The sequence below is a fragment of the Lethenteron reissneri genome, chromosome 18 (assembly GCF_015708825.2).
Source record: "Lethenteron reissneri isolate LAM-NWPU_2019-01 chromosome 18, ASM1570882v1, whole genome shotgun sequence".
Classification (NCBI taxonomy): domain Eukaryota; kingdom Metazoa; phylum Chordata; class Hyperoartia; order Petromyzontiformes; family Petromyzontidae; genus Lethenteron; species Lethenteron reissneri.
The window spans coordinates 2,119,648-2,234,911 of NC_083796.1; the positions used below are offsets into that span (position 1 = coordinate 2,119,648).

Below are 115,264 nucleotides of genomic sequence, written 5' to 3' on the forward strand. Positions count from 1 at the left end.
GGACGTGTCGTCTGACGCCGTTGAGACGTCGCCGGCGCGTTAATTGAAGCCCGCGAAGTTGCGGCGGAGCGGGCGCGCGGAATGTGGCATCTGTGAGACGTTAACACCCACGGGGGGAGTGGAGAGAACGAGAGGGGGGACGGGGAGAGAGAGGCGGAGCGAGAGACAGTCTGAGAGGAGAGGTAGAGGAAGGAGGAGAGAGAGAAAAAAGAGAGAGGGGTGATCAGAATCTGGATATTTATTTATACAGTACTGGCGCAATCCGATGAGCTATGAAGCTCTTGTTTTACAGATGTCCAGTAGTCCAAGACAGAGAGAAGGGAGGGGACATGATCGCGGGGACATGGAGGAAGGAGAGATGGAGGGGAGAGCGAAGGATAGACAGGTCAAGAGAACGATCAGGAGAGACTTTTGACTTTTAAACAACTTTTATTGCCGCCAGCAGCAACAGCACTGGAGGTGATTCCGATATGAAATACACAAAGTCACCAACAAACAAATAATCGCTATAAATCCAAGCGCTGTGGCGCTAAATGCAGCGCGCACAACACGAAAGAAAAGTCACGTGGTGGTGGTGGTCATCGCGCACGCCACGGTGACGAGCGAGCGCTTCAGAAGGTGAACACGAGGGTGCCGTCCACGCTGGTACAGAGAGGGGCTTGTCCGGCTCCCCAGCGTTCGAAGAAGAGGTGCACATCACCGTGTGGTATGCGTGCTCCAGCCGGAGCCAGAGAGAGGCAAATATGGAAAGTGGAGATGCGTGGGGAGAGAGGGCAATAGAATGGGACGGGGGGCGGGTAGAGGAAGAGCTGGAGGAAAGAACAAGGGGATGAGATAACAGAGATAAGGGGAGTAGAGACATTGAGATGTAGGGGCAGAGAGCAATAGGGGGCTGCGGGGTGGTGGGAGGGTAGAGCGACAGAGATAAGGGGAGGAGGGGGGCGGGGCTCGCGGGGGCTGTTTGGGAGGAGAGATGGGACGCAGTCGCCTCGGCCACGTGCACAGAGGGAGCTGAGAAGCGCAGTGGCACGGAGACGTTGGGAGAACATTCACTCGCCTGTACACGCTGCGGTTAAAGGGGGGGGGGGGGGTACAAAGATAAAGATTCCCCGTATAGCCTTAACATACTCTTGGGGCAAGTGTTGCTAGCAAGTAGCACCTATGAAGGCCGACGCGACGAATTGTGGCCAGCACCACGCCCGGCCGCCTTTGTCTCCCCAATGGCGATGTCTAGAACACCGCACCAGCTTACTCTTTTAATACCGAGTAGACCCAGGGGGGGGCCAGGACCGGTTCAGATATTCCTCGGCGGCGTTGGCCGCGAGCGGGAATCGAACTCAGGTCCGTCTCGTAGTGCGCTAACCACTTGCGCCGCTGCTCCCCACACGCGCGCCCAGACACCCGCCGGCTCGGCTCGGTTCGGCTCCAGACCCCGGATCCCTGATTCCATCTTCGCGGCTCCGCTCGCCAATCCCTCCGCGCCGAGATGAGAGAGAAGTGAGAGGCACGGAGGGGGGGGGGGGACACAGACACAAACACAAACACAAAGATCCCCCGTATAACCTTGCCCGATTGTTGGGGCAAGTGCTGTTCGCGAGCACCTATGAAGGCCAGAACGGCACACGAGGGGGTGGCTGGCCAGCACCACGCCCAACTGCCTTTGTCTCCACAATGGCGATATTTACACGCCGCACCAGGTACTCATTTTAGGCTGAGTCGACATAGGGGAGGCCCAAGACCGGTTCAGATAATCGTCACTGGGTGTTGGCCATGAGCGGGAATCGAACTCGGGTCGCCAGGTTTGTAGCGCAGCGCGCTGACCGCTGCACCACCGCTCCCCACACACACACACTCACTCACACGCTATCATGGACACACGGACACACAAGCACGCACGATCTCGCATTCCGCAAAAACTTGGAACACAGAGAGAGTCGGGGGGGGGGGCGACGATTTTTTTTCAACATAAAAAAACACACGTGGCCAAAATCCACATCTGTTAAAATGATTTTCGGGGTGGTTTTTAATTAAATATATATGAAAGATGCAATCCCACCAGAAATATATCGTAGCCTGGAGCGCTATCCGTACATCCTGCACCGATCTGTCCGCCCATTCCAGCCGCACCGAGTCTCAAGACGAGCAGGCGGGTCCTGCCCACAAGTGGTTTGACGCGTTCCATGTTTTGTTGTAATGGGAGTTTGGTTGGCTGGGCAACCGGAGAGGAACCCCCGGAGAAATCCAAAGGCCGCGCGTAAGACCGGGAAACTATTGAAGTTCCGCGCTTACGGTGGCAATGGCCTCTCGCGATCTTGCCACCGACTGTCCACCTCGTAGCCAGCAAGCTGCGGTGCTTGTGGTGGTGGTGGTTGTGGTGGTTGGTTGTGGTGGTTGTGGTGGTGGTGGTGGTTGTGGTGGTTGTGGTGGTGGTTGCGGTGGTGGAGCGGTGGCGCAATGGTTAGCGCCCTGCGCTACCAGCCCAGCGGCCCGAGCTCGAATCCCGCTCACGACCAAATAACCAGTGGCGATTATTCGAACCGGTGTGTACACATCGCCACTAGGGAGACAAAGGCGGCCGGGCGTGGTGGTGGCCAACTCACCCCCTCGTGTACCGTTCCGGCCTTCGTAGGTTCTACTGGCTAACAGCACTTGCCCCAACATTCTGTGAAGGCTACACGGGGGAATCTTTGTCTTTCATGGTCACACATCCAAAGTAGGCCGCCTTAAACCAGGCTTTTAAAAACAAACACCCTGCTTAGCTTCTGAGAATCGATCGCACCCGCGGTGAATGTGTTCGTGAGCAGCAGCTTAGTGCGCGCTTAAACCTTAAGGCTCAACGCACACTCGGCGACCGACGACGAGCCGACTGCGATGTCTGGAAGCGACGTCGCCTCGACGTTGTCACTCCCCCCCCCCCCCCGTGTCCTATTCAATGACGGCACGTGGAGAGAGCTCGATAAGATGTTGTCCTTCACGTTCTTGGTTCTTTCGGTAAAGTCACGTGGGTAGAAGATAAAAAATCATACAATTAAAATTGAAAGTTGAAAATAAAATTAATAATAAAAGCAAAAAACAACGCACGACGTTTCGATCGCAGCACAAGCGGTCTTCATCAGGCGAGAAGATTCGACGCAGGGGGGAGGGTATCGTAGCGGAAGAGTTGCACCACCGCCCTGTGATGGGCGTTAGATACAAGAGACTTTTGACTTTTAAACAACTTTTATTGCCGCCAAGCAGCAACAGCACTGGAGGCGATTCCGATATGAAATACACAAAGTCACCAGCAAACAAATGCAAATAAACGCTACGAATCCACGCGCTGTGGCGCTAAATGCGGCGCGCACAACACTAAAGAAAAGCCACGTGGTGATGGTGGTGGTGGTCATCGCGCACGCCACGGTGACGAGCGAGCGCTTCACAAGGTGAACACGAGGGTGCCGTCCACGCTGGTACAAGAGAGGGAGAGAGCCGTTTGTCGTTTTTGTGGGACGTGGACACTGGCAGCCCCATCCCGAGGCATTGACAGCCCCATCCCGAGGCTGCGACGGTGCGATGCGGTGGCGTCGCTGGTTTGTCGTGCCGGTGTGTTGGGCACAGTTGGGGGGGGGGGGGGGCACAGATGGTGCATGGGCCAGTCCGTCTCGGGCAGTCAACACACGGCGCCCGGGCCTGTCCCGTGACCTCCTGCCCGCCCAGCTGGCACGTTCGACACTTCACGTGGCATTAAAGTGCACCTAGCCTGGCACAGGCGCCGTGGTGACGTCGCCGCCACTTAGTGGCGAATTGCGGTTGTTGTTGTCGTTGCTGGGGTTGGGCCGTCGCTTTGAACTGCTGCAGCCCGGCTCTGTTGCCCATTTAAGGCTGAGTCGACCTAGTGGGGAGCGCCCAGGACGGCCTCAAATGTTCACCACTGTTATTCGCCGTGAGCGGAGATCGAACTTGGGCTTCGTAGCGCATTGCCTCTCACCACTGCGCCACCGATCCCCATCACGAGCACACGCACAGGACAAAGATGAATATTCCCCACGGTTTATTCAGCGGAGCCGCTGGAGAAAAGCGCTGTTAGCGAGCATCGATGAAGGCCGGAACGGCACGTAGCTAGCACCACGCCCTGCCGCCTTTGTCTCCCTCGTGGTGATGTTTACACACGCCACCGGGCACCCATTTAAGGCTGAGCCGACCGAGGGAAGGCCCAGGACAGGTTCATATAATAAAAAAGACAAAGATTCCCCGTATATGCTGTAACAGACTGTTGGGGCAAGTGCTGTTAGCGAGTAGCACCTATGAAGGCCGGCACAGTACACGAGGGGGTGGGTGGCCAATACCACGCCCGGCCGCCTTTGTCTCTCTAGTAGCGATGTTTACACACCGCACCAGGTACTCATTAGAGGCTGAGTCGACCTAGCGGAGGCCCAGGACCGGTTCTGATATTCGTCACTGGTCAGTTTAACACGTAGACTTTCGCGACCAATAGCATCCATAATAGAGGTTTTCTTTGGGTGAGATCGCAATCGAACCCAAACAACCTCGATTATGGATCGTCCCTGCTGTTGGTGGCCGTGAGCGAGAATCGAACTCGGGTCGCCGGGTTCGTAAGCGCAGCGTAGCAATACCGGCTACACTACCGCTCACACACACTAACACACTCTCACACACTCTCACACACACTCACACACTCACACACACTCTCACACTCACATACACTCACACACACACTCACATACACTCACACTCTCACACACACACATTCTCACACACTCTCACATACTCTCACACACACACACACTCTCACACACACTGACACACTCTCTCACACACACTCACACACACTCACACACACTCTCACACACACTCACACACACTCACACACACTCTCACACACTCACACACACTCACACACACTGATACACACTGACACACCCTCACACACACTGACACACTCTCACACACTCTCACACACACACTCTCACACACACTCTCACACACACTCACACACACACACTCTCACACACACTCACACACACTCACACACTCTCACACATTCTCACACACTCACACACGTGCACAAGAGGCATTGAGAAGCAATCTCACTCACGGACGAGACCCCCGACTGGGTTTATTAAACGTGCATTGTGTTCCCCACCCTCCACCCCCCCACACAAACTAGCCCCCCACTCGTGCGTCACGCACAACGCCACCCTCACGCTTTACTCCGCACTCACAGCCAGCCGGTCACATTCCCCCGGGCGACTTGCTCACCCCGCACAAATGCGAGTGGCCGGGGAGTCCCAGGACCCTGAGCCAGCGATGATGACGACGACGAAGAATGAGAATACGAAGAAAGAGCGGCCCATGAATGTCCAAGTCCAGACGGTGTGCGGCCTTGGCATTGTGTGTATGTACAGTACGGTGAACTTCTTTCGCACCGTACGTTGCAAACCGTGCTAATCGGAGATGGAGGGGGGCGGGGGACAAAAGACGAAACACAAAACAGCAGTTCTAGAGAAATGGGTTTTCCAACGAGGAGGAGTTTGGTGGAACGCAAGATGCAACGAGCACAGCAGAGGGCCGTGGGCCAGGTTGGGTTGTATCACTCGCTGGCTGTGTGCCGCGGACCGCAATAGAATTCACTTCGGCCGGGGCTCAACAGCGCAGCTTGCGAACAACTGCGTCACCGCTTCCCGGGACATTTTTTATAATTTGGCTTCAGAGTTTCTTGACAGTTCACAGTGTTCCACCCCCTCCTCCCCCTCCTCCTCCTCCTCCATCTCCCCCTCCTCCCTCTCCTCCTCCTCCATCTCCCCCTTCTCCTCCTCCTCCATCTCCCCCTCCTCCCTCTCCTCCTCCTCCATCTCCCCCTTCTCCTCCTCCTCCATCTCCCCCTCCTCCCTCTCCTCCTCCTCCATCTCCCCCTCCTCCTCCATCTCCCCCTCCTCCCTCTCCACCTCCTCCATCTCCCCCTCCTCCCTCTCCTCCTCCTCCATCTCCCCCTCCTCCCTCTCCTCCTCCTCCATCTCCCCCTTCTCCTCCTCCTCCATCTCCCCCTTCTCCTCCATCTCCCCCTCCTCCCTCTCCTCCTCCTCCATCTCCCCTTCTCCTCCTCCTCCATCTCCCCCTTCTCCTCCTCCCTCTCCTCCTCCTCTCTCTCCTTCTCCTCCATCTCCCCTTCTCCTCCTCCTCCATCTCCCCCCTCTCCTCCTCCTCCTCCTCCCTCTCCTCCTCCATCTCCTCCATCTCCCCCTTCTCCTCCTTCTCCATCTCCTCCTCCTCCCCCTCCTCCCTCTCCTCCTCCATCTCCCCCTCCTCCCTGGTATCCTCGCCCCCCCCCCATGACCCGCTATCGAAAGAATGCGACTTCTCTTATCGTAGCAAAAAAATAACAGCAACACGAGCAGCATCTAGCAATGGCGAATAGCAAAGGCAGCAAAAATATAATCAGCAACAGCAACAGCAGGAGCGGTAAGTTCCAGCAGCATCAACCGCAGCATCTCCATCATCATCAGCAGCACAGCACAAGACAAAGATCCCCCGTGTCGTCTTTCGCAGACTGTTGGGGCACGGAACACGAGGCGCTTGGTGGCCAGAACCACGTCCGGCCGCCTTTGTCTCCCCAGTGGCGAAACCCAGCGACAATTACAGCTCACGGACACCAACACCGGTGACGATTATCTGAGCCAGTCCTGGATCTTCTTCCTAGGTCTACTCAGCCTTAAATGAGTATCTGGTGCAGCGTGGCATAATATCAGCACTGGGGAGACAAAGGCGGCCGGCTGCTGTGCTGGCAATACCAATCATAATGTTGATTCAATGGGTTACTCAATGTCGATTGATATCAAACAGGAACTCACATCTACGTATTTGTCAACTTTCTTAAAGGTTCAATTGTGCCAGGGTCCCATCGCGAAAAGGTATAAATCTCCAACTAAATCTCAAAATGTGCCGCTCTGCAGTAGAACCAGTATCCGAAGCGCCAGCATAATACACGTTATCTTTTGCAAAGCGGTGTTCCAGTCTAAAGTGGTGGCGCAGTTTCTGTTGTTTTTGTTGTTGTTCGATCGTGTGCCCGGCTAGGTGCACAACACGCACACACGTGCACACAATGAACAACGCCTTCTGTCTCTCGATAAAGAGGGTCCTTGTCTCCACCAAGCCCCCCCCCCCTCACCTGCACCCCACCGCAGCCCCTCCCCTCCATCCCCACACCTGCGCCCGCACGGGGGGATAGAGAATGAGCGGTAAAATTAGAGGCCGCGAACGGATGGATCTGAAACTCCAAACCCCCGTGACATTTCCTCCACCACCACCCCCCTCTATCTCAGCCCCCCCAACCCCCTCTAACCTCCACACCCCCCCCCCCCGGGGCCACTAAGCACTCCGCCCCCCTCCCCCACTCATCCTCGCCGTGGCAGAAAGGTATGCGCGCATGTCAGATTTTTTTGTTGTTGGGTGTTGAGTATAGACAAAGCTCGCGGCTTTCATTCCTCGTTCGTTCGATCGTTTATTCGAGCGGTGTTTCTTTCTTTGGCCCCCGCAGACCACTCAGCCGATGCACACATTCGCTATGCTTCTTTGGGTAAAGTCACGGAGGTAGAAAAAATAATAACGATAAAATAATGAAAATAAAGTGAATGAAAATAAGAGACATATCACGAAATTTCGATCGCAACACAAGTGGTCGTCATCAGCAACAACCGCTTGTGTTGCGATCGAAACGTCGTGATATTTTTATTAATATTTTTTATTCACTTCATTTTCATTTTTCTTTTCATTATTTTATTGTTATTGTTTTTTTCTATCTACGTGGCTTTACCGAAAGAACCATAGAATATGAATTCCTGCAGTCACGAACGTTTTAAGTCAAAAGATGGACACATTTACACGGACCACCCAGCCCCCCAACCCACCCACACACCCTCCCACCCCTGCTTCTTATATCACTCTAAATACCACTGATGCTAACATTATTCATATTACCGAAACATTAAAAAAACTGGGGTTTTTTTTGTTTGAATTGTGTTCTTCCCGTGGTCGCGTGGATTGTTTTACTCGGGTCCTCCGGTTTCCCCCTGCACGCTTAGACTCAACATCACGCGTTTAGAGTATTTGGCTGCTATACATTTCCACACGATGCTGGTGGTGATAAGCCCACCTCGTTGAACGATCATTCGTGATGGCCAGGTCGATTCCTGAGAAAGAACTCAGTGGGTATTACCTAGTGAAGCAAAAACGAGTTTAGTTTTTCACCTAACTTCGTTTCTAATTGAATATAGTAAGCAACAACAAAACACAACCTCCGAAACAAAAGGGGGATAATAAACATTGTCGGTATTGTCCGGGTCAACTCTGCGTTTGCATCAAGCCACGTGTGAAGCACGCGGAGTGATCGTAGCGAGCCCCGAGCCGGTAGTGCCGATTGACCATCACCTTGATGACCACTGCTCTCGACAAAGCTCACGGTGTCATTCTTCATTCATTCAATAATTCGTTCATTCGATCGTTCGTCCGGTCTCGCCTGTGGACCCAGAAGCGCTTCAGGAGTCGCCATTCGTTGAATTTGCCGAGCAAGCGTAACGCGAGCAGATAATAATGACGATAATCTCTGCGATTGTCTTTGAATTGAATATCAAAGGTACAGGAAAAATGTTACTTAACATGTGTGTCATTGTAAAACAAAGTGGATTATCATCTTACGCGCGTGAACAGATTGCGAGCGTTAAACCCCTTCTTATGTGTGTATATAATCGATTGATTACGGAGCAGACTGCAACGTCAGCAAAATCCCATTGTTGGACAGTACTACGATACTTTCCATATACGGTAAACTGTCCCCGCCTCGACCAACTTGCAACTGACCAGCCTGGTGAAGTATGGACACACAAAACCCGCACGACCTGCCTGTTGTAGGGAGGCGCTCATCCAGCAGTGGATCGACAAAGGGGGTTCAACTCGTCAAAGTGATTTAGCGTGGCTCAAATCATCAGTGAGGCAGTGGTGATTGTCTCCTGAGCCAAAGGTGGCAATTCCATGTGAGAGACACATGGAGACACATGGAGACTCATGGAAACACATGGAGACACATAGAGACACATGGAGACTCATGGAGACACATAGAGACACATGGAGACACATAGAGACACATGGAGACACATGGAGACTCATGGAGACACATAGAGACACATAGAGACCCATGGAAAAACATGGAGACTCATGGAGACACATAGAGACCCATGGAGACACATGGAGACACATGGAGACACATGGAAACACATGGAGACACATAGAGATGTCTCGAGTGGAAGTTCACGAGGTACAGGCCTCGTGTGGCTCGCCATCGAACAAAGGCGGTCACTACAATCACGCGGCGCTTTCAGATGCGCTTCTTCTGCGGTCGTCTGGAACGCTCTGACTTCCGACATTAGGAAGCCACTGGAGGAGCTATGCACTTTTAAATCATCTCGGTTGCAAAAACATATTTTTAGAACAGTTTTTTTGCTCGTGTTTAGTTTTTTGTCCTGCCCACGCACCTCCGATTCGCGCGGTTGCCTAACGTGCGGTGCGAAAGAAGTTCAACATACATACGTGTATGTATCGTGGTGTCGCCAGTATGGCCGCATAGTCGAAAGCTGCTGCTGCTGCTGTCTGCACGCCACGGGTGCCTGCCCGCCAGAATATGCAATTAGACGCGGACACGCGCCCACGGTTTGTCTGAGTTTTGTTTTGTGCGAGTCCGAAGTGGCTCGGCAAGCCACCATTCCACTCCGCTAGGGCACGTAGCACCACCGTCTCGTCCCACACTCACCCGGGGATTCGGCCGATTAAGTAACCCACCCCTGGGTACTGTGCGTGCTGCTGCTGCTGTTAGCTGTCAGCGAGCACCTATTAAGGCCGGCGAGGAGGGGTTTTTGCGCAGCTGTGGCGAGCCGAGATGAACGCGCGGGGGTGGATTGTGTCTCGCCGGTGCTGATGGATGGAACGGCGCAATGCAATACAGTGCAGGCAGCTCACACAGGTCAAGATCCCCCGTGTGGCTTTTCGTTGACTGTTGAGGCGAGCGCTGTTAGCGAGCGCCTATGAAGGCCGGCAGGGCGCACCAGTGGGTGGGTGGTCGGCACCACGCCCGACCGCCTTTGTTTCCACCGTGCTGATGTTTACACACCGCACCAGGTACACGTATTTTTGTTTAATGCTGAGTCCGCCTAGGGGAGGGCCAGGACCGGGTTCAGATAATCGTCACCGCTGTTGTTTTGCGTGAGCGGGAACTCGGGTGGCTTAGTTCGTAGCGCTGCGCGCTAACCACTTTGCCACCGCTCCCAATTACACTTATTCACACACACAAAGACTAGCACACGTAATAAAACTCTCATAACGTGCGCACATAATCTAAGAGACAAAACCACAAAACACCCCTTTCAAAACATACACACACGGACGCACACGTGAACACGACAAGCTGAAAATCCACCGCTCACACCCGTACACGTAACTTTAAAACGACACTCACAGACTCACACGTAACTTTAACAAAGATCCCCCCTATAGCCTTAACACACACGCAACGTCCACGCAAACACACAATTATTACACAGCTCCCAAAACACACACACAGGCATGCATCCACCCACACACAACTCACCCACACAGACGCGTACACTCTCTACCCAACGCAAACTCGAAACCAATACCGTGCACAACTCTCAACAACACACACACTCACAAGTAAACTCCCTATCCAACACACACACGCACACACACATCATCACACAATAACCCAACACACACACAGACGCGCACGGGCAATAGCACGCACACACACACACACACAGGGGTACGGATTAGGGGGGGGGGGGTCCTTGTGTTAGCAGGGATGCCAGTCGGTTGTGGGGGGAGGGGGTAAAGGAAAGGGGGGCGTGTGGGGGGTGGTCGATGGAGCAGCTCAGAATCCCTTCCCATCATCAACTCCACTCGCTCGGCAGCGGCGGCCACGGCAGCAGCGGTAGAGGCAGCGACAGTCCGATCGGCTGTGGCAAATTGGGGCTGACAGCGCCGAATAAGCGGCCTTTGTTGGGCCCTGCAACACCCACAGTGCAGTGAGAGAGCTCCGTGCAGCCCACTCGGGCCCCAAGACCTGCCATCCATTAGACTGATTGGGCCGAAGCTTCTCATGCTGCTGCCAGCAAGGGCCCTCAAACAACGGGCCAGTATTGTGTGTGTGTGTGTGTGCGCGCGTTTGTGTGTTTGTGTGTGTGTGTGTTGAAGTTCTTTCGTACCGTACGTAGCCAACCGCGGGCTCACACTTTTGAAGACATGAGAGAACTAGGGAGGGTTATGGGGGGTCGATGGCAGCTGCGGCATTTTATTTTTTTGCGTTCGCGTAAAGATATATTTGTAAAAAAAAATTGCTGGGTTTTAGGTCAGAGTGTAAAAAAGCGAGCGCACAGAGGAAGGGCATTGTGCGCTGAGCGGGCACCTTTCTCAATCATTCGTGGATATATTTTTTTGCTGAAACTAAATATAACTTTCTTAAAAAAAAAGATTTTGCTCAAAAGGAGAGCGCTTGTTTTTTTATGGATGTTACAGGGCAAAGTGAGAAACCGTGTGGTAGGTAAAATGTGGTGTAAACATCTCCATAATACCACAGAAAAGTTAAACCCGCACGACAAAAAAAACGAACTTTGCTGAATCTCCAGATTTGCATCAAGGAAGGTCCCGTATGGGGGTTGTTATGACCACCAATTCCTCTTTATATATATATTTTTGTCTGTGTATGCCAGGGAAACATAGTGCGTACCTACTACTGTACTCTACAGGTCCACATACCACTTTTTGCTAATGATGATGCACAGCCAGGACCACGGCCAGGAATTGAACAAAGGTTCGTGGCATTGTGGCGGCACACATTCGCGCACCAAACACCACTTCCATGTATGGTCTCTATGGACGGATAAGGTGGTGGTGGGTCTCGCATTTCTACTACAACAGCAAAAAAAGTCACAAATTAATCTTTTTTTAAAGCCAGACTTGGCCTTGCAAACACAGCTCATGACGACATGTATACGCGAGTCAATTTCCGATGTTTGGATTGAAAAACAAACAAACATGACGATGATGACGGTGACAACAATAACCAGCACCCGGTGTCTTTGTGAGAGTAGATTTATTTTTTTCTACTGCGGCCTTGCTGTGAAGCCAGGGCAGTTAGTGCCAGGAATGTGAGACTCATTATGGGGTTATTTTGGCTCTGCTAGAATTCACGGGGGAGGAGATGGGAGGCGGTGGTGGTTGGTTGGTGGTGGTGGTGGTGGTTGTGGGGGCGGTGGTGGTGTGATGGGGGAGATGGATGGGGGAAGGGGGGTTGAGAGAGGAGCAAGGGGGGGAGAAGGCGTGCAGGAAATAACAGAAAAATTAAGGCAAGCCGAGCACACGCACTTAGCGCCACAATTAGAGCGTCAAGGAAACGCCACGCCGGTTTTTTTTTCTCTTAAAAAAAACGGTCAGAAAAAGACGGAAACCAAGAAGGGCACAAGATTGGACGCATTAACTTCAATGGCTGTGACCGTAGGACGAGGGAGGGCACGGTGGGGAGAGAGGGGGGGGTATGACATGACACTCGACTCCAGCACACACTCGACTTGAATTGTGAACGAACCACCCACCCACCCAGCCACCCCTCCACCCACCCAGCCACCCCTCCACCCGGCCACCCAGCTACCCCTCCACCCACCCACCCAGCCACCCCTCCACCCAGCCACCCAGCCACCCCTCCACCCAGCCACCCAGCCACCCCTCCACCCAGCCACCCCTCCACCCAGCCACCCACCCCTCCACCCACCCACCCACGCACCCCTCCACCTCCACTCAGAGTGGCCAAACAAGAAGGCACTGGAAAACAGCTAAACGTGAACAGGAAATCCAAGTTGAAAAGGGCCACGCTTGGCACGAGGAGGAGGAGACGAAGGAAGAAGAAGAAGAGGGGCAATCAGATGGTAATCTAAATCCCTAGTCCTAGCTCTAACCAGAACCCTCCCAGCCGCTGGCTCTTTATGCTGCCTTCTTACCGCCTCCTCCTCCTCGCTTTTGATTCGCTCCTCACGTCCAGAGTTCACGGTGATTTCATTCACTGCAGCTGAAGCTCTGGGGCAGGAAGCCACCTCCCCCAACCTCCTAATCGTAGTCCAAACAGTTTGTTCGGCGAAAAGTAAACTCTTTGACGATTTATTTTTTTCAGTCTAGCGGCTTGACGATTTTCAGGAAGTTAAAACAACTCGCTATGACGTCCCCCCCCCACCGCGCCGCCAACTCCTCTCGCATGTGATACGAAAAATGCGATAAAGTTCACCGGTTCGGACTCTCGGAGTCAAATCTCACGAGAACACACCGACGTAGACGGCCGTGGCAACTCGGTAAGCGCGCAACGTTGGACCAACGTTCAGCCGACTTCGGTCCAATGTGGTGAGCGGAGAGCGAATGCGTGTACAGCGCGCGCAATTCGCAAAGGCAAATATTTCCCGGGGCTGTATAGTCTGTTCTCCTTGTGTTTTCAGAACGCGAATTAGATATAACGCGATGAATTGTATTAGGGAACACATTTTGTTTTCACAACGCGAATGCGAATTGGATATAACGCCACTGAGTGAGCAGAACTACGTCGCACGAGTAGGAATATGCAGTTGTACGGCTGGGATGCTGCTGGATGCTTCTAGATGCCACCCACGCGCCTCAGTCTTTGTTCAGCCTGCAAACGCATCTCGCGTGTTAGCGAGGACTGCTTTACCGTATATTATTTATCATAACGCGATGTTTTCCCATAACGTGGCGTTCTTCGGGAATGCAACTACCGCGTTATAGGAGAACGGACCGCCTAGCCTTTTTAACAGACTTCTGGGGGCAAGTGCTGTTAGCGGAACAAAAACTGAAGAGGCTTCGTGGAGACGCATGCTCGGAATGACACCGAGAGGCTGACAAAGGAACACGTGGATTAAAGAAAAAAAGTTGACTCGGAAAAATGCTGGAGGCCACTCGCTTGAGTCGCCAGGACACTTCATGGGTTCCAACCATCATGCCAACGTCGTCTTGTTTAATGGGGTGATTATTTGTAAATCTTTTACTCGGTCTTTGAGGATCACGATAGCTTTCTTTAGATGTTAGACCACTTCTCTTTCAGTAACCTTAAACCAAATAAAGTGTCCTAAATAATCGTATAAAAATAAAGTCACATTGTTGAGAGCCACTGGAAGTCAGCCATTCTCCTTCCATAGGTATCCCCCTACGGCCAAGTCACCAACTAACGTATGGACTCGTAAAAAATATACGAAAATCCATGGTAATCTAACTTTTGAAATCCGAGCGTGGGTTAATTTACGATTCTGTAACTCTAGGCGCATGTCTGCCTCCCTCAGAGACCACTGCAAAGCCGCAAGATGGGATGGGATTAATTCCAGGAGATGTTGTTTATACGTGCAGTTTGCTACACGCACTCTTAAACAATTCCAGAAGCGTATAAGGGGCTACGGAGTGGAGATAATGGAAAACAGATGCGGAGTTATGGCATACAGTGTGCGGGCGGTGCTGGATTGTTACACTGTGTGTCAAAAGCGAAACATTCCCATTTAAGTGGGGCGGCCATCACATAATATTCGATGCTGAGGGCTCTTGTCTTCCAGACCGGCTCCTTCAACCATCACACTACCCTCTCACCCGCCACACTTTGTACGTATGGTTACCTCCGTTGAACTTCTTTCGCACCGTACGTAACCAACTTTGCCGTTCAGAGGTAGTGGGGGGGGGGCAAGGACAGCAAACTTTGAGACTCCCTCCCATCGCCTCAAACGATCAGCATTGTCGCAACTTTGTTAAATTCATGGAACGCTATCAAATCGTCATTCCGGGCCTCCCTCAATGGCCATTGTTAGTTGCTGGCCGCTTGGCATTTTGGGAAAACTGGACTTGACACCTGGTCAAGAATTGGCATTTGTGTTCCAGGTGGCAGGGATTTTTGTAACGAGATTTTGGTACGGTGTTGATACTTTTGCCACAGTATTCAACTGCACAGTTGTGTATGCATGTTGAACGTCTTTCCCACTGTTGATCGATTGATAGATCTAAGGCCAACTAAGAAATATGTCTGGAATGGCTCTTGGAAAGGAAGTGTAATTACTCGTATCAGTAAACCGCGATGCAACAACAAAAAAATTGAGTGCGCAAATCAGAGACGGAATTTCAAATATTGACGAGAAAGGGCCTTCGGTTCAAGAGCGATAATAAGCCAAGTGCTTATATCCTATTTACAGGCCTAGGCCACTGCTGGAAATTACACATTCCCACGGCGGGACCAGTCTGCCCGTAAGATAACCCACTTGTTGTCAAACGATATATTTAAAATGGTTAGGGCTGCAGTTTACTGTACGGTGTGCTTGCAATCCGTTGTGAGTTTGCCACCTATCGGTGCAATTGTAGATTGCTGTAAAAATGTTAAGGGAGTTTCACACGTAGGCTCTCGCGACCAGTATCATTCATAATAAAGGGTTTTGGGTTGGATCGCGTAAGTATAAATGTGTCGCAACCCTCCACCACCCGACACGGCCAATCAGTAAACAATGTGTCACGTTAACAAAACACCAATTAGTTACTTCTTCTTCAGCCCACCGGTGTATTTGAAGAGTGAATCCGCAACATTTAGAATTTGAGTAGTACCGACGTTTCTCTGGTAATTACAGCCAGCATCTTCGGGCAATTTGAACAGTGAAGCCACCCACGTGCTTCCGGTCTAAAATAGAGCAGGATGACGTCATCACTGGACCCCATCAGGTTTCGAGATCAGAGGTGGAGGTGGGGAGGGGTATTGTAATTATATAACAGATTAAACATCAGTTAATTAGTGTGTGATTCCTCGATAAAGAATTGTAATATGTATTGTGTATTACTTAATAATACGCTTCCAGGCTGCGCTAAGTCTGGAGCTATCAGAGCGGTTACAATTATTGATATTTATCTCAATTTTGATGGATTCTCGAATTAGTCTTGGCCAGTAATAATTAGTTTTGCATAACACTTCAACGTTATCAAAATCAATTGAATGTTCTTGTTGGCGAGCATGCGCTGCCACTGCTGACAGCTGTGTTTGAGATAATTTAATGTTCCTTTGGTGTTCTTTTAGTCTTACGCTGTTACGTCCCGTCTGTCCAATATAGCATTTACCGCATACGCAATTGATCCGATATACACCTTCTGTTGGTAGCTTCGGTAATTCATCTTTAGTACAAGACACTAGTTTTTGAATTTTGTGTACCGTACGAAATATTACTTTCATATTTTGCTTTTGCAAAACACGGGTTATTTCTGGCAGCTGATAAAGGCCGCACTTCTGTAGTGATGTCACGAACAGATTATGAAAATAAAATATTTACTGGAGGAAGATACCTATATTAAAATATAACGAGATCCAACTAATACTTTAGTACGCAAGCCTACTACAAGCATTGTAAATTAATTAACCCCCAAGATTTAGCAATACCAAATTGAGCCACGGGCCTCAAAACCACCAAGATTGTATGGGCCACCAAAGATTCATGAAATCGGTATCCCATTACGAACCATAGTAATTACAATAGGCTCTGCCACATAAACACACCGGTGGGCTGAAGAAGTAACTAACTGGCGTTTTGTTAACGTGACACATTGTTTACAGATTGGCCGCGTCGGGTGGTGGAGGGTTGCGACGCATTTATACTTACACGATCTAACCCAAACGCCTTTATTTTGAATGTTAAGGGAGATGTGAAAACCGTGAGGAAAAATGGGGAGAAATGTTAGCCACAGTTGTTAGCTTTGTGTGGGTTTTTTGAGTGCGTTGATTTATAATCGCAAACGTTTAAAGTTGTTGTTGTTGTTTGTGAGAGTGGAAAATTGGCGCCAAGAGCCGCGCTGACGTCACTTCCGTAAACAAGATTAACACGCGCGACCCACAATGCACCTCTCGCGAAAACTCCCCGTTCTTAACAAGTAAAAAAATACAATAAAAAAACACGTATCTATTCATACGCTTTGCGATGTAAAAATAACAAACGCTGCATTAAGTCATAAAGTTTGCATTTACAATGTATCTATAGGGAAATACGTTTCTCAAAAATGTAAACAAATAATTCGTCCCACCATGCAGCAGACCACTCCAGAATATGATATATTACATTTTTCATTAACTAAATCGTAAGTTGATGTTAGAGTTGGTGAGCCTGGTGGAACAATACTCATAAACATTGCAACAAAGGTTGTGAATAGTAGTTGTTGTATTTGCTTTTTGTAATAAAAGTGCTGTATGTTTGGTTTCATAATGTAATTCAACACTGCCGTCTACTGGCGAAATATATTATCCCATTACCACTTACTAAAAACTCAACACATTTGCTAATAACACCACCGTAAAATGAAACAAATGTGTTCACAATGACCACAATAAGCGACGTTTCGGGCCTGTCGTCGGTCTACAGTGTCCGATGGATGAACTTCGCCCCTGCCACGTGAATGTGGAATGTCCACCACTGGCTCGGAGTTCAAATCTCGACGTGAGGTCCACACTCAATGTTAAACACTCAATGTCGTGGGTGGGGAGAGATGGCGCGGTGGTTAGCGAGTGATATTTGGGCTGATCGTGGTGCACTCAATCTTTTATCTTCAACCACCACCGGACCAGCGTGGTGAAGTATGGTTAAACACCCCCAGCCCCCGTGTCCGACGGAGCGTGGGGAGGCCTTCATCTAGCAGTGGATGACCAAAGGGCTGGGTAGTTTTTATTCATTGAAAAAAAAATATTTGTGTATTTAGCCGAGTAGGTGGAGCGGTGACGCAATGGCTAGCGCACTTCGGCTATAACCAGGGAGTCGGTGAACCAAAATGAACAACAGTAGACATTTTTGTTTTCGAATTCGGTGAAAACTCAACGATCGCAATGCAACGTGAAAACGAGACGGTGGTTCACTTAATAACGGTCACCAAGCAGTCATTAAAGAGCTGCTCCAGAGCCGCAGGTTACTGACTCCTGTCCATGGTAAACTGGAGTCCCATTGGTAAACTAGAATGCCATGGTAAACTGGACTTTCATTCTAAACTAGACTCTCATTGTAAACTGGACTCCCATGGTAAACTGGAACTCCATGGTAAACTGGACTGCCATGGTAAACTGGACTTCAATGGTAAACTGGACTCCCATGATCATGGGTCGGCAGCCAAAATAACAAGAAGAGACATTTTTTTTTCGAATTCGGTATCAACAAAACCCCAACTCAGTTTTTCAAGAGGCGCCCTGCAGTCGTCAAGTAGCCACCGCGTGCGGGCTCTGGAGCCGCAGGCTGCCGACCCCTGGGCGATACGGCACCCGACAACCCGACGAGTTTGATTCCCGACAAAAGGCTTAAGGGGCCGTCCATAAATGACGTCACGCGAGTTCGGACGATTTTTTACCCCCCCCCCCCCCTCGTCATACGGTTTCACAAAAAGTCAGACCCCCCCCCTCAAATATGACGTCACAAAGCTCTGCCCCCCCCCCCCCCAAAACCATATTTCCATTTTGAAAATAAACATGCTTCAAATCGCTTTAAACTATTGTCATTGTAGTGCGTATTTAATGTGGCGCTGCACTCCGATGATGTAGTTGTGTTGTTATAACAATTAGTTTTATAACAATTCTATATTTATTTAAAGTTGCGCATTTTTACGTGACGTCACATTTCTCACCCCCCCCCCCCCTCATCACACATCGTCACAAATGTCTGACCCCCCCCCCCCCCCTAGGTGCGTGACGTCATGTATGGACGGCCCCTAAACACGTCGATGGCGAGAGATATCCGAGCTGGTCCTGAAGGGGCAACTCTCTGCTTTCACCACCAACCAACCCGCGCACGAACAAGCGTGGTGAAGAGCGGTCAAACAACTCCCACGACCGACACGGCCGCCGTCGGTGGCGGTGGGGGGGGGACGAGGTCTCCATCCAGCAGTGGACTGGGCAGCGGGGGGCTGTTAAATGCCCATCTTTAAATGGCAATGCACGTGGGGTTCACATTCTCGTCGGCAGATGGCAGCTGCTGTCCCGCTTTGTCCTTCGTGGATGGAATTTCGCGTGCGTGGTGTAAGTGTGTGGGTATGTGTGTGAGTATGTATGTGGGTATGTGTGTGAGTTTGTGTGTGGGTATGTGTGTGGGTATGTATGTGGGTATGTGTGTGAGTATGTGTGTGGGTATGAGTGAGTATGTGTGTGGGTATGAGTGTATGTGTGTGGGTATGTGTGTGAGTATTTGTGTGGGTATGAGTGTGGTATGTGTGTATGTGTGTGGGTATGAGTGAGTATGTGTGTGTGTATGTGTGTGAGTTTGTGTGTGAGTATGTGTGTGAGTATGAGTGTGAGTATGTGTGTGGGTATGTGTGTGAGTATTTGTGTGGGTATAAGTGTGAGTATGTGTGTGGGTATGAGTGAGGATGTGTGTGGGTATGAGTGTGAGTATGTGTGTGAGTTTGTGTGTGAGTATGTGTGTGAGTATGTGTGTGAGTATGTGTGTGGGTATGTGTGTTAGTATTTGTGTGGGTATGTGTGTGAGTATGTGTGTGGGTATGAGTGAGGATGTGTGTGGGTATGAGTGTGAGTATGTGTGTGAGTTTGTGTGTGAGTATGTGTGTGAGTATGTGTGTGAGTATGTGTGTGGGTATGTGTGTGAGTATGTCTGTGGGTATGATAGAGGATGTGTGTGGGTATGTGTGTGAGTATGTGTGTGAGTTTGTGTGTGAGTATGTGTGTGAGTATGTGTGTGAGTATGTGTGTGGGTATGTGTGTGAGTATTTGTGTGGGTATGTGTGTGAGTATGTCTGTGGGTATGATAGAGGATGTGTGTGGGTATGTGTGTGAGTATGTGTGTGGGTATGAGTGCGTGTCCTCGCGTGGGGAGCGGTGGTGCAGTGGTTAGCGGTACGCTTGGCTATGAATCCGGCGGCCCGGGTTCGATTCCCGCTCACGGCCAACACCCAGTGGCGATTATCTGAACCGGTCCTGGGCCTCCCCTGGGTCGACTCAGCCTCAAATGGGTACCTGATGCAGTGTGTAAAAACATCGCCACTGGGGAGACAAAGGCGGCCGGGTGTGGTGCTGGCCACCCACCCCCTATTGTGCTCTGCCGCCTTTCATAGGTGCTCGCGAACAGCACTTGCCTGGGGGATCTTTGCGTCTTTTGAGGCTGCTGGCTGAGAAATGGAGCTCAGTGTCTCTGGACGCGTCGTCGTCGTCGTGTCTGAGACGCTCGATGATGACGATGATGATGGCAGAGCCAAGGAGGAATGCGTCCGAGACGATGTCAGCCCCCTCCCCCCTCTCCCCCCGTGCAGATGATGGGATGGGACTAGGCGAACCGTGGTCTAGGAGCGTGATGGATCGTTGTTGCATCGTGGCATCGTGAGGTGATGGCGACGGGATTGGGGAGGTCTTCATCCAGTAGTGGATAGGTCGTAGCTGGTTATCGTTTATTTAGGATATCGAAGGCTGAATTAATCGTCTCCATATAAACACATTTTTATTATTTTACTCGGTAATGGCCCACTGGGCTGTGTAGCTCTTTGTCAGAAGCGAACTGGCCGCAAATGATAGCTCAACGAAGTGGCTCATCGTGTGGAAGTGCACAGCAGCCAAATACTCTGAACGCGCTGTTGTTCATTCCAAATGTGGAGGGAAAAACCGGAGAAAAATCCACGCGACCACGGGGAGATTGCCATCGTTGTGCTTGGGTCTCTTCAAATTATTCCTCCGGTTTTGGTGAAAAAAAAAACACGAATCAATATTTTTCCAACTGACAACTTTGATTTGATGGGCTCTGTCGGGTGGTGGAGAGTTCTACTAAAACATGCGTTTACACAACCTATACCGTACGGCGATCTAACCCAAACGATACTAATTATGAATCAGAGTGTTGGTCGTGAACGCACGTAAGAATACAATCACCCATACAAATTGCCCAGCCACATGACAACCTTATTCCTGATTTAAACAACTTTACATGTAAGCACACCTTCTATCAACACCCAACACAAAATAATCATTGCGGTCCTTGTGGAGCATATAAGTAACAGATTAAATAGCCACCGGCACCACTAACACCAGACCCTATATCATCGCCAGGGTTAGGGGATAAGTGCTGCATTAGCAATTAAATTAGGACTTCCACTGAATCCCACTCGGAGGCTTGCAAATTAGAATCATTCCGATTGAGAATGGTGGGGCAGCGGGGGGCGGAAGGGGGGGCACAATTTAATTCCCCCATCAATGCCGGCGAGCAACTCTCGTCTCTGATCATCTCAGCATCCCAGCCAGGTCACGGGGGGCACCAAACAGCGGTACGTCCATTAAGTGCCCCCCCCCCCCCGCGTAAACGACATTGATTGATTCCGTGGCAGTAATCGAATCAAACTCCACTGTAAACCCCGTGACCCCCCCCCCCCACCTTACCGCCACCCCCTCACGCAAAGATAAAGGTCCCCCGTATAACCTTAACAGACAGCTGGGGAAAGTGCTGTTTAGTGAGAAAGCACGGCACACGAGGAATTGGGTCGGTGGTCAGCACCATGCCCTGGTCCTCGTTGTCTCCCTATTGGCGGCGATCTGTACACATAGCAGCCGTGCGCCTATTTGAGGCTGAGTCGACCTAGGATCGGGCCAAGGACCGGTGTGAATGTTCGCCAATGTTATTGGAGAGAAGTTGGCTGGAAGCCAACTCGGGTCGCTGGGTTCGTGACACAGCACGCTAACGACTGCGCCACCGCTCCTCACCACAGCCCACCGACCCGATACACACGACCAAACCACCCCTCCCGACCCGCACCCAAAAATATCACGAGAAAATATCAACAGCAACTTCCCCCCCCCCCCCCAACACACAAACTAGTCCAATAATAGCACGAACGTGTTCAACAACGCGGAAGGAACGTTTCGCCGGTAGACGCAGCCGCCATGGTCGGGCTGTGGCCAGATCTCACAGAGGCGTGCGAGAAAAACGAAAATGTTGCCACTGTTCCGAGAAGGAGCCTCGCATGAGCGAGCGAAGTCATCTGCCAAGTGCTCCGGTTCTGCTTTGTGGGGGTTTTTTTCCCCCACTGCGAATGTCTGAACACGCGTTGGCCTCGAGCACGGACTCGTAATCTCTCTCCTCCGTCACCACCTCCTCCTCCGTCACCACCTCCTCCTCCGTCACCATCTCCTCGTCTGTCGCTTCAGATTTGTTTCACCCTCAACTCCTGAAAACAACCATCATAAAGGCTATTTTCTGGGATAGATCTTGTGAATGTATCAATGTGTCGTTAAACCCGCCACCACCCGACACAGCCAATTTATTCAAGTTTGCCTATTAAACAGAACGTGCCAATTCGTTGCCTGTAGCGGGTGGTACCTAGGCCACATTGCCCGAAACGACCACAAATACCAGCTATTAAAGCAAATCCTGGAAGGAAAAATCGAAGGGAAAAAACGACCAGGACGGCCAAAAACGACATGGCTCAGTAACATCAAAACATGGCTACAATTAACAACAGCACAAACTCTACACGCCGTGCTAGACCGGGACCAATATCATCGTGAAGTCGCACACGCCGTTAGGCAGCACTAAAGAAGAAGAAGCGGGTGGTGGCAGGTTGAACGACACATTTATACATTAACTTGATCTAACCCAAAAAAACTGTACTATAGCCATCGGTCGCGAAAGCCTACGCGTTAAACTGCCCTGATAATAAGCAAAACTAATTGTGTGTGTATGCCGCACTTCTTTCGCACCGTACGTTGCCAACAGCGCTAATCAGAGGTGTTTCTGCTTGTGGAAATATTATTATGCCACCGGTGCTGCTGCTGCTACCACTGATGATGATGCTGCTACTAATCATGCTTCTACCACTGATGATGCTGCTGATCATGATATTGCCACTGATGATGACGATGCTGCCACTGATTACGATCGCAATGACTGCAAAATAAAATCGCTTTGATGATGATGATGGTTATATCCCACTCGGCAGCTGCTTGAAATGTATTTAAGCGCAGTTGATTCAGTGAGCATATCCACACATAATCCCAACTTGCTTCTCGCTGTCATTGAGACCAATGTCAACCCCACGCGCTGCGCCCGAGTGGGTTTAATGTTGCGCAGGGCAGTGCCGTATCATCATCATCATCATCAGGGTCATAAACGTGGGTCGGATGTCCTTGACTCGGGGCACAAACCATTAGCTCGAGAAACCTTATTCCTCGCCGCTGCGTTATCTAAAGGGGCGCGGGGAGCGGTGGTGCAGTGGTTATTATTGTCATTATAATAATGATGATGATGATTTACATTTGTTAAGTGCCGCATTTCAGCCGTAGATCCGAACGCGCCGCGACCGTGTATGGAAAGCGGAAAAATAAACAGAACCTGCAGAGGGCAACCGGTCAGAACTAGGGGGTTAAAGGTCAGTTGACAGAGGTAAGTTTCCAAGACGGGGCTTAAATCTGGCTAACGACTCTGTTTGCCTTCTAAGAAAAATGCGAAGCGTCACTAAGCTTTGGGATCTGCACAGTGGCAACAGCCCGATGATCACCCTTGCAGGAAATGAGCCTTGACATCGGAGCACTTAGCAGAAGACGACGCGAAGATCTAATGGATCTCGTGGGCGGAGAAGGATGGATCAGTTCGCGTAAAGATCGCGCCGAGCCACGAATTCGGCAACCCGAGTTCAATTCCCGCGGTCATGCCTACTGCTACGTCAGTATCAGCGATGCTATTTTTTTTCTAAGCCCTCGTCTCTCTCTCTTGTCGTCCCTGACGACCGGGTCCCAACAACAACAACACGTGGAGGAGGAGGATGAGGAGGAGGAGAAGAAAGTGTCGTGAATGTCCCCCAGCATTGGAACGGCGTAGCCGAGTTCGATTTCCTTGCCACAGCTGACATCAGTGGCGAGCGGAACGTGAACCGGTACCGACCACATCCAAGACTTCACCCAGAGCCGGACCAACTCTTGGCCAACGGGAAACTTCCAGAATCATCACCTCATTCGAGACCCGATCATTGTCCCGCCTCCTACCGGCCTTGACATTAATCGAAGACACCGGTGGTGTGCCCATCAACCGCATGAGAACATCACCAGCAAGCATGCTTGCTGGTGCTTTGTGGAAGGAAATGTTCAATTAAAGACAGGAGGCATAGTGGTGCGATTGTGACCCATTCAACCCCAAACTATGGGCCATATCGCAAATCCATAGAGACACACACACAGATACTCAGAGAGATGCATAGAGACACATAGAGATACACAGAAGTACATTAAAGCCGCAGCAGTGCGAATTGTGGCCGCGCAACCAAAGCTCTGCACCGCACCGTGAGCCCACTGTAGCAGCCTGCGCTCCTTCGACAGAGGCGGAACAGCAAATCGACGCGAACTCTCTCTTTGCTACTCTTATGTTTTTTCGGTAAAGTCACGTAGGTAAAAAATAAAATTAAAATTAATAAAAGTAAAATTAAAAAAATCACGACGTTTCGGAGGCAACACAAGCGTCCGTCTTCAGGTGGAACCGTCACAGCACGATTGCTGTATCAAGTAAAGATAAATTCCAAGAAATTAGCTCTTTGCTCTACATTGGCATCGAGCTTCTGAAGGGCCGTCCATAAATGACGTCACGCACCTGGGGTGGGGGGGGGGTTGAGAAATGTGACGTCACATCAAAATGCGCAACTTTAAATAAATATAGACAACACGTTCTACTTAATTAAATATACTTTTTCATAAATGTTTTCTCCTACAACATCAGAGTGCAGCGCTACATTAAATACGCACTACAATGACAATAGTTTAAAGAGATTTGAAGCATGTTTGATTTTTTGGGGAGGGGGGCAGAGCTTTGTGACGTCATATTTAAGGGGCGGGTCGGACTTTTTGTGACGTCGTGTGACGAATGGGAGGGGGGGATTGTCCAAAATCGCGTGACGTCATTTATGGCCGGCCCCTTATAACATTACTGCCATGCGCGAGAATATATCCACTGCTGGATGGATGATCGGTGGTGGTTAGTGAAGGGTCGGTAGTGATGCCCACCAGGACCGGTTCAGATATCACTCGGCCACTGATGTTAGCCGTGACGGGGCGGTAACTGCATCGGTGTCGCTGAAACCCGTATGGTAGATAGGCGACCGCATGCATCTAGGAGAGTGGCATAACCGGAATGTTGAGACGCCAAGGCTGTACCCGTTAATAGCAGCCCCCGAGCAGAGAGCTTCTTCCGTGTCGGTTCATCCCGGGGCGAGACGTGGGCTAGGAGATGTTAGCTACCTCGCCTGTATACAGGAGGTCGTGGCTTCGATTCCGACCCTTGACGCCTGCTGCTGCTGTATATGTGGGGTTTGCGGTGTCTCTCTCTCCCCGCGGTCGCGTGGATTTTTCCTCGGGTCCTTCGGTTTTTCGCTTCACATTTAGAGTCAACATTACCGCGCGTTTGGAGTATTTGGCTGCTATAAAATTCCACGCGAGAAGCCAACTTCGTTGAGCTATCATTTGTGGCCAGGTCGCTTCTGAAAAAGAGCTATTGTAGCTCAGTGGGCCTAACCTGGTAAATAAAATAAAATAGTTTAATTCTGTTTTAGTTATTTAATGTGGTGATGCTGCTGGTGCTGATGCATTGGCAGTGGTGCACACGCACAGTTACCACACAATTATTCAACACGTTCAATAGGCGACGTTTCGGGTAATGAGCCTTATTCGCCGCACATAGAAGGCCAGAGAGGTACACTCTCTCATCTTTCGCGCCTCTGCCGTGAAGAGGGCCCATTGCTCGGATCGTCGGGACAATTGTGTTGACTGTAGTGGGGGTTTGAACAAGAAACGATGATTGCTGGCGTGCTCGCTCGAGCCAGCGGCTCGCTGCCGAGAAGCGAGAAGCAGAGAGGGAGACGGGGAAGAGAAAGGGGAGGGGGGGGAGGGAGAGGGGGGAGGGGGGAGGGAGAGGGGGAGGGAGAGGGGAGGGAGGGAGAGGGGGAGGGAGAGGGGGAGGGAGGGAGAGGGGGGAGGGAGAGGGGGGAGGGAGAGGGGGAGGGGGAGGGGGAGAGGGAGAGGGGGAGGGAGAGGGGGGAGGGAGAGGGGGAGGGGGAGGGAGAGGGGGAGGAAGAGGGGGGGTGAGGGAGAGGGGGGAGGGAGAGGGGGAGGGAGAGGGGGGAGGGAGGAGGGGGAGGGGGAGGGAGAGGGGGGGAGGAAGAGGGGGGGTGAGGGAGAGGGGGGAGGGAGAGGGGGAGGGAGGGAGAGGGGGGATGGAGAGGGGGGAGGAAGAGGGGGGGTGAGGGAGAGGGGTGAGGGAGAGGGGGGAGGGAGGGAGAGGGGGGTAGGAGAGGGGAGGGAGAGGGAGGGGAGGGGAGGAGGGGGGAGGGAGAGGAGGAGGGAGGGAGAGGGGGAGGGAGGGAGAGGGGGGAGGAAGAGGGGGAGGGAGGGAGAGGGGGGAGGGAGAGGGGGGGGGGCGGCGTGCCTGTGCGTGTGGGAGCCTGCTGCAGGCATCCCACGCGCTGCTACCAACACTCCAACATAATTCTTCAGCCATAGCGATGTTCAACTTTTTTTTACCCAACTAATAAAATCACACTTGTCAACAATACTGCCTTCGTTTAACACGAAGGCTTAATAAAACCGCCTTAAAATGCAAATGACGTTTCGGACAATGACCCTAATTCATAACAGATAGCGAGCGATAGCATGTCGTGGTGATGTGTAATGAAAGAGGGCGATTGCCCAAAACGTCGCCCAATATCTATCTAATTGTGCTTGTGCACCGCTGCCAAAGCAAAAGCCGCAGAATCAGCAGCATCAGATAATTTGTATTTAAAGAAAATATTTCATGAACAGGTTTCACGGCCCCTGCTCACATTCATCAGTGGCGAGTGATTTCTAAACCGGTCATGGGCTCCACGGACTCTGACCCATCGTACACACCCGACTTGCGTGGTGAAGTAAGCTCATACAACAAACAGCTCCTGTGACTGAGGCCTTTTAGCAGGTTCGGTGGTGGTGGTGGTGGCGGCGGTGGCGGCGGTGGTGGTGGTGGCGGTGGTGGTGGTGGCGGTTGTGGCGACGGTGGTGGCGGCGGTGGTGGTGGTGGCGGTTGTGGCGACGGTGGTGGCGGCGGTGGTAGCGGTGGCGGTGATGGTGGTGGCGGTGGTGGTGGCGGTGGTGGTGGTGGCGGTGGCGGTGATGGTGGTGGCGGTGGTGGTGGTGGCGGTGGCGGTGATGGTGGTGGTGGTGCTGGTGGTGGTGCTGGTGGTGGTGGCGGTGGTGCTGGTGGTGGTGGCGGTGGCGGTGGTGCTGGTGGTGGTGGCGGTAACGGCGGTGCTGGTGGCTACGCTGCTGCACGTGGCGGCCTGTAACCCAGTGCTGTGGAAGCAGCAGCGAGGATTGGTGGATCACCGCACACATATCGTGAACAACCCCTTGACGTGGGTGGGCGTCAAGCAGCTTCCCGTACTCTGGCTCGCCAGAAGAAGTCGGTCCGGCAGAAATGTGTCGACTAATCTCCATCCTTCCCTTCTCTGTGCGATCGAGCGTTGCCACCTCGCACGCGTGAGTTTTTCTTCAGGTGCTCCGGTTTCCTCCCGCGTGGATAAACACTAAACAATTGGCTGGGGGGGAAAAAAAAACATCTTGATATATAGTGGACCGCGGGGCTTGGCCAATTGTTGGTCGTGACGGGTCACGTCGCGTGGCAACTGCTGCCGCTGCCTTCCTGTTCCTCGTCTGTGGTTCCTCCTCCTGACGCCTCTGAGTCGTCACCTCTCTCTCTCTCTGTACGAGAGAGGGCGAACACTGTAACATCGGTGGCGAGTGATATGTGAGCCGGTCGACGCACTCTCCAACCTTCACCGACCCGCACTCACCAACGTGAAGTATAGGCAAGAAATCTCCCCTCCCCCTCGACCCCAGCCCCTCCTCCCACGTCTGACAAGGCGTATTTGAGGCCTTCATCCAGCAGTGGATCGACAGAGGGCAATACATGCCCGTTCATAGTTCCCTGCAGGATCAAGAGCGTCACCCCTTTCCTCCCGAATGGAATATGGCGTTGCGTTGAAAAATCAGTGTTGAGTCTCCTTCGTTTTAACGCCTCGCCTGCAAATAATATGTTCTGTCGGCTGATTTCCGTGAAAGGGCATTTCTCAATTTCTTCACAAGTCAACTGGAGCCACCGGTGCTACCGGAAGGGTCGTATCTCCCCAGAGACATCTCAAGCAGCAACCTAAAAATACCACCCAGCACGATCCGATCGTCAAGGGGCAGTCTGCGGTCGTTGACACTCGCGGTTGGTCGCCCGTGGCTGGCCTGGCAAGAGACGGGGGGGGGCTGTGTGGGACTTCCCGTCTGGGTCACACAGCCGCGCGCGTTCTCGGGATCGTGGGGGGCTGTTGGGTCGAACGAGTAGCGTCTGTGAAGGCCGGCACGGCACGGCGCGTGATGGACGTGGTGTGGTCAGAAAAACGCGCGGTCGCCTCTGCACCACACAGCGTTGGTGGGCGGTGACTTTTTTTTCTGGACGATTTTGCTGGTTTTTCCTGGATGTTTCTGTTGTGCGTCGTCACTTAAAGAAGTTTCTTTGTTCATGGTTTTGTTTGTTGCGGTTGCGCCCGAGTCAAGAGCCGAATGGCTCACAGGGCTATATCTCCATATGTATACAAGGCAAAGTTGTGAATATGTGTGTCTGTTCAAAATGTTTAGCGTACTTCCCGACATGCAACAAACTGGAAATTTGCCATGTGGGTACTTTCCAGACTGTACACCATGCAAACATTATAAAAATACACTTTTGGGTTTTTTTTTGGGGAGGGAGATCAATAATGCATATATTTTTGGCACGGCAAGTGAGCTGTGACGTCAAATATGTCACGTGACCCGCGCATGTGGAAGCGTAACGCATTGTAGTGTAGTGGTTAGCGCTACGCTGCGCTACGAACCCGGTGACCCGAGTTCGATTCCCGCTTACGGCCACCACCGGTGACGATTATTTGAACCTAGGTCGACTCAGCCTCAAACAAGTAACTGGTGTGTTGTGTGTGAACACCGCCACTGGGGAGACAAAGGCGGCCGGGCGTGGTGAATCCAAATCCCGGGCGAAGCCGGGTAGTACAGCTCGTACCTGATAAATGAAACTGAAAAACTGAAACTGAGTGGCGGTGTTTACACATCGCACCGAGTACTCCATTTGAGACAGAGTTGACCTAGGGGAGATATTGCAGGGCTGGGCACCTCTATCAGCACCTGAATAAGGTACCAGCACACGGCGCGAACCGTCGGTTCAGCACAGCCGCAGAGAAAAAAAAACCCACACCCCAACGCAAACCGTAGAATTGCTGTAGCGGGGGCGGCTCCGCTGCTGCTGCTGCACGTGGCTGCCTGCAGTCCAGCACTGTGGAGGCAGCAGCGGGGGGGGGGGTGGTGGGTCACCGCACAGACGGGGTGAAACTCCTCCCTTCCCCGTGGGCGTCGAGAAGGACGAGCCATACCCTGGCTCGCCAGCAGACGGCGGTACAGCAAGTGGACTCATCGCCGTCTGTTTCTTTAGCATCGTCGTTTGTTTAAATAAGTAATACATAATCGCCATCATTTATTTGGAACAGGGAATAGAGCGTTGCTCCCTCGCGCAAGGCGTAGGGTTTCCTCCGGGTGCTCCAGTTTCCTCCTCCTCCCACATGAATAATAAACAAACACGACTCATCATCGTTAAATGGCTGAAAACATCTAAAAATAAAAACCTCAAGTTCGTAGCATCATCATCAGCAGCAGCAGGACCCTCCTAAAAAAGAGCCACATGATTTAGAGTGTTTCTCCTGCATAAGGCAATGATGATGATGACTGCGAATTCATGTCGTGCAGCAGCAGCAGGGATCGTCAGAGGCTGCGATGGTGGATTGAAGGAAGAGAGGCCTTCATACAGCGGTGGCTCGGAGATGTTAACTACCTCGCCTGATATACAAGAGGTCGTGGGTTCGATCCCGACCCTGATGACGCTGGCTGCTGTAAACTTTGAGTTTGCGTGTCTGTCTCTCTCTCTCTCTGTGGTCGCTTGGATTTTTTTCTCCGGGTCGTCCAGTGTTCATCCCTCCACGTGCGTCTAAACTGTTTGGCTGCTACCATCAATGTCCACGCGACGTCGAGCCAACTTCGTTGAGCTCTCATTTGTGGGTCGGGTCGCTTCCGAAAAAAAAAGACCTACACAGTCCACAGCTCAACGGGACCTTACCTGGTAAAAACAAATGTTTTAGTTTTAATCAAGCAGTGGATTGAACACTGCTGCTGCTGGGTGGACGGCAGTGGCGTCGTGGTTTAGCCGGCCCGTGTGCCCTCCCCCGCGAAGGACGCGATTTGAGGAGGCGGCGGCAGGGACCTCTCCAACCCCAACTCGAGTCTGAGATGACGAGGGTGGGGGTGAGGGTGGGTGGGGGTGAGGTGGTGGGTGGGGGGTGAGGTGGTGGGTGGGGGTGGTGGGGGTGAGGTGGTGGGTGGGGGTGAGGTGGGTGGGTGGGGGTGAGGTGGGTGGGTGGGGGTGAGGTGGGTGGGTGGGGGTGAAGTGGGGGGCAGGGGTGTTTACGTCACGACGAGAGTCCTTATCTCATCCCTGGCTCTCTCTACCCCCACCACCACCCACCCCTCCTCCTCCACCACCAACCACGCGTCCACACCCCGCCACTTGTACAAGTGATCGTAATTGCCGATCGCAGGCACACACGGGCACACACACAGACACACGTAGACACACGGGCACACACACACAGACACACGAAGATAGATACACGCGGGTGGTCGCACGAGCGGGGATACACAGGCAGACAGGCAGACAGCGTGTGGCTGCAGTGTCCGTGTTCTGCAACGCTCCGTTTCGCCTTTCCGCTGTCACTGCCAACGTGGAGACATCGTCCGCCTCACCACCACCACCACCACTCCCCCGCACACCGCATGGACAGACAGGCGGCGCGGCGCTGCAGGCGCGCCTGGCAGAGGAAGGAAGCGACGGCTCGAGATGAGAACGGGCTCCGGTGTTAGCGCGTGAGAGTACATCAGCAGCAGCAGCAGGAGTACAGACTGCAGAGAGAGACAGAGACAAGATACACGTGGAACGGTGCAGCTACAAAGGTGAGTGGAGTGTCTCAGGCGCGTGACACCGCGAGATGCACGCGCGCGGAGCGCGTCTGTGTTGGTGGTGGTACAGTTTGTGCAGGTGGTGCAGGTGGTGCAGTTGGTGCAGGTGGTGGTGCAGGTGGTGCAGGTGGTGGTGGTGCAGGTGGTGCAGGTGGTGGTGCAGGTGGTGGTGCAGGTGGTGGTGGGGTATGGGGGATCGACGCAGCCCGCGGGCCAAACACGCGCCGCGACTGCGGTTCGTAGCCCTGCCGTGGCCACGTGAAAAGTTGAACAGCCAAACTCCTTGTTGACAGCACTTCAAGTGCCGCGCGGTTACCCCTTCACCCCCCGCCCCTTCACCCCCCCGCCCCTTCACCGCCCCTTCACCCCCCCCGCCCCTTCACCCCCCGCCCCTTCACCCCCCCGCCCCTTAACCCCCCCGCCCCTTCATCCCCCCCGCCCCTTCACCCCCCGCCCCTTCACCCCCCCGCCCCTTCACCCCCCGCCTCTTCACCCCCCCCCCCACCCCTTCACCCCCCCTCCACCCCTTCACCCCCCCGCCCCTTCATCCCACGGCTCCTCGCCAGCAACTGCGATCCACTCGGACCCCCCCCCCCCCCCCCCGTGTCGTGCCACCCTCCCTCCTGGTCACCTTGCTACGCTTCGTGGGCATCGCGACCATCACCACCCACCATCATCAGCACCACCACCACCCATCATCAGCACCACCACTCACCATCACAAACAACATCACCACCACTATCAACCTCAACATCACCGGCATCACCAACACCATCACCACCATAACTCACCATCAACAACCAACATCACCACCACCATCAACTTCAACAGCATCATCACCACCACTATCAGCACCACCAACCACCGACCCTAATCATCAACATCACCACCCATCATCCATGTCTCAAGCTTCCTGACCGGCGGCTCGCTAGGATGCTCTGCGCCCCCGTCTTTCAGGGATGTTGTGTGAGTGTGGGTGTGTAGGTGGGTGACTGTGTGAGTGTGTGGGTGTGTGTGTGGGTGTGTGTGTGTGGGTGTGTGTGTAGGTGTGTGTGGGTGTGTGTGGGTGAGTGTGTGAGTGTGTGGGTGTGTGTGTGTGGGTGAGTGTGAGTGTGTGTGGGTGAGTGAGTGGGTGATTGAGCAGGCGTGAACGAGTTGGGTGAGTCTTGTCTTGTGACGTTCATAAGGTGCTCCTCGCCAACAGCACTTGCCCCGACAGTCTGTCGAGGCTATACGGGGGATATTTGTCCCTGTCGTCGTGACTTGCAGTCTTGGTGGTGGTTGATGCGTTGGTGAGTTCGTGGCTGAGTCAGGTCAGTGAGTGGATGAGTGGGTGTGAGTGGGTGTGAGTGGGTGAGCGGTGGTGGAGCGGTTAGCGTTACGCTGCGCTATGAACCCGGCGACCCGAGTTCAATTCACCACTCACGGCCAACACCGCTGACGATTATCTGGACCGGTCCTGGGCCTCCCCTGGTTCGACTCAGCCTCGAATGAGTACCTGGTGCGGTGTGTAAACATCGCCGCTAGGGAGACAAAGGCGGCCGGGCGTGGTCCGGGCCACCCACCCCCTCGTGTGCCGTTCCGGCCTACATAGCTCGTGAACAGCACTTGCCCCATCAGTCTGGTAAGGCTATACGGGGGATATTTGTCTTCGTTGTTTTTGTGAGTGGATGAGTAGGTGATTTAGTGTTCATGTGACTTGCACTGTGGTGGTGGTAGTTGGTCACAGTGTGGTAAATGAGACCACACAGTCAGTGTCAGCCAGACACAGTCGTCAACACAGAGCCAACGAGCGAAGTTCGACGTTTCACACACAACAACAACATAAAACCACCAACACAGCAGTCGCCAAAACTTCCACGCACTGCTCCTTTCTGACAGTGCCGAGTCTGTGGCTGGCCCCACATCTCTTGTTGTTGTTTTATTTGGCTATGTACCTTACCCACCCGCGGATTAAAAACAAACACGCGCTCACCACGACCGCCAGCACCACGGCCGCCACCACCGCCGACCCTGGCCAGGCCGGGCGAAGCACGGTTGAGCCTGACTCTTTTTTTTGACACTTGACGGAAACCCCTTCTCGACTCAGGGGGTCAAAGGTCGCTTCGGGCGACGTCTCAGCTGCAGAGGACTCGGCAGCGGCCAAAACATTCCACGAACATTAACCAGATTTTTATGCTCGAACGTTGTTGTTTGTTTGTTGTTCAAACGATTCAAACTCATTCAAACATTTAAACCCGGGTAACCAGCTGAGATGCGACGTCTCACATTTGCAAGGGTGTCCCGGGGTGTTTGTTCGGTTGGCGGCGTGCACAGCAAACGACGCCGACGACACCACGTACGCGCACATCTTGAACCTGGAGCTTTGTACGGCGCAGTGCTCTGCTTTTGCACATTGGACGCCTACATCCATGGATGAATGGCCGCCTGATTGAGCAAATCGGTGGAAGAGTTTACAAATGAAGTAAGTACAAGGGTTTGCAGGCTGATGAAGTGTTATCATCATCATGGTCGTCAATTAGCATCATCAGCTGTTGACCAGCCGAATGAAGCCATGATCTACCCACTGCGAGATGCAGCCCATCCGCCCCCTCCCTTGCTGTCTCTTAGCAAGTCAGGGCGTTATTGGCACCCTCCCGACGCCGACGGGAAATGGAGTCACGTGATGTCTGCTGCGGTGATCCACCAACCCTCGCCGCTGACTCCTCTGCGGAGCTGGATTCCAGGCAGCTGCGTGCAGCAGCAGCAGCAGCAGCGTCGCCACCACGGCCGCCGTGCTGTGCCATTGGCAAACAACAGCATGCACAAGCAGAATAGCAACAATCGTAATTTACATTTGTAAAGTGCCGCAATTCATCCGTAGATCCCACTGCTCCGCCACCGTGTAGAGAAAGCAGGAAATGAACAGAACCTGCGGGGTAGACGGCCAGAGCTACAGGGTAAAGGCCAGTTTAAGACAGGACTTAAATATAGCTCACGACTCTGTCCTATTCCCAAAGGTAAAGCGTTACAAAGTTTGGGAGCTGCACAGTGGCACAAAGCCCGTTGATCGCCCCAGGAAATGAGCCTTGACCTCAGAGTGCTAACGAGGTCTTGGGGACCTCGTTGCTGTATCGAGACAAACAATTTCCTGTAAACAATTGCGGGGCTAACCCACTGGGTGCCTTGTAGGTCAGTAGCAGGGCCTTGTATCACACATCGTCGGAAATAGTTCAGAGCCAAGGTTATCTCCTGCGATGCCGCAATTCGTCTCGCCCCAGCGCGTGCAGCCGATTCCATCGCTCCGTCTCTTGAGGAGGCCGTGTCTCCCGGGGCGTGTTCTCTCCCTCCTTTGGCTGCCATTCTTTCACTGGGCTCGTCCCTCGACCGTCATCCTTTGCAGCCGTGGCGCGTCCAGCGCGAGTCCACGTCCTCTCCGTGACAGTCACTGCGATGCCTCCGATCATTGGCCTGAGCTGCCCGTCGTATCGTCGGGTGCTCGGCACCACACCTGGGCCGACGTTCTGATGCTTGCACAAAGATCCCCCGTATAGCCTTCAACAGACTGTTGGGGCAAGTGATGTTAGCGAGCACCTATGAAGGCCGGCAATGGCACACGAGGGGGTGGGTGGCCAGCACCACCGCCCGACCGCCTTTGTCTCCCAGTGAAGATGTTTTTCCACACCGCACCGGGATCTCATTTGAGGCTGAGTCGACCTAGAGGAGGCCCAGGACCAGTTCAGAATATCGTCACTGGTGTTGGCCATAAGCGGGAATCGAACTCGGGTCCACGTAATCATAGCACAGCGTACTAACCGCTACACTACCGTTCCCCATATAGATGTTTGCACGCACACACAGACACGACCTTGTGCTCATTTATGGCCAAGTCGACCTAGGAGAGGCCCCAGGACCGGTTTGGTTACCACTGGCGTCGTCCAGGGCCGGGAAATCGCACCCAGGTGGGCCACCGCTCCCCGCAATATCAATGCGGCGTGTTTATGCACTCGCGTTCGAATGCCAAACCCATGGCGTGTGCGCGTTGCGATCGAGATGAGGCATGTCAACACCAGGTGAGGGCTTCTGTCGGCATCCTTTACCCGGCTGCAGACAGATCTCGGTGTTTTCAACGCGAAACGCTTTCACAACAGAGAGACGCGCGGCAATCGTGCCCGTGGCCACCCTAGCCCAGAACGCAACTCAAATGTCGTTTTTTGACCTAGCCTGGCCTAGGTCAAAAAAGGTCAAATGTATTTCATTGCCCGATCATCAACACCACGGGTCAGAATGACCCCCTGCTTGACCCGTGTACAATATTTACCGAAGTGTGGCCGACTGACTCGCTAGAGAAACACGCGAAGTTCGTGATCGCTTAGACAACGATGGTGATGACGATGAACATGGTGATGTTTGCGTGTCTAGAGGGGCTTGCATTCACCATCTCAGGTCATCAGCAGCAGCAGTAGAAACAGCCATGATCTATCCACTGCTGGAACCCCGCCTCGCTCCTCCTTCCACGTGATGATAAACCACTTCACTCTCTAAGTATAAACCACTTCTTCGTTGAACTATTTTTATGACCAGGTCGCTTCTGAAAAATAGCTGTATAGTTCAGTGGGCCTTACTTGCTAAAATAAAAAAAAATAGTTTTAGTTTAGGGCTGCCTTATGGCCAGTCCCAGCCTGGCCTTCACCCCCTAACCCTTGACCAACGACTATCGCCCCTCACTCGAGCGACGGGCTCAGCCCAAGCCCCACCCTCTGTTTTCTGCACACATCCAGGCTGCTTTATCTTCGACGAGTGGATCTGCCGTTACATGACACTTAAAGTGCAAACTCCGTGGAATATGAAGATAGCAACTTGTAAATTCCAACCCGTGTCCCTTTAGAGAACACAACAAGACTAAGACCATCCCATTCCCCCCCAACCCCCCATATAACATTTGACAGACTGTTGGGGCAAGTGTTGTGAGCACAGAGCACGTTATGAAGGCCGGCACGGAACATTAGGCAGTGGGTGGTCACGGGTGGCTGTATTCTATTTGTTTATCGTGGAGGCTTCAAACAAACGCCTCCTCATTCGAGACGCGAACATCATCGCACTCCTCCTCCTCCTCGAAGATACCGGTGGTGTAAACCATCAACCGCGTCAGAACATCAGCAGCTGGCCGATGCTGCACCGCGTCTCCTCCGTGAATGAGAAAATGAAAGACGCGAGCCACAGTGGTGGGACCTGTGGCCATGCAATCCAAACTACGTCAAATGTAGCAAACCCATAGAGACACACAGAGATGCATACTCATAGAGACGCATAAAGTTACATGTTCTACTCTCATCGTGGCCAGAAATCTCTCTCGACATTGGCATCCAGCTCGTGAAAAATAGAGATACATGAAGATACGTAGAGAGCCATAGAGATACATAGGGACACATTGAGATACATAGAGACCCATAGAGATACATAGGGACACAGTGAGATACACAGAGACCCATAGAGATACATAGGGACACAGTGAGATACATAGAGACCCATAGAGATACATAGGGACACAGTGAGATACACAGAGACCCATAGAGATACATAGGGACACAGTGAGATACATAGAGACCCATAGAGATACATAGGGACACATTGAGATACATAGAGACCCATAGAGATACATAGGGACACAGTGAGATACACAGAGACCCATAGAGACACGTCGAGATGCATTAAAGACAAGCCACAGTAGTGCGACTGTGACCATCCAAGACAAACTATGGATCACACAGGAAACACATTGTGGTCTGCGAAACAGCGGACACGACACGAACTCTCTCTCTCTCTGATGAAGCCCTCTCTTCGTGGCCAGCAGCAGCAGGACCTCGACATAGGCATCAAGCTCCTGAGCATCAGTTTGCTGCTGCCATTGGCACGAATAGAATTGTCGAGACCTTTAACACAGGGAGCAGGGGGGGGGGGTAGATGGGCGATGTGGGGCTCTGGTGACACCGCCACCAAACAATGGCTGGAATTTGAGATGGCTCTGCCAATAAACGCCATCTCGCTCGCTCGTCGCTCGTAACTTACCAACAGAACAAATATAAAGAACTTCCGCAAGTCACCCCAGGGGAGGGATAGAGCGGCACCCCGTCACCGGAGAGACAAAGACGGCTGGGGGAGCGAACTCGGTAATCAAGGCGGCAGTAAGGGAGGGCACCCGGGGGGGGGGGCGGATGGGGGGTGACCCAAATCACCATTCATCTGTGGGTAATGTCGAGACTCGGGGTGAAATTATTCAAATCGATGTTGAGAATACAAATAACATACATCATTAGGGAATTCGCCTCCTTCACAGACCTGTCCCTCTGCATACAAAACAAGTGTTTTTTTTCACACATCCCATCAGCCATACGGTCTTCTGCAAATAAATTCAGCATGACGGTCCGATTCGAGAGATATATATTTTTCTGTGTAAACTAAACACTACGGTGATTAATTAACTCAAAACTATTTTTATTTTACCAGTTAAGGCCCACTGAGCTGTATATCTCTTTTTCAGAAGCGACTTGGCCAAAAATGATAGCTTAACAAAGTGACTTATCGTGTGGAAATGTATAGCAGCCAAATACTCCAAACGCGTGATGTTGATTCTTAACGTGGAGGGGAAAACCGGAGGAGCCGGAGAAATATTCCACGGGGAGAGAGAAACGCAAACTCGAAATATACAACAGGCGTCAGGGTTGGCATCGGACCCACGACCTCCTGCAAACCAGGCGAGGTAGTTAACATCTCGCCACAGTGGCAGCGTTTCCAGTGGCTGCAGGAGTGACTTGAGGACCCATTCACAGCAGCATCAGCAGCAAGCAAGCAGCGCATGCGGGGTGCTGTTCACGAATCGAGACGCGGACGATTCGATTCCCTGCATCGCGCCACTCGACCGCGTGCGTCGTGCGGCGACGAATGTGATTCTCAAAGGTCGACGAGTGGCTGCGTCGCTACCTCCCCGAATCTCTTCGTCTTTCGTATGGCTGATGCAGATGCAGAGCAGCAGTGGATAGATCGTGGCTGTTGCTGCTGCTGACGACGATGGCCTGAGATGGTGAATGCAAGCCACTGTAGACACGCAAACACATCCGTCGTCGTTATCTGAACGATTACAACCATGAGGCTGGGAGCCAAGGCCTTAGAGGTGACACGGTGAGCGATGACGCGTTGTGGTGGCCTCCACAGAAACGTTGATTGTGGTTGACCTTGAACTTGAGCCGTATCTCCAGCCGTGGAAATGACTTTGAATGTATGTATGTTGGACGTCTTTGACACCGTGTATAGCTAACAGTGATATTCGGAGGTGCGGGTGTGGGACAACAAACTAAACACAAAAAGGAGTTTCTAATGTAGATTTTTTTTTAAACGTGCATAGCTCTAGTGGCTACCTAATATCGGAAGGAAGAGCGTTCCAGACGGCCGCAGAAGCGCGTCTGAAAGCGCCGCGCGATGCGGTGACCACCATATTTGTTCGATGGTTCGCCAAAAGCCGCTGCGAGGGTGAGCGGATTGCCACTGACCGAGGGGGTCAATCAACCATCAAAGACAAAGATCCCCCGTATAGCCTTAAATGACTTTTGGGGAGAAGTGCTAATAAGTGCTGTTAGAGAGTAGCACCTATGAAGGTCGGCACACACAGTGCATGCATTTTCAAAGCCAAGGTGCCCCTCGGCAGGCGGGTAGCTCACACACACAAGCTGTGGTCCATGGCAGGGGGCATGGGATTTTGGGTTGGATTTGTGGTTGAGGACGCTACGAGCAAGTGCGTTTGCTTGTGCAGGTGCGTCTCATCTGGGAGGGCCTTAGTTGTCATGTTTTTTTTGAAAGAGAGAACTATTCATCCAGGAAAAGCCTCCTCGAGTTTCGAGACTCTTTATATCGCGGGATCCTTCTACAATGGGAATTTTCGGCCATCAACTCCATGAGGAGTGAGAGTTGGCCCGGCCCCCGTTCAGATAATCGTCAACAATTTTGGCCGCCAAAGGCAATGACCAGACTCTGGTCACCGTTGGGGCAAGTGCTGTTAGCGAGCACCTGTGAAGGCCGGCAAGGCACACGACGTGTGCACATCGCACCAGGGTACTTATTTGAGGCTGAGTCGACCTAGGGGAGGCCCATGACCGGTTCATAAAATCGTCACCGGTGTTGTTGGCCGCGAGCCGGAATCATCGAACTCGGGTCACCGGGGTTCGTAGCTCAGCGCGCTAACCGCTGCGCCACCGCTCCCCTCATCAAAGACAAGACACACGCACACACAGACACACGACCGCTCGCCTTTGCCGTTCTCGTCAGCGAGCGGAGGGATAAACGTCGCGCTTACCTGGCGGCAACCGAGCGACGTTGCCATTGTGCGGCGCGCACGCAGCGACTGCCACGGGCGGCTTTCCAATGGCAGGGCTCATGTGACAAGACAACAAACGCTGCCAAGGGAAGACAGAAAGAAAAAACCCAATTTTTGTTGACTTTTACATCGTGGCTGCAAATTAAAAACACACACACACACAGGTACACACACAGGTACACACACAGGTGTACACACACACACGTGCACAGGTACACACACACAGGTACACACACACAGGTACACACACACAGGTACACACACACAGGTACACACACACAGGTACACACACACAGGTACACACACACAGGTACACACACACAGGTACACACTCACATGTACACACACAGGTACACAAAGATAGACAAAGACAAAGATCCCCCGTATAGCCTGAACAGACTGTAGGGGCAAGTGCTGTTAGCGAGCACCTATGAAGGCCGGAACGGTACACGAGGGGGTGGGTGGCCAGCACCACGCCCGACCGCCTTTGTCTCCCTAGTGGCGATGTTTACACACCGCACCAGGTACTCATTTAAGGCTGAGTCGACCTAGGGGAGGCCCAGGACCGGTTCAGATAATCGTCACTGGTGTTAGCCGTGAGCGGGAATCGAACCCGGGTCGCCAGGTTCATAGCGCAGCGCGCTAACCGCTACACTACCGCTCCCCACAGGTACACACTCACATGTACACACACAGGTACACACACAGGTACACACACACAGGTACACACACACAGGTACACACACACAGGTGCAACTGCAGGCGGTGTGGATCCGTGGCGGGGAGAGTGCGCAGGCGGTGCAGCTGCTCCCAGCAGGGGCCGGAGGAGGCTCAGGTGTCCAGGATACGAAGATGGGGGAGGAGGAGGAGGGGGGTGGTGGAAAAAGCGGGCAGCCCATTCCACGAATTGCCCCAGAGCCGATGCCAACGCGCCACTGCTGCTGCTACGCTACCGCCCCTATTCCGAGTTTTGGACAAAGAGACGCGGTCTCACAAACCACACAGCTATCGTACAATTACAGCCATTGTAGGTACACGCGTGGGCCGCGTGTCCAGGGGCTGTCCCGCACGATTGTGTGGCTTTGTTAATGAGTGGGGGGAAACATACTTTCAAGTGACTTTCATGCATGTTCAACTTCTTTCGCGCCGTACATAGCCAACCGTGCTAATCGGAGGTGCGGGTTGGAAGGACAACAGACTAAACACAAAAAGCAGTTCTCAAGAAATTAGCTTTCAATCTAGATTATTTTAAAGTGCGTAGCTCCCAGTGGCTTCCGAATATGGGAATGAAGAGCGTTCCAGACGGCCGCGGAAGCGCATCCGAAAGCGTGCGATGCGATGTCTTTGTTCGATAGCAAGCAGCCAAAAGCCGTCGCTGCGAGGATGAACATCCATAATAGAGGTTTTTGGGGTTTGATCGCGTAAATATGAATGTGTCATTAACCCGCCACCACCCGACACAGCCAATTAGTAAGGTTCGTCACGTAAACAAAACGTGCCAATTCGTTACGAGTGCAGCAAACCGGTGTGTTGGAGAGTAGACCCGTTGTGGATTCACGAATGATAGCTCAACGAGATGGCTTATCATCGTGTGGAAATGTATCGTAGCCAAACACTCTAAAAGCGTGATGTTGATTTCTAAATGTGACGGGCAAAACCCGAACGACCCAGAGAAAAATCCACGCGACCACGGGGAGAGAAAGAGAGACACGCAAACTCCAAATATACAGCAGCAGGCGTCAGGGTCAGGATTGAACGCACGACATCCTGTAGACCAGGCGAGGTCGTTAACATCTTGCCACTGTGGCGCCTCTTATTTATATATTTTGTATCAATGCCCAGGGCTGTAAATTTGTATCATTATTGTTACAAGGGTGTTTCCCAGGCGCTCTGCTGTAGATGTTTGCCAAGTCAAACATTTAACTTTTCATTCCCAGGGCTCAAAATGTGAGATATTAATTTTAAAAAAATAGCAATTTAGTGGAATGTTTGTCGGGTTATTATCGGAGATTGGGCTGTGACGATCGACTTATCGCGCTTGAGAACCTCATCAGACGCGTCCTTCTGCTCGGACATCGGCACGACGTCCGACGTTTCGCTACACGTACCTCTTGCCGACAACGGCGATAGCGCCGTGCAAACCCTCCGGAGGAACTCCTCGTACGGGGGGGGGGGGGGGAGTGGGGGCGGAATTCCCGCCTACACTCCGTGTAGGAGCGCAACTTTCACCGAAAATGTTTTGTGTGTATAAGCGTCACGGGATACAGCTCGGCCGGCACCTTGTTCGCGTGTGTCCTCCACCTGCCGTGTGGACACACGGCCGCCACTCGACCCCCCCCCCCTCTCTCCACCGCCCCCCCCCCGGCAAAACAAAAACAAAACAAACAAACAAAAATCCACAGCGCCCCGAAAATTACCCGAGATGGCAATTAGCCGCTTTTCTCCGCAGTCCAACGTCACCGTGCTGCGGGAGACGCCGCCACGGGGGGGGGGGGGGGGGGGGTAGCGGCCACCTGCCTGGACAGCAACAGAATGAGAAGCCGCGAACACCGACTCGGACCGTGGCATGTCGTGTCAGATGCCATCACGGGCGGCAGGTGCGGCGGCGCGCGGTGAAAGGGCGACTCGCGTGGCGCAGACTCGCTCGGGGGGGGGGAGGCGAGAGAGTTGGGGGGGGGGCAGAACGGGAGTTGAGGAGCACAGGGTAGTGTGGCGAAGTGCCGCGCTTTGCTCTCTCTCACTCTCATCTCACTCTCATCTCTCTGTCGCTCTAACTCTCTCTCTCGGTCTTTCTCACTCTCTTGCTCGCTCTGTCATGATCTCATCTTTCTTTCACTCTCACTCTCTCACTCTCTCTCACCTTTTTCGCACTCTCTTACTCTCATCTCTCTGTCGCTCTAACTCTCTCTCTCTTGATCTCTCTCACTCTCTTGCACGCCCTCACTCGCTCTCGTCTCTCTCTTTCTCTCTCGTCTCTCCGTGCCGTGTCTCTGCAGGACTCCGTGGGGTTTGGGGTTACGCGCCAGAGCTGTCGTACGGCGCGCCGATGTCGTGCCACCTGTCACTCGGCCGCGATTGTCCGACGTTTCCCCTCCACGTGCCGCACCAGTTTCGACATCCAGTGTCTCATCAGCAGAGTCAGGCTCGCTCGAACTGATGCTGGTGAACTGCGAGATGTGTATAAGGGGCACAAGGAAGCCTCTCTTTGTACAAAAGTATGTTGAACTTATTTCGCACCGTACGGAGCCAATGGTGCTAATCGGAGGTGAGGTGGAAGGACAACAATGGCCTCCGTGAGCCACGCCCGATTGTCACGTGGCCACGCCCACACGGCCACTAGCACCGCCCGCACAGGGAACGGCCGCTGCTCGGGTATCCCCGCCCTTTGCCGGCACTTGCGGGGGAAGGACAACGAAATAAACACTAAAAGCAGTTATGAATAAATGAGTTTTCATACTCTTGGTTCTTTCGGTAAAGTCACGTAGATAGAAAACAAAAATCAAAATTGAAAGCAAAAAACCCGCAACGTTTCGATCGCAACACAAGCGGTCTTCTCTCCACCTGAAGGAGACCGCTTCTGGCTGAAGGCGGAAAAACTGTTGTTTCTTAACTACAACATTCGTTTGTTTGGATATAATTACTAAGTAACACCTAAAGATTTGATATTTAGCGACTCTTACTGCAGCCTCTGAATGGTTGGTTCTAGATTTATTTTTAATTAAAGTAGCATTGCATCATGACATATTTCATAAATCTTGTGTTCGGTAACTTCGGTTATATACCTTTCTATTTCGGTCTCGGTCGAAAGTGTAGTTCAACTTTCGGTTTCGGTTTCGGTCGAAAGTAATTTTTTTACTTTCGGTCTGGTTTCGTTTTCGGCCGAAACCAGAAATTCAGTTTCGGTCAGCCTCTAGTATGTATATTGAACTTCTTTTGCACCATACGTAGCCAACCATGCTAATCGGAGGTGCGGGGGAAGGACAACAAACGCATCTTTAAGATACGGGGTCCCTAGTTCGATACAAAACAAATAACATGAACAAAAAAGCCACGATTGATTGGCACCTGTATGGCTCACAAGTGACGACATCACATTTATACCCCGCTCTATTTAAGACTTATCCACCACTCTGGCTGTCGCCTGATGCTGCTGGTTGTAATCACTGGCAAAACGTCACGGTGACTCGAATGGTAAATATTGTGGGTTTACTCTCCAACACACCGGTGTGCTGAAGCAGTAACTCATTGGCACGTTTTGTTTACGTGACAAACCCCTAGCTGATTGGCTGTGTCGGGTGGTGGCGGGTTTAACGACACAATTATATTTTTACGCGATCTAACCCAAAAAAAAAGCCTCGATTACGGAAGAATAAAAAGCAACACACGAACTGCCCGGTGTCGCCGTCGTGGAGAAGGCACACACCCTGGTGCCGTGCTTCTTGGCGACGCGTCTCGAGATGCCGGCGCACCGCAGAGGCCACGTCGCGGCGCGGCCTCGGCGTCGCTGGCGTTGACGTTCGCCCACGGAGAAGAAGAAGAAGACAAACCCCACGCGACGTCGCGCCCTTGCGAAGGAGCTCAGCGAGCCGCCCGACGCACCGCGACGACGAGGACGACGAGGACGATGAGGACGACGAGGACGTTCCTATAAAGCAACAAACACCGATCAGGAGAGACGCTAAAATGGGATGCATGAAACGCAGCTCATTGCTCGTGGGTAAACACTAATTATAAAATGAAGAAGAAAAAACAATGACAGCACTCTCTGTGTAAAGGCTACGGGAGACGGTTGATGGACGGACGCGGTATCCCACGTGGCCTCTCCTTGTGCCGCGGTGTTGTTCAGCACGATTGTCCGACGTTTTGCTCCACGTGCCCTAGCCACGTACAGGGCGGCGCGGTGAGGGTGGGGGCGGATGTGATTAACCATACTTCACCGCACCGGTCGACGCTGTTTGGTGAAAGGGGCGTGCGCCCGGTACGCGTTTGACTCTCGCTCGCTACCGACGTCAGCCACGGGGCGCGCAAATCGACCTCGAGTGGCCGGGTTCATAGCGCAGCGCGATCACCGCTGCACCGGTGGCGCACGCAGAGGACTGTATCGGAGGTGCGATTAAACGTGACCCTAGGAAGCCCCCCCCAAGGTATTCGCCCCCTACCCCTCTTCAGGATGACCCCGGAGTTCCGGACCAACGCGACCCAGCGGCGCTGTTAGAGCACGCCGGCTCTGGGCGGGTTTCGATCTGCTGGCGTCAGGCTTTGCTTTAAACAAATTATATTGAAAACTATTTTCTCGAGAACGACTTTAAGTGCTTTAGTTTGTTGTCCCCCCCCCCCCCCGCACATCCGATTAGCACGGTTGACGACGTATGGTTCAACATACATATTACTGTACACGACACACTACACTACTATACACTACAATACACTACACTATACACTACACTGCTATACCACACTATACAGTGCACGACTACACACGACGATACACTACACTACTAAACACTACACACTAGACTATACTATACACTATACACTACACACTAGACTACACTATACACTACACTGCTGTACATATTGGGGGGCGCACTCGCTCTAAACGACAGCCACTAAGGCATTGTCCTCAGCACTGATTAGTATTTAATTTATCTCCAGATAAATGTGCTATCCGGTAATAAATATTTTCAATATATGTCTTTAAAAAACTGACACAAAGCAAATATGAAAGCACGAGACTGCATTTTCCAGTGAAAGACAGAAACGTCGTCAATCTCAAACATGTGACGGAGATTCCGTGGCCTTGCGCCCGCTTATCTCGTGCCCATAATTAGCCCCGGAGGGCCCCATCATGGGGCCGACGATCAGCTGACTACTGCTATCTCCTGGCGTCCCCCACCAACCCATCCACCCACCCATCCACCCACCCACCCAACTACCCACCCATCCACTTATCCACCCACTCAACCACCCATCCACCCACCCATCTGTCCACCCAACCACTCACTCATCCACCCACTTATCTACCCACCCATCTCTCCATCCACCCATCCATCCACCCAAACACCCAACCAACCACCCACCCACGCACTCAACCATCCATCCAACCACCCACCCAACCACCCACCCACCTACTCACCCACCCATCCACCCAACCACCCACCCACCCAACCATTCGTCCATCCACCCACCCACCTACTCATCCATCCACCCAACCACCCACCCACCTACTCACCCATCCACCATATGACCTCTGGCCGGCACCAGCGGTAGAGAAGGGGGTTTTTCTATGAATTGCTGTCAAACTGAATTCCTGTCCAAATGATCATTGAGATACTGGTGGGTGTTCATCTCTTGTTAACAGCCTCCGCCAGAGGAATGTGGAAATTCCACATTCCTATGGCGGAGGCGGATGCAAACTTGCAAGTTGTCGAATGCGTATCGTCAACAACATTGCACGGATCCAGTAATGTACGTTCCAGGCATACAGCTAATAGTCGAAGACAATGGGTGGGAAATTATATATTTTTGCACGAAATTACGTATGATAATGCAGGCATTATTGCGCGACACAAGGCACAATGGACATGCATTATTGCGTCTTTTTTATGATCTCTTTTATCATTGACACTGTTATGAACAATCAGCAGCAGCAGCAGTAGCATCCAGCCGAGCGGCGTACTACGGAGGGAGGTCTGTGTTACAAGCCGCCGCGAGCTAAACCATCGATTACCCCCAACCTCTCGGCAATCCCTGCAAGGCACTGGCAGTCACCTTGCCGTGTTTTTTTGGCCAGGATCGTCCTCTTCTTGAGGGAGGGAAGTTTCCATCCTCCGGGGGGGGGGGGATCTTCGAGTCTCGCCAGGCCATTCGGAGTCTCGCTTTGCGTCAGTTGTGTTGTACAATACTGTAGAAGTATTAATAATAAAAGTACTAATAGTGTAATGACGACTTGACACACTTGTCTTGAGATGGCACTTTATTGAAGACACGTTCACTTGACGTCAGGCGGAGACCCCCACTGCAACAGCCCCGAGTCTCCCGCGCATCTCCCCCTTTTATACCAACACGAGGCCACGCCCCCCTTCTCGATCATTCTCGCCGACTCTGGACGCTCGCTCCACCGGCAGACTCCACCGGCCTCTTCCGTCGCCTGACCGCGCTCCCTTCTCGATCATTCCCGCAGCCACCAGTCCCTTCGCACTCACAGCTGACTCCCCTGTCATTACCTCCCGTGGCCACTAGTGCATTCATACAGTAGGCTGACTCCCCTGCCATTACTTCCCGTGGCCACTAGTCCACTCACACCGCATGTAGACTTTACCGTCATTACAATAGCAACACTTATTCACCGCTCACTGCGTGTGCACGTCCCCCCTCATGTGCCGAGGTATTCATCTTCCCATGATTTAGCCGGGCAGTGTCGGCGGTGGTGGTGGTGGCTACGCTGCTGCACGCGGCTGCCTGTGATCCAGCGCTGTGGAGGCAGCAGCAGCGAGAGTTGATCACCGCACACAGATGGCGTGAAACTCCACTCCGATTAGCACGATTGGCTACGTACGGTGCAAAAGAAGTTCAACACACATGCGTACGTACAAAGGGCATTTTCCTCGTCGTGGGTCGTGGCTGGAGAAACGGCCCAAGTTCAAGGTCAAAAGGTCAACCGCAAACAACGTTTCTGTGGAAGTCACCACACCGCGCCATCGCCTCCTTCCGTCTGCCAGATTACGCAGCAGGTGCTCGATCAGCGCCCACCAGAGGAAGGCGGCATACTGAGTGTGGACTCCATCTGTATGGGATAGAGCGTTTCCCCCTCGCACCCGTGGGTTGTCTGCGGGTGCTCCAATTTCCGCTGACATGTAGGCGTAACTCGATCCCACGTCCCCCCACCCCCCCCCCCCCCCCCCCACACGTTGTCTCTCTCTCTCTCGTCGTCTCTCGTTCGCTCCTTTCGTCTGGAAGCCAGCCGCTGGATTCACAAGCCAGCCATCGGGTTATAGAGTTGCTGCTCAGTTCATGTCTGTACGGCAGATGAAGAAGACGAAGATGAAAAATGGAAGAAGAGGGATGGAGAGGAAGAGGCAGGAAGAAGCAAGAAGGAAAAGAAGGTCAATATAATGCCTCGGATTCTGATTCTCTCACCTGAAGACGGCCGCTTGTTGTTGCGATCGAAACGTCGTGATCTGTTATTTTTTCTACCTACGTGACTTTACCGAAAGAACCAAAGAGTAAGGAAAAGAAGACCTTGGCAACTCCACGTGCTTCTGTACGGCCCCCACTCACCGGCCAGGCGGCTCTGCAGTGGAGCGAGCGGCCCTCGTAACCGAGATGCTGTGAGTTCAACTCCTGGTTTGGTGGCTTGGTCAGTCAGCCAGTCGGTGAGTGGACCGGTTCACCAGTACATTGGCTGATCCGTTGGTCAGTGAAGCGAACCTAGTTGCTGGACTGTCTGCACGAGTACAATGTATTGATTCGTTGCTCAGTCAGTTGGTGAGCTAGTTGACTCGTGCATTAGTGAACTCGTCGTACAGTCGGTTAGTGAACCGGCTGAGTGGAAAGCTGGCGGATTGGTTGGTCAGCCAGCCAGGCAGCCAGGCAATCTGTCAGTCAATGACCGGTCAGTCAGCTGATCGTTTCATTTTTTTTCCCACCAGTCGCTCAATCCTTGTCTTTCGTGACCTCGCTGTTGCTGGCTGTGGGGTCACGCGGATTGGTCCGTTGGGCTTAAGACTCAGCTGGGGGCCAGCTCCACTCCCCCGCCTCCCCCCCGGATCCCCCATCCCCCTCCTCCCCCCGCCTCCCTTCCGCCACCCCACAGCTGTGACGGGGCAAAGGTCTCCGGAGGCGTCTGTGGAGCTTGAACAAATTCGGCGACTGCCCGGCGGCGCGGGTGAATCTACGCGCGAGTGATTAATGCGTGCGGGGCCGGGTAATGCGTCCGTGCCACTTACATGTAGATTAAGTTTAAACACACAGAGTGCGCCTCGACAGAACGCAGGGTGCGCCCGTAATGGGACGTGACGCGTGCGTCATGATACTGCGCTCAATGTTGCGCGGGGCCAGCTTTGTCGTTCTGTTGGTTTCAGAACCCGCCATAGGAACGTGGAATTTCTGCCACTTGCTTCATAACACATCTACAAAGTGAAGCATTATCAATGAAAGACAAAGCACCCCAACTCTAAATCTGAATTAGGGTAACCTATGACATTTATTCCAATCCAATAATATATCTCATTTTATTCACTGCATCCTAAATGGCTTTTATATTTATTTGTTTAAAACAATATGGGAGACTCAAGGGTTGGAGCATTGGACCAGCGCCTTTCCGATTCCGAGTTAGAATCTGGGTTCCAGCCGCCCATTGTTAAACGGGGGTTTCAAGTGTCGAGGTTTTTATTTGACCAGGCAAGGTCCCACTGACCTGTGCAGCTCTTTCACAGAAGCACACCTGGCGATCACAAGTGATAGCTCAACGACGTGGCTTTTCACGTGGAAATTTACAGCAGCCAAATACTCTGAACGCCTGTTAAATAAAAAATTTGGAGGGAATAACCAGAGGACCTGGAGAGAAAAATCTAAGCGATCACGGGGAGGGAGACACGCAAACTCCAAATATAGAGCAGACGTCAGGTTTGGGATCGAACCCACAACCTCCTGCATACCTGGAGAGGCAGTTAACATCTCGCCACTGCGGCGCCCCTGATGGACTCAGTTGATGGACTCGTCCTGGTTATCAGTGACTCACATAGACACTCATAGACTCACATAGACACTCATAGACTTACATCCAGACTCATAGACTCACATAACCACTCATAGACTCACATAGATACTCATAGACTCACATAGACTTACATCCAGACTCATAGACTTACATAGAGACTCATAGACTCACATAGACACTCATAGACTCACATGGATACTCATAGACTCGCATAGACACTCATAGACTTACATAGACACTCATAGACTCACGTAGATACTCATAGACTCACATAGACACTCATAGACTCACGTAGATACTCATAGACTCACATAGACACTCATAGACTCACATAGACACTCATAGACTCACATGGATACTCATAGACTCACGTAGACACTCATAGACTCACATGGATACTCATAGACTCACATAGACACTCATAGACTCACGTAGACACTCATAGACTCACATAGACACTCATAGACTCACATAGACACTCATAGACTCACGTAGACACTCATAGACTCACGTAGATACTCATAGACTCACGTAGATACTCATAGACTCACATAGACACTTACTAACTCTGTGGTTTAACCGGGTTCTCAAGTGTAGAGTTGATGGTCTCCGCCCCATCACCAATGACTGCACAAAGTAAATCTTTGAGTTTTCACTTCGTTTGGCTCAAATCCGGCTCTGAGAAGTGAATGTCAATCAAACATCGATGTTTGATTGACATCCAGGACCGGTTCGGACGTCAGTCGCCACTGACCTTCGCCTTGACCTCCAGGAATCAAACGCAGGTCAGTCGGGTCATGGCGCATTGCAGCAAAACCAGCGCCGCGCCACCACTTACAGCCCCACATTTACAACAACAACAATGGTTATCTATCCAATCAATATAAAAAAATATATACCAAAACATCCCAATGGAAAACGATGACATTTATGTGACCTGTTGTAATTAAATGTTTCAATTATAGTCTTGGTGGAGTTTAAAGGGGGTAAGTAGGGGTGTGTCTGTGGAGAGATGTTATCTCCCTTGCCTCATACGCAGGCGATCGTGGGTTCGATCAGGACCCTGACGCCTGCTGCTGTATACTTGGAGTTTACGGTGTCTCTCTCCCCGTGGTCGCGTGGATTTTTTTCAGGGTCCTCCCGGTTCTTTCCCTCCACATTTAGAATCGACATCACGCGTTTTAGAGCCTTTGGCTGCTTATAACCCCCCACGTGATGATACGCCACTTAATCGAGTTAGCACTTGCGAGGACCACGTCGCTTCTGAAAAAAATTAACCCGTAAAAAAAGTTTTTCACTATAAATCCTTTATATGCGTGGCGGCTAGAGTCCTCTCGTCCTCTGGCTTGAGATGGCTGCCACCTATGGGTCAGATGATTGCCTGGCACCATTAAGCAATTGGTAATGAAATATAAAAAAAATAAAAAGTGTAAAATTTTGGAAAAAAAATTTCACGAAAATTAATTGTCACGCACAACGAGTCTGTGTGCAAAATGTCAGCTCGATTGGATCACGGGAAGTGGGTTAAAAAACGACCGAAAGATTTGCACGGTCGTAAGCGCGCAAGCAAGCAAGCAAGTGAACTTAATATAAAGGATTTAAAAAGAGAGCTCGCTGTAGCTCAGAGTGGCCTTGCCTGGTCAAAAAAATAAGCGTCGCTAAACAGCAGCAGGTTAAGTCTGGTTATGGGTGAGGATCGAGAGCCTCCCCTACCCCCCTCCTCCCCAACCCCCCACCCAGCCACCCCTCCTCGAGAGGGTGGAGGGGACGTCGGTGTGGGTGGGGTGGGGGGTAATTTTCAGGATTTCCTGCCGAGGAGCGTCGGGGGAGCAGCTCCGCCCGCGCGGCTCCCACTCGACGCTACGAGAGGCACCGACGACACGGAGCGAGCACCCATGCCAGAACAGAGGGAGGATCTGTCCCTCCAGACGGAGTGATCTCTTGACCGAGGGGTTCGGCAAAGGAAAGAAACAAGAGGAGACCATTTTTTGTCATCTAGATTTGAAGCTTTCGTGAATGCAGGAATCCATACTTTCTGGTTCTTTCGGTAAAGTCACGTAGGTATAAAATACAATAAAAAAATTGTTATTTCATTTTATTTTATACCTACGTGATTTTACCAAAAGAATCAGAGAGCATTTTTTGCAAATTTGTTTTTCGAATTGGGTTAAAGCAACAACAACAACAAACAAACAACAACCAAATCTCAATAAGATTTCAACAGCCGCAATGCAACGCTGCGACCACGAGACGGTGGGTCCTCAGACGAACCACGTCAAGTTGCGAGTCCATGAAGAGCCACACGCTGGCTCCTGCGCCGCAGATTTACCACCCCTCTGGTCTAGACGAAGGAAGCCATCGGGGTGGGAGGTGGTGGGAGGTTCGAAGGGGGGATGGTGGTGGGTGGGTGGGTGAATGTTAGCGGTCCGGAGATTCTCATTGATGAATGGTCATTTTGGATAGCTCGTGATAACAGAGACACGCGCCGGGAACAAAAGAAGACACCGAGACACAGAGAGACACGGAGATACGCTAGAATTGGAGATACACCCAGGGGGACTTCGTCAGTTGGTGAAGATCTAGGCATGTGCAGCGAAACGTCGGACATTGTGCCAAACAGCACACGGTGCACATCAGAGAGCTACATTGAAATGTCGTTTATACGCAGGGCATTTTGATTGACTTTAATGATTTGCCCAATGCAACATATCTGATCTGGGTAGAAGGTCGGGGAGCTGCCACCCGTCCCGGTTTGACCGGGACAGTCCGCGAATTGGCATCTGCTGCGTTCCGGCTGGCAGGAATCGATTTGCCAACCGGGGATCTGGTACCGCGGGTGCAGTATTCTTGTGCCGAACGTCATTGTAGTCGTCCTCACTGGGGCACCGTTCTGGCAACAAGACCTGGTGCTGAGAATAATAATAATCATAATAATAACGAACACAGCTAGAGCACCGCTGATGAAGGACCGCGGTTCGATGAGCCCAGGATCTGGAGGCGCTTTTCCCTGCTGGGTCTGGCAGCGCTTGCCGAGCGAAGCGCCGAGCAGGGAGCGACTCGCGCCGGATTCAACGAGCTCGTCGATAAGCCCGCCGTGGCCTCAACAAGGAACGGCCGAGGTGTGTCAGAGTTGCAATACAGTGGGTGCAGTGCTTTATCAACTGGGGGATACGCGGACGCCTGGGGAGGGGGGGGGTTACGTGGCAAAGTTCCAGCGGGGTACGTGACGTGATTTTCAAAAATATGTGAAATTATATAAATGAGATTCATTGGTGAATAACTTACCTGTCAACCCCTTATCAGTGCCCTACCTTATTACAGACCAATTCAGACCTTATTGGTCACCCCGTGTCCCTTATAAATCTCAACGTTCATCCTACAAAAGTCCCATCACAAGGGAGAAACACAAACAAACAGTCCGTACTGCGTACAGCCGTATTGAAACGGCTGTACGCCGTACGGACCTGAAAACGCAATTCTCCCGTACAAGGATACGGGTGAACTGCCAATGGGTTGAGAGGTGTGGAATAATCACCTAATAATCTGCCAATATGAAACAACTGCGATACAAGTGTGAATCCACATGGCAACCTCGGACGATGTTAAAAGACCTCTCTAAATTTCGAATTAAAGCTTTCGTGACTGCAGGGATTCATCTTCTTGGTTCTTTCGGTGACTTTACGTGACTTTACCGAGATGGACCTCTCTAAACTCACTGGTCGCAAAACACTGCGGGTCTCAGAGAGAGTAGCCAGCAGTCACGAACAAATTACGTCACGCGTGCGGAGCGTCCGTCGTCGGTTTGAGTTTTTATTCGCTTGCAGTTACTTAGCTCGTTTAGAATAACCTCACAAAATGGACAGTTGGTTCAAATATTGGCCTTCGCTATTAATACATTTATATCTCACAACCACGTTGGCTCAGGCAAAGGGTGGGGGGGGGGGGTTACTCGTGTAGTGTACTAATTCAGAGACACGAGTAGGAGGCGTTATCCCTTTTGTTTATTCCGGCTCTCACAGCCATCGGGGAGAACTCCATACCGGGTCGGGACAGCCAACATGCTTCCAGACGCACAGCTTGAAGAGGCGAAGATCACAAAGACAGCAGCATGACGAGCTCCACTCCCGATGGCAGCAGCCCCGACTGTGAGTCGGAGCTGCCTTTTATTCTCCCCAGCATGGACAGGCTCCGCCCTCGGCCACGCCTCCTTCTGGATCCCCCAGAAGGCTCCGGGCTTGGCCCACGTTTCCAACTGGTAGAACGGGCTGCTACCCATAATTCCATTGTCTACCAATCTCCCAGCGCCACGCGCTACAGTGACTCATTCAATGTCACTACACTCGGTTGAAACTAAATTTAACAAGGGGGGGGGAGGTGGTGGGGGTATAATCGCCAAGAAAATGTCTACAATCACTGGCTGAGTAACAGGATAGCGGTCCTCATGCGCAGCGTGCAGCGAGGCGAGACAGCGTGGGGCAACATGAGCTGCAGATCGCCCTCTTGTGACACAGTGGCACGTGCCACGGTTGGATTTCCCGGCCGTGGCCATTGTGACGTGGGTGGCGAGTGACGTCCGCGCGTGGGAACCGCTCGTTCTGGCTGGGAGCGTGACGATCGGAGAGACCTTGAGGCCGGACTACAGACGCGAAACGGCTCTTCATCGTCACCGGTGCGGAGAGAAATAGAACCCAGGCCAGCAGCAATTCCTTGAGTTATGGGTGCCTACTCACTCGCTCGCTCACGTGTGTGTGTGTGCATAGGTGCTACTCGCTAACAGCACTTGCTATACGACAGTGACGTGCGGTGAGGTCAATGGCTGGGGAGGCACTCTCTAGTGTCAGAGACAAATTCACACTGAGGGGGCGTGGCCTCACGGACGGGGGCGTGTCCTCACTGAGGGGGGCGTGTTAGACACGTCCTCCTCCGTGAGGCAGATGTGATAGCTGCCTCCCCTGGTGTTTTTTCATTGCAGTTTCATGACGAGACCAGCGAACCTAAATATCTTTATACACATACGTGAAATAAGTTACCTGGAGTATGGAAGGCGAGGACATGAAATGAAGGGGTCTACAAATATTACATTGGTGACAAACTGAGATAGTAACAGGCACGCGCTTATTGGCCGCGCTTCATCCAGTTACTGAGGGGTTGCGCAATCAGAGGGGAGGCTGAGCTCGTCGCTGCCTCACCTCTCGTCTCTTCCTGTATTTGCAGCGGAGCTCCTCAAATTTGGCGATTTTGACTAAAAAAATTATTGGAATCGTACAGAAATGACAGTTATAACACAGATCAGTGGAAAAATCTTAACATTTATTTCATTTTATTATTCTTTTTTTTTACTTTTCGTAACAGCTATTTTCATTGGAGTATGACAGGTGAGGCTCTGCCTCCCCTGCCTCCCCTGACCGCACGTCCCTGCTATACGGGGAGGATCTTTGTCGTCCTCGTGTGTGCCGTCGACTCAGCCTCAAATAAGCGCCTGGTGCTGGGTGGGGATGGGGGCGGTAAACATCGCCACGCGGGAGTCGAAGAAGGAGACGCGGCCGGGCGTGGTTGCTTCGCCCCCCCACCCCGCGGTGTTGCCGCAGTGCCGGCAGCCTTCACAGGCGCTGCTACTCGCTGACAGCACTTGCCCCAACAGGCTGCTACGAGGCTGGGGGATCTTTGCCTTTGTTGTTGTTTATGAGTGGGTGAGAATGTGCGTGTTGATGTGGCCTGCAGCGTGGTGCTCGTTGATCACAGTGTGGTGGTTGATCACAGTGTTGGTGGTGGTGGTTGATCACAGTGTGGTGGTGGTGGTTGATCCCAGTGTGATGGTGGTTGATCACAGTGTGGTGGTGGTGGTAGTGGTTGATCACAGTGTGGTGGTGGTTGATCACAGTGTGGTGGTGGTGGTTGATCCCAGTGTGATGGTGGTTGATCACAGTGTGGTGGTGGTGGTAGTGGTTGATCACAGTGTGATGGTGGTTGATCACAGTGTGGTGGTAGTGGTAGTGGTTGATCACAGTGTGGTGGTTGATCACAGTGTTGGTGGTGGTGGTAGTGGTTGATCACAGTGTGGTGGTTGATCACAGTGTTGGTGGTGGTGGTAGTGGTTGATCACAGTGTGGTGGTTGATCACAGTGTTGGTGGTTGATCACAGTGTTGGTGGTGGTGGTAGTGGTTGATCACAGTGTGATGGTGGTTGACCACAGTGTTGGTGGTGGTGGTAGTGGTTGATCACAGTGTGATGGTGGTTGACCACAGTGTGGTGGTGGTTGATCCCAGTGTTGTGGATGAGACGACACGCTCAGTGTCGGATGAATCAACTAGCGAAGTTCGACGTTTCAGACACAAACCAAAAAAAACCACCGACACAGCGCTTGCCAACACTTCACCGCAACTGCTCATTTCTGATAGTTCCGAGTCTGTGCCTGGCCCCCCGTATCTTTTTTGTTTCATTTGCCTGCGTAGCTAACCCTGACAGCCCGTTAGAGGCTCTACGTGGGAGATATTTGTCTTTGTGTGCGCGTTTGCCCTCGCTGCTTTTACCGTGGGCATAGCAACTAATGACGAGGTGCATAGCGGCGGGTCCCATATGGCAAAGCCATGATTAGGGCCTCTCCCCCCCCCCGCGGGTCTCGAGGGGTGAAACAACGCGCAAAGCCCGGGGGGGTCGTGGACGGCCGATGCGACCCCCGATGGCCCGCGCTGAACTCCGCGCGGAACGAGGGAAGGGAAGGAGGGAAGGGAAGGAGGGAAGGGAAGGAGGGAAGGGAAGGAGGGAAGGGAAGGAGGGAAGGGAAGGAGGGAAGGGAAGGAGGGAAGTCGGAGAGAAGTCGGAGAGAAGTTCACCGTGGGGTTCGGCAGCCGCCCGCGGGGTTAACGGTACCGGGAACCCGTTTTGAACTCATTACCCCCCCCCCCCCACCGCGGCTGATGTAATCATCCATGCAGTGTTGATAGTGACAAAGCCGTGGCGTGGTCTCGTTTGTCGCGGCTGCGAGGGGTGGTTGGATGGGTAGGTGGGTGGGTAGGTGAGTAGGTGGGTGGGTAGGTGGGTGGTTGTGTGGGTGGGTAGGTGGGTGGGTAGGGGGGTAGGTGGGTAGGTGGGTGGTTGGTTGGGTGGGTGGGTGGGTGAGTAGGTGGGTGGGTAGGTGGGTGGTTGGTTGGGTGGGTAGGTGGGTAGGTGGGTGGGAAGGTAGGTAGGTGGGTAGGGGAGTAGGTAGGTGGGTGGGTAGGTAGGTGGGGGGTGGGTAGGTGCTGACGGGCGATGGCAGCTGGCAGGCGGTGGCTGTGCTGGTGGCTGTGCTGGTGGCTGTGCTGGCGGTGGTGCTGGTGGCGGTGCTGGTGGTGGTGCTGGCCACTCACGCCACTCGTGTTCCGTGCCGGCCTTCTTCATAGCTGCTGTTGCTATCGCTAACAGCACTTGCCCCAACAGTCTGTTAAAGCTATCCTGGGGGGGGGGGTCTTTTGTCTTTGTTTTTTTGGTGGTGGCCACGCCCGACTATCCGGTTACCGCTCCTCCGCCACTCGCTCACTCCCTCCTCCTAAGGCAGCAGCCGCAGCAGAAGTCACGTGGGGAATTTTACTTGAATGGTTTTAGATGCCGCACAAAAGCCTCCTTGCTTGCGATAGCGGATTACAGGGGGGTGGGGGCATCTCCCCCCTCCCTTCCCCGACCATTTTCCACATTATTTGTTTTAACCCAACTCGAATTGGCTGCTATATCTTGGCACCGGATGCCGAACTCTCTCTCTCTGTGGGACAAATCGCGCTCCGTGGGGCTGCCCCTGACATTTCCCGACATCGTGGTCGGTAGCCGCTACGGGGTTGGGGACTGGCTGGGGCTGGGTGGTGGTGGTGGTGGCAGTGGGAACATCGAATTCTCGGCTCGGCTCGGTCTGTCGCTCCGCCTCTGCGCTGTCCACGTGTTGGGGGATTTGTTTGTGTTTGTGACTCGCCGTTCTGGCTCTCTGCTCACGGGGTCGTGCCGTCGTCGCGAGGACCTCGCGCGCCGCGCGCTTGCAGGGTGTGCAGGGAGCGTCACCCGCCCCGTTTATTGCTCGACTGTAAACGAACTGAACTCTGTTTTATTTTATCAAGGTAGGGCCCCACTGTGCTATGGAGGCTCTGGCCACAAATGATAGCTTTAACGACGTCGCTTTTTGCGTGTGGAATTGTATAGCGGCCAAATACGCTAAACGCGTGGTGTTGATTTTGAATGTGGAGGGAAAACCCGGAGGACCCGAAAAAGAATCCACGCGACCACGGGGAGAGAAACACGCACATTTCAAATATACAGCAGCAGGCGTCAGGGTCGGGATCGAACCCACGACCTCCTGTATACCAGGCGAGGTAGTTAACATCTCCTAGCCACCTTGATGATGATGAGAGAGGGACACGCAAACTCCAAATATACCGCAGCAGGCGTCAGAGTGGGGATCGAACCCACGACCTCCTGCAAAGCAGGCGATGTAGTTAACATCTCCTAGCCACCGTGATGATGATGAGAGAGGGACACGCAAACTCCAAATATACCGCAGCAGGCGTCAGAGTGGGGATCGAGGCCACGAACTCCTGCATTCCAGGCGAGGTAGTTAACATCTCCTAGCCACTGCGATATCCTCTGTCACTGTCCTTGTCAACGACGTCATGCCGCTCTGACACCATTTTCTCAGCTGTGTCAAGCGCGTTGAGTGAATGGGGGTTGTAGAGAAATCTAAATTAGAAGGCGTGACAAAATAATTCCCGGAACAGCGTTTTGGGACCGTTTCGGCTGAAATGAGGCACTAATCGTACGAGATAAGACACATTTATGTTTAAATTGTCACCGCTAAATACGGTTACTGAGCGCAGGACCCCCAAAGACCCAGAACGCCAAGCGGGCAGCAACAAATGGGCGCCGTTTTCCAAGTCGCAAGCGATGAAGAGTTTGCGATCACGTTTCTTAAGAGAACTGAGCCAAAGTTAGTTGTTGAGATAGAGGGCGGGGTGGGTGGGCGGGGGGGGGTGACAGACATCTCCTAGCCACCGTGATGATGATGATGAGACGACGGTGGTGAAGCCCCGAGCGACGGGAGGGACTTTCCAAGGTGGAGGAAGCAGTCAAGGTGAGTTCGCTTTCCACACCTGCTGCCAACCGGCGCGGGTTTCCGAGAAAGCGGCGTGGGGCACCACAGGTCGGGTTCCCGGCAGGGCCCGAACCGCGCCCCAACAAAATCGCGTGCTGCTCAGCGACCTCGGATGAATGAATGAATGACGAAGAGTGTGGGGGTGGTGGGGGTGGTGGGGCGGTGGTGACGATCGACGGTGACTGCCTCGGTTGGAATGGTGGCGGTGGGACGGCGCTGAGGTTTCGTCTCGCGTTTGTCGTCGTTTCACTCTTTTTTATTTTGCGAGATGAATCTTTGCTAAAATCCTCTCTCCCCCCCTCCACTTCCCACACCCCCTCACCGCCCCCGTACTTTATTTTAGTTCACAATCTATATTTCAGTATATCCGTAGCAAGAGCCATCGCTGTCTGCACTGTTACCAGGATTGCTCGCTGCCCAAAGTCACATTGCGAACACGCACGACACTCCCCTCGCTGTGTGTGTGTGTTTACAATAGACGCCGCAATAATCGTCACGTCAATTATTTACCCACTGAGGACCTTGGGCGAGTCTCAAAAAGTGGATTTTTTTTTGTTGGGAGGACTCGGGAGATGTTTTTTTTTTGCCGATTCCGTGGACGAGAGCCTGGCCACGTGGGGAGGAAACTGGAGGGCCTGGAGGATACCCCGGCGCGCGGTTCGGGGGACGTGGAGTACGGGGGCGGATGGTGAAGTAGTGATACGGATTTAACACGTAGCAGACTTTCACGACCAATATCATCCATAAGAGAGGTTTTTGGGTTAGATCGCGTAAATAAATGTTGTGGCTTGGCTCTCTGACACACCGGTGTGCTGTACCGGTGACGAATTGGCCACGTTCTGTTTACGTGACAACCTTTACTAGTTTGCTGTGTCGGGTGGTGGCGGGTTTTAACGACACATTCATACATTGACAAGATTAAACCCAAAAACCTATTTTATAACGATACGGAGTTGAATCAGTTGTTCAGATGCCACGACGCACGGCTCCGCAAAGCTGCTTGCGGAAGAAAAGAAAAACACGTACAGGATTTATCAACCACAACTCCGCACAGATAGATGCTAGAATCCATTGCTGCTTTTCCGCCAACAAAGGAAACCGCGGTGGCGAGATGTTAACGATCTCGCCCGGTATGCGGGAGGTCGTGGATTATATTTTGACCCTGACGATGCCTGTGGATATTTGAAGTTTGCGTTTTTCTCTCTCTCTCTCTCCCCAGTGGTCGCGTGGATTTTCTCCCCTCCACGTGTGGAATCGTCACGCGTTCATGGTATATGGCTGCTATAAATTCGCACACGATAGCCACTTCGTTAGCCTACCACGTGTGGAATCGTCACGCGTTCATGGTATATGGCTGCTATAAATTCGCACACGATAGCCACTTCGTTAGCCTACCACGTGTGGAATCGTCACGCGTTCATGGTATATGGCTGCTATAAATTCGCACACGATAGCCACTTCGTTAGCCTACCACGTGTGGAATCGTCACGCGTTCATGGTATATGGCTGCTATAAATTCGCACACGATAGCCACTTCGTTAGCCTACCACGTGTGGAATCGTCACGCGTTCATGGTATATGGCTGCTATAAATTCGCACACGATAGCCACTTCGTTAGCCTACCACGTGTGGAATCGTCACGCGTTCATGGTATATGGCTGCTATAAATTCGCACACGATAGCCACTTCGTTAGCCTACCACGTGTGGAATCGTCACGCGTTCATGGTATATGGCTGCTATAAATTCGCACACGATAGCCACTTCGTTAGCCTACCACGTGTGGAATCGTCACGCGTTCATGGTATATGGCTGCTATAAATTCGCACACGATAGCCACTTCGTTAGCCTACCACGTGTGGAATCGTCACGCGTTCATGGTATATGGCTGCTATAAATTCGCACACGATAGCCACTTCGTTAGCCTACCACGTGTGGCCCAGGTCGCTTCCGGAAAAAGATTAAAAAAAAGAGAGCGCTGCTTAGCTCAGCGGGGCCTTAACTGGTTAAAAAAAAAAGTGAAAATAGTTTATAGTTTTGAAACAGGTCATAGTCTATCCCGCGACATCTCGACGCTCCAGAACGCCGCCGCCGCTGATGCCGACGCCGACGAATCTGGGGCCCGAGACCGAATGACGCGCGGCGCCCTAGAGACGAGTCGAGAGGAGAGGGACATTTGAGGTGCCCTCACTCACTCTGAACCGAGTGCGAGAAGGCAAATGAAAGGTACATTTAACCCCCCCCGCCCCCGCCTACCCACGCGAGCCCAACACCGGCCCAGGCCGAATGGGGTGGAGCGCAGAGCGCCGGTCAAAGTGGAACTCGGTAATAAATCGTGGTCCCATGGAGCTCTGTCAGCCCGGGTGGTGGCGGCGGTCAGAGGTCACGGGCGGGGGTTCTGGGGGAGATTTCGCAAAATCGACTTAAACCCCCCACCCCCCACACCCACCCCCACCGGAGCAGACTTGACTACTTTGCGAGAATTCGTTTTTTCCCTTCCGGTGGCTTGTAAATGTATTTGTTTCTCGTTTCGTCGTTTCGGGTCGCAGGGCGTGGTGGGGTTCGCCGACGCGTCGTGTCGGCGCGCCACTGCGAGAGAGCGAGAGAGGTTCATTTTGTATTTTTTTCGTTCTCCTTCAAGACCCCCCCCCCCTCCCCCACCCCAAAAAGAGGGAAGATTTGTATCGGGAGGTTTTTTGTTTCTTTGTTGTTATTTTGGATGAGCGTGGAGGATTGTCAGAGCGAAATCCAGGCAAGGCAATGGTGAGTGAAGGACACACACGCACACACACGAGCGCGTAGGGCGATGCTGAAGCAATTGGACGTTTGTCGAGAGAGAGACAAAATGCCACGCAAAGATGGTAAAACGCACTCTTTATGGATTTGCCGGTCTTCTTAAAAGCTTTACGCAGCGACAACAGCAACAAGAGAGCCACGCGTAAGTGCACGCTGCTCAACGCGGTTTGAATTAAAAAATCAATGCCGTTTGAGAAGTATCCTGCACACTCTATCAGCATGAATTATTCACGATTGCAACGGCGGTGACTCGCGCGCCATGCAAAAAAATAACGTCAATCCTATATATATAGAGAGTTATATATTGTCTAGAGTTATTTATTTTTGGTTGGCGGCTGGACGTCTCGTTCGTCGCTGCTGGGATTGTCGAGGTGACCGATTTTGAGTCGTGCTGTGTGTCGGTCGGTAAGTCATCATCATCATCACTCATCATCATCACTGATCATCACTCATCATCACTCATCATCATCACTGATCATCATCACTGATCATCATCATCACTCATCATCATCATCACTCATCATCATCATCACTGATCATCATCACTCATCATCACTGATCATCACTTATCATCATCACTCATCATCATCATCACTCATCATGATCTTCATAACTCATCATCATCACTGATCATCATCATCATCACTCATCATCATCATCACTCATCATCATCATCACTCATCATCATCATTATCACTCATCATCATCACTCATCATCACTCATCATCATCATCATCACTCATCATCATCATCACTCATCATCATCATTATCACTCATCATCATCACTCATCATCATCATCATCACTCATCAATCATCATTATCACTCATCATCATCACTCATCATCATCATCATCACTCATCATCATCATCATCATCACTCATCATCATCATCACTCATCATCACTCATCATCATCATCACTCATCATCATCATTATCACTCATCATCATCACTCATCATCATCATCACTCATCATCATCATGATCACTCATCATCATCATCATATCACTCATCACTCACTCATCACTCATCATCATCACACTCATCCATCACTCATCCACTCATCATCATCATCACATCTCATCATCATTATCACTCATCATCATCATCATCATCACTCATCATCACTCATCATTATCACTCATCATCACTCATCATCACTCATCATCATCATTATCACTCATCCTCATCATCATCACTCATCACTTATCACTCATCATCACTCATCATCATCATTATCACTCATCATCATAATCATCACTCCTCATCACTCATCATTATCACCTCATCATCATCATCATCATCATCATCATCATCATTATCACTCATCATCATCATCATCATCACTCATCATCACTCATCATCATCACTCATCATTATCATCACTCATCATCATCATCATCACTCATCATCATCATCATCACTCATCATCATCATCACTCATCATCATCATCACTCATCATCATCATCACTCATCATCATCATCACTCATACATCTCACATCACTCATCATCATCATCATCATCATCACTCATCATCATCATCATCATCATCACTGATCATCATCACTGATCATCATCATCACTCATCATCATCATCACTCATCATCATCGTCACTGATCATCATCACTCATCATCACTGATCATCACTTATCATCATCACTCATCATCATCATCACTCATCATCATCTTCATAACTCATCATCATCACTGATCATCATCATCATCATCACTCATCATCATCATCACTCATCATCATCATCACTCATCATCATCATTATCACTCATCATCATCACTCATCATCACTCATCATCATCATCATCACTCATCATCATCATCACTCATCATCATCATTATCACTCATCATCATCACTCATCATCATCATCATCACTCATCATCATCATTATCACTCATCATCATCATCATCATCATCACTCATCATCATCATCACTCATCATCACACTCATCATCACTCAGCATCATCATCACTCATCATCATCATTCACTCATCATCATCACTCATCATCATATCCTCATCATCTCATCATCCATCATCACTCACTCCTCATCATTATCACTCATCATCATCACTCATCATCATCACTCATCAATCACTCATCATTATCACTCATCATCATCATCACTCATCATCATCATCAATCATCATCACTCATCATCACTCATCATCATCCTCATTCATCATCATCCTTATCACTCATCATCATCATCATCATCATCACTCATCATCACTCATCATTATCACTCATCATCCATCATCATCATCATCACTCATCATCATCTATCACTTCATCATATCACTATCATCATCATTATCACATCATCATCCATCATCATCATTATCACTCATCATCATCATCATCATCATCCATCATCATCATTATCACTCATCATCATCATCATCATCACTCATCATCATCATTATCACTCATCATCATCAGCACTCATCACTCATCATCATCACTCATACATCACAATCATCATATCATCACTCATCATCATCATCATCCATCTCATCATCACTCATCATCAATCATCACTCATCATCATCATCACTCATCATCACTCATCATCATCATCACTCATCATCATCATCACTCATCATCATCATCACTCATCATCCTCATCATCACTCATCATCATCATCATCATCACTCATCATCATCATCACTCATCATCATCATCATCATCATCATCATCATCATCACTCATCATCATCATCATCACTCATCATCATCATCACTCATCATCATCATCACTCATCATCATCATCACTCATCATCATCATCATCATCATCATCATCATCATCATCCTCATCATCATCATCATCACTCATCATCATCACTCATCATCACTCATCATCATCATCACTCATCATCATCATCACTCATCATCATCATCACTCATCATCATCATCATCATCATCATCACTCATCATCATCATCATCACTCATCATCATCATCACTCATCATCATCATCACTCATCATCACTCATCATCATCATCACTCATCATCATCACTCATCATCATCATCATCACTCATCATCATCATTCACTCATCATCACTCATCATCATCATCACTCATCATCACTCATTATCATCACTCATCTTCACTCATCTCATCATCACTCATCATCATCATCATCATCATCATCATCATCATCATTATCCTCCATCATCATCATCTCATCATCCTCTCATCATATCACTCATCATCCATCTCATCACCATCATCATCATTATCACTCATCATCATCATCACCCTCATCATTATCCACTCATCATCATCTCATCATCATTATCACTCATCATCTCATCATCACTCATCATCACTCATTATCACTCATCATCATCTCCTCATCATCATTATCACTCATCATCATCATCATCATCATCACTCATCATCATCACTCATCACTCTATCATCACCATCATCATCATATCACTCATCATCATCATCATCACTCATCATTATCATCCTCTCATCATCATCATTATCACTCATCATCATCATCATCACTCATCATCACTCATCATTATCACTCTCATCATCATCATCATCTCTCCTCATCACTCATCATCATCATCTTCACATCATCATCACTCATCCATCATCACTTCATCACATCATCACTCATCATCATCATCACTCATCATCATCAATCATCAATCACTCATCATATCATCATCACTCATACTCATCATCCTCATCATCATCATTATCACTCCTCAATCATCATCACTATCATCATCATCACATCATCATCATCATCACTCATCATCATCATCACCATCATCATCACTCATCATCATACTCAGTCATCATCATCACTCATCATCATCATCACTCATCATCATCATCATCACTCATCCTCATCATCATCACTCATCATCACATCACTCATCATCATCATTATCACTCATCATCATCATCACTCATCATCACTCATCATCATCATCACTCATCATCACTCATCATCATCATCACTCATCATCATCATCATCATCACTCACATCATCATCACTCATAACATCATTCACTCATCATCATCATCATCACTCATCTCATCATCATAATCACTCATCATCATCATCACTCATCATCATATTATCATCATCATCATCATCATCACTCATCATCATCATCACTCATCATCACTCATCATCATCACTCATAATCATCATCACTCATCATCACCGTCACTCATCATAATCATCTTCACTCATCATCACTCAACATCTTCATTCATCACTAATCACTCATCACTCACCATCACTCATCATCATTATCACTCATCATCATCATCACTCATCATCATCACTCATCATCATCATCACTCATCATCTTCACTCATCACTAATCACTCATCACTCACCATCACTCATCATTATCACTCATCATCAGCTATCATCATTACTCAGCATAGCTCAGTGGGCCTTACCTGGTAGAAAACTAAATATATATTCATGGTTCTTTCGGTAAAGAAGAGAAAGAGGACGCTGTCTTTCCGACAGCTCTGTTTCTTCACCTGAGGACGGCTGCTTGCTTTGTGGCCGAAACGTCGTGAGGATTTTATTTTATTATGCTTTATTTTTATTATTTTACTATTCCCCTTCTACGTGACTTTACCGAAAGGACCAATAATATGAATCCCTGTAGTCACGAAAGCTTTAAATCGATATATATATAGTTCAGTCTGGCCGACCCCAGGTCTCCCTGGCTAAGGTGACGGTGGCTTAAAGCGACGACGACTACGCCCTGCGTGTTGGTGCCCTGACTAGTGGACTCTGTATTCAAGGATCAGCAGCGTTCGGGCTAAGCGATCAATAGCGATCAGATCGGTCAAGAGCCGCCTTGAGTGTGAATGTATATCGAGCGCGCGAGAATCGGTGTGTGTATCGATGTGTGTGTTGGCCACCGTGGGGAGCGGTGGTGTAGCGGTTAGCGCTACGCTGCGCTATGAACCTGGCGACCCAGGTTCGATTCCCGCTCACGGCCAACACCAATGACGATTATCTGAACCGGTCCTGGGCCTCCCCTAGGTCGACTTAGCCTGTACCTGGTGCGGTGTGTAAACATTGTCACAGCAGACAAAGACGGTCGGGCGTGGTGCTGGCCACCCCACCCCCTCGTGTACCGTTGCGGCCTTCATTGGTGCTCGCTAACAGCACTTGCCCCTACAGCCTGTTAAGGCTACACGGGGGGTCTTTGTTGTCGAGAGTCGGAGGCGGTTCCTTTGGACGGCAATAAGATCCTGAGCCTCCCACTTGGGCTCCTTTACAAGGTGGGCCTTACCTGGTGACATAAAAAATAGTTTAGTTTGTAAATAGTTTTTAACTGGACCACCCTGATCTCGAATGTACTTTGTAATATAATATAGGCGCTACAAATTCACCGCACGCAGTTTTAAGTTTGACATTGGGCCCTGTGCTGTGATCGAGGGGTGAACAGCTCTGGATAAGGATTCAAAAATAGGGAGGGGGGAGATTGGGATCTCACAGGTACCAGTCATATCAACCTGGCAATCCCTAAGTTCAATTCCTGGCCGAGACGAACGCGGGTTGACGTTGAGTGGCGAGCGAGATCTGAACCGGTCCTGACCCCCCCCCCCCAACACGCCCGCCCCGAAACCCCCCCCCCCCCCCCCCCCCACTTTACAAACCAAACTCCACACAGACCAGCGTGGTGAAGTTACGGTTTAACAACCCTGGACACATCGGTGTGGAAAGCAGCGGATTGGCTGCAATCATCGCGACGCGTGTCCACGACGTTTGGCCCACTGTTAGACCTGGCTGTGAGAGCGAGCTGGATAGTGTGCGCTGGTGGTGGTGGTGACAGTGGTGACAGTGGTGGTGGTGACAATGGTTGTGCATGGTGGGGAGCGGTGGTGCAGCGGTGAGCGCGCTACGCCGGCGCCACGAACCCGCCGGCCCGAGTTCGATTCCCGCTCACGGCCGCCAAACACCGGCGACGATTATCTGAACCGGTCCCTGGGCCTCCCCTTAGATCGACTCGGCCTCAAATGACAACCCGATGCGGTGTGTGAAAAATAACATCGCCACTGGGGGAGACAAAATTCGGCCGGGCGGGCGTGATGGTGCTGACCGCCCACGCGCCCTCGTGTGCCGTGCCGGCCTTCGTAGGCGCTGCTTGCGAACAGCGCTTGCCCCTACAGCCTTGTTAACGCCGCACGGGGGTGCATTACAGGTCGACATTGTTATTATTATTATCATCTTCTTCTCGTGTCCTCAGAGGGTCGCGCGCGCGTGCGCGTTGAGAGGGTCGCGCGCGCGTGTGGGGTCAAGGTGCGAGGGGGAGGCGCCACAGGGTTACCTGGGGCCTCGGCAGCAGCTGACGGGACTCGATTTAAACTGTTATAATGTTCACATTATGGTTAAGTGTATATATACAGGGCAAAGAGATGCAGTATTGTTAGTTATAGATATACACATTGAGTATATACTGTACATGCCTACACGGTATACGATGTGCTCAGTAATGAACACTGGTATTTAGCTAAGGTACATGTGGTCCAACTAATTTGACTCATAGTATAAAGGTCGACATTGCGGCCACGTTTATCCATTGTAATTAGTGTTCGTGGCGACGAGAGTTTTGGTTTTTATATTTCCACGAGAGTCTCAATTTAGTCTCAGGAGTCAATCGTTTTCACCGGGGTCTTGCTGCAAATTCGGTGGGGTCTGTGTTTAAATATCAGACAGCCGTGGGGCTTTGAGCGAGAGGGAACCAGAGAAAACGAACACACGGACTCGTGGGTTGACACTAATGCAATATATATTCACACAAAAAACCACGGCCACTTAAATCAATGTTTACCCTTGCACAACAGAGACAAAGATCCCCACCTCCGCCCGTGTAGCCTGAACAGACTGTCGGGGCAAGTGCTGTTAATAGCGAGTAGCAGCACCTGTGAAGGCCGGGGCAGGGCACACAAGGGGTGGGGGGTCACCAGCGAACACACCTGGCAGCTTTTGTTCCAATAGTTGGCGATCTTTACACACCGCACCACGCACTGTGACTCATTTGAGGCTGAGTCGGCCTTGCGGAGGCCCGGGACCGGTTCAGAGAGAATGGTCACTGGAGTCTGTGGCCTTGAGCGGGAATCGAACTCGGGTCGCTGGGTTCGCCGTGCAGTGCGCTAACCGCTGCGCCACCCACCCCTCGCTCCGCTCCGCCCGGTACACAACACACACACACAGACTGTGTATCAACAACAGAGATACATTAGGAACACCCCACTATTTACCCAGGGAAGTGTGCATCTCAAAACCTTATTGTTTCGAGAAGGCCCAGGCTAATTTGGGATGTTTGACCGATTTTAATTAATGCGTTGGGGGGTTAAAAAAATAATAAAAATTGGCTGCTCGTGGAATGAAATCTGAGAACCCAGAGAGAACGCCCAGCATGCATCCCCAGAGGGGGGGGGGGGCACTCAAACGCACCCCCACCCATACACGTGGATTCACGAATCTGACGTTTCACTGAAATATTGGTAGAGCCAAGTCACCCACCTTGGTTATTCCCATGCAGCCTCCCTATCCAACTGGGGGGAATGGGGGGGGGGGGGGCCGTGGTGGCTAGGAGATGTTTACTACCTCGCCTGGTATACAGGAGGTCGTGGGTCCGATGCCGACCCTGACGCCTGCTGCTGTATATTTGAAGTTTGCGGTGTCTCTCTCTTTCCCCCGTGGTAGCCTGGATTTTTCTCCCGGTCCTCCGGTTTTTCCCTCCATATTTAGAATCAACATCACGCGTTTAGAGTATTTGACTGCTGTACATTTCCACGTGATAAGCCACTTCATTCAGCTATCATTTGTGGCCAGGTCGCTTCTGAAAAAGAGCTATAGAGTATAGTTCAGTGGGCCTTACCTGGTGAAATAAAAATACAGTAGTTTTGTAGTTTTAACTGCGTACTGACCAGGCTTAAATCAGCTGAGCTTGTGAGATATGAACAAGATTGGGCAAAATCACGGCGATTTTACGGGAATTAAACGGTAGTTGGATTTAGGCATTTGTTCAATCCATTGCTGGATGACTGCATGTATACCGGGCGAGGTTGTTAACATCTCACCACCGCCTGTTATGGACGGCACCACACGCCCAGCGCAGCCTGAGTGAGGTGCGGGTGTTGACTCAGCGAGCACGCCACGTGCATTTACACACACACAGAGTTTACACACACACAGGGTTTACACACACACACAGAGTTTACACACACACAGAGTTTACACACACAGAGTTTACACAAAGACAGGGTTTACACACACACACAGAGTTTACACACACACACAGTTCACACACAGGGTTCACACAGACACAGGGTTTACACACACACAGGGTTTACACACACACAGAGTTTACACACACACACAGTTCACACACAGGGTTTACACACACACACACAGTTCACACACAGGGTTTACACACACACAGAGTTTACACACACACACAGGGTTCACACAGACACAGGGTTTACACACACAGGGTTTACACACACACAGGGTTTACACACACAGAGAGTTTACACACACACAGTTCACACACAGGGTTTAAACACACACACAGGGTTTACACACACACACACACAGGGTTCACACACACACAGCGTTTACACACACACAGGGTTTACACACACACACAGGGTTTACACACACACAGAGTTTACACACACACACAGTTCACACACAGGGTTTAAACACACACACAGGGTTTACACACACACACAGGGTTTACACACACACACAGGGTTTACACACACACAGAGTTTACACACACACAGGGTTTACACACACAGACAGAGTTTACACACACACACAGTTCACACACAGAGTTTACACACACAGAGTTTACACACACAGAGTTTACACACAGACAGGGTTTACACACACACACAGGGTTTACACACACAGAGTTTACACACACAGAGTTTACACACAGACAGGGTTTACACACACACACACACAGGGTTTACACACACTCAGGGTTTACACACACACACACGCACAGAGTTTACACACACACACAGTTCACACACAGGGTTTAAACACACACACAGGGTTTACACACACACACACACGGGGTTTACACACACACACAGGGTTTACACACACACACAGTTCACACACAGGGTTTACACACACAGGGTTCACACACACACACAGGGTTGACACACACACACAAGGTATACACACACACAGAGTTTACACACACACAGGGTTTACACACACAGAGTTTACACACACACAGAGTTTACACACACGCAGAGTTTACACACACACACAGGGTTTACACACACACAGAGTTTACACACACACAGGGTTTACACACACACAGGGTTTACACACACACAGGGTTTACACACACACACAGAGTTTACACACACACAGAGTTTACACACACATAGAGTTTACACACACACAGAGTTTACACACACACAGAGTTTACACACACACAGTTCACACACAGAGTTTACACACACACTGAGTGTACACACATACAGGGTTTACACACACACACAGAGTTTACACACACACAGTTCACACACAGAGTTCACACACATACAGTGTTTACACACACAGGGTTTACACACACACACAGGGTTTACACACACAGAGTTCACACACACACAGGGTATACACACACAGAGTTCACACACACAGTGTTGACACACACACAGGGTTTACACACAGAGTTTACACACACAGGGTTTACACACACACACAGGGTGTACACACACACACAGGGTTTGCACACACACACACAGGGTATATACACACACAGAGTTCACACACACAGGGTTTACACACACACAGGGTTTACACACACAGACAGAGTTTACACACACACACAGTTCACACACAGAGTTTACACACACAGAGTTTACACACACAGAGTTTACACACAGACAGGGTTTACACACACACAGGGTTTACACACACAGAGTTTACACACACAGAGTTTACACACAGACAGGGTTTACACACACACACACACAGGGTTTACACACACACAGGGTTTACACACACACACACGCACAGAGTTTACACACACACACAGTTCACACACAGGGTTTAAACACACACACAGGGTTAACACACACACACACACGGGGTTTACACACACACACAGGGTTTACACACACACACAGTTCACACACAGGGTTTACACACACAGGGTTCACACACACACACAGGGTTGACACACACACACAAGGTATACACACACACAGAGTTTACACACACACAGGGTTTACACACACAGAGTTTACACACACACAGAGTTTACACACACGCAGAGTTTACACACACACACAGGGTTTACACAACACAGGGTTTACACACACACAGGGTTTACACACACACAGGGTTTACACACACACAGGGTTTACACACACACAGAGTTTACACACACACAGAGTTTACACACACATAGAGTTTACACACACACAGAGTTTACACACACACAGAGTTTACACACACACACAGTTCACACACAGAGTTTACACACACACTGAGTGTACACACATACAGGGTTTACACACACACACAGAGTTTACACACACACAGTTCACACACAGAGTTCACACACATACAGTGTTTACACACACAGGGTTTACACACACACACAGGGTTTACACACACAGAGTTCACACACACACAGGGTATACACACACAGAGTTCACACACACACAGTGTTGACACACACACAGGGTTTACACACAGAGTTTACACACACAGGGTTTACACACACACAGGGTTTACACACACACACAGGGTGTACACACACACACAGGGTTTGCACACACACACACAGGGTATATACACACACAGAGTTCACACACACAGGGTTTACACACACACAGGGTTTACACACACACAGAGATTACACACACACACAAAGGGTTTACACACAAGTTTACACACACACACACAGGGTGTACACACACACAGAGTTCACACACACAGTGTTTACACACACACAGGGTATACACACACAGAGTTCACACACACAGTGTTTACACACACACAGGGTGTACACACACACACAGGGTATACACACACAGGGTGTACACACACAGAGTTCACACACACACACAGTGTTTACACACACAGGGTTTACACACACATACAGGGTATACACACACAGGGTATACACACACAGAGTTCACACACACAGTGTTTACACACACACAGGGTTTACACACACACACAGGGTTTACACACACACAGTGTTTACACACACACAGGGTTTACACACACACACAGGGTATACACACACAGGGTGTACACACACACAGGGTTTACACACACACACAGGGTATACACACACAGAGTTCACACACACACAGTGTTTACACACACACAGGGTTTACACACACACACAGGGTTTACACACACAGTGTTTACACACACACACACACAGTGTTTACACACACAGGGTTTACACACACAGTGTTTACACACACACAGGGTATACACACACACAGAGTTTACACACACAGAGTTTACACACACATAGAGTTTACACACACACAGAGTTTAAACACACACAGAGTTTACACACACACTGAGTGTACACACATACAGGGTTTACACACACACACAGAGTTTACACACACACAGGGTTTACACACACACAGAGTTTACACACACAGAGTTTACACACACACAGAGTTTACACACACACAGGGTTTACACACACACAGCGTTTACACACACACAGGGTTTACACACACACACACAGTGTTTACACACACACAGGGTTTACACACACAGGGTTTACACACACACAGGGTTTACACACACACACAGAGTTTACACACACACAGGGTTTACACACACACACAGGGTTTACACACACACAGGGTTTACACACACACACAGAGTTTACACACACACAGAGTTTACACACACATAGAGTTTACACACACACAGAGTTTACACACACACAGAGTTTACACACACACAGTTCACACACAGAGTTTACGCACACACTGAGTGTACACACATACAGGGTTTACACACACACACAGAGTTTACACACACACAGTTCACACACAGAGTTTACACACACATAGAGTTTACACACACACAGAGTTTACACACACACAGAGTTTACACACACACAGTTCACACACAGAGTTTACACACACACTGAGTGTACACACATACAGGGTTTACACACACACACAGAGTTTACACACACACAGTTCACACACAGAGTTCACACACATACAGTGTTTACACACACAGGGTTTACACACACACACAGGGTTTACACACACAGGGTGTACACACACACAGAGTTTACACACAGACAGGGTTTACACACACACAGGGTTGACACACACACAGAGTTTACACACACACAGGGTTGACACACACACAGAGTTTACACACACACAGGGTTTACACACACACAGAGTTTACACACACACAGGGTTGACACACACACAGGGTTTACACACACAGGGTTTACACACACAGGGTTTACACACACACACACAGGGGCTCACATTGGCCAGGTCGTTACCTCGGTTGGGGGCGAAGGTGGTCAACATTTACCGCACCACTCCCTTGCACACTCACCCACGTTACACACTCACCACTCAACTACATTACACACTCACCACTCAACTACATTACACACTCACCACTCAACTACATTACACACTCACCACTCACCCACGTTACACACTCACCACTCAACTACATTACACACTCACCCACGTTACACACTCACCACTCACCCACGTTACACACTCACCACTCAACTACATCACTCACCACTCAACTACATTACACACTCACCACTCAACTACATTACACACTCACCACTCACCCACGTTACACACTCACCACTCAACTACATCACTCACCACTCAACTACATCACTCACCACTCACCCACGTTACACACTCACCACTCAACTACATTACACACTCACCACTCACCCACGTTACACACTCACCACTCAACTACATTACACACTCACCCACGTTACACACTCACCACTCAACTACATTACACACTCACCACTCAACTACATTACACACTCACCACTCAACTACATTACACACTCACCACTCACCCACGTTACACACTCACCACTCAACTACATTACACACTCACCCACGTTACACACTCACCACTCACCCACGTTACACACTCACCACTCAACTACATCACTCACCACTCAACTACATTACACACTCACCACTCAACTACATTACACACTCACCACTCACCCACGTTACACACTCACCACTCAACTACATCACTCACCACTCAACTACATTACACACTCACCACTCAACTACATTACACACTCACCACTCATACACACTCACCATCACCACGTTACACACTCACCACTCAACTACCATACACCACTCACCACACGTTACACACTCACCACTCAACCACGTTACACACTCACACTCACCCACTACATCACTCACCACTCAACTACATTACACACTCACCACTCAACTACACACTCACCACTCACCCACGTTACACACTCACCACTCAACTACATTCCACCACTCACCACTCACCCTACGTTACACACTCACCACTCAACTACATTACACCACCTCACCCACGTTACACACTCACCACTCAACTACATTACACACTCACCATCACGTACAACACACTCACCACTCAACTGACATTACAAACTCACCACTCACCCACGTACACCCTCACCACTCAACTACATTACACACTCACCCACGTTACACACTCACCACTCACCCACGTTACACACTCACCACTCAACTACATCACTCACCACTCAACTACATTACACACTCACCACTCAACTACATTACACACTCACCACTCACCCACGTTACACACTCACCACTCAACTACATCACTCACCACTCAACTACATCACTCACCACTCACCCACGTTACACACTCACCACTCAACTACATTACACACTCACCACTCACCCACGTTACACACTCACCACTCAACTACATTACACACTCACCCACGTTACACACTCACCACTCAACTACATTACACACTCACCACTCACCCACGTTACACACTCACCACTCAACTACATTACACACTCACCACTCAACTACATCACTCACCACTCAACTACATTACACACTCACCACTCAACTACATTACACACTCACCACTCAACTACATTACACACTCACCACTCAACTACATTACACACTCACCACTCACCCACGTTACACACTCACCACTCAACTACATTACACACTCACCACTCACCCACGTTACACACTCACCACTCAACTACATTACACACTCACCACTCAACCTCACGACTCAACTATACAATTGCCATCACTCAAGTTCAAGTTCATTTATTAGGTATAGCCCTGTGAGCCATTCAGCTCTTGAGTCGGGTGCAACCGCAACAAACAAAAAACAAAAACATGAACAAAAAACATCTTAAAGTGAATATGTGACTAAGTGCAAACAGAAAATCCAAGAAAAGACAGCAAAAATATTGCAGAAAAAACACCGTACACCAACGCTGTGTGCAAAAATCTCAGTGGGATGCAACCATATACACTCACCATTACTACCCCACCACAAACTCGCCGTCACCCACTCACCTCCACCACTCAACTAACTCATACTCTCACCGTCACTCACCCTCACCACTCAACCAACCCATACACTCAGCCACATTCACCACCCAGCCATCAACTCTGAACCCTGAGCACTCACCCGCACCCTTCACTGACCTCACCCACTCAATCACACCTGACCCTCACCCCGCATCAGCCACTCACCCCTCCTCACCACTGACTCGCCCACCTCTTGGCTCAATCGCCTTCGCAATCCTTCCACGCTCCTCACCCGCCACTCACACAGCGCGTCGCCCACTCAACCACTCACTGCCCACTCACTGCCCACTCACATCACTTACAATCACCGCTCACACTCACCACCAACCCAACATGTTCCTGTTGATGCATTGCACCAATCCCGATTTTGAATTCAACCCTCCCAAATAAACAACCCACTTGCCACAAAGATAAAGACTCCCCCCCAAGGGGTATAGCCTACACAGACACGTAACAACTTCTGTTGGCAAGTACCTATGTGTATGTACCGCACGCTGAACTTCTTTCGCACCGTACGTAGCCGACCTATGAAGGAAGACAGAACGCGCGCTGCTGTGCCCAGCAGCTGCCACGCCCGGTCACCTTTGCACCAGGGGGTTGCCACTTTCCACGGGCAAAACCTCAGCCAAGCAGCTTGGCTCTATGATCAAGAACCGTGCGGGTGTGTTTCTGTCTGTCTCTCTCTCTCTAGAGTCTAGCGTACGGCAAGTTCGTGCAAATCACGCGTCCACGTGTAAGTCTGTGAGCCACGCGGTAGCTTCAGGAGCTGCGCGAACCAATGGCGCTCAGTCCGCCGTGGAGCGGGCGTTGGATGCAGTTCCTCTGGTGCTGTGCGGCGAAGTTGAACGCGACGTTGGTTACCAGGCCTCGGAAACACAAATCAATCAAACCGGGACAGGTGGCAACACTGAGTCTGCTGGTATTGTCCAAGCCGCAACTGATAGTCGTTTAAGGCTGAGTCGACCTAGGGGAGGGGGTCGGAAAACCTACGGCTCTTTGGCTTCCCCGCTTGCGGATCTTTGGCTGCCCCCTTGCGGGCAGCCGTTTAAAAAAATAATTAAAAACATAATTTAACGTCAAGACAATTGATTACAAGTGGCAGGGAATGGGGGGTCAATATGGAACGTGTTGGTGACGACAAAATGTACAACAGTCAAACTGCATCGTTAAAGAATAACTATGGTGGGGGAGGGGGGGTCTAAATAGACGCAGTTTATGTCATCACCTACTTTGTTTACTTAAGGCAAGAAGGTGTGTGATCATCTGTATACCCGCTGCTGTGTCTGTGCGTGTGATTCGGCTCACAAACTATTTTGGTCAAAGACAAAAACATAAATGGCTTTTCTTCTTTTTCTTCTTTGAAAGGTTGACGACCCCTGACCTAGGGGGTGGGGAGGCCTAGGGCTGGGTTCAGATCATAATCAGCGACCGGTCGATGTTAGCCGTGGTCAGGGATCGAACTTTTGGGGACACCCACGGGACTCGTAGCGTCGTGCGCGACACCGCTGCGCCGCGCAATTCGGACATCGTACGGCATCTTTACTATCACACGCGCGTATTGTCAATGAGCTAGAATAACATATTCCTGCGGAGGGAGCTGGTAGGAACGTTGGTATTGCTCGGTCAACGGCGGCGTGGTGTATTCCGCAAATATGCCCGACTGTGAGGGCGGGCACAAGCCGGCGTGAGTAGGTTAAACGTTGAGTTTTATAAGGGCACCACGGGGTGACCAGCCCCTCCCCACCCATCCCCACCCCTCCCACCCCCCACCCAGCCCCACCCTCCCCACCCAGCCCCTCCCCACACAGCCCCTCCCCACCCTCCACACCCAGCCCCTCCCTGCACGATGGACACAATAATCCCCTGTGGGCTGGTGTAACCAAGAGGTTCCTACCAGTATCACGCACAGAATCACACAAATGTTACTTCGCCGACTCTCTCAGCGTGCCAATTTTCCGAGTAGCAACAGGAGCTACATCTGCTATGGGCCCCGCACTTTCAAGGGCCCCTCGCTAAATTCTTTCAAGCCATGAATCCCGGTTCAGTGACTCTGCACTTGCTCTATTACTATAGTACTATACCGCCTTCAACTTTTACGAACGACTGGGTGTTTAAGGTTAGCGATTTGTCATATTATCTGTCGGTTTAGCAAATGAAAAAATACAATTACTTCAATATGTAAGGTAAAAATGTGTGTATTTTAATATTTATGTTGTTTTACTTAGGGCCCCTTTATTACATATGCTACAGGCCCCTAGCTTCATCCGGCACTGAGCGTGATGGGTGACCCACGCTATGCTGCTCACTCACACGCGGTCCTTTTGATGTCTACAGATGGCCAAACTATCGGCGGCTTTATTATCCTCCACATTCCACAGTTATCTTGCGTCGCGCGAGCAGAGCTCACGCCTAACAATAAAAAGCTAACAATTTGAAACGCCAAAATACCTTTAAACGTCGGAGCGACGGGGCGAAGGGTCCACGTAGGGATTTACTTTTATCTCGATGAAGTTCATGTCACAGCTACGATCTTGATTTGTCACCTCCGCCGCATGTAAACACTCGGCAGGCGGCTTCCCGCTGTTGCCACCTTCTCTCTCGTTCGTGGTTCCTCGTCGTTGGCGTTCTCTCTCACCTAAGACCGTCACTCCCATGGCCCTTTTGACTGTCACAAGAACAAGAAGTCAAATTGGAGACAAAACCATTTCAAGTTGCAGCGCCATCGTTTTGGAACAACCTCGTTTCCTCGCTAAACATCCAGTGCCGGATTAAGCTAGTGCAAGGCCTGTAGCATCTGTTATAAAGGGGCACTAAATAAAAAAACACAAATATTAAAACGCAAAGAGTAAAGTAATTGTATTTTTCAATTGCCATACAGCCAAATAATACGACACATCGCTAACCTTAAACACCCAGTCGTTCATGACATTTGAAGGCGGTATAGTACTATAGTAATAGAAAAAGTGCAGAATCACTGAACCGGAATTGATAGCTTGAAAACATTTAGCGCAGGGCCCTTGAAAGTTGCTACTCGGATAATCCGGCACCGATTACGCTGGATACAACCGCATTCGCAGACGCGATTCGTAACTTTCCACCTTACCCATGTATCGATGGACACAATTTACATTTTCTCCAAGCTGCTGAGTTTTGCGAGATCGGGTAGTGCAATCTGGGTGGGGTCGTTGGCGGTGAGGATTTTGATTTCGATTGCGACCCCCCCCCCTCCACGTGCCTTTAACCTCCTAGTCGGACTCGAGTTGTCAACGAGAGACCACCGATTGAGATCTGATGGATGGAGAGTCAGCAGTGATTCTGACCCCCTATTGATGAAACTGAACGGTCACTGACTTTGTGAGGTTGTTTTTTTTGTTGTTGTTGTATAGCTCGGACAGGTGCTGCTCGTTTCTAAAAACGTGACTTTAGGGGCCGTCCATAAATGACGTCACGCACCTAGGGGGGGGGTGGTCAGACATTTGTGACGATGTGTTATGAGGGGGGGGTGGGGTTTGAGAAATGTGACGTCACATCAAAATGCGCAACTTTAAATAAATATAGACAACACGTTATACTTGATTAAATAGACTTTTTAATAAATGTTTTCTCCTACAACATCAGAGTGCAGCGCCACATTAAATACGCACTACAATGACGATAGTTTAAAGCGATTTGAAGCATGTTTTATTTTCAAAATGGAAATATGGTTTGGGGGGGGATCAAAAATCGTCCAAAATCGCGTGACGTCATTTATGGACGGTCCCTTACCGAAAGAACCAGATAGTATGGCTTCTTGCAGTCACGACAACTTCAAATCAAGATTGAAGCCACAAGGGTTGGGGAAAAAATCAGCAGCATCGATGAAACTATCGTGGATCGTAATCGGCCGCGATTTAATCCACTGCTGGATGATGACCTCCAAAAGCCGATTCCTGCAATGTAGCACAGACATTCCTAATGAAGGAAAAAGCATGTTTGGGGAATATCGCGGAAATCTAAATGTGTCGTTAACACATCACCACCCGACACAGCCAATTAGTCAAGGTTTGTCGTGACGATTAGTGACTACTTCAGCACTACCGCTTGTGTGACATTTCGCTGGTGTTCTTGGTTCTTTCGGTAAAGTCACGTAGAAGGGAAATAATAAGAATAAAACATAATAAAATACAATTCTCACGACGTTTCGGCCACAACGCAAGCAGCCGTCCTCAGGTGTCCTTTCCGACAAACCTGTTCTTCACCTGAGGACAGCTGCTTGCGTTGTGGCCGAAACGTCGTGAGAATTGTATTTTATTATGTTTTATTCTTATTATTTAATTATTTCCCTTCTACGTGACTTTACCGAAAGAACCAAGAAGATGAATCCCTGCAGTCACGAAAGCTTTAAATCGAAATTTCGCTTGTGATTACAACAACAACAATCAGCTTCATCAGGCAGATTTGTTAGAATTGGCAAATCCCCAGGAATCACCTACGACCGGAGGGATTATTCTTCCCCGAATATTTTTTTAAATTAGCAATCCACTGCTGGATGAAGGTCTCCCGAGAGCCCTTGCGTCATACTTTCACCCCCTTACGTTGTAGAACCCTTCCAAGTCAAATCAACGCATTTGGGAAAACGGTGTAACTGTGTAAACTGTGAATGAATAATCAGAAAATCAAGCGCTGATGATTGCTTGTGCTGCAGTCGAAACGTCGTGAGAATTTTATTGTTTTATATTTTAATTATTTTATTATTTCCCTTCTACGTGACTTTACCGAAAGAACCAAGAATATGAATCCCTGCAGTCACGAAAGCTTTAAATAAAATAACAATAATGGCATTTGTCCAGGAAAGCCTCACCGAATTTCAAGGCTGCTATTTGTATTTACTCTCCAGAGTTCCCTGTTCTACATGGTGGTCCAAATGTCTTGTGACCCCCCCCCCCCTACCATTTAAATCTGTAAAACTTAATTTTGAAAACAATTAAAGTGAGGCTTATTTATAACAAAAAATGATTATGTTAAAGGAAATCAAAAATGTTAGGGATAAATTAATTGGGGCGTCACAAGACATCTGGACCAGCCTGTTGTACATTGGGGATGTTTGGCCAAGCCCCAGGATATGAGAGCGTTCAAGTCGGGCCGACCAAAAATACTTCACCAGTTGGAATGGGACTGCTGCGCACTGGCTTATCCAGACGTTTGGGTGGCACCGCCGATTCGCCCCACAAGCCCTCGACAGGAAAACGGGGGAAATGAGACGAGATGAAGGATAAGCCACTCCTCCGATAACCACGACCGATTACCGGGGCCTTGAGGAGTCCTTCTTGCGGCACGATGATAACCATCTCATTACCATCGAGCACACTCCGGCGATCCTCGCAGCAGCAGCGGCAGCAGCAGCAGCGGCGGCAGCGGGGGCTGTTGGCCAGCCCTCAAACGAAGACGGCGCTCACTGCCATCGTTCGGCACTGTCGGGCACGCGCTTCTGCGGCCCTCCGGGACGCTCTTCCTTACCGGCATTAGGAAGCCGCTGGAGCTGCGCCCTTTTCAATCATTCTGAGATTGAAAACGCACGTACATGCCCGCTTGGGTACAGGGGCTAAGCAGGGCTAAGCTTTTCCATGAGTTTCAATCGGACGCCGTGAATTAATTGATTCATCCAATGTTTCGTTTTGGAGGTGCGATCATAAGCATAACGAGTTCTTCGTCATCACGATTCGTGTGGCAGGATATCCCGTGGGTGCCCGCTGCACATTGCGTCATTTGTTTCCACTTTCCTCTCTCTGTCTTGTTCCAACACGCTCAAGCGGTGCCACGTCTTGCTGGCACCAATCTCTTGTGTCGCTGTTGTTCTCAGGTCTTCCTCTCTTTTTCCGGTTCCATCCATTTTCCAGGCATCACACTTTAAACTTTCCTGTTATCCATCCTACAAACATCGATTTTTAAAGCCCGCACTTCTGTTTGTCCATCAACTAAATTATTAAAGCCGTTCAAAAGGCCTGAATCAAAAAGTTGAAGGAAATGGACCTCCACCCCCCCCCCCAAATGTGTGGGTAAAAAGTTGATCAAACAGGTTTACAACAATTGTCGACACACGCAAAAAAATTCTGCTTTTTAAACATCTACACACCCTACATACAATAGTCAGTAGTATCTACTATCTACTAACTATATATACCTACACACCCTACATGCAATATAGTCAGTAGTGTCTACTGACTATATTCAACCTACACACTCGACATACAATAGAGTCAGCACCATCTAGTAGTATCTACTACTGACTCTACTAGATACAGTATCTACTACTGACTCTACTAGATAGATACTACTGACTCAACAATAGAGTCAGTAGTACCTACTGACTCTACTGACTCTATTATAGTATCTGCACCCATTGGGGTTGAGAGGGTGGAATAAGAGGACATCAGTGGGGGTGACACGTGTGGTGCAAAGCGCCGAGAAGCCCCCTGCGTAGGAGCGAGAAGAAGGAGGCCAGAGGCCGCCGATTTGCCGTGTCCACATCGGCATCACTGCCGGCATCACCAGGTCCTCTTCTACGGGCAACCCTTTTTTTCCTTCTACGTTGGTCACTCTTTGGATCCATTTCAGTTCAGCTGTAGGTAATCAACGTCAACGTTTACAGGGGTCTTTATTTTTTCGCGTAAGTAGGTGAGAACTCGCCGAGACCGGGATATACCAGAAGGCTCGTTGCCAATTGCGACTGACTGACCCTGGTGCAGCAATTGCAACAATTGAGGGGATAAAAATGGGAGCACAAACATCTGCGATACAGATGAAAACGCGCACACGAGTAAAGTTGTCTTTTTCAAAATTGCTTCGAGAAAGTGTCGCAGGAATAAAACTAAATTGCGGCAATATCAGTGTGCGTTGAGAGTGATGATTGCACTCGTCTGAAGACGACAAGGATTTATATTCGTGAGAGGTTTGGTTGGAATGGGTGTGTGTCGCATGGCAGTGTAAAGTTATGACAACGCGGTACTGTGTGTGTGTGTGCAATACCTTCATATTAAAACTAAAAACTACTAAACCATTTGTTTTTATCTTACCAGGTAAGGCCCGCTGAGCTACATAGCTCTTTTTCAGAAGTGACCTGGCCACAAATTGTAGCTCAACGAAATAACCAAGTGGCTTGTGTGGAAATGTCTCGCAGTAGCCAAATACTCACGTTGCTAAATGGTTCTAAATGTGGAGGGAAAAATTGGAGGCACCGGAGAAAAAATCCTTGCAAACACAGAGATACAGACACGCAAACTCCAAATATACAGCAGCAGGCGTCAGGGTCGGGATCGAACCCACGACCTCCTGCATCCTAGGCGAGGTAGTTAACATCTCCTAGCCACCGTGATGATGATGAGAGAGAGACACGCAAACTCCAAATATACAGCAGCAGGCGTCAAGGTCGGGATCGAACACACGACCTCCTGCATCCCAGGCGAGGTAGTTAACATCTCCTAGCCACCGTGATGATGATGAGAGAGAGACACGCAAACTCCAAATATACAGCAGGCGTCAGGATCGGGATCGAACCCACGAACTCCTGCGTCCCAGGCGAGGTAGTTAACATCTCCTAGCCACCGTGATGATGATGAGAGAGAGACACGCAAACTCCAAATATACAGCAGGCGTCAGGATCGGGATCGAACCCACGAACTCCTGCGTCCCAGGCGAGGTAGTTAACATCTCCTAGCCACCGTGATGATGATGAGAGAGAGACACGCAAACTCCAAATATACAGCAGGCGTCAGGATCGGGATCGAACCCACGAACTCCTGCATCCCAGGCGAGGTAGTTAACATCTCCTAGCCACCGTGATGATGATGAGAGAGAGACACGCAAACTCCAAATATACAGCAGGCGTCAAGGTCGGGATCGAACCCACGACCTCCTGCATCCGAGGCGAGGTGGTTAACATCTCTTAATTTGGAAACAAACACACAGCAGTGTCACCCCCTCCTGGCAGACTATACAAGTGTCTGAAACAAAGTGCCATCGCGATAGCCGTTTGCTGTCACGGCACAAATACGAAATTAACTAAATCATTGTGGGGCAAATACAGGCAACGGGCGGGGGGTTGGCTACCCGAGCAGTGGCCGTTTCCTGTGTGGGCGGTGCCAGTGGCCGGGTGGGCGTGGCCACGTGACAATCGGGCGTGGCTGATGGAGGCCATTGTTGTCCTTTGCCCGTACCTCCGGTTAGCATGGTTGGCTACATATGGTGCAAAAGAAATTCAACATACTATACACTCCACGACTATACACTATATTACTATAGACTACACTACACTAAATTGAAAAGCCATTTCCTTAGAACTGCTTTTTGTGTTTAGTTTGTTGTCCTTCCCCCGCACCTCTGATTATCACGGTTGGCTATGTACGGTGCAAAAGAAGTTCAACACATCGACAGTCAACGGACTTATGAACACAATTAGTTCCTGATAGCCGTTTGTAAATCGGAACACAAAAATGCACTGTATTTAAATGACCATACGGTTGGTGTGAGAAGCATTGTTAAACTCATAAATTAAAATAAATATACATTTGCATAGTTTGTAAGCGGAGGTGTTCGTAAGATGGGTGTTCGTAAGTGCATATGTTCGTAAGTCAGGTGTTCGTAAGTCGATGGCTGCTTGCACGTATACACACACACATAGTGTGGCAGCTTCAGCGTGCGCCGGTTGAGCCCCCCAGAAATTTCGGCAGCTTCACTGCCCCCCCCCCTCTCCCCCTTCTCGGTTCCCCCTACCTCCCCCACCGCCAGATGTCATGGCGGCCTCAATACCGCAGCTCCAAGTTCCGGCACGTGTTCGGCCGCCCGGCCAAGCACTGCTACGACAGCGTGCCCATCACGCGCAGCGTGCACGACAACCACTTCTGCGCCGTCAACCCCCGCTTCCTCGCCGTGGTGACCGAGTGCGCCGGCGGTGGCGCCTTCCTGGTGCTGCCGCTCCAGCTGGTGGGTCTCTCGCGCCCCGCGTCTACGTCGCTCGCCATCGCCGGCACCGGCGCTGCTCTGCCGTCACCGTCATCGTCGTCACGATCACCGTCATTGCTCTACCATCATTGTTGTCGTCATCATCGTCACGATCACCGTCATTGCTCTGCCGCCACCGTCGTCATCGTCATGATCACCGTCATTGTTCTACCATCATTGTTGGCATCATCATCGTCACGGTCACTGTCATTGCTTTATTCTCATCGTCATCATCATTGCCATCATCACCACCATGACCCATCACAATCATCGACACTGCCACCATCACCGTCACATCACCACCTCCGCTATAGCTGTCATCAGTATCAGAATATATGTATTTATACTGGAGGAATCCGATGAGCTATAAAGTTCTTCATCACAGATGTCCAGTAGGGACAGGTCAGAACAAACAATACAAAAACACGGGTAGGAGTACAAAGTAAAGGAAATGTAATTGCAATCATTCTAGGCGCCATTGTGGCCTGTTACACAGGAGGCCATGGGTTCGATCCCGACCCTGACAATGCCTGTATATTTAGAGTTTGCGCGTCTCTCTCGCTGTCCTCGCGTGGATTTTTCTCCCGAGTCCTCCGGCTTTTACCTCCACATTTAGAATCAACGTCGCGCATTTAGAGTAATTGGCTGCTATACATTTCCACGTGACAAGCCACTTCGTTGAGCTATCATTTGTGGCCAGGTCGCTTCCGCAAAAGAGCGACATAGCCCCGTGGGCTTTACCTGTTGAAATAAAACAAATTAAATAGTTTAATCGTTTAGTTTAGCACATCTGGCTGAACCAGCTCGATGTAAAATGACAGCTACTGCTCTTCACCAACGTCAGCCGCACGAAGGAGACGACTGCAATAGCACAATAAGTTGGGTACAATACTTAATTACATCACTGGAGCGCACACGGAAGTGACTTGGAAGTACGTTCCATCGCACCCCGCTCATCAACCAAGCCACATAGCCTCTTGGACATGTGGGCCCACGAGTGGTAAAATAAAAAAAATTGTCAACAAAAATATCTTCCCAAAAAATCATCCCCTTCCTCCCCACATAACCCTACGTGGATGGGGCGGTAGACTCTTGACCCCCCGCCCCGATTGACTGTTCCCCCTCTGAATGGATCGATCACGTTGGGGCTGCGCACCTCCTGGATGTCTTTGGCCCGGTTGATTTTTTTTTGTCATTTTGCACATCGTATTCAACAAAAACCTCGAAAAAAAGAATCGTTTAGTCTTTTTAAACAGCTGAGTTCATTCTCACAAGCGGTTTGTTGTCGTTGTTGTTGTCCTCGTCGTGTGTTGCGTGTGTGTGGCGTGCCCAGACGGGCAAGGTGGACCCGCACTACCCGCGCGTGTGCGGGCACCAGGCCATCGTGCTGGACATCAAGTGGAGCCCCTTCAACGACTTCATCATCGCCTCGGCCTCTGACGACGCCACGGTGAGCGGCGTGCAAAAAATCCTCGTCGCTGATGACAAAAATACAAACACAGACAAAAACAAAAGCAACACAAGCAACACATGACCAGCTCGGACGCGTTCGTCGATTGCAGAGCTGCGCGTCGCCTTGAAAGAAAAAAACGCAAAAAATGATATCATAGGCGACGTTTCTGTCGTGTTGGGCAATGGCCCTTCTCGGTAGCGATAATAATGTCAACTTGTAACGGTGCATGGTGTTCACTCCTCGCTCACGGTTGTGGGCTACATTCACTGACGACCTCACACGCGGTGTTGTTATCGATCGAACCTGTAGCTCGGCATTCTTCTTCATTGCAAGGCCACCGTGGGCCAATGGCGGCCCCTGGTGGCCTTTAGCGTGGCCCCTGACGTGCCCTCCCCCCCCCCCCCCCCCGTCAATGCACAAAGAGTGAAAAACACCCCCCATCGTCATCGTGCTGCTGTCACAAACCAAACAATGGTTTAAAATAATATGTGGCGGCCCCTCACGCCGCTGCAGTTTGTGATTGTTCACTGCACTTATGTACCACTGCCAGCACAAGTAGCGGCAGCAGCGGCAGCGGCATCGCCAACAACATTTGTGTAAATCTTCTTCTCGACGCTCACCTCGTTCGCGACGCGGACGCATACTCACGCAGGCTCACTGCCGCCAGCGGTCGCTGATTGAAATCTCCACACAAGGAGCACGACGGCCGGACGCTTGAGAACGGTTGGAGCGTCCGGCGAGCGCGCTCCCTCGCAAACCGGTGATTCACAGTCGACTTTTTCAGTTTCATTGATTAGGTATAACCCTGTGAGCCATTCGGCTCTTGACTCGGGTGCAACCGCAGCAAAACAAAAACATGAAGAAGAAACATCTTAAAGTGACTACACGTCAGGCCGCGTGAACGATCGATCCGGCGGCATTTTTGTTTGCTATCGTCAAACCCTCGCCCCACCATCACCACCGCCGCCACTACCACCGCCGCTGCTTAACCTAAAAATCCGCTAAGCAACCTACGCATGAACTATTATTCACGTGTGTGTTGCCACGGTGTGACGCTCACACGCACGTGACCGTGGTGTGACGCTCACACGCACGTGACCGCGTTGTGACGCTCACACGCACGTGACCACGGTGTGACACTCACGCGTGTGACCACGGTGTGACACTCAGGTGTATGACGGCTCTGTAACATTCAAGGGCGCTGCCTTGCCTTGCCCTGTCCCTGCACAAACACCCTTGGCGGTGTGCACACACATGCACTGTACACGTTGTGTATTTTATGATGTTTGTGCGCGGCAACATTACGCGTCAACGCTGCGCCACCTGACACCCTGGGATAAACGAGACGGTTCCATCTCGAGGGATTCGTCGAGGTGAAATATTTTAACAACTGAAATGAATGATGCTAGTATCACTCCCGACCGCCCGTGCGAAAAGCTACCGAGCTAGATCTGTTTGCTAACAACTCCAGCTCACGTAAATCCATCTTCGGTCGTGATGGAAAACCCCGGGGGATGTCTGTCTATCTGCGATGGGGGCAACAACAACAAAAAAACGGGCGAGAAAATCAATCAGCACCCTTCATGTATCTATCCCTCCACACAAAAGTCTTCTTTACACATGCACGCACGTTGAACTTCTTTCGCGCCGTACGCAGCCAACCGTGTTCATTGGAAGCCAGGGGGAAGTTCTCTACTTTAGTCCACCGGTGTGTAAATGTTATGGATTCACTCTTCAACACACCGGTGGGCTGAAGTAGTGAACTATTTGTCTTTTTGTCAACGTGACACTTTTTTTTACTGATGGGCCGTGTCGGGTGGTGGAAGGTTGTGAGACATTTATAAATAACGCGATCTAACCCAAAAAACGTTATTGTGAATTGAACTTGACTACAAACCGCCGAGATCAATTCCATCCTGGCAGCAGAAAACACCTCGGTGCAATCGAGCCACCTCGACGTCAGATACCCTGGGCAAATCGACTCACCCTCCCGCCCTGCACCCCCCGCCGCCGCTCATCGCCACCAATCACCGCCACCACTCACCGCCACCACTCACCCCCGCCGCTCACCGCCGTGCGTGTGCGGCGTGCGTGGTGTGTGTGACGTGTGTGACATATGTGACGTGTGTGCAGGTGCGTGTGTGACGAGTGTGACGTGTGTGACATGTGTGACGTGTGTGACGTGTGTGGTGTGTGGTGTGTGACGTGTGTGACGTGTGTGGTGTGTGTGTGTGGTGTGTGACGTGTGGTGTGTGTGACGTGTGTGGTGTGTGTGTGTGGTGTGTGACGTGTGGTGTGTGTGACGTGTGTGGTGTGTGTGTGTGGTGTGTGACGTGTGTGGTGTGTGACGTGTGTGACGTGTGTGACGTGTGTGCAGGTGCGTGTGTGACATGTGTGACGTGTGTGACATGTGTGACATGTGTGACGTGTGTGGTGTGTGTGCAGGTGCGTGTGTGACATGTGTGACGTGTGTGACATGTGTGACGTGTGTGGTGTGTGTGCAGGTGCGTGTGTGACATGTGTGACGTGTGTGACATGTGTGACGTGTGTGGTGTGTGTGATGTGTGTGCAGGTGCGTGTGTGACGTGTGTGGTGTGTGTGCAGGTGCGTGTGTGACATGTGTGACATGTGTGACGTGTGTGGTGTGTGTGCAGGTGCGTGTGTGACATGTGTGACGTGTGTGACATGTGTGACGTGTGTGGTGTGTGTGATGTGTGTGCAGGTGCGTGTGTGACGTGTGTGGTGTGTGTGTGACGTGTGTGACATGTGTGACATGTGTGACGTGTGTGATGTGTGTGCAGGTGCGTGTGTGACATGTGTGACATGTGTGACGTGTGTGATGTGTGTGCAGGTGCGTGTGTGACATGTGTGACATGTGTGACATGTGTGACGTGTGTGATGTGTGTGCAGGTGCGTGTGTGACATGTGTGACGTGTGTGACATGTGTGATGTGTGTGACATGTGTGACGTGTCTGGTGTGTGTGCAGGTGCGTGTGTGGTGTGTGTGACATGTGTGACATGTGTGACGTGTGTGACATGTGTGATGTATGTGCAGGTGCGTGTGTGACGTGTGTGGTGTGTGTGATGTGTGTGCAGGTGCGTGTGTGACGTGTGTGGTGTGTGTGACGTGTGTGACGTGTGACGTGTGTGGTGTGTGTGATGTGTGTGCAGGTGCGTGTGTGACGTGTGTGGAGTGTGTGTGACGTGTGTGACATGTGTGACATGTGTGACGTGTGTGATGTGTGTGCAGGTGCGTGTGTGACATGTGTGACATGTGTGACGTGTGTGGTGTGTGACGTGTGTGACGTGTGGTGTGTGTGACGTGTGTGACATGTGTGACATGTGTGACATGTGTGACGTGTGTGACATGTGTGACGTGTGTGACATGTGTGATGTATGTGCAGGTGCGTGTGTGGGAGATCCCCGAGGGCGGCCTGCACCAGCAGCTCACCGAGCCGCTGGCCACGCTGCGTGGCCACTCGCGCCGCGTCAGCCTCATCGAGTGGCACCCCGTCGCCTCGGGCCTCCTCTTCAGCACCGGCTATGACTGCAAGGTAACGGCACACTCACCGCCATCGCCATCACCACCACCATCACCATCACAACCGCCATCGCCATCACCACTGCCATCACCACCACCATCACCACCGCCATCACCATCAGAACCGCCATTGTCAATGTCACTGCAACCGCTGCAATCACCACCGCTATCACCATCACAACCGCCATCACAACCACCATCGCCATCACCACTGCTATCACCACCACCATCACCATTGCAATCACTATCACAACCACCATTGCCATCACCACTGCCATCACCACCACCATCGCCTCCGCCATCACTACCTCCCTCCAGGGACGTGCGGTCGGGGGAGGCAGGGGAGGCAGAGCCTCACCTGTAATACTCCAATGAAAATAGCTGTTACGAAAAGTAAAAAAAATGACAATCAAATAAAATAAACATTAAGATTTTTCCACTGATCTGTGTTATAAATGTCATTTCTGTACGATTCCAATCATTTTTATAGTCAAAATCGCCAAATTTGCGGATCTCCGCTGCAAATACAGGAAGATACGAGAGGTGAGGCAGCGACGAGCTCAGCCTTTCCTCTGATTGCGCAACTTCTCAGTACCGTGTTTTCCCGCATATAACCCGCAGACGCATATACCCCGAAAAAATAGCGTTTTGTGTAAAACTAAATTCAGATAGCCCGCACCTCCATATACCCCACATGCATTAATATCTTTAACGTCGTTACCACAGCTTAATTCCATCATATTAATACGAAGTTTATATTTGTAATACATTCCACTATCAATTGTTAACATTACAATCATAACGTGCACAAATAAAACAAACTAACCGGAAACGAGTGAACTTAAAACAGTAAATAAGTAACAAAAGTAAATATCCAATAAGTAACACATAACTGGTAGATAAGTAAGTAAGCGTACTGTTAGGCTTACCAGCATTCGACCTCATAATATTACAGCTACTGGACCGGTAGTTACCCCTGTACAGTTTTAGCACTGGTAGATTGCGCTCTGCACAGACAATAGCGGCACTACAGTAATGCCATTGCCTTCTGGCAACAAAGCCATTGGAAGTTTGAAACAAAGCTCATGGTCGCGACTGTAGAGTGCTCAGCCAATAGCAGCGGCCTAAGGGACTCAGCAATTATGGTTCCGCGTCTGGTAGACGCCTGTGAAGGCTCTTCCCATTGTACAATCCATGGCCTCAGCTGCAACTTTCGCACCCCCCTACAGCCACTGAAAGTACTACGGTAACAAAGTGCGCCCACTTCAAACATTGTCGTTTCATTGTACAAACAATTCGAATCCTTTAAAACGTGATAACACGTGAAATTTTAGTGTGAGTGGTTTATTCAGCAGTGCTGTAGTCAAAGGTAACTGTTGCATAGTGGATAGTCCTACCGTGAAATTTTTTTACGAGTTATGACATGTCACACGTGACAAATATTTTTTGGGATAACCCGCACCTCCATATACCCCGCAGGGTCTTGTTTTGTTTGTAAAAAGTGGTATACCCCGCGGGTTATATGAGGGAAAATACGGTAACTGGATGGAGCGCGGGCAATAAGCGCGTGCCAGTTACTATCTCAGTATGTCACCAATGTGATGTTTGTCGACCCCTTCATTTCATGTCCTCACCTTACATACTCCAGGTAACTTATTTCACGCATGTGTATAAAGATATTTAGGCTCTCTGGTTTCGTCATGAAACTGCAATGAAAAAGCACCAGGGGAGGCAGCTATCACATCTGCCTCACTGAGGGGGACGTGTCTAACACGCCCCCCTCAGTGAAGACACGCCCCCTCAGTGAGGACACGCCCCCTCAGTGAGGACACGCCCCCTCAGTGAGGACACGCCCCCTCAGTGAGGACACGCCCCCGTCCGTAATGCCACGCCCCCTCAGTGAGGCCACGCCCCCTCAGTGAGGCCACGCCCCCCTCAGTGAGGACACGCCCCCTCAGTGAGGCCACGCCCCCTCAGTGAGTGAATCTGGCTCTGACACTAGCCAGTGCCTCCCCAGCCAATGACGTCACCGCACGTCACTGCCTCCATTGCCATCACAACCGCCACCATCGTGTCTACAGCCATCGCCATCACCATCACAACCGCCATGGTCATCACCATCACCACCGCCATCGTCATCCCCACTGCCATTGCCAACACCACCGCCATCGCTGTGGGGCAACGGAGGCAGCAAGCCCACTCTTTTACAAAACTCAGAGCGTTACCCGTTCAGCCCGGCTCGCGTCGACGAATGCTGACCACACTTCACGAAAACCGCATCGTTTCTCACCCACCGGATCACCAATTTAGCGGAGGATAGTTTTTGCACACGGTGGGTGGGGGGCACCGGTTCGTAAGAAACGGCACCTTGACAGGGGCGAGGGCCCGGGCAGTGGTGACGGTGGTGACGGTGGTGACGGTGGCGATGTTGGTGATGGTGTTGACAGTGGCAACGGTTGTGAGGGTGGTGAAGGTGGCGATGGTGGCGATGGTGGTGATGGTGGTGATGGTGTTGACGGTGGCGACGGTGGTGATGGCGGGTGTTGCGTCGTCGTGGGTGGCTGCAGGTGCTGCTGTGGGACGTGGAGAAGCGCATCGCGGTGCGCTCCTTCGACTGCCACGGCGACATCGTCCTCTCCATGTCGTTCGACTGCACCGGCAACGTCATGGCCACCGCCTGCAAGGACAAGAACATGCGCCTCATCGACGCCCGCACGGGCGCCGTGCTCAAGGTGCGTGGCCGCTACTGCCCCCCGCGCCGCCTCCCCCGCCCGCCCACCTCTTTCGACGCTGGCCTCCAGACCCACGCAAAATGAGACGACGCGTGACGGCCCGTCTAGGCGGTCTGTCGCGAGCCGCGTTTTTGCCTGGAGGGTGGCGCCCGGGGTGCGATCGCAGGAGGTAATCTCGGTTCCCACCTCTCTCGGACCTCGTCCATCGCACGTGTGACAGATGACCCTGCTGTTCGCCTGGCACTCGATGGGCCAGCCCGCCACAATATTTGCGTGAACTGATCCGTCTCAGTGCCGTGGCGACGGTCCTCCAGACCGTCTAGGATGGGTCAGCCCGCCGCAATATTTGCGTGAACTGATCCGTCTCAGCGCCGTGGCAACGGTCCTCCAGACCGTCCAGGATGGGGCCGCCCGCCGCTCCGCATCTCGGCCCGCAGCAGCGCTGGTTCTCGGCCCTCGTGTGGTGCTCGGACCACCCAGCCAGCGCCCCCCCACCCCACTGCTGGTGACGAGACGCCTGATTCGCTTCTCTCTTCAAGTAGCACTCATACTAAGTGATTTTTTTATCCAGCTATTCGTTTTTTTAGGAGGGGGAGAGCATTTATTTAAATCAGGGAAGTTTAGCTAGCTTCATATTTAAATTAAATATAAGTAAAATATTTGTGAATGCTCGAAACAAAGGGGATAATAAACGTCATCATCATTGTCCGGATCAACCTGTGAATTTGCATCACAGCCACCACGGAACCACCGGTGGTGCGGGTACCACACTCTGAGAACCAGTGGCATAGAGAGCGAGGGAACGTGGTGACGCGAAGCGGAACGCGAGACAACAGGCGGCCGTTGGCGTCGTTAATGGATGGTGTAACGTAACGTCACGTGCAGCTCGCATAACGTAATGCACGTCCAGCTAGTGTAACGTAACGCACGTGTGTGTGTGTGTGCGTGCGTGCGGTGTCGGTGTGAGCGCAGCACCGGGACGGCACTCCGCACCGAGCACAGAAGGTGGTGGTGCTGGGGGACACCAAGATGCTGGCGTCGACGGGCATCTCCTGGAGCAACCAGCGACAGATCGCCGTGTGGCACCAGGTGAGGACACCCTCCCCCTCCACCCGCTGACTCGCCGCCGCCATGTTCTATCCACCGCCGGATGAAAGCCTTCCATCGCCTCGAGCCAGCGTCTATCCACCGCCGGATGAAGTGCCCCCCTCCGTGTTATCACAGCGCTAAAATCCTTTCAGACGAGGCGGTTTCCTTGCTCCGTCTCTCCGCGATCGACACGTTTGGCCACCACTCCGTTGTGCGTCTCGACCACCGGCGATCACCGTCACTTCTGTCCGTGACGCGTCCGGCCACTCGTTCGCTCGCTCGACATCCTTCACAGTCAAGGCAGTGCCTCTAACTTGCGTGCGTTCTCTCATCCGCGTGTTGCTGCTCCGCTCTCTCACATCTCAAAGTCTGTTTCTTTGAAATCATAATGAGTTGAGACCAAAATCAGCAGATCTAAGTGTTCGCAGTGGAATATAAAACCTAAACTAAAAGCTAAAACTTTTTTTATTATACCTGGTAAGGGCCATTGAGCTATGTAGCTCTTTATCAGAAGTGGCCTGGCCACAAATGATAGCTGAACGAAGTGGCTTATAATGTGGAAATCTATATCAGCCAAATACTGTAAAAACGTGATGTTGATTCTAAATGTGGAGGTCCCGGAGAAAAATCCACGTGACTCACAGGAGCAGCAGCTGTGCAATCTGGTGGCAGGGTAGGAACGCGTCGGGCAATAGGGATGCGGTGGTGCTAGTAGTGGTGTTGGTGGTTGTGGTGGCAGCGGTGTTGGCAGCGATGGTGATGGTGGTGGTAGTGGTGGCGGTATTGGTGGTGGTTGTGGCTGTGGTGTTGACGGTGGTGGTGGCGGCAGTGGTGGCGGCAGTGGTGGTGGCAGTGTTGGTGGTTGTGGCTGTGGTGTTGACGGTGGTGTTGATGGCGGTGGTGGCGGCAGTGGTGGCGGCAGTGGTGGAAGTGGTGGTGGTGTTGACGGCGGTGGTGACGGCGGTGGTGGCGGTGGCAGTGTTGGTGTTGGCGGTGGTGATAATGGTAGTGGTGCCAGTGGTGGCGGTGGTGGTGTTGGTATTGGCGGTGGTGATAATGGTAGTGGTGGCGGTGGTGGCGGTGGTAGTGGCGGTGGTGGTTGTGGTGTTGACGGCGGTGGCTGTGGTGGCGATGGCATCGACCGCCTTGTGGGCCCACCGCGACGTCTCGACATTGACCATGACGAGGGCGACAACGTCATCGCCGCCCGGCGTTGCTGACCGAGCGCATTGGGGCGGTCGCCGTCTCGCCGCAGGAGGACCTCTCCAAGCCGCTGGTGGTGCTCGACCTCGACGGGATCTCCGGCCTCCTCTTCCTCTTCTTCGACTCCGACACGCGCATGCTCTTCGTCGTGGGCAAGGTATGGCTGCTTCCCACCGCTGGCTCACCGTGAACGGGCGGGTGGGGGGGGCCGTCGGGCGGGCACCACGTAGCGGGTGCCCCACGTGGGCAGTCGGGTTAGCGAGCGCCTATTGATGCTGCGTGCTGTGTGGCCAGCAGAGGCCGGTGCGGCAAAGTCCATTGTTGTTCCGCTTTATGCTACCACCGTCTATTGCTTCCGGCTTCGTGTTTGTGAATTGGACACTGAGGTCTTTTGGGTGGTGGCCAAAGTCGCCGCTCGCTGCCGGAGAGTTTAAAAATTTCGATCTGTATATCAACATGAACATCATCAACACCATCACCATCACCAGCTGCTGCTGCTGTGGTTCGTGAAGTGGATGCAGTTTAGGGGTTGCCGCATCCGCACAAACGATGGCGGCAGATGCGGGTACTAGACCATGACGATGATGATGACGACGACGATGATGACGACGATGATGCACAAAATTGGACAATCCATTGTTGGAGTGACTCAGCCTGCGCCTCACCACTTCGATCTGCGATGACCGTCCCCGTGACTGGGCTGTGTTCGCAGGGCGACACGACGATCCGCTACTACGAGATCAGCACGGAGACGCCCTTCCTGCACTTCCTCGGGGAATATCACTCCCATCAGCCGCAAAAAGGAATGGGTGAGCTACCCCCCCCCCAGCCCCCCTCACCCCCCACCCCCCCACTACCTTGCCTGGTATACAGGAGATCATGGGTTCGATCCCAACGCTGATGCCTGTATATTTGGAGTATGCGTGTCTCTCTCTTTCCCCGTGGTCGCGTGGGTTTTCCTCCGGGTCCTCCGGTTTTTCCCTCCACATTTACAATCAACATCACGCCTTTAGAGTATTTGGCTGCAATACATTTCCACGTGATGATGATAAGCCACTTCGTTGAGCTGTCATTTGTGGTCAAGTCGCTTCTGATAAAGAGTTGCATAGCTCAGTAGGCCTTACCTGGTAAAATAAAAAAGTGGTTGATAGTGAAAGAGCCCTTCGGAAAAGACGCTGTCATTCACACCACGTCATTGTTATCATAGTCTTAACTATCATCATGATTGTCATTATCACATCATTGTAACATTATATTTATCGTCGTTATAATGAATGTCATCAGAACCATCAGCAGGAGCATCGTCATCATTGGCATTGTCATCAGTATCGTTCAGGGGCACATTGTAAATAATCATCAATCATTATCGTCGTCATCATCATCATCAATCACCACTTGCGGTGATACGTTCAGTAGGCAACTGCCAACGTCTACTCTTCCAACTTCATTCCCATGATGGGAATTGTACGGCGAGGGTCTGGGTAACGGGTTTCCCCGCGCCGCCCTCCCGACCCCCCCCCCCCCCGCTCTGCTGCCCCCCTTCCGCTTCGTGCTGCCTGACTGGGTCAAGGCACGCCCAGAGGCACACGGCAGCGGTAAATGTCGATGGCAGTTCGGTGCCAATGAGCCCCGGTACGGACAAAGCCAGTCCACGGCCGCATCCTCTTGCCTCAACGCCTGTCGCACCGTGCGTAGCCGACCGGGCTAATGGGAGGTGCGGCGTCGTCTTGGTTACTTGCAACGGGCGAGCGAGGACAAAATCGCCACGATGCGGTTCTTTCGAACTGGTGGTTTCAATTCTAGATTTGAAGCTTTCGTGACTGAAAGAATTCATATTCTTAGGTTTTTCGGTAAAGTCACGTAGTTAAAAATTTTTAATTAATAAAAGTAAAATAAAAATAAAATAAAAATCACGACGTTTTGGAGGCAACACAAGCTTCCGTCTTCAAGTGGAACCGTCACAGCACGATAGCTGTATCAAGTGAGAGAGATTCCAAGAAAACAGTCCTTGAATATATACTGGTTGAGGGTGGGAGGAGCCAAGGTAGGCCCTGGATATTATTTTTGTGAGGTTCGGTGCGGCTGAAGCACGCTGTTAGGAATGAGTCTTTGTTGTGTAAACTAGGTGCGGATGATGTAAAGGTGCGTGTAAAAGGGACTGAGCCTTTTTGTTATGTAGAGATGATGCGGCTGAAATCGCTGCCAGGAAATGAGTCTTTGTTGTGTAGAATGGTTGACTGAGCCTATTGTTATGTAGAGGTGATGCGGCTGAAATCGCTGCCAGGAAATGAGTCTTTGTTGTGTAGAATGATTGACTGAGCCTATTATTATGTAGAGGTGGTGCGGCTGAAATCGCTGCCAGGAAATGAGTCTTTGTTGTGTAGAATGGTTGACTGAGCCTATTGTTATGTAGAGGTGGTGCGGCTGAAATCGCTGCCAGGAAATGAGTCTTTGTTGTGTAGAATGGTTGACTGAGGCTATTGTTATGTAGAGGTGATGCGGCTGAAATCGCTGCCAGGAAATGAGTCTTTGTTGTGTAGAATGGTTGACTGAGCCTATTATTATGTAGAGGTGGTGCGGCTGAAATCGCTGCCAGGAATGCTCCAAATATGTGTAGTTAAATTTTTTTGCATGGTTAATAACATCTTTCCAATGATTACTAAGTTTGTAACCATCATCACGGTTGAAATTATGTCTGTGTTTGTATATTTGGATGGCCTCATGTAGAATGATAGTTACAAACTTAGTAATCATTGGAAAGATGTTATTAACCATGCAAAAAATATTTAACTACACATATTTGGAGCATTCCTGGCAGCGATTTCAGCCGCACCACCTCTACATAATAATAGGCTCAGTCAACCATTCTACACAACAAAGACTCATTTCCTGGCAGCGATTTCAGCCGCATCACCTCTACATAACAATAGGCTCAGTCAACCATTCTACACAACAAAGACTCATTTCCTGGCAGCGATTTCAGCCGCACCACCTCTACATAACAATAGGCTCAGTCAACCATTCTACACAACAAAGACTCATTTCCTGGCAGCGATTTCAGCCGCACCACCTCTACATAATAATAGGCTCAGTCAATCATTCTACACAACAAAGACTCATTTCCTGGCAGCGATTTCAGCCGCATCACCTCTACATAACAATAGGCTCAGTCAACCATTCTACACAACAAAGACTCATTTCCTGGCAGCGATTTCAGCCGCATCATCTCTACATAACAAAAAGGCTCAGTCCCTTTTACACGCACCTTTACATCATCCGCACCTAGTTTACACAACAAAGGCTCATTCCTAACAGCGTGCTTCAGCCGCACCGAACCTCACAAAAATAATATTCAGGGCCTACCTTGACTCCTCCCACCCTCAACCAGTATATATACAAGGACTGTTTTCTTGGAATCTCTCTCACTTGATACAGCTATTGTGCTGTGACGGTTCCACCTGAAGACGGAAGCTTGTGTTGCCTCTGAAACGTCGTGATTTTTATTTTATTTTACTTTTATTAATTTGAATTTTTTACCTACGTGACTTTACCGAAAAACCTAAGAACATGGTGGTTTCAACCAATGATGCGCGAGCCCCAGGGGACCGTGTTTTGCACGTGTGGTGCGCACCGTTGCGCACTGTAACGTTTACTTGAATCCCGGCCTGCCTTCCTGCCTGCCTTCCTGCCTGCCTACTTGCCTGCCTGCCTTCCTGCCTGCCTGCCTACTTGCCTGCTTGCCTTCCTGCCTACTTGCCTTCCTGCCTTCCTGCCTACTTGCCTGCTTGCCTGCTTGCCTTCCTGCCTTCCTGGCTTCCTGCCTTCCTGCCTTCCTGCCTTCCTGCCTACTTGCCTGCTTGCCTGCTTGCCTTCTTGCCTTCCTGCCTTCCTGCCTTCCTGCCTTCCTGCCTGCCTGCCTACTTGCCTGCTTGCCTGCTTGCCTTCCTGCCTTCCTGCCTTCCTGCCTTCTTGCCTACTTGCCTGTTTGCCTGCTTGCCTTCCTGCCTTCCTGCCTGCCTTCCTGCCTGCCTACTTGCCTGCTTGCCTGCTTACCTTCCTGCCTTCCTGCCTTCCTGCCTACTTGCCTGCTTGCCTGCTTGCCTGCTTGCCTTCCTGCCTTCCTGCCTTCCTGCCTTCCTGCCTTCCTGCCTGCCTGCCTACTTGCCTGCTTGCCTTCCTGCCTTCCTGCCTTCCTGCCTACTTGCCTGTTTGCCTGCTTGCCTGCTTGCCTTCCTGCCTTCCTGCCTGCCTTCCTGCCTGCCTACTTGCCTGCTTGCCTTCCTGCCTACTTGCCTGCCTGCCTTCCTGCCTGCCTGCCTACTTGCCTGCTTGCCTTCCTGCCTACTTGCCTTCCTGCCTTCCTGCCTACTTGCCTGCTTGCCTGCTTGCCTTCCTGCCTTCCTGCCTTCCTGCCTTCCTGCCTTCCTGCCTTCCTGCCTTCCTGCCTACTTGCCTGCTTGCCTGATTGCCTTCCTGCCTTCCTGCCTGCCTGCCTACTTGCCTACTTGCCTTCCTGCCTGCCTACTTGCCTTCCTGCCTGCCTGTCTACTTGCCTGCTTGCCTTCCTGCCTTCCTGCCTGCCTGCCTGCGCGGCAGTGTTCTGCCGTGATGGGGATGCCTTGTGGCTCGCAGATCAGGGCTGATGGCGAGCGTCCGGTTTGCGATCCAGGCATGATGCCCAAACGAGGCGTGGACACGACGGCATGCGAGGTCTTCCGCTTCTACAAGCTCATCGTCCCCAAAGGCACCATTGAGCCCATCTCCATGATTGTGCCACGGCGGGTGAGTGGGCGACTGAGCGGGTAGGTGGGTGGGTGAGTGGGTGGTTGAGTGAGTGGATGGGTGACACTGAGTGGGTGGGCGACTGAGTGGACGACTTAATGGTTGACTGGGTGGGCGAGTGAGTGGTTGAATGGGGCACCGCAGTGGCGAGATGTTAACTACCATGCCTAGTATACAGGAGATCGTGGATTCGATCACGACCCTGATGATGCCTGCTGTATATTTTGAGTTTGCATGTCTCTCTCTCTCCCCGTGGTCGCGTAGATTCTTCTCCGGCTCCTCTGGTTTTTCCCTCCACATTTAGAATCAACATCACGTGTTTACAGTATTTGGCTGCTATGCATTTCCACGTGATAAGCAACTTCGTTGAGCTATGATTTGTGGCCAGATCGCTTCTAAAAAAGAGCTATATAGCTCAGTGGGCCTTATCCGGTAAAATAAAAAGTAGTTGTAAAAGGGTAAGCAAGCGGGTGAGTGGATGCATGAGTTATTGAACCATTGAGTGGGTGAATGAGCGAGTGAATGAGTGGATTACTGAGTTAATTAATGAGTGAGTGAATGAGCAAGCTAGCAAGGGTCCACCACGACCAGTAACTGCTTGTACCACGAAAATAACTGGGCAACGAACCCCTTACCCACCGTGCGCCCCAGCCAAACGTTCACTGCACAGCTGGTGTCCTTTGTCCCTCCCGCAGTCTGAGGCCTACCAAGAGGACATTTACCCCTTGACTGCTGGGCCTCAGCCAGCTCTGAGTGCCGACGAGTGGCTGAGTGGCATCAACAAAGGTGCGTTCATTGGCTCAACGAGCCAGGGTCTGTTCCCCGATTACAGCTTCTGAGCGGTGGTGTTCATGCGGAGAGAGAGAGAGACCAGTCTGTGAGTCTATTGTCTAGGGACCCCGTCAGAGACCAGTCAGTCAGTCTATTGTCTAGGGACCCCATCAGAGACCAGTCAGTCAGTCTATTGTCTAGGGACCCCATCAGAGACCAGTCAGTCAGTCTATTGTCTAGAGTCCCCATCAGAGACCAGCCAGTCTATTGTCTAGAGACAATAGACTATCAGTCTATTGTCTAGAGGTCCCATCAGAGGCCAGTCAGTCTATTGTCTAGAGACCCCTTCAGAGACCAGTTAGTCTATTGTCTAGGGACCCCATCAGAGACCAGTCAGTCTATTGTCTAGAGCAACGGTTCTTCTCTTTACTGCAGCCTTGCACCCCTTTGATTCTCAATCATAAACAAAATATATAATGTTAATAAATACATAAGGGTTTGATAAAACAAAGTATTTGTACTTCCGTTTTTCGCTACCCCAGGGGGTGTGTGCACCCCAGGTTAAGAATAAGAACCACTGTTCATCACAAATCGGGTCTGTCTCACAGGCCCCAAGCTGGTGTCTCTCAAGGACGGGGCCCTGGAGGCTTCCACCTCAGTGGCGGTGACGCCGGGCAGGGCGGACTTGAGTTCCGCTACCGCCGCAACCGCCGCTACCGCTGCCGGCAAGCCGCGAGAGGTCGCGCCGGCCCAGCGCTCGTTTCCCCGGCACAGGGATCAGGTCGTGGTGAACGGGCATGAGGGCGCCAACGACTCCAATGATAAACTCGACGGCAAGGTGAGTCGTAAAAAAATATTAACAGGAAAGACGCGAGGTCAGCAACAGACAGCGATCTAAAAAGTTGCGATCGATTAGAGTGTAGCACGTGTCCTGAATTGAGCGAGGTTGTTGTACTTAACTAAACAATGTTTTTTATTTTACCAGGTAAGACCCACTGAGCTATGTAGCTCTTTATTTTAAAGCGACTCGGGCCACAAATGATATGTCAACGAAGTGGTTCATCACGTGGACATTTATAGCAGCCAAATACTGTAAATGCATGTTGATTTTAAATGTGTAGGGAAACACCGGAGAAAAATCCACGCAACTCACAGGGAGAAAGACACGCAAACTCCAAATATACAGGCATCAGGGTTGGGATCGAACCCACGACCTCCTGTATACCAAGCGAAGGAATTAACATCTCCGAGCTACCATCAGGGTCAGGTTCAGGTGCCACTCGCCACTGACGCCAGCCCAGGCTGGGGAATCGAACTCGGGGCTGACTGGGGATTTTAATCACGCGAATGGGCCAACCGCAGCAGTGCCAGCGCCGCAGCCTGTCGGCTATACGCACGTTTGCCAATCTATTATTCACCGCCCCGTCACAATGTACGCACGATAGTTTTACGACCGTGGGTGAAATTTATGCTCTTTACAATGAGGGGAGGGGGCGGGGGGGCGAGGGGTTGGGGGGCTGCCACCTGATGGAGCTGTCCGGGGCAGAGGTCGGCAACCGAAGTAACAAGAATAGCAATTGTTTTTGAATTCGGGAAATAAACTAAACTTCGATATTTCCAGAGTTGCAGGTCTGGGGTCCCGTTCACCGCTGAATCTCGGAACATGCGAGCGGCTCAGCTTTAACTTTATTTAGAGAGGTGTAGCAGCGCCGTTGTTTTTAAAGACACTGTACTCACCGCATACAACTGTAGCGAAACGACCGCCACACTCTACGTCAGCTGGGCGCCAAACTGTGCCACACGCCCTCCCGTGAGCTCTTTCACTTCCCGCTCCGATGACGTACGTGAAGAAGAACGAATGACCTACACGTACGTCACGAAGCGGTCCTCAAAGAGCCGCAGGTTGCCCACCCCTGAGTTGAGGTCACCAATCACACCTGCGGTGGGCGTAGGGAGCAATCGCACGCCTTTGTCACTCAGAAATCTCACCGTCAATCTCTTCCGCTCTTTATAAAATCCGCCGCTGGATGGAGGTCTCCCTCTCCACGCTGTGTATTACCCCACTCTGGTCGGCGCAGGTTGGGAGGTTGGGTGAGCGGGGTTCGCAGGGCCAGTTCAGTTATCCGCTTGCCACTGACGTTAGCTGTGGCGAAGAATCGAAATCACCGCCGGGCTCGGAGCGGACGCAGCCTGCCAACCGCTGCACCCACTGGCGGAGCAAGGGGGGGGGGGTGGGTTGGCACGTGCCCCCCCCAATGATCCGATCGAAATCCCTAATTTAGATCAGATCATCGGGGTTTATTTGTAATAAATCGGCATTTTGCGACCCCCACTGCCACTGTGTAGCATATTATTACGTGCCAGGGACTCTATGAGATGATATGACAATAGTCTGAGTCCATAATTGGCAATAAGTAACGGCAAAGGAGTTATAAGAGACTCACAGAATTGTGCGCAGTTGCGTATACAGTACACGACTTCCCTGAAGGCAAACACCTTCAGCGAGCGCGATGCCGATCACACGACGCAGTTCGAATTAGACCCTCGATCGATGACTGCGCCATCGCCGCACACGCGTCGAATAAAAAGCAAGGGACAAGTCCTTACTTACTAACAACTCCTCTATCATTTTTCATTGCTGGAGGGGTTGCCCCCCCTACCTGAAAATCCTGGCTCCGCCATTGGCTGCACCGCCGCTAGCTTTACTCTGAGCACTTTAATAATATCATTCCTCCCGTGTGGTTTGTGCAGATTGGTTTTCTCCACTCGCCAAAAAATATCACTTCAGAAAATAATTGACAAGCGGTCGGTCGGGATGGAGTGGTAGCGTAGGGTGGTCAGCGCACCGTACTCTGAACCAGGGGCGGTTTCTTCATTAGGGCGATTGGGCGACGCACCACCAATGTCATTCAACCACAGAGTCACGCTAGCCGTCACTGTGCCTCTGGATATAGTCCAATCAGCGTCATGCTACGTTCTGTGGAGTACCGCCTCTTTTTGGGCGATTTCCCTCCAGCTGAGAATCGCCCCGAGTGGCCCCATAGACTTACATTCAAAGATGTTTTTTTCGAACGGGGGCGCTGCAATGCATTCTCTATGGCTTCCGGGAGGGCTCGCCCTAACGTGCTTACGTCATCATACGTGCTTACGTCATCATACGTAAGCACGTTTCATCCAACAATATAATTTGTCGCCACCTAGTGGAATCTTTAATAAAAGAAACTTGAGTGGTTTGTTTTAATAGTGAGTATAGAAACAAACAAGATGTATTGTAAGAGTCACTTTATTTTTCATTAATATTAAAGAAGTGAAGTTGCCTTTACATGCTTAAGCTGTTAATTTATCCATTGCATGGGTGGACCTTATCCTTATCAATCATCCAGACATTTGCCCCCCCTGAGAGATTTTGCAGGAGCCGCCACTGCTCTGAACCCGGGAGACCCCAAGTTCGATTCCCGGCGATTATCTAAGCCAGCCCCGCGCCGTCTCCCTGCTCTGCCAGCCAACCCGTATTGACCAGCGTGGCGAAGTATGGTCGCACAAACTCCGTGACTGATACAGCTTGGGGACACCTCCGACCGCTCAGTGGCTTGGCGGAAAAGCTGTAAATGGGGATTGCCATCTCTTGGGGTACAAGACAGCAGGAATTATGTCGTGGGAAGTAGGATATCGTTGCTCGACCAGAAGAGGGTGGGAGTTGCATGAAAACTATTGAGTGGTGTATTCGACGAAACAAAAACAGTTTTTTATTTTACCAGGTAAGGCCCACTGAGCTGTAAAGCTCTTTTTCAGAAGCGACCTGGCCACAAATGATAACTTTTCACGTGGACATTTATAGAAGCCAAATACTAAAGACATTTGGTCATAAAATGTGGAGGGAAAAACCGAAGAAAAATCCACGTGATCACGGGGAGAGAGACATGCAAACTCCAAATAGACAGCACGCGTCGGGGTCAGGATCGAACCCACGACCTCCTGGATACCAGGCAAGGTAGTTAACATCTCTAATTACGGACTCTTAATGTCCCGGGAAGAACATACAGGTTTCTCAGGACAGCAGCTGCCTCGACGTGAGGACAAGGCGGGGCAAAGCCAGCAGACGTGGTAATGCTGGCTGCGAGCGGACCGCCAACGACCGATCCGAGAGTTAAGACGATCGAATCGACGCTTCGTTAACTTTGAGCGGTGGCTAACACGGCGCCTTAACTCTCCCCACCCTCCCTCCCCACACGCCTCCCTCCCGCTAGTACCGGCCGCCTCCGGACGACGATCGGCTGAGGCAGCAGGAGCAGGAGATCCGCAACCTGCGGTCGCAGCTGGCGATCCGTGACGCCCGCATTCGGCAGCTCGAACTCGAGCTCCGGAACCTGCACAACAGCGCGAGCCGTGCCGTCGTCCACCACCACCAGCACCAGCGGTACCAGCAGCAGCACCAGCAGCAAGTGCAGCAGCAGCAGCAAACGCAGCAGCAGGCGCAGTTCCCGTTGGCCACCGTGGGGGCCCAAGTGGCCGCACCTCTCTTCTTGACGCCCGCCGACGCGTCGGCCCGGCGCCCTGTCCTGGCGCGGTTCAACTCGGCGGCGTCGTCGCACTCCTCGGCGTGAGCCGAGAGCACGCCAGCCGGCAACCGGGGCATCGGCGACTGGTAATCGGGGCATCGGCGACCGTCAACCCAGTGACCGGGAATTTTTTTGTGCTCGGATTTAATTGATCCCATCGCCGGAGAATATTTAGTGGGTCGCCGGTTACCGGACAGCACCGACGAAGAATCGAGAAGGAATGGAATAAAGATCGGGAGGTTCTTTCCCTGCAGTGGGAATTTTCGGGCTGACAACAACAACAACAGCAGCAGCAGCAGCAATGGTAGACCGCAGGATGCACGTGCCTGGCAGGCACGGCCGTACCGAGCGGCGTGCCGAATGTGGCGCGCCGGGCAAGCCCTGGTTCTGCTGTCCGGCGAAGGGAGCTCCGGCGGGTGAGGTGGAAGACTGCGTCTCAGGTTTCGATTTTTTTAGTTTTCCCCGCATTGCCTGCTGGGTGAGTCCAGCGTCGCAGCTCGGTGGTCGTCGCAGATACAGGGTCGGGCTGTCTACATCCCCCCCCCCTCCTCCCCCGGCTTCCACCACTCCCCTGATCATCACCGACTTTTGAACTTTGGGGAGGAAAAATCCGTTTTACATCCTTACACGTGCCCCCCCCCCCCCTGCCCCCACGTTGGCTGCTCCGGGCCGACTACGAAGTCCTTGCTGGGTGCCTGGGAAAGCGGCCGAAATTGGGCGGATTGGGAACTGCGCAGCTCTGAGATCATGGAGGGAGGAGGTCTCTTAATCTGCCTCGTCTGCCTCGCCCCCCCCCCCCCCCCCAGTCTCACCCCTCCCCTCGTCACTTTTCACACGCAGCCTCGGTGTAACGCAAACGCGCGCCGTGTTTTGTCCCCCCCCCCCGGCGTGCTCCGGGAGGGTCCCTCCGAGGGTGGCGTTCGACGTCGCCGCTTCGCCGCTCTTCTTGCTTCGTGGGGCCCGCGGGCGGCCGCCCTTCGCCGCCCTTGCCCAGTGCGCCCCGATGTGGTGGTGGTGTCGTGGTGGTGTGGTGGTGGTGGCGTCGTGGTGGTGGTGGCGTCGTGGTGGTGGTGGTGGCGTCGTGGTGGGGAGCAGCAGCGCTACGAACCGGGCGACCCGAGTTCGATTCCCGCTCACGGCCACCAACACCAGTGACGGATTATCTGAACCGGTCCCTGGGCGCCCCCTGCCCCCCCTCCCCCCCTAGATCGACCCGGCCTCAAATGTGTGCCTGGTGCGGTGCGTAGTAAAACATCGCCACTGGGGAGACAAAGGCGGCCGGGCGTGGTGTTGGCCACCCTGCCCCTCCGTATGCCGTGCCGGCCTTTGTAGGTGCTCGCTAAGCAGCACTTGCCCCAACAGTCTGTCAAGGTTATATATATATATATATGGAGGGGTCTTTGTCGTGGTGGTGGTGATGGTAGGAATGTGATGCTGACGGCGGTGGTGGAGATGATGGTGGTGAAGCTGTTGGAGACGATAATGATGATGGTGGTGTCTATTTTTTAGTTTTTATAATTTTTTATTCTCATTTTACCATGTGAGTGCCACTGTGCTATGTAGTCCTTTTTTGTCATAAGCGACATGGCCACAAATAATCGCTCGACAAAAGGGAATCATCACGTAGAAATGTATAGCAGGCAAAACAATCCAAACGAATGATGTTGATTCTAAATGTGGAGGGAAAAAACCCTTGGGACCCGGAGAAAAATACACGCGACCACGGGGAAAGACACGCAAACTCCACATATACAGCAGCAGGCAGTCAGGGACTGGATCGATCCCACGACTGCCTGTATATCAGGCGAGAGAGTTAACATCTCGCCACCACCACGGCACACATGGTGGAGATGATAACGTGATCATAATGCAGGTGGTAGTGGTGTCATAGTGGAATTGATGATTGTGTAGGTGGTGGAGATGATGAAGATGATCATCTAGGTGAAGTTCTGGTGCCCTCGTGGTATAGATGATGATGATCATGGTGTGGGTGATGGTGACAGCGGGGCTAGCTTGCGGTCGCGGTGTGATGGTGAAGGGTGATGGTGATGATGGGTGATGCCCAAGTTAAGTGGCGGTTGTGCCATGGCTCCCGACGCTTGTACAGCCCCAGGTCCGCCAGTCTTTCAGCGCACGCCACGACCGAGGGAGGAGGCAGAGCACGCAGCCAGCCCAGCGGGGCGCCGTGGCAACGCGAGGCTCCTCCTGCTTTTTCCCAGCCGCCCAGGCAGTGAGAGTCGATCACTTGCACAATAGCAGAACGAGGGTTGTGGAGCGACGCACGAGCGGTCCAAATTATAATAACACGAGTGTATGTACCGTTGAAGCCTCTTTCGCCAACAACCGTGAATAACACTGGTCAACACACTTTTTCTGGCACAAGGTATTCCAACGGTTTAAGGTAATTTTGGGGTGCTGATTCCAAATCTGGCATCAGTTTTTGTCTATCACATCAGGTTTTTGATATATCAAATATTGCATTTTCAATAAAAACTGCAGAAGAAAAATATTAAATAAATTTGGATATCTACATAAAATGATATTATAAACACACTATCCTAAAAATACAGCATCATATTTTAACACTAAAGCAGTCACTGACTCGCAACAACTTGCAATCATAAGTGACAGAGTTAATTTCGGGTAAAATCAATGAAAATGGGGTATGCCTATAGCATAAAAATGAGATGTGATAGAGCAAATCTGGAATCAGCACCCTGAAATTAGTCTAAAACAGCTGCAAAAGTCCAGGCCAGAAAAAAATGTTTTTTTTTTGTTGACCAGTGTAATCGGACTGTGACTTCTTTAGTGCCCTGTGAAGACTTACACATTTCCCTTGGGCAGCTACCTCAACGAAAAAGATGATGATGATGATGCTGAGAGAAAACCAGGAACGGGTGATCGCGTTGGTTGAGCGATTTGCCCGAGCTCGCTGTGCTATATCTCCCATTATCTCTCTCCACACGCTCGCTCGCTCTCTCTCTCTCGCTCTCTCCACCTACAGCCACCGCCCCAACCCCCCGGAGGAATGCCGCTAGCCGACCGCTCGTATTGTATCGCCGAGAAATGAAAATATATTATTAACGAGCTCCACGGGAGAGGCAGCGGCATTGGGCCCCGTCTGCTGTAACGCGACGGAGAGCGTCGGCCGGGTAACGGTCGTGACACGACGCCCTCCCGCCCCGTCCGTGTGCCACGTCACCTGAAATTCAGACCGCAATCTCACGAGGGCACAAACGATTAGGGCCACCTCCGTCGCTGCTCCGCGCCGCCGTGTCAACCCATACGGTTTACCCGCTATTCTTGTACAGCGAGACGGAGTGTTAAACAAAACAAAAAAGTGTCGTCTGTTTGTGTTTCTCCCTTGCGATGGGACTTTGTAGGATGAACGTTGAGATTTCTAAGGGCACGGGGTGACCAATAGGGTCTGAATTGGTCTGTAATAATGTAGGGCACTGATAAGGGGTTGACAGGTATGCATCGAGCACTGCCACCACCCCTCCCTTATTACAGAACGGACCGAGAAGAATGTTGTTACAGCAGCAAGGCAAATGTTTTGGTAGTGGGGTTGTAGTTTGAGCTGAGGAGTCGTGCTTACATGGCAAGCACATCTGGCATCCATTCGGTTTCAATATGTTCTCTTTTTTTTAGACCGATTTTATTAATTTTTTTCTCCGTCAATTCCTTTCCTTTATCCATAATAGAGGTTATCTTTTGGGTGAGATCGCGTAAATATATAAATGTGTCGTTAGAACCCGCCACCACCCGACACAGCCAACTAGTAAGGGTTGTCACGTAAACAGAACGTGCCAATTCGTCACGAGTACGGCACTAACCGGTGTGTTGGAGAGCCAAGCCACAACATTTCCAACACACCGGCGTGCTGTACCAGTGACGAATTGGCCACGTTCTGTTGACTGACAACCCTTACGAGTTGGCTGTGTCAGGTTATGGCGGGTTTTAACGACGCATTTATATATTTACGCGATCTAACCCAAAAAACTCTATTATGGATTATATTGGCCGCGAAAGCCTACGACGTGTTACACTCCTTTCCTTAATTTTCAACCGGGGCCGAGGGCCTCTTTGTGAGAATACCAAGGGAGAGGCGGGTCGCCGAGTCACACAGGAGTACACGATTAGCACGGTTGGCTACGTACGGTGCGAAAGAAAGTTCAACGTACACACGTGCGTTGCGCGACGCTGAACGCCCGAGTATTAAGAGTGGCGTAGACGGTGCTCTTCAACTTGTGGATTTAAGGTAGTAAGAAAGAAAGCACGGGTGAAATTATTTTCACACGAAGCAAATGAGGCATTGTGGGAGACACTACATCGGAAACCCATTCCTTTAGAGCCACTTTCTGTGTGTCCAGGTTTGTTGTCCTTTCCCCGCACCTCCGATGAGCATGGTTGCCTACGTACGGCGCGAAAGAAGTTCAACATACGCGCATACATAGGAGGCAGGGGCAAAGATGTGCGTGTGTTGACATCACGCGCGTGCTCACGCTCAAATTCCTATTCCCTTGAGCGATTAGCAATCGTTACGGACTCCGGCAGAGAGACGCGTAAAACCCCCACTCGGGAACTCTCGCAAGCGAGCAGTGTGATCACCTCGTGGCAGACAAAAGCCACCACCATGTCTACTCTCCCTGTGCTCCCACGTTGGGCCATTGCCTCCACAGCACTCGCCCACTACTGTACACACACATTTCTGTGATAAGGCGGCGTTGGTCATGTTTTTAGCGGGTGGGTGGTGGTGGGTGGAGCGGTGTCTTATTTCCGCTGAACTTGAGATTTGCATTCGATTTAAAGCTTTCGTGACTGCAGGGATTCATCTTCTTGGTTCTTTTGGTAAAGTCACGTAGAAGGGAAATAATACAATAATAAAAATAAAACATAATCAAATATTTTTTAATGTTATATTTTTATTATTCAAATAATAATAATAATAAAATATTTTATTATGTTTTATTACGTAGAAGGGAAATAATAAAATAATAAAAATAATAAAAATCTAATATTTAATTGTTTTATTTTTATTATTTTATTATTTCCCTTCTACGTGACTTTACCGAAAGAACCAAGAAGTTGAGTTTTGCTTTACAAAAAATCTGCCTTTTGTTTGCGAGCTGCCTCTGCAAGGTCCCTCGCTCTACTGCCGGACCAGGGATTGTTTTAGTGAGCGTCAGTGCCAGATTAAGCTAGTGCGGGGCCTGTATCATATGTTATGAACGGGCCCTAAATAAAAAAAGCACGTAAATATTAAAACACATAAAATTTTTTACTTGCATAGTAAAGTAATTGAATTTTTTCATTTGCTATACGACAAATCGATAACCTTAAACACCCAGTCGTTCATAAAAGATTAATGTGGTCTAGTACTATAGTAATAGAGCAAGTGCAGAATCACTGAACCGGATTTGATAGCTTGAAAACATTTAGCGTGGGGCCCTTGAAAGTGCGGGGCCTGTAGCTACTATATATGTAGCTACTGTTGCTACTCGGATAATCCGGCAATGGTTAGCGTGCATCACTGTTGCTTTAAAAAAATGTCCCACGAGCTCCACTAAAAATGACCCCGAGTTCACGCCCACCTCAGAATCAGAATCTGATGGGCTATAAAGCTGTTCGTTCACAGATGTCCAGTCGGGTACGGGGCAGAGAGCTACGATAACAAGCGATACAAAAAACACGTTAGGAGTGCAAAGTATAGGAAAGTGAATGAAATCACACGAAAAATAAGAGTAAACAATTTTTTTTTATTTCACCAGGTAAAGCCCACTGAGCTATTAGCTTCTTTTTCAGAAGCGACCTTGCCACAAATGATAGCTCAACGAAGTGGCTCATCACGTGAGCATGTATAGCAGCTAAATAATCTAAACGCATGTTTTTAAACGTGAAGGGAAAAACCGGAGGACCTGGAGAAAAAATCCACGCGACCACTGGGAGAAAGACACGCAAACTCCAAATATACAGCAGGCGTCAGGGTCGGGATGGAACCCCAGACCTCCTGCATACCGGGAGAGGAATATAACATCACCTCCGTTCAGGGCCATACACCGACACGCAGTCTCAATGATTGTTCTCCATTGTGCTTGGGTTCCCACCTTCAGAGGTACCAAAAACCGAGACATATCATGGGAGTAAGGCTTATATCTATGTTCTATGTACCACGAAATGTGGAATACTACTCGTTAACGTTTCGTCTTGAGTGATGTGTCATTATGCAACCGACACTACTTTTAACATCCCGGGAAGACGTATTTATGTTTTTCTGGGACAACTACCTCAACAAGAGGACGACCCTGCATGGATGGGGGGGGGGGGAAACAAAAACGCCAGGACAGGGTAGCAATGCTGCTCGTGCGTCGGTAAGCAAACACCTGTGGTCAGTCTTAAACTCGTCACTTCGGCTGAGGGATGAAAGCAGATTGTAACGGGACATTCGTATCCAGCTCCACGATTTCCGGGCGACACTCTGAACATGCGCGTTCATCACGTGGTGGCTTTTTCAACCTTCGGGCAACACAGAACGTCAAAAACCAATGCACGCGGCAAAACCCCCCAAAAAATAATAATACAATTCCGGAGATGAATCGATCATCTCGACCTTCCTTGGCAACGGCGAAACAGGCCGCGAAGTGCCGGCGGTGCGTCCCGGAGCCATCACGTGTCGTGGTCGAAACGAGCCACAATTCTGTCAGCCCGCAGATCGGACGATCGCCTTCCAAACCAAACGTCGTCTTCCCGAAGATGACAGACGAGGGCCGACGATCCGGGATGGACCCCCCCACCGCCCCGAGCGGGACGCGTGGCCCCGTGTTGCTGGTTCGGAACGGACGCCGCGTAGATTACGAGGGTAATGTTTTATTGTTTGACTGTGCGGTTGGCCACATTTGTTAAGAGTCGGTAGAAGCTGCCCCTCCCACCACCACCACCCCTTGGGGAGCAGGGTCAGCTGGGCTTATATCCGAAGTGCTCGTATCAGAAGTTGCCAGAACACCACTGCCAACCGTATAGTTGTTTGTGCCTAATCTGGTCGCGTGACTGGCAACGTGGTCGAGATGTCTTTGTGGGGTGGCTGGGTAAACTCACAGAGATGCGGGCACCTGGGTTCGAATCTGGATGGGTCTCAGACCCAGACGCCAGTGAGTGCACACAAACCCTGTGACGTTAAACTTCGCTTTTGCACTTTTAATTATGGCCAAAAAAGAAAAAAAAATCCAAGCTTTGAGAATGATTTTTTTTTATTGCAATGCGATGGACATCACATCTCGTTGGCAGAGTAGATTGGTGCGTGGAGGGAGGAGTGCTACTGCCTTACTGAGATGGATCAGAGAGATGTCGGAGGTAACTGTGTCCGGTGTCCCTCTCCGTGGGTCGTTTCGCTAACTCGGAGAGAGAAGAGAGACATCCGACCAACTCCCTGCGCCTCAGCGTCGTGACAACGACGGAGCAATCCGGGTTACAGCTGTGGGAGGAGGAGGATGCAGGGTGGGGTTGGGTGGCAAAAGATTACGGGAAAAATGTCTTCGAATTCCACGAACCAAGTGAAACCACCTGCGCCGTTCAGAGAGCCCAAGTGGATTCTGTTCCCCAGCGGGCCGGAGCCAACGCCCAAAGCGCAGCGTGGATTCTGACCGGCGTTGAATGTTTACAGCGCTGAACGGGTTGTACGATCGCTGCCGGATTTTTTTTTTAAACGACGCTTCTTGTTCTTTGTTGTTCTACGTTCCAAAATGGATAAACGCGACATCCGGATTGGCGCGTCGAAACGCCGGCTTCGCGTTGTTTTTTTTTTACGCGCCCGGGTACCTCCCAACCGTTTTGCGGATACGAAAGTATAAAGATTAATATAATTTGTGAGTCGTGTTCGTTTTGTTGTTGTTGTTGTTGAGAGGTGAGAAATAAGGGGGTTGCTGATTTTAAAAGTTAATTTTAATCACAGAGATCTGTGTTTTCTGTATTTGTCGACAGAGCATTTTATACGCATGCACGCGCAATGAATGCATTGGACATTTACAGCGTATGTATTTGTTGAAATTACCTTATGGTACTTATAAAAAATTATCCATATACATCCAAATAAAATCTGAGCTTCATAACTTGTTTGTTGTTATACGTGATGTGTGTGGTACACCGATAACACTGTGTAACAATTTTTTATTTTGTTTTGTTCCTGGGTAGTAAGTGGTATTTCCTAATTGCTTATGCCTCAAAAGTACAGAAAATGGCTATTATTCCCCACAAACTTTGCTTTTGTGACCAGGACAGTGATATTTTGAAATGTACCTATTTTCCAGAACATTCCAGATAGATTCAGTGCTAAGTAAACTTGGAGTAACTTCTAGAACATTCTAGAACTTTCCAGTAATATAAATAGTAGTATAAATACAGGGGCCTTAAGCCCACTAGTTCAGTTTAGTTCCAGCTGCCTAAGTGCATACATATCTGCATTTTTCTGAGATGGCATCAAGAGGCTGCAAGCATCCGGCAGACGCATTTTGCTTGTCTGCGGCCAATTTATCAAGACAAGAGCGAAAAAGTAGTCTGTGGAAGCATCTGCTAAGATGTGTGAGGCCTATGAGGCATATTTCGGCATGCCTGTCGGCGATCAAGACAAACCCTGGGTAACTCGTTTCACCTGCGAGCAATGCAAAAAAAACTCTGGAAGGTAAGATGGACAATTGTTTTCAATTTTTTTATGTTTTACAATTTTCAATAAATATATTTTTGTAGGATGATACAGAGGGGAAAAGAAAGCAATGAAGTTCGCTATCCTAAGAAATTGGCGAGAACCCACTGACCACTCAAGCAACTGCTACTTCTGCATGGTGGACCCTTCCAAACGTCGGACTGGCAAGAATGCACCTGCTAGCACGTATCCGGACCTTCCTTCAGCCATCGCCCCGGTGCCACACTGCCATGAGCTCCCAGTACCCAATCCTCCAGAGAGAGAGCAGCCGTCTTTAGAAGAGAGAAGCAAGTCAGAGAGCGAGGAAGACGTTGTAGATTCAAATGACAATTTCAGAGGGGGAGCTGAGGAGAGAAACCCATACTACCCCAACCAAAAAGACCTCAACGACTTGATCAGAGATCTTGGTCTCACCAAGTCCAATGCCGAGCTTTTGACGTCTAGGCTCAAGCAGTGGAACTTGTTGGATAAAAGTGTGCAAGTCGCAGATCAGAGGAAGCGTCACCAACCTTTTTGCAGCTTTTTCACCCGTCAAGATGGGCTCCGCTTCTGCCACAATGTGACCAATCTGTTCGAGGCAATCGGAATCGCCTGTAACCAGAATGAGTGGCACCTCTTCATTGTCAGCTCATCCAGGAGCCTCAAAGCCGTGCTGCTCCATAATGTAACAAATACCCGTCTCTTCCCCTGGCTCACTCGGTGCACCTCAAAGAGGATTACAACAGCATCAAGACCTTGCTGGACGCCTTGAAGTATGATGAGTACGGCTGGGAGGTCATCGGAGACTTCAAAATGGTGGCATTCCTGATGGGTCTCCAAGTCGGTTTTACCAAGTTTCCCTGCTATATTTGCCTTTGGGACAGCAGAGACACCAAGGCGAACTACCATAGGTGGGACTGGCCACATCGGACCGAGTTCTCTGTGGGGAGGAACAACGTCAAGTGGGAGCCACTGGTGGACCCCTAGAAGGTGCTGATGCACATCAAATTAGGCCTTATGAAACAATTTGTCAGAGCTGTAGATAAGGAGTCGGCAGCCTTCAAATACCTTCAAGACTTCTTCCCTAAGCTATCTGAGGCAAAGCTCAACGCCGGTGTCTTCGTCGGACCACAGATAAAGAAGATCCTGGAGTGCAATGAATTTCCCAAGAAGCTCACTAGAAAGGAGAAAACGGCTTGGAACAGCTTTATCGCAGTGGTTCATAGCTTCTTGGGCAATCACAAGGTCGAAAACTATGTGGAGCTGGTTGAGACTCTGGTGAAGAACTACGGCACAATGGGCAGTAGGATGTCCCTCAAAGTCCATATCCTTGATGCTCATCTTGATAAATTCAAGGAGAACATGGGAGCGTACTCGGAGGAGCAAGGCAAGCGCTTCCACCAGGATATACTGGACTTTGAATGCCGCTACCAAGGACAGTATAACGAGAACATAATGGGAGACTAAATTTGGGGGCTGATTCGTGAAAGTGATTTACAGTATAATCGTAAATCTCGTAAAACTACGCACTTCTAAATCTTTTGTAGTCATTTTTGCATCACTTTAGTATAAATACATGTTAATTTTGATGCATGTTGTTGTTTTCTGACTTTATGTGAACGAAAATACACAAATTCGCCCGTTTTCTCATTGAAAATAGGTACATTTAAAATATCACTGTCCTCG

General features: G+C 50.8%; 1 protein-coding gene across 4 annotated transcripts; it reads left to right on the plus strand.

Moving 5' to 3' along the window:
- Positions 1-30,664: 30,664 nt before the first annotated feature.
- On the plus strand, positions 30,665-111,228 carry LOC133343688 (coronin-2B-like). 4 transcript variants are annotated; one of them, XM_061553425.1, is made up of 12 exons: positions 30,665-31,141; positions 84,562-84,756; positions 86,108-86,224; positions 89,632-89,781; positions 92,336-92,500; positions 93,473-93,589; positions 94,845-94,949; positions 95,505-95,601; positions 99,462-99,574; positions 100,270-100,360; positions 100,954-101,183; positions 104,593-111,228. In XM_061553425.1, the coding sequence occupies exons 2-12, from the start codon at positions 84,562-84,564 to the stop codon at positions 104,947-104,949; spliced, it is 1,737 nt and encodes a 578-aa protein (XP_061409409.1). In that variant the 5' UTR covers positions 30,665-31,141; the 3' UTR covers positions 104,950-111,228. The 4 variants fall into 4 exon arrangements, with proteins under 4 accessions (XP_061409409.1, XP_061409407.1, XP_061409410.1 ...); XM_061553423.1 differs by lacking the exon at positions 30,665-31,141 and adding an exon at positions 59,559-59,598; XM_061553426.1 differs by lacking the exon at positions 30,665-31,141 and adding an exon at positions 60,427-60,552.
- The last annotated feature ends 4,036 nt before the right edge of the window (positions 111,229-115,264 follow it).

Excerpts from the sequence above, each read along its gene's own strand:
- LOC133343688 (XM_061553423.1), top strand. Across the intron at positions 94,950-95,504 it reads TGCTCTTCGTCGTGGGCAAG|GGCGACACGACGATCCGCTA; the intron begins GTATGGCTGCTT and ends CTGTGTTCGCAG. Across the intron at positions 101,184-104,592 it reads ATGATAAACTCGACGGCAAG|TACCGGCCGCCTCCGGACGA; the intron begins GTGAGTCGTAAA and ends CCCTCCCGCTAG.